The sequence below is a fragment of the Barbatula barbatula genome (assembly GCF_947034865.1).
Source record: "Barbatula barbatula genome assembly, chromosome: 14".
In the NCBI taxonomy this organism is placed as follows: Eukaryota; Metazoa; Chordata; class Actinopteri; order Cypriniformes; family Nemacheilidae; genus Barbatula; species Barbatula barbatula.
Genome location: NC_136777.1, coordinates 13,227,008 through 13,351,000, shown reverse-complemented (window position 1 = coordinate 13,351,000; position 123,993 = coordinate 13,227,008). Strand labels below are relative to the sequence as shown.

Sequence of the window (123,993 nt, the reverse complement as noted above, 5' to 3'; positions counted from 1 at the left end):
CTGTCTCTGGTCCCGCAAATCTAAGTGAAGCATTCTGGGAGAGCTTGGTCGTGTCTCAGGGTGTCCTCAGACAATTGCATTCAAGCAGAAAGCTGGCAATAATATATTATGGGGAGAAAAGGAGATTGGGATGATACGCTTGCTGCTAAAATACGAAAACTGTAGATTTGATACGAGATGGCTGTGATAGTGCGACATGAGTGTTTCCCTCCTCCAGCAAACCATTGAATCTTTGTACTTGTTAAGTGCCTGAGAGGGAGTTAAGCGGCTGGATATTGTGACGTATGGTCTGAATATACAGCCACGTTGAGTATAAGCAGGGTTTTCCTTAAAAATATTTCTAAGGCACTTTGTTACCTTAATTCTCCGATTGGATTTTCATAAATGTGGATGATATCGTTCTGTCATTTCTTTTTCCGGCTGAGGGACATCACGTTCTGTAAGGGGCCGTTCACACGGGGAGGGGTCATGCGTTTAGGAACAAAAAAAATTGAATGCATTGACACATGCACTTGTGCCACAAGCCGCTGAGACAAAGGCATCCATCTAGTGTGCATTTACGTAGAAACACAACTGCGCAAATGGACGCAAGACGATGCCATGTGTGGACAGGCCCTAAAGATACAGTGTTTCGTTGTTTGTCCGTTATGTGTGGAGTCTGTTTACTGTTTGTTGTTGGACGGCAGACCAAGTGCTCAGTCTTTGGGATCTATTTGTACAACCTGTAACCTCTGGCTCACCTCTTGATGCTCTTCGCATCCTCTGCTCTACTACTGACGGCCCTTTCGCATTGTTTCAAACATAGCAAACAATGTTGCTGGTCCTTACCCCTCCTTATAAAAAGCATCATTATTTATTTCCTTGTATTTATTTTTTATTTTGGTTTTTTTTGCTTATCCTTTCATTTGACCTTCATGTTATTCAAAAGGACAGCATTCCTTAATGCTTTGTATTACAGAATGGAGGTAGAGCCAAGAAGGTTTTCTTTAATGTTTACATGAACTTCCGAACAGATTTATGTTTCTTTCCAGCACTTTTGAAGTGGCTGGATGATTAGCAATACTGGTCTGATGTCACCTCTGATGTTTATTTGACACACATGTATTCTCTCTTAAGCTCTATTTGATAGTGCCATTTAGCTCTTATTAGAATTAAGATATTAAATTAAGTTATAGATTTAAATTTGCAAATGATCTTTATATGTCGAGTAGATTTTATCTAGGTGTGTTTTTTTTTTGTTTTGTTTCAACAGAGATGAAAGCTTCAGTATTTTCTTATGAACGAATCGCATTGCATTCCAGGTATTTCTTTCTCAATGCAGTGAGGTCATTTATCCTTCAGCCTTCATCTGCATCCCTCTCTGTTTAACAAACCAATGGAATAGTTGACTAACGGTGTTGTTGTGTTTTGTTTTTCATAATTCTTTTCATATCGCAGTATCTCTGGAACATTCCCTTCTATTTCAGTTGTGCCCCTTACGAGCTGTTAAACCTCTTTACACTCAGTCTGTGCCTGACGGATTTATGCTGTCAATCAATATGTTTTCAATAAACACAACAAAATGAGTCTCCGCTTGTCACGTTTTCCTACAATATTCAACGCTCGCTGCGTTCAGTAATTATTAGGAGTTTTTGATAAGCATATTTCAAATTAAAATGAAATTTTTTTACTGTAAGATAAACGCAGGGAATATACAGTCAGGACAGACTTGTGAGCTGAAGGCTTAAATCATTCTGAAGGTTTTCATATGAATAAACATTATTTTCATTTTATGAACATTGTTTCGCAGTGTGAGTTAATGAGTAAATATAAAACAAGTAAATGTGAGATCAGATGATTTTAGAAATGAGCACTGAGCATAGAAAACAATGTGCCAAGCAACAAGAACAAAACATTGCAACATTACAATTTTAAAGGGATGGGTTACACCCAATTTAGCATTTACACAAGGGACAGTTCACCCAAAAATGAAAATTCATTTATTCACCTTCATCTTATTCGTTTCTTTCTTTCACACAAAGACACAAGATGTTTATAAGAATGTTAGTAACCAAACAAACCAATTGGCACCCATTGACTTCTATTGTGTGTGAACACAACACCACGGAGGCATTTCTCAAAGTATCTTCTTTTGTGTTCCACAGAGAAAGAAAATCATACAGAATTTAAATGAAATGAGACACATTTTTATTTGGGGGTAAACTATACCTTTAATGTATCTACAATACAAGGTACATTTTAACTAGCTTTTATATAATGTGTCATGTTTTCTAAGTGTTTCTTTAGTTTTTCACTAAGAGCTCTTTTGAGCTTTTATAAAAGGTGATATGCTTACATAATGAAATAAATACTAGAGTAATTTACACCATACTTTACATTCCATCTTACATAATGCGTTCGGCATAACATTTTCATGCGGTCCTGCAATGCAATCCTCTCCCAAAACTTTAAACTTCTGAAATAAGAAAAAGTGTCACAAAAAACTACATTGTGGCTGTTTGTTTGCTGGTGTCTTGTCGGCTCTTCAGACTCGTCCTGATCTGAACAAACTCATTCACTCACACTTTATGTGTGTGTGTGTGTGTATGCGTGCGTTTGGACATTACATTGCAGCCGAAGAGGTCCTTTCACCAGTGTGTTTGTAAGAGCCAATTCTAAAATGGTGTGTCTGATTCAGAGCCGTGTTTGCTCATGGGGAGGCTTTGAAAAACTCATTCCTTTGCACCTCTTATTTAATTCTCACTCTCTCTTTGTTGATGTCTGCCATAGGCCTCGATTCTCTCATTTGACTTCCCCCATGACATCTTTTGCTGTCACGGTATTACCAGCTTGTCCCAATGGGCTGAGGTTTATGTGTAATTGCACAATTCATTGGAAAGCAGTCACTTTATATTTGAGTCAGACTCTTCAAAATCAGAAAGTCAGTGGCATGGGTTCAATTGGGAATATTTGTATGTTATGACGCATTTCACACTCAATTTGAAGGCAGCATAATGACTCTTGCTAATGGCAAGTTCAATGAGAACGTCTGTTTATTTACAAACTCGTAATGTTTTGTCATGTAATTGATGCTAGTGATGTTAAAGTCTTTTTGAAGAGTAATAAGAACACAGAAAACTATAAGGCAAAGTTTGAAAAGGCAAAGGAAAATGTGTTTACAGAACAAAATACACTGACAATATTCCTAAAACAAAAAGCCTATGGTGCAAGTGTCACAGGATCAATGTGAGGCTTTTTTGAAGACTACATTCTATTATAAAGATTAAAAAGATGAGATTCGTTGAGCCTGTGTGCGGCCATTTGGAGTGAGAAAGTAATAATCTTATTTATAGCCAAATATGACTAAATTCGTTCATAAATCGTCCTGCTCACAAATGTATGCTAACAAGAGCATCTTCTTTCATAAAAACACATTTTACAATAGCAGAAATTCAACTAAAAAACAATTTAGGTCTCGTGACCTCAAGCACCAATCGTTGGGAACATTGCTAGTGCACAGCGCTACAGATCTCACGTTTTGAATCTCATTGGTTGTCTAGTGACCTCAAGCACCAATCGTTGGGAACATTGCTAGTGCACAGCGCTACAGATCTCACGTTTTGAATCTCATTGGTTGTCTCGTGACCTCAAGCACCAATCGTTGGGAACATTGCTGCTGCACAGCGCTACAGATCTCACGTTTTGAATCTCATTGGTTGTCTCGTGACCTCAAGCACCAATCGTTGGGAACATTGCTAGTGCACAGCGCTACAGATCTCACGTTTTGAATCTCATTGGTTGTCTCGTGACCTCAAGCGCCAATCGTTGGGAACATTGCTGATGCACAGCGCTACAGATCTCACGTTTTGAATCTCATTGGTTGTCTCGTGACCTCAAGCACCAATCGTTGGGAACATTGCTGCTGCACAGCGCTACAGAGCTCACGTTTTGAATCTCATTGTTTGTCTCGTGACCTCAAGCACCAATCGTTGGGAACATTGCTGCTGCACAGCGCTACAGATCTCACGTTTTGAATCTCATTGGTTGTCTCGTGACCTCAAGCACCAATCGTTGGGAACATTGCTAGTGCACAGCGCTACAGATCTCACGTTTTGAATCTCATTGGTTGTCTCGTGACCTCAAGCACCAATCGTTGGGAACATTGCTGCTGCACAGCGCTACAGAGCTCACGTTTTGAATCTCATTGTTTGTCTCGTGACCTCAAGCACCAATCGTTGGGAACATTGCTGCTGCACAGCGCTACAGATCTCACGTTTTGAATCTCATTGGTTGTCTCGTGACCTCAAGCACCAATCGTTGGGAACATTGCTGCTGCACAGCGCTACAGATCTCACGTTTTGAATCTCATTGGTTGTCCCGTGACCTCAAGCACCAATCGTTGGGAACATTGCTGCTTCACAGCGCTACAGATCTCACGTTTTGAATCTCATTGGTTGTCTCGTGACCTCAAGCACCAATCGTTGGGAACATTGCTGCTTCACAGCGCTACAGATCTCACGTTTTGAATCTCATTGGTTGTCTCGTGACCTCAAGCACCAATCGTTGGGAACATTGCTGCTGCACAGCGCTACAGATCTCACGTTTTGAATCTCATTGGTTGTCTCGTGACCTCAAGCACCAATCGTTGGGAACATTGCTGCTGCACAGCGCTACAGATCTCACGTTTTGAATCTCATTGGTTGTCCCGTGACCTCAAGCACCAATCGTTGGGAACATTGCTGCTTCACAGCGCTACAGATCTCACGTTTTGAATCTCATTGGTTGTCTCGTGACCTCAAGCACCAATCGTTGGGAACATTGCTGCTTCACAGCGCTACAGATCTCACGTTTTGAATCTCATTGGTTGTCTCGTGACCTCAAGCACCAATCGTTGGGAACATTGCTGATGCACAGCGCTACAGATCTCACGTTTTGAATCTCATTGGTTGTCTCGTGACCTCAAGCACCAATCGTTGGGAACATTGCTGCTTCACAGCGCTACAGATCTCACGTTTTGAATCTCATTGGTTGTCTCGTGACCTCAAGCACCAATCGTTGGGAACATTGCTGCTGCACTGCTATGTGCAGCCATTTTGAGTGAACGAAAGAAGACAGTCATAGTCACCTTGGATGGCTTGGGAGCGAGTAAAATAAAGGCAATTTCTTTTTCGGGTCACATGTTTTTTTAAAGAAACAACAAATTGAAAAACACTTCAATACACCACATATAGAGAAGCTCTGAAATCACAGTCAAACCTAACTTTCAGATACATTTTTTTAGCATTTTTACTAGTAGGTGCAGGATGTGTAGTTCATTTATGTAAGTGAGAATAGCAAATGTAGTAAACTGTGACAAATTCTAACAAAAAATCCTTATCATACAATTGATCAAACCTGACCATGTTTTGCTTAATTGTTTTTTTCTTTAATTGCCAATGCAACCTCTTTACACCACGGACCGAATAAGTGTTGCTTGGTAAGTGGTTGCCCTAAATGGCTATTATCTATACAGCTGACAGCTAGTCAACCTAATTTGTGAGACAGTCCGACAGAGTTTTTGCAATGTACTGTTGGTGATCTTAACAGTAAGACTGATGCACTTTAGAACAGAAGCCATTTACAAATAGGAGTCTAAAGGTTAATTTACTCTGATCCATAAAAACACCAATAAGCGAACCAAAAAAAATGGCCCGTTTAATTTCATGGGTCAAAGAAATAGAGTAAAATGTTCTTGAAAACAGTAAATGAGAAAAGTGGCCCACACAAGACCACAGGGGAAAATGAACATAAATATGATATGATCCCCCTTTAAAAAAGTTTTCCCCCTCTATTAAGTTTTAAAAATAACAAATGACACTAAAAGCCACAATGTCCCAGTAATTATGACTTGCGAGTTGTGCAGGGATGATTATGGTTCCCCGTATCCAGCGTTGGTCTGTATCCTCAGTCAACACACCGAATATTATTCTGACCAACGAAAGACTCCAAAACGGCTCGCTGTATAAACAGACTTAAACACAGAGAGCGCAGGAAATCTCCTCCTGAATCCACTTGATTTCTGTATACGCGTGTGTGGCTGGACTCATGTCAGGCCAAACCTTTCCATAATGGTCGTGGGTTGACTGTGTGTTTGGCATGAAGCGTGCGCTAATGCACACATGTGCGCGCACTCATCGAGCGACCGAATTTGGGAGGGCCGAGCATAATTAATACCTTCAATGCGGTTACAGAAAAGGCGGAGCCACAGCATTATTTTTTGCTAAATTTAATAAAGTAAAAACATGTCTTATGTTCATGTGTGTCTCTGGCTGGCACTAGACTCTGACCAGACAGGCTGTTTACCGTTAGTCTGTGGAGTTGGATGGCAGTGCAGCGGCATTTTTCAGCCCCTATTAAAAAGCCACTGCAGACACCAGCGCCTATGACGCACGCAGCCAAAGCACAGGAAGGGGGTGAAGAGGCGGACAGAAAAATCCCCAAAAAGCCAGAGGCAGAGTTGAAGGGCCGGGAGATATGTCAAACTTAGCGTCAGCAAAGATCAATGGCTGAACTCCAGTGTGAAGCTGGCCGGGGTGAGGGACTCCCCGCTAAAATAACAGAGCAGTGTGTTTACAGTGGCCCGCCACGAAAAGCTGAACGAGTTTGAATGCCAGCACAGCAGAATGAACTCTGTGTTGAAAAAAATTAAAGATGAGTAAGACACTTATGAAAACTGTTCCACGCACTGTAGGTAGAACTTATTACCTTTTGGTGTGGATGGGAGGTGTGGACGATCTCGCAAACAGACTGAAAATAGATGCATGAAGAAACGAAGCCCTGACTACAGGAAGTTATTTTTATGTCAGATTGATAATGATTATACTTGTTTCTACCCTTTGACTATATGGAGGTTTTGTGGCTGCATTTTTTGGCATCCTGGAATGTCTCATATTCCAGATGTTTCCACAGAAAGATGCATTCTGTGTGAGAGCGTTTGGCTTCGAGCTTTGAAACGCAACACCAAAATGTTTCAGGAAAACAGGCACAATAGACGCTCACTTAAAAGACCTGCTTGAATGCATCTTTTTATGCTTGTCTTCAAAAGAATGTTCTGGCTTAAATACAACTTAAGCTTGAACGCCGGCATCTGCGGCATGCTGCTGATTACACCAGAAAATTACTTTGACTTGTCCTTCAGTTTGCTGCAGGCGTGTACAGTAAAGCATTTGCAGTGAAACTCCAGAAGAAATGGCAATTCAGTATATTGTTAAAGGGACAGTTCACCCAAAAATAACATTTCTGTCATCATTTAGTCAGCTTCAGGTGGTTCCAAATCGATGTTTGTTCTGATGAACGCAGAGAGATAGATATTTGGATGAATTGTAACCGAACAGTTCTTGGCCACCATTGACTAAATACATGTTTTTGTTCTGTTAAATACAAAATAATATATTTTCAAACAGTGAAAAATCACTGCAATTTAAGCTATTCAATTAAAATATGATGTGCTTTAATTAAATACAGCATAGAATTGAACGATTTATATACAAGATTAGTAGTGATCCTATCAATAACCTAATTTTCATTAAAAATGATCTACAGTATATATTACTGTATGATATCTACATGTTTTTCCTTTCTCGCCTACTGTCCTCTCTTGCTCACGACACACTTTGTTTGAAATGTGCTCTGCAAAGTTTAATATTGCAATATTCTTACATTGTGAAAGAACAGAGTAAATTACTTGCTTAAGTGCAAGAGATCACTAATGCAACATTGCAATATCTGTATTTTGGCTTGCACTCATTTGATCCCTTGTTAGATACAAGTACTTTTCCTGATATATCAGACACTTTTTAAAAGTTTTATTAAAGTATTACGTATGAACATTTCGCAAGCGAGTTCATCACTGTAACACAACTAAAAAAGTTCAACACAGACACCGGGTCATTTACTAAGACTGCGAAAAGCCAGTGTGTGTATGTCTGTGTGTAATTGTGTAAGCTTGTGTGTGAGAGCTCTTCTCCCGCAACTGGACCTTGGAATGTTGTCAGAGTAACGTTGCCAAATCAGCGATTAGTGGGGTCTGTGAGAGACAGCCGTGGAGAAGACTGAGCTTCGGGGACAGGTGTTTTCAAACACACACACACACACACTCAAACACACACCGTTGGCTCTTCATCTGTTGCTTATTGTGGGACGGTACGGTTGGCCTTTTGGTGGGTATTCCAGCTATGTGCAGTAGCAAGCCGAGATCACCGTCACACGTTGGTCTAATAACACAGTGGAGCTATTATTTTACCATTATTTTAGTCAGCCTCCACTCATCCTGAACGCTCCGCTCTGACGTGAGCAGCTGACATGTCCACTCGCCCCACCACAGAGAGAAACGATGGGAAAGCCAAAGCAGGGGTGAAATTAAGAGAACTTAAAAAACTTCTTGTCCAGTTTTGTCCATGTGAATTTACTTGAGGCATAAAAAAGAGAAACAAATAAAAGAAATATTGCGAAATATGACTTCCAAAATGGCCTAAAATCGTGTGCCTTTAACCCAGAAACTGTGGGAATATATAATGGAACACATGCATAACTCAAGACGATTGCAGAAGAAGGGGGGGGGAATTTAGACATTTCATCACCGTTTAAAAAAATCACTGCAATATTCTAAACTGACATGAGGCGGTTCTAAGATCTTGCTGCTATGGCGATTGCATTCTTTATTCGGCAGCCAAACTCATGCAAGCGTGAAGGAACGATATATCTGTTTAGATTGCGTCTATCTGATGCGGAATGTGTGCAACAATCTGTCTGTGATCCATTGAACCTCCAGACGAGAGCAAATGATAAACGCTATCACTTCCACAGAGAGGCAGAACTCCTCGTAGAAGTCAGAGATGAAAGACATAATGGGATTTGAAAGACATGAAATCTGCCATTAAGTCTCACTTAATGAGTGTCCATGACTTGTAACGATTAATGGGACGCTGAATGAAATCCCAGTATTTAATAGGTTTAACTATGTTAAATGTAAAATAAAACAGGTAAATAGATACGAAATGTTTCAATTTCCAAAACACTCTTGCAATTTTAATGTACTATATAGCACAAAAAAGATTACAAAACTGTAAAAATATTCCGACACCTGTGACACCAGAAATATTAATATTACTCTTTTCAAAGTTTCTTGTAAGTTTGTATGTCTTTTTCTGTATTTTAAGGGTTTTGAACGTATTTCAAAAATACATGAAAATTCTTTAGAAAATAACAGGTACATTCTGTAAAATTAAAAAGTTTTAACAGTGTAATATTTGAAAACAGAGAAAGATATTTGGAAGAATGCTTGTAACCAAACAGTTCTTGGACCCCATTGACTACCATAGTAGGAAACATATCTTTATACAATTATTTGTATGTGGAACCCAAAAAATATATATATAGGAAAGCAACTTTGACTACCATTGTCATTTTTCTTCTATGGCAGTCAATGGTGACAAATAACTGTTTGGTTACAAGCATTCATCCAAATATATTTTTTGGTGTTCATCAGAACAAAGAAATGTATACAGCTCTGGAACAATTCGAGGATGAGAAAATGATGACAGAATTATTTTGGGTGACCCATAAAAAAACTAAATTAACTTTTGAAGTGTTTCTATCTCTAAACCTGAGCACAGAGTGCTTGCGATGCAAATTCTACAGACTCTATTCCTAAGAAACACACATGCTGAAACAAACCTATAGCTTGAATGCACTGTAAGTCACTTTGGATGAAAGCATCTCCCAAATGCATAAATGCAAATGTAAAGGTGAACTAAAGTTTACCGCACACAAATCCGCTCTTATTCTTCTGTGTAGGAGTGTGTTTGTTTGCACTTAGAGCACAGCGGTAAGTCCTGTTAGAACTGAAATGAAGAAAGCCGGTCTTGCATATGAGATACAGGCACATGCTGTTCAGTTTGGAGGCAAAAGATTTCAATTGGTTTACTCTACAGTTCAGTGGCAGTTCATTAGATAAGAGGAAGGTTCTAGCCTTAGTTCCAGTGACAGGAATGCTGTCTTTCATAGCCGCTCGTAAATGGTGTGTGATTCAAAGGCATCTATGTTGACTTATTTGCTGTGAAATTAGCAGTAATTATCCCGTGCAGAACGCTTCCACATGCTGAACCTGAACTGAAGTCTTGTGTAGGTAAACACTCACAAACAAGCGTGAGTAATGTGAGGCTGGGGAATGATGTTTGTGTGTACAGTAGGTACCAATGGATGAAAGAGAAAACGGTGCACACTCACGGCATATAAAAACTCATGTGTGTGTGTGTGTGAGAGAGAGAGAGAGAGAGAGAGAGAGAGCTTTGCAAAGATGTTAAACTGGATTTCTAGAAAACTAAAGATTTTTTTCATATTTTTCTTCTTGTTTTGTAATAGCAGGCTGTATTCGCTGTATGGAGAAACAACATTTTGAAAGTGTCAAAACAAGTGTCAATGTGCCATGAATTTTCTAGCTATGCATTTATTGAAAATGAGTAAGACGATGCCTCCCCGCATAAATAAACATGTTTGACACTGACAAAATGTCATGGTGAGGAGGGAATTGTGCTATTATTACGTCCACACCAATGGATGAAAACCAGTTTTTTCTGAGCTCGTATTATATTTTAAATGCATAAGCACTTTAGATTTTAATTGTCTTTGTTTGACTGACAATGTTTAATGTTTATTTATCACCTTGGAAAAAAACTAAGCGATCCCAATTATATTTTTTCATATTTTTTTAAAACTTTACAAGTTAATGTTATTGGTGTAAACAGGCCATTAAAATCTCCATTAAAAACTAGAAACACATTTGCTATTCTGTTTGATGCCATGATGTTACAAGAACACCTTTAAAAGTACATTAAATATACAGAAGTCACACAATCCCCTTATTGTTCTCCGAAATCTTATGATTGCGTTCTAAGCACTTCCTGAACCGAGATTAGCCATTTCCTTGCTCATTTCCAGCTTCACGAACAAACAAATGAAAGTTTGTAGACCTGCCCAGCTGGCCAGGCCAGTCCAAATGCATTTGTCCACGCCACATAACACTGATCTGGGTTTATTTTGGAGCCGTTTTCAGTTTATTCATGATTTGTTCTGGATCGCGTTTAGTACACATTGGATCTCGGTGGGGGCGTCCATGAAGGGCTGGGGGTCCCTCACCCCGACAACTGTTGCCGAGGCACTGGAGACCAGAGCAGAGCCCGTCAATAGATTTCATTCAGTCGGCATTTCCTGTAGAACAGAACGAGGGAGGGAAAGAATAGAGGGAAAGAAGAAGAATGAGAGAGAGAGAGAGAGGAAACAGTAAAAGTTTTGCGTTGGCATCTTCTTCCTGTGGTGTCTCTGCCAGCTGTCTTTAAAAATCCACTGCACCACACCATGCGCTGGTCGCTCTCTCGCTTTCTTTCTCCTCTTTCCTCATTTCCCTACTGCCAAGCGAGTCCGACCGTGATCAATCAGCACATCTGGAACACACACATCACCTGCAGACAAAGAAATCTGAAAACCCAACCCATTGTGGGCGCATGTAATTTACACTACTGAGTCTTCCTGTCTGTTTCTGAGGCTCAAGCCAAGTGTCCATACCCGACAGAGGAGACGAGGGCAGGATGCAATGAAAAAGATGCAGGGAACAATCATGTCCTAGAATATAACCGAATTCCTTCTTTCCAAACTATCAGATTAGATCCAAGCAGGTGCATGTGAGCGCGTGCATGTGTCTGGAGCTGCAACGAGGCCAATAGCACACAATGCTGGAAGGAGATGATGTTCTCTGTGCCTTTAAAATCACTTTCTCACTGTTTTAAATACCTTACATGTATCACACACACAGCGAGGCAGTAATACAAAATAGGAAATACGAAAAATGTCGAAAATGTAAAGCAATTTCATGTGGGACTGGTTTGCAACTGTTGCATGGTAAAAATATATTTAGCATAATTGTCTAATACAATATTGTCCAATTAAAAATATAAAACATCCTTGAAATTCATTTAAAAAATAATCCTAATTTAATAAATAAATAAATAAATATAAATATGTATATAAAAAATATATTGTTTGCTAAAGAAATACAAAATGAAAAATATTACACTGAACCATTTTCAGAAAAAATATTAACACATATTATTAGTAATATCATCAACAATATTGTTTCTATTATTATTAATGTCATTATTATTGTTGTTGTTGATATTAACGTTAATATTATTATTATTATTACTATTATTGTTATCATTTATTTTAGAAACTTTAACTTTAGACATAATCAGTAACCTAATAAAAGCAGTTTTATATTACATTTAGCCTTTACAAGAAAACAAGACCAATATCTATGGCTGATATGTATGTTCAGACTTTGTTTTCCTCTAGTAAAGCACAGCCGCTCTGGCTTATTTAAAGCAATGTAACTCATCCGCTACTGCACTGCCTCTGAAATTACTTTTGAATAATTTCAGGCCTGATCTGCGATGGCTGTTAGCTCTCTCCACACTCACTGGAGCTGGTCCACAACCTTCCTGCTAAGCACAGCATGTCTGCGAGACCTCATCCACCCCATCAGGCTCGAAGAACACAAACACATGTGTGGGGTGCACATACATTACACCGCCATACACACACGCGGATGCTAAAATCCTGCTATGAGCATTATCACTAGGTTTGCAGCAGAGAATGCGTCGAGCTACATCAGAGGGATAATAAGGGACAGAGAGACAATGAAAAAAGAGCTGTTGCCAGTTAACCAGACTTGCTTGGCAGGTGCTTTGGATGGATGTTTTTTGGGTCGGAACTGAAAGACAGTTAGCCTTTTAATCTTACTTTTCCAATGACTTGGAATTTTTTTTCTTTTTTTGCATATTGTTAAATTCATAAAAGGACAATTAATGCATATTGGGTTGTACAGTATATAATTAGTTCTTACGCTTTTAACATCTTATAGTTTTTAATGCATCCTGTGTGTACAATACAAAATCCACAACTTTTCATTCTTCCTACAATCAATATCACAAGCATAAAGCTTCTACACGATTGTGTTTTTAAGATAAGTGTAGTCATGCGGTACTTTAGATTGTCAACGTTGCAGCCTACCATTATGAGTCTCAGCGGATGAGACAGGTGAGAGGTGTGTTATTGCATCTGCCCACTCAGCCCATACCATCTTCTGGCCAACAGGCCTCTGGGAATGTCTGCACTAAAAATACAGGGCTAATGGGGGGTGTCATTGCCCTGTGTATAAGACCCTAAAAGATGGATGCTATCATCACTTCAATTAACGGTATGCTGAACGACCTTGGGTAGAATTAACCATCCGAAAGATGTAACATGGCATGATCATTTTGCAACGGCGTAGAATATTTTCAATCGAACCTGAGGAAAACTATGTTAAAAAAACACAAAGGTGGAAAGCGGGCCTGAGGGGAAAGCGTCTGCCGCGGACTCTCCCTTTAATCTCTCTCTCTCACCTTGGGCCTGGTGTGGTGTTTGTGTGTGAGATGGGGTGACGTTATGAGTATTGAACCCTTTTGCGGCTCTTGCCCTAAAACAATAACCTACTCGGAGAGAGAGAGACGGATGTAAGAAGATCAGAAGACGAGAGAGAAATCAAAGAGAATGAGAAGTTTTACAAACACGCGCACATACACAACTGCATAACCCAAACAATGCATTCGTTCACAATCACAATATCGTTCTGAAAGGACCTTTGGTCTGGATGTGTCTCTGGTTTATAAATATCGCGCCCCATGTTTTTGTCTTAAACCCATTTCCTGTAACTGTTACCCACTGTGCTCTGCTCTGGGTTTATGTGAGTGACTGATGTGTTCTGTGGGTCTCTGTGGTGTTGGCCAGCTCACAGATCTTTCTGCAGGGCTCCTCATTAAACCAGCCAGCCCAAAATACTTCTATACATAGCAACACAACTCAAACACTCAAGAGTACTGCTATACAAAACAACACTAGCCAAACACATGATCTCTGTTCCAAAGCTTAGTGAGCGGCGCTCCCGCCTATCTCTCGAAATGATTCCAAATCCCAGAATGCAATGCAAAAAATGTCTATATTCATATTTTACCAAATATTTATGTGTAATATGGATTGTTATGCAGGTTTGTGGAGTATTTTGATGTTCACGTTGCCTTGCATTGGTTTTGTGCCCAAGTCAATTGAGACCATACGAGATTTGGTTACCAGCATTCTTCAAAATATCTTCTTTTGTGTTCTGCTAAAGAAAGAAAGTCATACAGATTTGAAATAAAAACAGGGTGAGAAAATGATGACATCATTTTCATTTTAGGGTGAACTATCCCTTTAAGAGTTTCCATTTTCAAAACAAATTTAGAAGAAAGCTTATAGCGTTCCTGTAGCTCAGTGGTTAATGTGTTAGTTAGCTCTATTTATTGTGACAAAATCGAAACAACCCAGCAGCTAAAATTGTATAAATTGGAATGCAAAGTAAAAACATGATTTCTGATGAGTTATCTGTTTTTGCTAATAAACTCTTGAAGTGATTTATGTTATGAACCAACAAAAAAATGTATATGGAATAAAAAAAACTAGTTACTTTTCTAAAATGCACCGAACCAGACACATAAAATGGAAAGACTTTAATAATACTGTAAATACAGTATTAATTTAAATAAAAAATGGACTAAGTTGAGCTATGAAATAAAATAAAGAAGTTTAGAAGGAAATTTTAGAATATGGTAATATGCCAAAATGTAACAAAAAAACAATACTGCTACCAGAAAAACATCTCATAATACTTATCTGAACACGTAAAGTGAAACACTCAGGACACAGATACAGAAAGAAAAGCATGAAGAAGCTTAAAATAAGACGAGTAAATATGAGGAAATAAAATTTGAGAAAAAAGAGATTTCCCAAAAGAAGGCCATTCATTATGTAACTCAATCTGAGTACATTAAACCTAGAGAGCAGACATTCTGCGGGTCAGTGCGCTTGTGTTCTGTGGACAGCTGTCGCTCAGATCACACCAACTATAACTGCTTAATGGGATGAAACCTTGTTACACAAAGCTGACTTTCTCAAAAAAAAGGCACTAAAATTGAAATATTAACACTGACATGCACACATACAAAATTGAACAAACAGGGAGCCGCGAATGAGGTGTTAAAACTGGTATTTGGGACAGACCAGTCAAAACTGTCCGAAGAAAAATATTTACACTTCCTGTAAGTTTGTCCGGTCTCGGCAGACTCAGACCACCATTACACCTCCACCATTTTCTATTCTTAATGAAAGAAGCATTCACAAAACCTTTCTCAATCCAAACACACAGAGACGTGTTATAAAGTGAGAGGAGAAAAACAGCATTTCCATCACAAGCGTCCAGTGATGAGTTGGGACCATATGACCAAAGCGTCCTCTTATCATATCACTGACACTCTCGTGCCAAAAATTAGACAAGCTTCAGGACAGCTGGATGTGAGGGTTACCGCTGCAAACTCACAGCCATGTATCAGCGCTAGAGTATATGTGGAGCAAATGGAAAGGGCAGATCTGAGACAAGCTGGAACTGTAGATGAAGTTTCGTTTCAGTTTCATATAAGGAATATCGTAGTATGGTAAGAGGTAGGTGGAACTGTAGCATTTCCCATGAGAAAGACAAATAGGATCGAGAGAGAGAATGGATGGAGGTACTCAGCTGTTAGTCTAATGATAAAGCTAATGAGACAGCTGACTGGTATCAGCTGTCATTGTTCTAAATACGCACATACACCAACTTCTTCCCATAACCCATGGATCAACACAGTTCAGTTTGACTGTTGCCACTAATTGCATCTAACAGGGTTGTCGTGTGAGAGGAACGTAGGGCTTGTCGGGATGTTTCGGTGACGGAGTGGAGTGGTATTTCCTGGCAATTTGTCCACAACAATCCCTTCACACACCGGACCACAACACAAAGACATCAATCAGCCCACCCGCACCACACTTCACCCAAACATAGCATGCATAACATGACAAACACGGCATCACCAAAATATCCACTAAAATAAATGTCCATAAGGTGAAATTCCACACATTATTACGTTTTACGGTACTTAGACTTACAGTAGAGCTGTTCGTTTAGCCCTTGATTTTGATTGGTCAACAGCTGTTTTATTGAGGATGAAGCTCAGCAATGGCGGCTGAACCTTAGCAATGTCCACAAAATATTCTGTTGCTGTTCACAGTTGACCAGGGACTATTTTCTCCAGCAGAAAGATGGCTTTTAGTGATTTTGCTTCATGAAAGTTGCATCTAAACATATTTTTGGGTGAATATCTTGAACATTTGTATTTTGGGGTAACGGTTTTGCATTCTTTGGCTGGGAGTTAGCTGGGATACAGCACAGTCTCTAACAAACAATGCTTTTTCAAAGACATTTGAGCAAATGTTGTCCTGAATTGCTTAACAGAAGGTTGCCTGGGCACTTCTATAGACGGTTTTATCGAACGCATGCGCCTGGCCCAAAGTTAACTCCCGGTCTGTGTTTGTCAATCATCTGGCTAGCGGCTGATAACTATTTATATTTCATTTGATTTAAGTTATGTTCATATTTTAGTGTTTTTTAATTGTGATCAATTAACAATTAGTTACATTTTAATGTATATTAATTTGATTAAATAAAAAAAAAGTTTATGGGTCGTGTAAATTTGTTAGACATACTTTTTAACTTGCTAGCTAAAGTCATTAACTTACTTTTTTTGCTTGTTTTCAGAAATAATCTGCACGGACTGTTAAATTTGGCACACAAAAGCGTGCATGTTGTTTATGTCGTTGCTTTAAAACGGACAATGTAAAAAAGTAGGGTTTGTGAATTTCCAGCATGTGTTGTGACAAGAATAACTCATATGCACTCTAAAAAGGCTTTATCTGAGTACATTCATGACTGAGTAAACTGTGAACAACGGTTGGTTTAAGTCAACCAAGAAAATGTCCATGTCTGACCCAAACCTGGATGAAATCAGACTAGGTTCATTTACACCCAACAATTGGGTTGTTTGTCTTTATTTTTGCTATTTTTATTTTGTCATCATTAAGCTTGGCGTCCTATGTGTTGATGTTCAGAGCTCACCATTTCGCTTTATGTGCTTGTTCATTGTTCACTGTTATTGAGCTAGTAGTTAATTTGACATTTACTTAACTTAATTTGACAAAGTATACATTTTAATTCAATATTAAGAAAACCCAATTTCCCAAAACCCATATAATGAAGGATGATTTATTTTGCAGAGAGACGTAAGCCATAATTACACGATATGGGGGGAAATGCCGATGTACCAGCAGGACTCGTGAGCTTATAGGGCCAGAAGTGGACACAGGCGCAGGAATCTTACGAGATGCAGGAAGCAGCCCGCTGACGTCCAAACTCCCCCCGGAGTCTTGGTTATAGATCCTCAACTGCATCTATCCCCCAACACTCCCCTCTCTCTCTATGAAGCTGTCAATCTCTCTAAGATGGTTGAGAGAACCCCCTGCGATAATTCCACATTCACAAAAGCAGCCTGTGGACAATGGGCCTCTTTATACCAGTGTGTGTGTGTGTGTGGGTAGAGTTTATTTAGCCTGCAGTCAAGCGTTTGATGATGGGTCTGGATATATGCGTACAGATCATGAGGAGGGGCATTCTTCACAGCCTAAAAACATAAGCCGAACAATAGAAATCCTGACAAATATGAGTTGGGAAGGGGAAAAGAGGGGCAAGGGCTCCGACACATCCGGACCAAAGTACACAGCACATGGTGACCTATCATTGAAACCTCTGACAGCAGGGACACGCCCCTTCAGGAAGGTGATGGAGACATCGCTAGAGCTGTCACTCTAGTGGCACACACAAAGCGCACATAAACACACGCGGACACATACATAGTGCCAGACCCCCTGTAGCAGACCCTCGTTCGAATGAAGCCAAGTAAAAGAAGCTGTTGGCTTTAATATTCTTTTAACGTCACAATGTATTTTCTGCTTTGGGAAAGCATGCGGCATAGAGGCAGCACTTGTGTTACCGTCCTGCACGTATTGACACCTCAAAAGCTTAATGGCGCAGCTTGAGAGAGGCATTGTGACCGCATTTAAACAAAATTTGGACTCCCTTGCTTTATTTGCAATTCACTTAGCGTGAGGGGGCGCTGCCTACAAATTCATCTTCCCCATCTTCAAACCTAAACTCGATCCATTAGGCTCTGTGCACCTGAATCGAACGCATCTTTATGTAGCACCTCTTTTCAAATAACCGAGTAGCAGGACCGCTCTGAGTAGTTCTCAGAGTATTAATGTGAGCTCAGACTAATGAGAATAAATGGACTTGCGGTCCAGTCTCTGCAGTACTCCAGCACTACCATCTGTCCAAATCAATGGTCGAGTGTGCCAGGACTGTAGTTCACGGCAGTGTTGGCAGCTGTTAAACTGCTCCAGGTACATAAGGACGCTACACTCAGCTCAAGTTTGAAATAACAGCTATTGATTTGTGAGCTCATCTGGCCGGTGATAGACATCTGTACATTTGAGAGTGGGATGGAGAGAGAGAGGTGCTTTGAGACTGATATGTTTAAAGGTCTCCGACTCTGAAGTTTCTTTTACAAAGTCCAAGTCCAAGATCTCTATTGGTAAAAGTTTTCTAGATGTTAGAGATTAGTTTTACCAACCCTTCTGTGGGGGCATAAAATGCATGTTTTATGTTGTATTTGTCGAGATTTGCTAGAAAAAAGGCTACATGTCTTGATCACAAATCTCCAACTTTGACTACATAAATTAGTCGAATCCCATCCTTTAGGCATTGCTCACTCAAAAATGAATGATTTTCATCATTTATTCACCCTCATGTCATTCCAAACCTGTATGACTTTGTTCTACAGAACACAAAAGAAAACTCTCTTGAAGGACATTGGTAACCAAACAAACTTGCCTCCCCTTTCACTAAGACCACGGCGATATTTCAAAATATATTATTTCGAGGTTTACATAAGAAATGAAGTCAGACAGGTTTGGAATGAAATGAGGGTGAATAAATTATGAAAGAATTTTTATTTTAGGGTGAATTATCCCTGTAAGTTTTAGACTCAAGTTTCCATCTCTGTCTTGGGCCACCATGGACTGTGGTAAGCTGCTGTTGACCTTATGTGGAGCCCCTAAGCGGTTATGAAATTGCAGTCAGATCTGAAGCGGTCTTTACACTGCAATGAAAGACACATTTGAAACAGAATACACCATGAAGTGTTTACACAGACATGGCAATGCGACGTAAATGTATTTTCACTGGAATCACAATTGCAGGAAACAACATAACACACGCCTGAACGTTGATTCTCACGGTCCACCAGTAGAAAAAAATTAAGCGGGTTTGCAAACATTTGTAGACTGACAAGTTTATATATACAGCCGTGGGAAAAATTAAAAACATTTATAGGTATGTGTTTAAGAAAATCCTAATTTTTTATTTAATTCTGTAAACTACTAACAATATTTCTCCCAAATTTTAAATAAAAACATTGTTTCTATTAGCATTTATTTGCAGAAAACTGGAGAAACAGATCGAAATAACAAAAAATATGCTCTGTATTTTTCAGACCTCAAATACTGCAAATAGTTTTTTATGTGATAACATGGATGTTTCACTGGACTTGTGTAGAAGATGCTTCCAATAAAATGCAACGATTGCGGAATATGACGACAACAAAACTTACAACATCAGTCACAGAAGACAGAGCAACAGGTTTAAACATGTGTCAATACAAGGAAACGGAGGGATGCCGACAAACACTGTGAGAAACGGGGAGCTGTTGATCAGAAAATGTATTATCGTGGCTTTACATTCATGGCAAACAGGGTCCTGGTTTTCATGAACGTGTGGCTGTGTATGTAGGAGTGGATTGTCAGAGAGTGGTAATGAGTCTCATGGGAATGACCAGCTGTCTTCCAGCCAGGAAATCCACTTTACACCAGTTACTTTCCTCCAACTCCCTCTTTCCTTTTCTCTCTCGCGTTTTAACGTCCCTCTGAGCTGTGCCAATGGTTCAGCCTTCTTATAGAGCAGCTTCCCTAACACCTGCTCAACAGTGCCCTGACACACACACAGGTTAACAACACACACACTCTGAAGTACACACCACGGAACTGGCCCAAACTAGAACAAGCTACGGTGTACAATTGCAACAAATCACTTGACATGATATCCTGTAATCCACTGTAATATCATAGTATTATTTGTCAAACACTACAGTATGAGGTAAAAAGTACATCTGAAACAAAGTAGACACCCAAACAAACAGTCTACCCAACATCCATGTGTGCCTGTTAACTACAAACTTCACCCAAAAAGGAAGATTCAACCAAATCACTGTGGTACCCATACACTTTGGTGTTGTGTCCGTACAATGTATGGGAACTGCGATTGTTTGGTTACCAATAAAATATCTCATTTTGTGTTCTGCAGAAGAAACAAGGTTGTACGGGTTAGAAATGACAAGCATACATGATGACAGAATTTTAATTTTTGGGTGAACTATCCCGTTTAGTTGCACATTAGACAAACAATCACACTGGAAGCAGCAAGGGAAAGAGAGATGGAGAGGATCAATAGAGAATGTGAAGTTGACATCACACCCCATGTGTCATTTTGCAGCTGCCATCTTGGGAGGATCATACTCCACAATTATTAAGTGTTTTGATATGTACCGTTACTTGTTTTGTTTGATATACAGGTTTATATACGAAAGTGAAAGGGATTTTCCTGAATGACTCTGGGTAATAATAGGAATGCACGATATATAATCGGGCTTATCGGTATCGGCTGATAAATTGTCTAGATTATAAAATTTAGGCTGATCAATTATAGCCGATATATCATAAATGATTTCCTCTGGTTAAACTTCTTCAGCTGTTTGCTGCTCACAGTTAAAAAACAGCACCGTACTGTTTTTCTGCCGTGATCGTTCACTTTCTGCTATTAGCAAAACATTGTTGATGTCGGTACAGCATGTAGATACAGACAGTTTTCTGAGTGTAAATTATATTTTCTTTGAATATTGTTTGAATCAGACTGCTGTCTGAATGCTTTCTGTCTTGAGACCTGTTAGACATTTTCTGGGTTGCTCTGTAAAACATCTATAATTTGTTTATTAAAAAATATATATATCCGAAAGGTCTGATGGTTAAAGAATCGTAAACAAGGCTTGGTACATGATTTTAAGGGGAAAGAATGGAACTAATGGTTACCTGTTGTTTTATTGGCCAATACATCGGTTTTCGTCTTCCAATGATGGAAAGTATTGGTTATCGGCCAAAATATATACATATCGGTGCATCCCTTCGTAATAATGCTATTGCAGTTTCTCTCACAGCAAGACCATACCACCATAGTTAATACACCATAAATACTACCATAGTTTATTTCCTACTCAAACAAGAAAAACAAAACACTGCATTGAACTCACTAGCAGCAATCCTCCCAAGATGGCGCAACGTTCAACACGGCATGACGTTTCTTTACATTCTCTATAATTACTATTCCAGCCATTTAGTGATACCAGCCTGCTGTGACGGTACATGCCAAAGAATGAATTATACACAGCTGTCATCAGCTCCTCGTCGGCTCACACATGATCCTGTACGTGTTTGCGCGAGCAGTATGTTTAACCCGTGTGACTTTGCATCACACGCACCTGATAGATTGCATGCGTCAGGCAGATCCTGCTGGGCCCGGTCCCTGGCAAACGCCGCGAACCCCACAAACATTTCACAGTGAGTCAATGATATATATTCTACCATTTCAAAGTCAAGTCAGGGCAAACCTCGAAATATCAAAACCACGTCTTTTTTCCGACGCAGACCATCAGTATTTGTTTTTCTCTGTTCTTCTAAATTCTCCTAACTAACGGAGCTCATCTTTATCGGCCTATAAGAGTTCCTCTGGCTCTTACTGACCACAATGGTTGGCATGGTAACCACGTTTCCCGGTCTCCCTGCCAGTGTTCTGGTGACTGCAGGCGCCATGGCGACGCAGGGTAACTGGGGGGAACGGGGAGTGAAGAGGTGATGTGTTTGTAGAGAGTTTGAGGAACAATATTATTACAGGCAGACTGAGAACTCGTGGAGGGAGAAGAGTTCGCCTGAATGCAGTGTGTGGTTCACCGTGCCATCCAATAATATCTTTACATTTGGAAACCGTTCATCAGTCACACCAAGGATGAGAGATGGAGAGAGTTTGAGAGAAGGAAAGAAGCACGTTTCTTTTAAAACACTGATATCTAGTCTTTCGCTTCACGCTGTTGTTCACCGGAGGAACCGCATCTCGTTTGTTGTATGATAATGAGACTTTCTCCTGTCAAAACCGTTTTCATTGTATCAAATTAAAAGATGAATCAGACATACATATGAAAAACTAAACTGATACGAGGATAAGGGGTGTTTTAAAAGCCCTCTATCGGCAGTACACACAGTCATACACTGCCCCCTAGTGACCCAACACTTGCAGGTTTATGGACCTTCTGTCTTCCTTTAAACCAGTTCATATGCTGTAAAAAAGTTAAGAAGGTACAACCCCATGGTTGGGTCAAAAGGGTACAAACCCAATCACTGGGTTACAAATGAACCTATGCTGGGAAATTGCAACTCATTGTTGGGTAAAATATGGACATTTTCTGGGTTAATTTAACCCTTATGGGCCCAACGACCAGATGAAAATAACAGGTCTTTAAATGGGGTCCTCAAAGTGGTGGTCTGCAATACATACCCAGGGGGCCATATTAGCTATAGCCTAAAATATATAAGTGGGCTGTACATCTTATGATTTTGACAGATCACAACAAACAAATTGTGCCTGAATTGTGAAAGTCGAATCGTCGCATTGGAATTATAAGGTTTTACCTGACATTGTCAAAACTAAGTTATTCACATATTCTTATTCTGTAACAACTTATTGACGTTATTTACGTTTATCCAGACATAATGGTGACTGTCTGCACAGCATCAACATTTCTGAAAAAACGATTGAAATCTGCTATTTTGCTCACAGGCAATCGTTACTGGACACCATATTTGAAGGTCTCTCTCAACAATGTAGTTATGACAAAATATATCACATTGCTGTTGCATTTTGCCAGACGCTCCGTAATGACCAATTGTAGGAAGCAAAAAAACACACAGCTACACTTGTCTGCCCAGCCGAAGGCCGTCTCCCCGACAGCGGTGTGTGCCAAGCGGGGTGGAAGGAAAGAATTGTAGTGTGCTAACTTGACGTCAGCAACATCTTAGTGTCGTAAGCCTAGTGTAAATGTTTGCTTCAGGAGCATTCTCCAACCATTATTCCACCGTCTCCAAACTTCATGCACTTTTTCCCTGTGTTCCAGAAAAGAAAACTTTTTCCCATCTAAACACACTATAAAGACAAAAGAATTTAAAGCAAGTTTATTTGAAGTTTAATTTTATGTCAGACTGATGAAAGAACCTAGCGATGGACACACCCTGTTGGCTTATTTATTGCAAAAAAATCTAATAAAGCAGATTGTCTATGGAAGCATGTACATTTGTCTGGCATGTGCACAATGACATTCAAAATACTAGAACTTGTACCTATATGCCACCCTAAAAACTTTGAACCAATATCTCATCTCTCCCCCATAAAGTACATTCAACAGCCATGCCACAGAAAAGCACTGAAAGTGCAGAAAAGCGAGTGACCCCTGTAGTAAATGGTTCATTATACGTACTTGAAAACCTTATTTGATCATCTGGTTGAAACATTTGAACATGGACAGTTGTCCAGCACCAGTTGCCAAAGAAATTGCCAATTAAAGGGATAGTCCACCCAAATATTCTATCATGATTTACTTGCACAAGTTGTTCCAAATTTGTATACATTTCTTTATACTGATGAACACAAAGATCTTTGATAAAAAGATTTCTGGGGCACCATTGACTACCATTGTTGAACAAAAGATTTTTTTGTTTTGTTGAACATGAAAGACCTTTGGCTGCCATTTTTGACTACCCCAGGAATGTCAGTAGCTCACATTCTTCGAAATATCTTTCTTTGTCTTCAACAGGTTTGGAACAACTTGAGGGTTATTCAATGATGACAGAATTTTTGGTTGGAGTATCCCTTTAAAGCGGCTGTAAACTTTTGTGGCGCCACTCACAGTGTCTTCTGACATCGTAAAATATTTTCAAACCGATTTTCCTTATCCTGCATTGTTCAATCAAAAATGCAGACCTCACCTAACTCTGAATGGCATTATGGGCCGAATCTTATTATCTGAATCTTTTCATTTACAGAGCCTATAGGGTTATGACAGAGACATTATTATTTACAAATAAAACACATACTTGGTTAAATGCGGCAAACACCAAGTGCTGTACAAACATACATTGTAGAAAGGAGCATTAACTTGAGACAGCTTAAGCAACTTCTCCTTGTCTCCTCACATATTTCAAGAGTATAAAAAGAAAGGTAAGAGGAGACAACATAAAACACAACATGAATCATGCACATCACATTTTTTTAGATTGCTCTCAGCAACATAATGGAAATAAAGTGACCTTACTCCAATATATACAGTACATTATACAGTCTTTTAGCGTCAAGCAGCCAAGCAGAAAAGTTGGGTTTAACTTGTAGACACAGAGTGTTGAACTATATAAATCTCTTTTACACAGCTATCAGTCCGCGTGACTTTACCTTTAGAGAAACACGATTTACTGTCACTCTCCCCTCAGTTATTTAGGCCCCTTCAAGTCCGTACAGGTAATTATTGTGGACGGCATCATATCAAGTCATATTTAAGTCTGGGTGTCAAACTGTTTAAGCTTAAGACACTTGTGATGAAATGACTGTTTGGGGAGCTAGGCTGGTATTCGTCTGCTTCCTGGTAAAGTGATTGTTTGTGAGGTTAACCAGTGCTATGTAACTGTCTTGAGTCTTCACATGATCTACTCATGAAAACACACACAAGCTGAACTGCTGAGACCGTAGTGACAGGGAGAATTCAGCATGTGTAGGACTGTAGCGCCCCCTAGTGATATGGCAGAAACATAAACATTAAATGGTCTAAGTAACCTTAACGGGACAGTTCGCCCAAAAATCGCTCTCATCATTTACTCACCCTCGAGTTGATCCAAATCTGTATAAGTTCTTTGTTCTGATGAACACAGAGAAAGATATTTGGAAAATGCTTGTAACCAAACAGTTCTTGGACCCCATTGACTATCATGGTGGGGTAAAGGGGTAAACAATGGTAGTCAAAAATGCTCCTATATTCTTCAAAATGTCTTCTTTTGTGTTCAACAGAACACAAAGTATTACTGTGGTAGTCAATTTGGAACTGTTCATTTAATGACATGTCTACATTATAGTATGAAAGTATGCGATTTTGGATTTAGCCAGTGTTTGGGGGAGAAGAGTAAAGTTTCCGCGGGCAGTCCTAGAAAAACGTAGGTGGGGACTATGTGTAGTGACGTAAATCCGCGGCGGTTCGCGATTCGGACTAGAGACGATTCGGACGAGGGACGACTCGTCTGCGTGATTGAGTCAACTACCTTTTTTCCAAGCCAATAACTGTGTTATTTATTCACCTTCGGATTTAAAACTCAGCGGACTGCTTACATTAACACAAGGCAACGTTACTCACTGCATGAAATGCAATTTAACTGATCTCGTAATATGTCATATTTAAGTGTGCTAAAACAAATAAAACAATTCCCCAATTCCTTAAAAACCTTCTGTAAATACTTGACAAATGAAAGGGAAAAAACCTAACCCTCTCTCTTCTCTCAACGTGTAGTGGTCTAGCTTTTGATGAAACTAGTAACTTGTTATTAGCACTTATTGTATTATTGCGCCTGTATAAAAGGGAAAATCGTCCGACTTTTATTGAAAATAGTATTTTAAAGTTTTTGAATAGTATATTTTCTATAGTTTAGGTCATCGCAGAGGGCCCTGAGGGTTCACTACTGCACAGGAGAATAAAAAAGCAAAAATGAAAAGACAAATGTGAAAGTATATAGTAACTGACGGCCCATGCGCATGGATTTATGACAAAGAAAATGAAAAAGAAACATGATTTGACTTTTCAAAGATCAGCTTGAGTTTATTCACAACTTTGGAAACAACAAAGTTGGTAGCGTATGTAAATGTTTACATAGATTGTATGAACAACAAAATTATATTTGGTGTTGTGTCGCATCACACTGATCTTAATAACGTTTTTACTACATTACTCTGTTGTCAGCCTTTTTAGTCTACAATTAACTAGCGTAACATCGGTAAGCGAATGCAAACTAGATATCCTTGAGATAACTAGATACAGAAAGTCCAGAAGAATACTACAACAGGGGAGTATTAATATCAAGTTTGATCCATTTAGCTCAATTATTTGGCTCAAGCTTTAAATAAGTTAATAAATATTAATTGTCCCGTGTCTCACCGTTTAATTGTGTGGTCTATATCCTTTATGAATTCATCCCAAATATTTTTTTAATCTGCATAACAAAAACACAGTAAGCAAGGTATTTGTATACCTTCCTACAATATTAACACTTCGTCCCATCTACCACTATAAAAATTAAAGTGTGCGTCCTCTCAAAATATGTGCACACGCAGACATACCACCTGAGTCTAGATCAACACTCCAAAATGGGAAAAATAAAGCTTTAAATAATTTATAGTGCAATTACACAATATCATCTCTCTTCAAACGCAAATATATGATATGGAAATACTAATGAGTGAAAATAGTTTTTCGATGGCATTTAGACCCTAAACTTATACACACACAGGCTGCAAGTAAAAGAGCTCCAAGTGAAGGGACGCAATGTAAAATAGGCACCTTGAACCAGACGACAAGATCTGGCATTCTGAGACACAACCCAGAGCTTTGAGGTTAGACATACTGGTCCCTCTGCGTGACATGTTTAGGGTTGAGAGTGATGTATTCACAGCCTGTGTGCCCCGCAAACTACGCTTACGCAGACTCGCGCCAACAAAACAGAGAGCGTGGCGCTGATCAACGCATTCCAGTTAAAGCGCGCTGTCAGCAGGAGCTGTGCGTACGTGTGCGTGAGAACACGATGCCACCACTCGCACTTCTCCATGTAAGGACCGAGTACGTATTCGGGTCATCTACAGAGTAGATACAGATGGGCTTCTTATTATGAGGATGGCTTGAGCTAAGATGATTGAAGTTTTCTGTATCTATTCCAAACACAAACACGTATCCATTTCAGGTACCCAGTCAAGTATTCACAAGCACGCTCCATCTATCACTAACACAAGCCGGATATTACAGAGTCCCGTAGCACAGCAGTTTACTGTTACATGCAAGAAATGATCAATTGTTGAATATTCATAAAGCTTATTATATCTCCATTGAAGTTTTTTTGGGGAAAAGGGATGCTTGGTTTCTAAGGCCACAAAATGTTAAAATGATGATGATGATGATAGCTTTCATCCAGTTCAAAACAGTTCTGCCCTAAATAAAAGCAGAATAAAATAAAAGCTGCGGTGTTGCATACAAGGTGCCGGGCTTATTGGACAAACGTGTATTTACAAAACAAAATTAAAAGCAAACTGCCACAAATAATATTTGGTATTAAAATAAACATACCATGATATCAACATCATCTGGGCAATGTTCGAGAATCTCATAAAAATGCTCCGAGAACTAAAATAGTAGCTGAAGAAACGAAACGAATAGTGGAATGACGATGACGGGTGACCCATTTTAACAAGTTGTCAATTCTTTCTGCTGCCCCATTGCACTGCCAATGTTTTTTCTTTAAATATTCTTGCAAAGTTTCTCTCTAAATTACTTGTAATCTACTCATAAATAAACTTTTCAATTCAGTCATTATAAAACTTATTTGAACAGAGCTAATTTTGGATCTCTCTTAACATTTTACAAGTGTTTTTCTCTCTGATCAAACCAAAGGAAAAACATATCGTATAAAGATTACGACAGCTTAAGTTTCTGTCTCACTCTGAAACACCTTAAACACATTCATGGTCTTCAATAGTTTCAGGGACGTTTCCTGTACAACGTGGGAATCTAGTTTTGGAGTTTAGCTGCCTGCTCTTTTTCCGCCTTCTCCTTGGCTTTCTCCTTCTCCACCAACTTTTCCTCCTTTTGCAGCATCACCATGATCTCTGCTACCTGGTTGGTGGAGATATCGATGTCCTCCTTGTCGATCAGCTCCACCACCTAACACACACACACACACACCAGGTGTCAGTCAAAGATGCTGATTTAAGCACATGACAAGATCAAATGAAGGAAGAACCAAGTTACCTTGATGACATCATCGATGTCTAACTTGCCGTCCTTGTTTTCATCGAGCGCTTCAGCGATGCTCAGCAGCTTGTGTTCTGGAATGTTCTGGATGTGCTTCATGACAGCAATGAGCTCGTTGATGCTCACGAGATTCTCCCTGTGGGACAGATACATGCTGCATTCAGGAAACCATTACTTGATAACACAGAGGGTAAGATGGTGGAGGAGGAGTAGTTAACAGATCAGCCAATCACATGCCGAGACAGTCGTGCAGGGTTCCCAGGAAACACTTTAGTAATTGATAGCACTTTTAAACTCAGTCGCAACAAGCCGGTTATTCTTTAAATTTCTGACTAAAACAAACAAGCTTAAGTTTGCAGTTTCACGAAATGGCTGATTACATTTGCAATGATGTTTATTGAATATACAGCACCAGAAAATCAGAGGACAAGCAGATGTTTGACAGATTAAAATATTAAATTATATCACGTCGGATCGATTTGGCATTTTAGACTAGAACAATCAAAGTGAATGCTGTTTGTGAGACAAAAACAAATGCAAAAGGTCACCCTGGTCCTTACCTTAGCAAGCCACTATGTTTTTCAAAGAACAATCTAAAAAAAAAAAGATTTGTTTTTATTTGACTGGGAACCCTTTTCTTTTGCCGTTTTCACCCTGTGAGGTTCTTCGTCCTTCCCCATTTTACACTGTACAGCACAACAGAATGCCATTTCCCGTCATGCACTGTGGTCTCACACAGACACGCACATGCTCGAATAAACAGCCTCTCCATTCAACCCAATATCCCATGAAACCCATTCAATCGGAGATCTCTTACCCTATTGGTGGTGTGGTTTCGCTGTCCATCTGTCCATCTAGCACCTCCTTGTCCTTCTCTAGCTCGTTCATGATTTTATCAATTCTGCCAATCATGCGGTTGACTCGCTTTGACAGATGTTTGCTTGCTTTAGACTCCTGCACCTCTTCCTCCTGCCCCGTCTTGGACAGCTCTCTCTTTATCTCCTCCAGGTCCTGTGCAGAGGCAAGTGGATCTTAGAATGACCAAAACTAAAGGGGATGCATGTCCTAGTTTTTAATCACGTTTTAATAATTTCTCACGTCCCTGCATAACATGCAGAGATATAGGCAATAATTAAGGCATAGGTTTGTAGATTTCCCCAAAAAGCGGCGTACACACACCTCGCTATACTCCTGCACATCATCCTTGAGGTCCTCCAGTTCCTCCTTCTCCTTGGTGAGGAGTTTCTTCTGCTCCTTCAGCTTGGTGCAGGCATCACTCAGCATGTCAATCTCCTCCTTGGTGATTTCCTCTCCCTAAAGGTCAAACACCAACACATTAAGACATCCAACTGACTGCTAGTAGATATGAACAGACATGCAGAGCAGTGTTGGGGAACCTTTGAAAGCCCTACTTTTTATTCTACATTATTATTTATTTGTGTTTTTAATCTGACACAAAAACAATGAGGATGTTAAAACTATATAAATGTGACCATACAGTGTGTGTTTGCATTAAGTACGCCTATTAACATAAGATTTTTCTACAAACCTGATTTAACATGTGCACACAGACATCTGGGAATCGTTTAACAAATGAGCTGCTAAATCGGTTAGCGGAGCAATTTCATTGAACTGAAGCATCCAAACCAATTCTAAATGAATCACACTTCCTAGTGCCCGAGAGACATTCGACTGGTTTTTGATCGCTCTGTTGTGAAAGCACAAATAATGCAGTGGACATCTTTCATCCTCGCTTCACAACCCACACCAAATACTTCCATCTGAAATGACAAGCTCCATTTAACCGAGCTCTGAAAAACCATATCCCAAACCCCCTCGCTGGGAGGTTTGTACTGCCACGGCAAACAGCAAAAAGGTGCGGCAGGACCACAGACTGGAAAATAACATGAATGCTGTGCTTGCATATTCTTGTACTTGAAAAAAAACTTTCCCTCCTACTTCCATTTCTTCATTTTGAGGTTATTCTAGATATTTTATCAATTGTGTATTTAAAGATGTCCTGAACTGGCCGTTTGTATTATTTTATACTATTGTCTGAGGTGTACTTATGAACACAAGAAGTCATTTAAGGTTACCTTTCCTATATAACATGTCTCTACCTTGTTCTCGTATGAAACCGACTAAATAGCATTATGTTATTTATCTTATTTACATGGCTGCATTTCATTTCTACGTGGCGGCACCTTTACAATTCTCCTCTGCTCTCTGCGTAGAGTTCCGACACGATGTGCGCACACACACACATACACCGGTAAGCACACTTTCACCAGCGGACAGAGAGCGTGTGTGGGAAAATATGTTGCTTTAACCACCTGATAAGCAGATAAAAATAATTACTCCCAGGGTGGTGAAAATGGCAACATTCGCTGACAAAGCAACAGTCAGTTTACCACCGGATGACCACGGATTTACCACCATCTTATCCTTCTTTCCATCCGGAGCGCTAGAAATAATGAGCCATTAAATAAATCGCACTATTTCTGTGGTTTACATTGAGCAGCGTGTCTACATAACTGAGATGTACACATCACGTGCACTCATGGACATTTATGTTGATTATTTTTTTCAGCTATATCTTTTTTTGACTTACGTCAGTTTACTGTTTGCTGTATACTGTAGGTTTGTGACAGATTATAAACCATAACGTCTTATATCTACATATAGCATTTATGATATTAATAGCATGAATAATCAGCATGTTAAGAGCATGTTTTCGTTGGAAAGAATATTTAGAATCAGTTCTTATGGAAAGGCTGTTTGTCATTTGTTAAAATGTATGTCTTGATTCATCACCCCTTTAAGTGAAATCAGTGGCTGTACACATAATGCTTTGACAACAAAAAACTGTATTTTCATGAAACTTAATAACCTGTTCTCTAACATGTTGTAACTTGAATAGTTTATGTTAGTTGCTCCCCAACACTGATGCAGACACATAACGTGTTTGGGATCAAATAAGAGGATAGTACAAATGCTGTCACTCACACACATTATGTTCTTTAAGGTGATAGAAGGGTAAAGAAAAGCAACAAAAACACATTGTAAGGGACATTTGGTAGATCTTAAAACCACACAGAACAACCAACCCAGTGGACTTTCATATGCACTCACACATACTCATAAATGGATAGAGTTGGGGCTGGGTAAAGTAGGGAGATCCAAGCAGAACCACACTACAGTCCTCCGCTCTTTCAAATCACTAAATTCACACTGTATGCGTCATTGTTACACTGAATTATAAAGGGATGTTGAACAATTAATCGCATCCAGAATAAAGGTTGTTTACATAATGCACGTCTGAGTACTGTGCATATTTACTTTGTATTTATAAACACATGCATGTAAAAATCAAGAAATGTTTAAATAATTTAAATTACATTTTTCTTAAATATACACATGTATGCGTTTATAAATACCAAATTATTATGCACAGTACACAGACGCGTATTATGTAAGCACAAACTTTTATTCTGGACAGCCCAATAGTCAATTTTGCTTTTGGTTTGATATTGAAGCGTCTGATAGGTCAGATTGTAGACGGGTCAAAGATGTCAAAAGAAATGTCCAAAGAAAGCATATTAAATGTAAGTAGAATGGTTTAAACTATAATTTTACATTTTCACTCACTGTAACACAATATTTATTTAAAAATTCAAACAACATGCTTATTCTGACTTGTACATATTTAGCTATATAAAAGAATAAGAGCGCGTATACAATTTTATTGTGCTTTAAATGAGTAAATGGCCAAGCCCTCGGATAGTGGCACATTTAAAAAAAAAGTTACAACGGATAAGCATTTGGGGTAAAAGTAATTAGTCTTTTAATAAATCGTAAATGTATTTTTTATGTAAATATACCTAACAAGATGAATTACATTTTAGTGGGCGTATTCTATAAATCCATCTGTTTTTAACAACAACAATTTAAAGCAGTATTACACTTTTTTTATGCTTATACCCTTTTTCGTCTTTGACCCAGACATATTTTGTACGGTAAAGCGAGTAGAAGAGCAGAGGGTGTCAGTGTGATCTCCAGTTGGGGAATCTAACCTGCATCTAACCTCAGCAACACCCGAACGTGATGAGATCTAATTTTTGAGAACGAGATAGACAGCTTAAAAAGTCAATGAAAGAAATGTGGTTAATAGACGGCGCAAGAAGCCCTGCCATTAAAAAAAGAGAAAAGTACTAGTTTGCCTGTTTTGCTCCGTGAATGTGCAAGAGCATTAGTTGCGTTTCTGTTTGCTTGTTTTACCTTAATACCCTCCAGGACCGGTGCGGTATCTCGTAATGTTTCTGTATGGATGGACACATCTACACTTGAGAGAGCATGTTCTGCATCCACCCGTCTGTCTGCATCCAGCACCTCAACCTCCTGAAAGCAAATATGCAATCTTCCATAAACATTCACACACGAGATAAAAAATGGTGAATAAAGTAAAAAGAGATGCTAGTGACCCGTGCGGCCTGTTCCTTTGCTTTCTCGGCAGCGTCGGCAAGCCTCTCCAGCTCCTTCTCTCTGTGCTCCTCACGGATAGCTGCCTCCTCCTGCAGCGTGGCCTCCAGCTTGGTCTTGTTATCCACTTTGGAGAAGTCCAGCTCTGCCACCTTCACCTGTGCTTCTTTAGCCTGTAAAAACACACAACAAAACTTATTACATCCGAGTAACCAGCAGCATTAGCATTGAGACTGATAAGCCAAGTTTACATACAAACAATAAAACTATTTTATTGTAAAAAAAAATACAGTTTTAAACCAAATAACAATAGGGATGAATGATGATAATTTGCGTGTGTATAAAATAAATAAATACATGTTGAAGAAATAATATTTTATTTCAAAAATATTAGGGCTGTCAAATTAATTGTGATTAATCGATTCCAAAATAAATGTTTGTGCCAAACATCTTTATACAAATATATAAATGCACACACATAGATGTATATATAACGAATATTTACATAAAAAGTCAATTATATGATAACACTCCATTCTTAAATATATACATATACGCATGTACATTTATATACGTAATTTGACAGCCCTAATAATATTTAATATAAAAAATGCACACAATCATTGAGACTTTCATTGCAGCTGATGATGCCAAAAATAAAAACTGTTGGGAAGTATATTACAAATATTAGATATGTAGTGAACATAAAAAACTATTGAAACTGTATTATAATTTCCATCATTGAGAATATTCTTCCAAAAACGAACAACTTGTTTCTTGTGAATTTTGTCGTTTCAGGGTTAAAGATAAACACATTTCTGGCATGAGGTCATAATTGTTGGCTTTTACATTGCAAAACAATATCACGGCTGTGGGGATTTTTCTGTACTCCGTATGAGTGAGCTGTACCATGATCTCAGGCAGGTTCTGTAGTGTTGTTTTGAGCTGGTCTGCAGGGGACAGTGTGTCGGGCAGGAACATGGCTCGAGACAGCAGCAGCAGAGATGTTGGGATGTGCTGATTCAGGTGAAGCTCCAGCCACTAGCACCATCAGAGACGTACAATATTATATGAGAAATGTTACCATTATAAACTAAAAAAACGGATGAGCGCCGTGTTGTGTGCGTTACCTGTTTAAGCTGCTCTCTTAGCCTGTCTTCTGTCACACCCAGAGCTCTCATTCCTCTCACGCGACATGCTGCCTGAAGCTCGTTCACATTCAGACTGTCCACTCCCTCCTCAGCAATCAGCTGTCAATCACGCACAATAAACAAATCAATACGGTACATACATACGTAGATATCATTTTTTTCACTCTCATGTTCACAACAAAGTAGCCCAAATGACGATACGCTATATTGTAAGCCTCAAAGCCATATGAAAGGATATGGGTCTTATTAAACAGAACACTGTTTACCTTGTCGTCTGCACGGATGGCACGCAGTTTCATGATGAGCTGGAAACGCAGGAAGTTGTTGGTGCCGATAGACTGAAGCTCCAGCAGTTTGCACAAGGCCACCAGCTGCGGCCGCGTCAGATTATCTAAAGTCAGTTCATCCTCAAAGAGCTTAGAGAAACGTATGATCTGCTCATTACTGGGTCTCTCTCCTGAGTCGCGGATCTACAGGGAAAAGACACACAGGGGATTGAAGGGCGAGAAGTTCCCACTGCATATTCAACATTTAATGTCTCGACAAAACACAAATCATAAACATCGCCACTTGGGGGCAATACAGAGCTGCATTTAAGGTTTTAGTTTGTGTTGAGAGCAAGGCACTACGGAGTCACTCTTGTGAAGAGATCTGAGCGTGTTTTACCTTCTGGAAGAAAGTGGAGAACTCTTCGGTCACATCGCCTTGGGCTGCTTTGTTTCTTAGTGCGATCTCCTCAATCGTGTCCTGCAAGAACTTGGCCATCTCCAGCTTTACTCTCAGCTCCTTCTTCAGACGTTCCTCCTGCAGAACACACAGACGCACGCGCTCATCAGAAATAGATCATGGAGACTCGCGGTTTGTAAAACCAGTGGAACAGAAATACGCTCGTGTTTAAGTTTATGTATTAGAACACTAAGGTGAAAGGTCAGCGTACCTTCTTGGACTGTGTCTCGAAGGTGGACGGCAGCATGTTAGGGAAAAGCTTCAATACAACAGGAAGCAGGAACTCCATAAATGGAACGATGATAAAAACCAGAAAGGGCAGAAGTCGGAAGACATCTGCACACGTCCTCAGGAACTGTGATTGACATGAGAGAAGCGCTGACATCAGACTGATCACATAAATGTAATCATAGATCTACTACCTTGAATGTTTGCTTATAAAGAACACAAAAGAAAACTCATAATATTACAGTATTTGTTGTCTGTAAATAAGTTATTACGGTTACACTTTTTTATTAAGGTACACAAATCCATTCATTATTATCAACTTGCTTATTAACATGCATATTAGTGTGTATAAAGCACATATCAATGCCTTTTTCGACATCCCTTAATCCTACCCAGTATCGACACCTAAAAACGACCTTGTAAGCAGCGAATAGGAGTTTATTGAGGCAACAGTCGTAGTTAATGGTTAGTTAAAAGTGAGAATTGATCCCTATTCAATAGTGCGACTGTTATTACTATTACCGGTAATGAGGATCTAATAAGAATCAAAATGAAGGTTACAATGCAAAAACTCTAACAATAGTAATGTAATATAGTAGTGTAGCACTAAAGCCATCATTGCATGTGCACCTCAAGCAGCGATTTCAGCAATCCCACAATATTTAATCGGCAATGAAACATGTTGAATTCAGTAAAAGAGAGGTAAGATAACAAAGGAGCTTCAGCTTGATGAGGGGGTCCCCGCTCCCCTCATACCACCTGTGTGTCGGTGGCCCCATAGGGAAGAAAGATTTAAGCCGGGCAGCCTTGAAAAGAGCTTTTGTGTTTGGCCCATTGACATGTATATCACCACAGTCAGAGAGAGAGAGTGAGAGAAGTGGAAAATAGCGAGGCCTGCGGTGTGAAATATTCAAGGAAGAGTGAGTGGGACAGCGAAGGCATTCCAAAGGAAGAGGCCAGGAGGACACAGGCAGAGGGGTCGGGAAGGGGGTTGATGGCTGATCAAAAGCTATAGGAACCCACGCTGTGGGGCTGGTTGTGAATAGGCGGGATTAAAGATGAAGCGGGTCAGGAGCAGAATAGCAAGAGTGAGGTGCGACAGATGCTAACTACGGCTGAGGCATTAGCATACCTTCGCAATGCTAATGTTGACAGAGCTCAATGAGAGTTCGAAAATCCCCTGTAAACTCTTGATAGCAACTCATGTTCTGAGTCATTCTTATACTTAGGTCGCTAAATAACTTTAGTGCATGTTCTGTGCTGTGGCATCATATATCCTTCACCGGAGGACATTACAACATCTCTGGAATATTGCTTGGGCTTATAATGATAGATATTCTAGCAACAAAAGAACAGACCTGATAGTTAGAGACAAAGGGAACCGTGACACCAAGTCTGCACAAGTCATTTCTTTTACTATCAAGGGAGGCCTTCAATAATTATAGATTACATGCGTCAAGAGAGTGTCACTTTACAGCACACCACGCAACTGTCTGGGAATTTGAGGCTAGGAAGGTATTAGCACTATGCTAACAGAGGAACATTTAAAAGGTGTGATGGCTGAGCTCTGCTGGGCACTTTTGAACTGTTGTAAACCTGTATTTATAGTAAAAACTGGACAAACATATCGCATATTAATCTTTTTGTGCTGAAATTTAGAAGAACAAAGTCTGAATAAACACCAAGCTAACATGCATTGTAAAGTGTGGTATAATCTAACCTCTTTTTTTTAGCTCTAAAGACAACATATCTCAGTAGGACAACAGTTTACTAGAGTCCGCATGGGCTTTGGACCAACAAATATCAATGCTGTATTGATCATTTATTAATCTTAAAGGAACAACATGACAATTCTGTCTTCATTTACTCACCCTTAAATTGTTCCTACTCTTTAATCAATGTCTTTGTTTTGTCGAACACGAAATAAGATATTTTAAAGAATGTAGGAAAGCAAACAGTTCTGGGGCAAGTTTGACTACCAATGTTATTGTTCCTACTATGGTAGTCAATGTAACTGTTTGGTTACAAGCATTCTTCCAAATAACTTTCTCTGTGTTCATCACAACAAATACATTCATATATATTTGGAAAAACTTGAGGGTCAATACATTTGCATTTAGTCATTTAGCAGACGCTTTTATCCAAAGCGACTTACAAAGAGTTCAGGGAGCACTAAGCGATATGTCATACAGGAGCAATAATACAATAGGTGCTAATACAAAGTTACTAGTTTCAACAAAAGCTAGACCACTACCTGTTGAGAGAAAGAAGTTAAGTAAGGGATTACGCTTTCTTTTTCCCTGTGATGTAATTAAACTAAATACTGTTTAGTGTGTGAAATAGTGGAACTGACATCAACATTCAAAGTCTAAAATTCAAACACTTTATACTGTTTCATATTTTCAAAGTTTTTGTTAAATTTGGCTCATTGAAGTCTCAGGAGTCGCTGAGCTTTCCTGACCTCTTAACATACAGGGTAATCTTGAATCGATTAGACTCGGCACGGCACCAATTTCAACCATCGGGCTAAACAAGTGATCCAGTCGGGCTTTATAGAGATGGGATTAAACTACGGAAGAACGCTAACCTTCCAATCCTCCTTCTATACTTAATAACATTACACTGGGTTAAATCCATGAGCCAAAGACACACAAACAGGCAATTTATAGTCCACCAAGATTAACCCCATGAGAACTCACAGCTCAAAGCAGTTACGCAAATGCTTCCTGTGTGCAGTGCTGTCAATGCACAATTATTTGATTTATATAGCACATAAGCCGTTATGCTGGCTGGCTCAGAAAATATAAAATGGTCCTTTTCACTATTGAATTGTGTAGTGTATGTCTCTCGACTCTGTGAATACCTGTCTCCTCTCACGGCGTGACAGAGCGCTTCCGTTCAGTATCCTCCACATCATCCGCACAGCGATGGTTGTGTCTATCCACAACAGACGGAATCCATGATAGTAGTGCTTCACCTCATCGATCACACGTTGCCCTATACTCCGTCTCACTGGATCTGCATCCACCGTCGGACTGTACACGGGCCCGCCCTCCTCCATCTTTTTATTCCGATCCTTCAGCGAACGTAAAGAACGCTCGACTTTGGAATCGTCATGGACGCGGCCTGTTGTATGCAACCATCGAACAGAGTTGTTTTGTGGCAAAGCTATCGTCCTGTGATGAGTGGAGTGGGTGTGTCCTGGCAGGACATGGTCAGGTACAAGGATGGCACAGTAGAGGCGAGATGACCTTGACAAGCGGAGCTGATTCGTGGAGAAATCGGAGTGCGGGACAGTCCGCACACTGCATCCAAGAACAGCAGGACTGTTGAAAAACACAGGGTTTTTGTAATAAAACTATTCGTTTCACGGGTTCAAAGGTGAGCTGTCGTAGATAGAGTTCAATCTATAGTTTCATTTACCTGTTTGGGGCTAACCGCAGTGCACTGCAGTTAAAGCACGCTCCTTCTGTCAACTTTCCTGCAAGAGAATCCAAGAGGGCAAAATCAGGATAATATAACAACACATTCCAACAAGAGCAAACTTATGAACGTGACAAAAAGTGGCTGCAAAAATCCAGAAGTTTCCAAATGCAACAAACATTACATATTGGCATGGACAACCTTGCACAGGTATGCGATGTTCTAAGCTTGTGCAGTGTGCACTATTGTGTGTATGGGTGTGCACATAACATGATACAGTATAAGATAAGTCATGAATTAGACTGCATGCCAGTACATGAACGCCGGTAAAGGACAGGACAGAGACTTGGATCCATGCCACTCGTGCAAGCTTCACCAGAGAAAACTGGTTATACACCTGAATTGTACTGTAAACAATTGTGTTAATAATCATGTACACTCAAATGCACAATAAAATATGTATTTACAAGGAGCGGGTCGCCACACAGGGCCAGTAATATTGCAATCACATGACCAATCAAATATCACCAGTCTTGTTTATTTCTTGTGACGCATTAGATTATAAAACCTGTGTCCAGTGTGCCTTAATCTGCTTACTAGGGGTCCGATAAGGGACTCTGCCATTTTAAGGGCTCAACCACCAGTGGAATTTAATCCTGAGGACTCACTGCTGTGCACATTGTGTATGTCTTCGTTCATCGGCTCAATAAATGAGAGCCTCATGAACTGAACTCAGATAAGAGTGACCTCCAAATTGAGCAGAACAATGGGTGCCCAGGAATAAACAACCCTATATTAAAACCCTATGTACTGCTTCCAGTTGCACTTGCAGTTAAAGACCGCATTGCATGATTAGTTGAGTTGTTAAAGTCTTTAACTTTTAATGACCTTCACAAGCAAGCTTGACATTCATGGCAGACGTAGACACGCGAGAATGACAGGGCATTTCAGTAACGTCTAACTCATGCTAAAGTTAGATACAGAGGTAAGGGGGTAAAGTCTGAATTTCCCAACACCCGGAACAACTCTACAGTAAATGTATTTCTAACACAGGAGTATCACAGCACTCTTTGGTGGAAAGGTTTGTTTTTAAAGGCTTTGCTTTATGGCTGTAACCCACACTGATGAAAGATGGTCTGTTCCTCATACCAAGATTTTGCAACAGCAACAAGCAATGGTACTGTTACGTCATTTTTGTGCAAAGCAATTAATTTACATTGTGTGACAAAAGTAATAAGTGTTTGGAATTAAATCCCTTTTCTTTTTTTTTAAAGACTATTACTTAAAAGGAAAACCGAAAGTGTGGAACACAATGAGCAAGAAACAAAGCCATTTCCTCATCAACTTTATGCAACGTGAGGCCCATATTATACAATAATCATCATTTATTCTTTGACTAAACAACAAAAGCATGTTGTTGGGGATATATTATAAAAAGCTATATAATTGGGCCTCCATACTAGAGTGTCTTTAAAATCTTTACCCAGGTTGAGCCTAATCTCTGTCCCACACCGTCTGTTAGACCCTTGAGACCCTTGGCCCATTATCCAAATCCTCCTTGGGACAATGGTCATATTAAAGGATAAATGCTTTCTGACAGTCTTTCTATCTAAATATAGCTGTATTGACCACACCCTGAGGTCAGATGCTGACATAAGGATTGGGATCTCTATCCTCTTGTAAATCTCTGTGTATTTGCATGAAGACAACAGACTTCTTTTGAAATAATCTAACTTCCTTTAAGGGTGGAGTAAAAAGTATAGAGGATACCAGTAACACAACGTGGTCATAAATCTGCCTTTCTGTTTTTGGTTGTTATGGAAACTACACAAGTACAGCAGACTGTAAGGTGTGTCCGAAAGTGATATTGAGAAAGAGGGCAGGGCAAGGACGTGCTTTGCCCGGGTATAGGGCTTTACACATGATTAGCTGATGCAATAAAACGAAGATATTTGAAGGTGAAGACTTGAATGAATGTTGAAGTACTTTTACAATATTACAGTATTGTGAGACACAATAGCAAGACACACAGATGCAAGTTAAAATTTTATATATACACATATTCAAGGGACAGCCATACAGCTTTATGACGAAGTTCAGATGCAAGTTAAAATATGATACATTATGTATATGTATATACATATATATACACACACAAGTACTCAACAGGTGCCATTTGTCTATAAGAAACAACACAGTCACACAAATGTTTCTCTCACATGATTGTAGCCTGTGCCAGCTGGTACAGAACATCACAGACTGTGCTGGCACATTTAACCAGATTGGCAGAAGCCCCGTAGGGTGACCCTGATAAGAATCACTTCTGACAAGACAAAAAGTAAGCGAAGAGAGTTTTTCTGGGTTTTACATTTTTGTTCGCATTTTTTTCCAACAATGCATATCCAGATTGGACCTGTAATTTATAGGCTGTCATGCAGAGATGTGGTTAATCATTTCCCAGAGTGCACAGCTGTGGCTCAGAGTCAGAAGGTCCACACTGAGGTTTCTCAGGAAGCACTTCACATATATTTTGAAATCAGTAACACATTGTGGCAATGCTGTGGTTAGGAAAGTAAGTAAAAGGCATTTAAACATGAACTCCCTCCCGGCTGAAAACCACTTGATACGGTAGCACCATTGCAGGGATATAACTGCGTATTAAATTAATTGTCTATTTTCCATCATTTATACAGAATGAAGTACCGTCCTCACACAGCCATTTAGCATTCCTCACTCTCAAAACATCAGGTTATTTTATTTGGAGCGGGGGGACGGGTTATAGGTTAGAATAGATCAACCCCATAAAGTTACAACCTAAAAAATAACCAATAACTGGGTTTGCCCCTATTTGTTCCAAATTCAACCCAAGCTGGGTTATTTTCAACCCAGTGTGTTTTAGTGTGTTGCAAAGAAGGCCTCAAACTTTCATTCGAACTTTCAAAACAAGTCCACGTTTTATTATGGGGAGAAATGTACATTTGTGGGCCCCGAAGACTTGCAAATAAACCCAACTCAGTTCGACCATCATTCATTTCTTAAATACATTTAATTATCCGTTATTACTCTGTATTATAGCATTATTACATATGCCTGATAAATGAATAACAGTAAAAGCATGATGTGAAATTTAGTATGCACGGTGCAGCCTTGAGGATGAAGTATGCACTACGGTAAAAAAAAAGTAAATTAAAATAACATTTCATGTTGGCGCTCAGATCAGCCAACAAAGTCAAGCAACGAGTCATTTTATCAGTGTGCGTGCGTCCTGTCGTATGAAAGGTCGAAATGAAGAAGCAATCGCTGCAGTTTGCGACAGGCGGTGAGACAGCTTGTCCTCAGATGACCTCAATGAGCTCCATCATTCATAAGCTTGCGCTAGATATGTGCGGCGCCCCACAACAACGACATACATAGGCCATAAACAAAATGACTAACGACTCACATCACGCGTTGATATGAAGTTAGAATCGACGCTGTCTGTCTTATTAAGATCACAATTGTTCAGTTACGATCTGACATCCTTAAAAATAAAGCCCTTCTTTAAAAGTGTGGAAACGTCTCGTGTGCCGATGGTAACAATGACCAGACACGCCAGCGGCGAACAACAGTTAACGTCGTCACAGCACTTCATGTTTCTGGAAATGACTTACAGTAACAGAGCATCACACAAAACACGCGTGACGGGAACATCTCCATTATGTGTGACCGCACACCTGATCTATAGCGTTACCCGTGAATCACAGCGTGCGAAAACGTTGATTGTTTGATCGCGAGACAGTTAGCATGTCAGCTAATCACTTAAGCCTTTATTTTAAATAATTACGCTACCGTCTAGGTTCGCGACCAAAATGGCTCGGCCGTGGAGTTACTCATTTATCCAAACACACGGGAGATCACGGAAAGTGGAATAATACAGTCAAAAGGCCTTGCTGCGTTTTCTCACGTGAAGGAAACAGAATTCGCCGGTAACGGTAGCCGCATATTTGACAGCTCGTGTTGTCCTTTCGAAAATAACAAATAGAAGCACGAAGCAGGAACAAGCCACATATACGTTTATATTCTGTCATGATAAATATAAATAACGAGTCGTTACCTTTTCTGAATTCGTTCTTTAATGACCTAGATGTTTTCAACAACGGTGTCCGAGACCTGGTGAGGAAAATCGATGCCATTCTGTTCCCGTCTAACGTTAATGTAGGGTTTATAATGAGAATACGGTGACGGTTTAATGTGAACTATCCACAGAAGTCATAGTCCTGAGCGTTTGGCTTATGTCCTTGCAACCTCCTCGATGTTTCCAGCGATGAGTTTGCAAGTGCTCGGCATTCGCTTCCGACTTCCTGTGGGTTTAGGTCGGACAGCAGGGGGCGCCATTGCTGCGTATGAAGCCGTTCGTGGCGTGGGTCTGAGCGAGAGGGTAAAAATGACGAAGGGCTGTCCCTTTGCGAGCGGGAATCACCATCAATGATCACTAAGAAATCGAATATGCCCCGAAAAGCAAACAAGAAACGAGCCCAGGCGATATCATTTTATATCGCTTTATTAGTAATATTGTGTATTAGGTATGTGAATTTGTACGTTTCTAAATACTCGTAGAGAAATGCAAAAATAACCATAAGCTGCTTTTTAGCATTCATCTCGGTTTGTGAGCACTGGCGCGCTTATTTCTGGGTTGCCAGACACTCTAAAGTTGAATCCCGACCGTGCGAGCAAATCTCTTTAACCAGAGAACAATACACCTATTTCCACAGACCTCTTGTAACAACCTCATAATGACGTCACAGCTAAACATTCGAGCGAAAGATAATGTGAATGTTTAAAATTCCACGACGATGCAAAGACGGGGTTTTCCGCGTGCAACTGGCAACCAGACATCGAATTCCCGCCCTCATCATCTGACGTCACATGGTGAGAAACTGAGAATAGCCCTCTCCGCTCGGTTCCTCGAGCGGTGATCTGCCTCGCTTTGCCATTTTCGATAGAAAAACAAAAACAGATGATCTCAGAACCCAACGCGTTTAGCTTGAATCACGACACCGCGATGAAGTTCGGAGTACGCCGGGGAAACGCGTGACGATGTTCGGCGGAAAGACATCCGCGAAGAGAGCGATATTTGAAAAGGCCGGTTGAATTGTGCGTCGAGTGTCAGCCAATCGGATGTGAGTATTTTTGGCGCTGATTGGGATGAGAGAGAGTTTCCCGCAAGCCTCTCAAGACTGCTCGGGAGTAATGGAGATGCTGCAAACAGGTTTAGTTTCGCACAGAATAAATCATGGCGCACCATAATTAAGGAGGGTTGTAGTCTCAATTTGCGGCGGGGTGGAATATAACAGGTTTTCTCTCATGGATAAAGGAGTCGTTTTATTGTCACAGGCTGGTCCAGCTGTACCTCACTAGCTAACCGGCTAAGCTTTACATTTGTGGGGTTTGTCAGCCACGTAAAGCAAATTATTTCAGTGAATTACTACAAGTGTGGTCCGCAGCTAGTGTGTATCCCAACCCCTCACACAAATTCCGAAGTTAACGTTAGACGTTAAATAGTATAGAAATGCGAAGGTCAGCATAAGTATTTTGTTAGTTATTTGGTGAACCATCTGTCTGCTAGCACTTTATTAGCCCTCACTGTACTTTTATGAGATGTGGCCCTACCCTAGTCGGCTTGGTGAACTTTTGCTCTCGCGTATATATGTATTTACTTAGTCCCATTTGACCTCTGGGGTATTTAACATTTTTAACCGAGAACATATAGGTTGGCGTGTAACGTTCCGTTTTTCATTGAGCTGTAGGAATGGCTAAGCGAGTCCATCACTGGAAGCTGCCTCATCCATAATCTCCCTTCACTCGTGTTAACGAGGCATCCCGACTGCTCGTTTTGAATGACAATAGCGCGATGACCGGTTCTTGTTTAGGACGGCGCGTTCATTTGCATCCGAGCAGTCCTTCGTCTCCGAAGCGCTTTAGTTGAGTTTAATGTTGTAATTCGGATGTTGGTAACGTTAGGGGTTCATCTTCTGCCACGGTAGCTCGATAAACGGTACGTGAAATGTTTGTTTGATTTCGAGATGTCGTTCGTTTTGCTCGGAGCACCGCAGTTCCTGTGATGTTGTATTTCGGGATGATTTTGAAGATGTTGGCGTCGGGCCCATCGTTTCATTGATTTGAATGAAAGCGGCTGGCCACCCACTCGCTCCCGCGGTGGCCATTTTAACGCGCGACCAAACCAATACGCGTAAAGTTCTCCAACTATGTTTTCTGCTCAACTGACGGAATGATTGAAGTTTAGTAACATTGTATCATCAAGCACATGGATGAAGACTTTGTAGTGCGTGTCAAACGAGCATTATTCGCCACAGGTGCAGTGGTCGATGTGACCACATTAATAATATCGAGACACTTTTACCATATTCGTTATCATACCGTATAACATGTGCATGGATGGTGGTTGGTTTATGCATTCTTTATTGTAATCGTTTGATAGGTTTTTCTATAATACTGGCTTGTATTTAAAATTGTAAGTTCTTCGGTTTTGTAGAAACATGCCAGGCTTACTAACTTGCAGTGATGAAAAAATACTTTACTCACCCTCTTGCCATTTCAACCTGTATGAGTATTTTCCTTTCACGGAACACAAAAGGAGATATTTTGTAGAATGTTGTTAACCGGCCCCCATTGAATTGCATTGGTTTTGTGTCCATACAATAGAAGTGAATGGGGGGCCGGTGCTGCTTACCAGCTTTCTTCAAAAAGTCTTCGTTTGTGTTCCGCGGAGGAAAGTCAGTCATAAAGGTTTGAAATGACAAGAGGGTGGGTTACAGAATTGTCATTTTTGGGTAAACTGCCATTTTAAGGAATGTTTCTAATGTAGAAATCTCTTTGTCCCTGGTTAGTAATGACAGACAATAAGGGGAGATCACTGCCTGCAATGCCCGAGCCAAGGAGTCCGACCACTATGAAGCAGCCCTCTGAATTACCCGGCGGATGCAAGGGACGGGGTGACGGCAGCGCTGACCCCACCATGCTTATGGATAAAGCTGCCACCCAGCTGGCAGCTACACCTCAAGAAAGTGTTCTACAGATGATCGGCACTCACAATCACGCTCATAATCACACCCACGAGCGACTGAAGGACTTGACTTCTCGCTTGTTAAATGGCGATCAGGACAAAATCCCCAAACTTTGTGCCGCCACGGCTCCACAGCCCCTACTGAAGGGGGTGGACCCTGTGCCGCAGCACGCCAGCCCTCCGAGGAAGTCCAGTGACTCTCCTGAACTCACTTTTAAAATTACTAAATGCGTTGTAAAATCGAGCTGTTATGAAGAAGGTTTTGCAGGGGAGTTGACGGAGGACACGGATGCACCCCTGAGAATATCAGATGATGTTCTGGTCTCTCCAACGGCCACGATCGATCGGAGAAAGAAGAAGAGGGGGATTGTGAGGAAGAGAACCCCACCAAATCGGAGGCGTCCCATTTTGGCCTCTACTTTGAGCTCAGATACATCTCCTCTACTGCACAGCACCCCAAAGTCACATGATCTCATCGGCGAACCATGTGTTCGTCCAACTGAGTCTACTGAACTGGGGGACTGTGAGATACCTGCTACTGTAACTCCCACCCCTGTCCAGGTATCATTCAAAAATGAACATTTCCTAATCATTTACTCACCCTCATGTCATTCAAAATGACGTTGCCTTTCATTGCATGGACATAAAACCCACAAGACATTTCTCAAAATATTATACACTTTACTAACAGATTATTTTTTTTCTGTCATTCAGCAGTTGGTGAGGGAGTGCGAGCTGAGTAATGTTGCACAGGTTGTGGATGATGTGAATATGAAGGAGACCGACGCACAGCCCCATGTGCAGTACTCTGTGGGAGACATTATCTGGACCAAGGTGTCTGGATACCCATGGTGGCCATGCATGATCACTACAGACCCAGAGTTTGATGTGCACTTTAGGTCGAAAGGTAAGTTCTGGATCTTTTTGAAAACCCTTATCTCAATGCACTTTTCACATTCCCAACCAAAAGCGATTTACGGGTTTGTATAGGAGTGCCAATAGTTGTAAAGCAAGAAAAGAGTCTTTACCATCTCAAACCCAGCACTTTAACAGGGTTGATATGGATAGGGAGAACACAGTGAAACCTGTGAACATTATATTTGCACAAGCGTGACCCTGGGATGACAAAAACAGAGAGTAGGACTTCACAAGTTTAAATTTGATGATTTTGTTTTGTTGCAGTTCCTAGCCGCACAGGATTGTTGTATCATGTGCAGTACTTTGGAAATGCCCCAGAGAGAGGATACGTCTTTGAGAAGAGCATAGTCACCTTCTCAGGAAAAGACCAGTATCTCTCACTTGGCCGTGGAAACAAACCACAGAGTGAAACTGGTGGAAATAAGGTAAGTTAATATTATGGGATTTAAAGTTATAGTTCACCAAAAAATGCCCTTGGTGGCTGTGACTTTGGGGTGAGTAAATGATGACAGAATTGTTATTTTGGGGTAAATTATCACTTTAAAACAGTTTCACCATATGCATTTATTATGAGCCTCACAGCTGGTCGATTCTCTCTTCAGCGCCCAATTCCTCGTAAGATCCAGGAGCATTGGGAGACAGGCATTTCCCAGGCGACAGAAGCATTGGGTCTGCATATAGAGGAGCGACTGGCCAAATTCAGTTTTGTGTATGAAGAGGGCAAAGCTCAGTTTAACCCGCACATGCTACAGGAGCTTCAAGCACAACCAAATCAGGGACCAAAGCAGGACCAGAACGAGTCTCAGGAGCTTGTCAGCCTCACTCCCCCAGACTCCACCCAGTCCAGTCCCAGCTCCACAAAACCTACCACCGACCCCCTCTGCCCTCCCACAGACAGCAGCACTTCAGCAGGTAAAACCGCCCTGCCCAAAAAAGCACCTAAAACCTCAGTAAAACGGGATCGTGGCAAACCGCGCACCACATCGGTGTGGATAAAGACAGCACCTGCTTCTGAGAAAGACATCTCTATCACTAAGTCTACTGTTCAGGTAACCATTATTGTGTAAGATAACCATCATTTTATCAGGTTATGAGGGTTGAGAGATGTTTCATGTTGATTTGTGTCATAGGATCCCTGCACTGCACCAGAGACACTTGAACCCCAGAAGAAAAGAACGACGAAGGCTTGCAAACAGACGTCCCGGAAAAATGTGTGTTTTTGTCATGGTTGTATATGATTATTTCTGTTTCTGCGGTAGTTTGTAATAGTTCCTAATTTGATCTTATTTCGTCTTTTAATGTTGTCTGTGTGAAGGAAAAACTCTGTATTGACTTGGACCTTCAGTCACAAGCTCGTCAGAGAAAACCAAGACTGCTTAAGCAAAAGTTTCCAGCAGCACCAAACTCTGTGAAGAAGAGGAAGGTCAAAGCAGGTGTCAGTATCTCTGACACTTTAAACACACAGTCTGGTACTCCTGTGCTTTCAGGTGAGTCCTAGGAAAGGTTAGGGGGTTTGTTCAGATCCCCTGGTTAGTTTTCTTTAGTAACTTTATTGGTATTAAAAATTTGTGTAGCTTATATAAGTAACTGCATCTGTGGATTGTTTTCTATATTTGACCTTCACTTAATAACCACATGCAATTACTAAAGTATTAAGCTTTTAATGTCTTTTTTCATTTGTTTGTGCTTTTTATAATAGCAGATTTGAAGTTATCAGCACTAAGCCCAAAACTCTTGAAGGATAAAGACGATATGGCTTCTAAAGGTGTGTGGGTGGTTTCTTTATTAGTCTTCAGTTAATGGCAGGAAAATGCAAAGCATACATTGTAAAGGTATTAAATGAGTGTGCGTTTTGGGCCGCTTACAGGAAATAAGAATGCCTCTAAACGTTTAAGAGAGTCCAAGGAGGATGTTGCACCCCAGCCCAGAAAGAAAAGCAAGCTTGAAAACGAACCGAAAAAATCGAGAGGCCAAAAGGTACAAAATGAGAGCAGATGATTTAAAAAAAAAAGTAAAGTTTGATTTGGTGTTAAATGCTTTTTGTTTTTATCTCTTGTCAGAATATACAATCAGATAAGGCAGCTGTCACTACACCGAGGATGAGGAAACAGAAATCTGATGATCAAAGGAAACGGTCTAAAAAAGCCCCAAGTAAATCTACAACAAAAACAATCCCTTGAACACCTCTGTTTTTTTGGGGGCCTTGCTTTTCCATTTTATCTCTTAAATTGGATTTTTGAATGTGTTTCTCAGGGGAGGAATCTCCTGTCAAGGTCAAACGCGTCAGGAAGCGGAAACAGGAGTCAGGCAAGCAATCACTTCCTGTCTCGTCCAAAAAGCACCGCCCATCATCTCCTGAGTCAGAGGTGGGTACCACAGGGGTGCTTCTCAATTCCTATTTGTGCATCCTTGTTTCCTTTTACTCGCTTCCTTTCCTCGTCTAAGCCCCGCCCCTTCAGGATGCGAGGGAAGGAAGCAAGGAAAAGACGGAGGAATTAAAAGAAGTGAAATGGCGTATCCTTGGTCTCTTTAGCGTCACTTCAAAGCGTCGACAATTAATGATGACTGTACATATTGCACCTTGTAGAAAAAACGAAGTTAAATACTTAAGGCAGATTTCCTAATCCCCACTACAATAAAAGAAGTTAAAACATGCTTAAAAGTGGTCGGATAATAAGTTCATTATTATAAGTTAATATACATAAATATTAACTTTACTGTCTGAAATAGGTCTACATTTAATAATATAATGCTTATCACATTTATGAGTGTTTAAATATGATCTAAAGATATGACGGTGTGCATGGGGGAAGAATTTATACGTGCATCAGGCTTAGTTGATAAAACACTTCCTCAATGGAAAGGGTTCCTTATCCTTGCTCATGACATCTCAGAAAGCCTCCTCGATCCTCGCCTCCTCCCGGTGCAATTAGAAAACTGTGATGTCCATAAAGACGGCTGAGCTTGAGCGAGGAGGAATATTGAGAAGCACTGTCGGATTCTGGATTGCCTGGATTCTCTACTAATGTTTTTTTTAGTTTGTAACCGCATGTAACTGTGACAGTATATTACGTCACCATTAAATGCACAAAAAAAATGGTATAACATAACACATAAAGAGACCATAGAGACGCAATGACGGTACAAAGAATTAGTTTTATGAAATTTAAGATTTTGACATAAACAGAGCATGGTGAGAAAATGAAAAAACCTAACTACACATGTCTGAAAAGAAAGAAAAAACTTGCCTACCTCCCGTCCAAAACAAAAGACAAGCTTGTTGTGAGTCTTCCGGTTCCTCTAGCTGCTACGCTAAACTACCGGTAAGATAAACAACATGAAAACCCATCACCAAAATCCCACCAGCTCTCAACATAACTCCTAAACTAGAATAAAAATCAGCGGGACGCAGCACGGCCTCTAGGGGAAACAAGATGAACAGCAGCCACATAACCGCAACAAAACACTGCATAGCATAACAAAGTAAATATTTATTAATCACAAATTCTTGTAATTTGAATGTGTTTTAGGGTTCAGTGTGTGAGCACAGACCCGAATCGCCCAGTGACAGCATAGATGAATCACATACCTCAAAAAAGACAGAGCGCACACCCGGAGCCAAGAAAGAGAGCGTATGCCTGGTGAGTATCCTCTATCAGTTAAGTTTGTTGCCTGCTCCATGATCTGTACATGTGTCTGATGTGTTTGTGTGCACAGTCATGTGAGCAGACAGGTGAGGATCTGGTGACGTGTGAGGGACAGTGCTGCGGCTCATATCACCTGGAATGTATCGGACTGGACAGATCGGCAGGAAAGGTGCTCTGCAACACTTGTACCTCAGGTAAGATGCATTCACAGTTAATGTTGATCTCTTTAGTGTGAGCTGTGGGAACTTCATCTCTCTCTCTTCTCAGGTGCACACGCGTGTTTCACCTGTAAGAAGTCTGAAGGAGAAGTGCGGCGCTGTTGTGTGCTTCACTGCGGCCGGTTCTATCACGAGGCCTGTGTGCGGTTGAGCGATCTAACTGTCTTTGAGAACCGAGGCTTTCGCTGCCCCTTGCACACGTGCCTCAGCTGCCGCGGATCTGCAAGAGCCACTAAAGGTAATGTATTTCAGCAAGTCATTCATTTCAAACCGCTCTTTGACTTTGCTATGATTCATTTAAAACTGGCAATAAAATGAAGTATGCTTGTTTTGTTACATGCATTTTTAAAATGTGTTTGTTTTTGCACCATCCTGAGTGTGCAAAATAGTCAAGGCATAAAACAAAGCAGTTTTTCAATCGTCACCTTGCAGGTAAGATGATGCGTTGTTTGCGCTGTCCCGTGGCCTATCATGCGGGAGATCTGTGCATTGCCGCAGGTAGTGAGATGCTATCCTCTACTGCCATTGTGTGCACAAACCACTTCAGGGCTAAGAAGGGCTACAGTCACCACTCCCATGTCAACGTCAGCTGGTGCTTCATCTGCTCTAAAGGTACCACTTGTACTCCAAGCATGATGTCAAAAGCTTCGAGTACTTTTTTCTAGTAAAAACATGCATATGTTTGTGGTTTCAAGGTGGCAGACTGCTGTGCTGCGAGTCTTGTCCGGCTGCATTTCACCCTGACTGTCTGAACATTGCAATGCCTGACGGCAGCTGGTTTTGTAACGACTGTCGCTTAGGAAAGAAACCCAAGTACAGAGACATCATCTGGGTCAAACTGGGGAACTACAGGTCAGATTCAAACATGAAGTCTCTAAGTAAACCTTTATAGATTGTGGTAACATTGGTGAGAGATATTCTCACCATATTCTTCAAAATGTGTTGTATCATGAAGTCACTGTCCCACACAGATGTTTGATGTCATTTTTTGTTTCTAGATGGTGGCCCGCAGAGATCCGTCACCCCAAGAACATCCCCACAAACATCCAGCACCTGCGGCATGAGATCGGGGAGTTCCCTGTGTTTTTCTTTGGCTCCAAAGACTTCTTCTGGACACATCAGGGAAGAGTGTTCCCTTACATGGAGGGAGACCGAGGAAGCAAGTATCAGCAAAACGGCATCGGCAAGGTTTTTAAAAATGGTAAAGAAAACAAATGCTGTACTCATTTTGTCTCGCTCCTTTGCATCAGCTCATTCAGTTGTCATTAAATGCTTCCTCTGCGTTCATCCGTCCAGCCCTGTTGGAGGCTGAAACTCGTTTTAACAATCTCAAGATGGAGCGAGAGGCCAAAGAAGCCCAAGAGAACAACAAGAAACCTCCTCCGTTTAAATACATCAAGGTACCTTGATTGTGAACATTACTGTTAAGAGTGTGCATATTATATTAACCTCACTGACCAAGCTGGGCGATTTCAGGTTAACAAGCCCTGCGGGCGAGTGCAGGTCTACACTGCAGACATCTCCGAGATCCCCAAGTGTAACTGTAAGCCATCGGACGAGCGACCCTGCAGCTTCGAATCAGAGTGTCTGAACCGCATGCTGCTGTACGAGTGCCATCCTCAGGTGTGTCCTGCTGGCGAACGCTGCCAGAATCAGGACTTCACCAAACGCCTCTACCCCGAAACCAAGATCATCCGCACCGCGGGCAAAGGCTGGGGCCTGCTGTCTATGCGAGACATTAAGAAAGTCAGTAATAATGGAGACTTACGTAATTGATGGTTACTGTTTGTGCCCCAATAAGCTGATTGGTTGATTTGTGTCCACAGGGCGAATTTGTGAATGAATATGTGGGTGAACTCATTGATGAAGAGGAGTGCAGAGCCAGAATCAAATACGCTCAGGAGAATGACATCACACACTTTTATATGCTCACGATTGACAAGGTAAATAAAGCCGAGGTGTGATTTAAACATGCAGCACGCACTCCTCCTGTACCGGGTTCATCCACACGTGTTTGAATCCCTGCAGCTGAGCCAGACAAACAGTGTTGTATTAGGAGTGCCACTTGATAGCACATAACACTAAAGGTCACAGTGCTACAGATGCTCTTATAGAGAGCACTGACAGATTGTGAAACTTCTGCCTTGAGTACAAACGTGTGTGTGTGTGTGTGTGTGTAGGATCGGATAATAGATGCAGGTCCCAAAGGGAACTACTCTCGTTTCATGAACCACAGCTGTCAGCCCAACTGTGACACTCAGAAATGGACTGTTAATGGAGACACACGTGTGGGCCTGTTCGCTGTGTGTGACATCCCTGCTGGTGAGCTTGAATGCTTTTAATTTAATTCTAAACAAACCAATTAATCTTTTAAATGTATATTTAGAAACGCAATTTGTTTATTTTAGTGTGTTAGTTAATTTGTGTGTTGTTTTCAGGAACTGAACTCACTTTTAATTATAATTTGGACTGTTTGGGGAACGAAAAAACCGTGTGCCGCTGTGGAGCACCCAACTGTAGTGGTTTCCTGGGTGACAGACCCAAGGTGAGCTAATGTCATTTATTAAGGGGTTGAGCCATATAGGGTTACCATTCTATCAGTCTATTAAGATTTTCTGTCTGATTGTTCACCATCTGTGCTGAGTTTTGTAACTTCTTAATTTATACCCTGTATTTCACTTTGTTGCTCATGTTTATGTTCAACTTTAAACTAAGTCATCGAATCAAAACATTTTCTCTGAATGCTCATTCATATTTGCATATTCTGGCATGCAGTGGCGGTTCTAGACAAAATTTACTAGGGGGGCCAAGGAGGGGCCAGTGTTTAACCAGAGGGGCACATTAAAAAAATTGCAACAAATGATATTTAAAGATTACAAACTTTATTTTACTTTACAATCATATAAACATTTATTTTGTACAGTAGTGCAAGAGTGAGTGCAGGTGCAAAAGAGGTAGGGCCATAAAAAATAAAAAAATGCATTTAGGGTACAACAATGTGCCATTTCCTATTGTGGACAGTTGAGTCCACACTTAACTTGGCATAACAATGCTGGATTATACCAGTTTGGCCTGAAGCTCCGTTTTCTGTCCCCCATCAAAGTGGTTGGGAATATATTCAAGATGGCAGGGCAAGACTGGTACATCATTCTTGGACTTGCTGATATCTGTAGAAAGATGTACAGTAAACACACATTTAATGACTTATGCGTGTATATCGACATGTATTTCAATTTATAAGCCAAGTTTTTACTTAAAAAAATAAACATTAGAGTCATATTGTCACAAAAAGGAATTTACAGCAGAAAGCACCATTTTAAGGACACACAGTAGGCCAACAAGGAAATTATCATTGCACTGTTTTGCAAATACTAAAGACCTTCTTCATCACAAACCTGATGGTGCAGTACTTGATCCACGTGGATCCATTTTCTGTCCCTCTGACTGTTCCCCCCTCTGTCCCTGTATATTTTCTTCCTCCTCACCCTCTTCTTCATGCTCATCACCCTCTGGAATTTCCCTCTCTGTGTCAGAGCCCTTACTTTAATCACATGCTCTCTCTCCAACCTGCATTGACTCATCTGGCTCTCCCTCTTCCTGCCCCTTAACACCTTGATTTGTTTCTCTCACTTTTTTGTTTATTCGGGCAAAAAAGGATGCTATGTCCCTTCCTCGTTTCATGATAACTATAAGAAAAATAACTTAGGGGCATGCATTACATTTCTTTGCCTATTATGGGAACATGTGTGCAATATATGTACACAATAAAGGATACAACTTTGTAAATATAACATGTAATGCTATTTTTGTCTTCATTTATAAATATTGTATATGTATTAGCCATTCATGGTCAATGCATATATTGCAGTATATTGAAAAATATAAGCACTAGTTTGCCATATATGGAAATGCATTATGTAATATATCGCATTACATTTTGAAGTATATTCCCATATATTTTTGTTCCGTAAGGGCATTGTGTAGACCTAGTAGCAAGGATACTGACATTTAGATATTCGCTTCTGCTTCAATAAGTTTGCTTAGAGTTTCTAAACATATCGAAACCAGACATTTACAAACTTTATTTTATTATCAATGTAAGGAACAAAAGTAACATGGTTATGTGCAAGAACAACAAGTCACTTATGAGATCAAATCATTTCTTCTTACCTGCTTTGACTCTTGCACCAGGAGAAATTGTAGCTCCGCTCTCCAAGAGTAGTTGCTGAGCCGAGCAGCACCGCAGGCGGCTACAGTGTTTGGGCGCGCCGCTTTAATTTACCCGTGTAGAACGTTGAGTCGTATTCATTCCGCTTTTGGCGCTCGCATGTAAAATCATAATTAATTGATACTTATTTTTTGGTCAGCATGGGGGTGGCCAGGGACATTTCTACAGAGGCACGGGCCTCCCTAGGCCTCCGTGTAGAACCGCCACTGCTGGCATGGGAACTTTTCTCATATTCATTAGAGGCGGAAAAGTATTTTTTCTTTCAAAATTTTCATAGTATAATAGTATGTTTTGTTAAACGCAAAATAACATATTTTGAAGAATTTAGGACAGCAAGCAGTTCTGGGCACCTTTGCCTTATCGTAGTCAATGATGTCCCAGAAATGTAATTTGCTAACATTGTTCTGCTGAACACATAGATACTTTGAAAAAAGATATGAATACAGGTTTGGAACAACTTTTAATTAGTTATTATCATTTCGGGATGGAGTATCCCTTTTTGACAAACCATATTCTGTATTCGGTGTCGTGAAATTCTTTGGCGAGCAAGGCAATATGGACATATTTTCACAATGCTGTTTGCAGTTATATTTTATGCAATTCTTGTACTGTTTTGGTGTCTTGGATCCCTGTGCTGAAATTGTGTCGGCAGAAAACACATTATTACAGTGCATGTTGGAAAAATAACTAAAGCGTTCTTTTTACTCCTCAACTTCAGAATGGCCATACTTCTGAGCCCAAAGCCAAGCATCAGAAGAAGAAGCCCAAAAGGAAGAGGGCCCGGAATGAAGGCAAGAAGTCAGAGGATGAGTGTTTCCGATGTGGTGATGGAGGAGAGCTGGTTCTGTGTGATAAAAAGGGCTGCACCAAAGCCTATCACCTTTCCTGTCTTGACCGCACCAAGAGACCATTTGGTAAGACATTTTGTTGTCGCTCTCTCAAATTTGCAAACAAGGTGCACATAGAAATAAAAATAGATGTTTTGACTGGCAAAGTTACACATCTATCCGTATATATCAAATAAAAAGAAATGATGTGTTTGTATGTAATTTGAAAATCCTGTTGTCTCGCAGGCCGTTGGGACTGCCCTTGGCACCACTGTGACGTCTGCGGAAAGAACTCTGATGCTTTCTGCCAGCTGTGCCCCAACTCCTTTTGCAAGGCTCACCAGGAGGGGGCGCTGCGAACACACCCGCTCATAGGCCAGCTTTGCTGCCAGGAACATGAAGACTCTGATAGCCGGCCCCAGGCAGAGAGCCCTACTGAGAACATCTCTGAACTGACCTCATCCACCAAACCCAAGTACAGACGCAGAGCAGAGCCCAAAACAACCGGCAGAGCAGAATCTAAAACCGGCAAACCTGCTCCTAAAAAGAGAGGTCGCAAAAAGGCCACAGATGTGTAGTGGGACGTAGAACTATTGAACCTGTCTTTCCTCCCACTAACTCCACCCCTTTCCCTCAGCAACACCACAAATGAATCAGTGATATAGATGTCACCGTGACTCTTCCCTGGTCAGACACGTACAGTGCTTTCAGTTTGGGAGTTCCTCAGAGCCACCCAATCGGGTTCTTCTCTCCCTGTGTTTCACTCTGTGTATGAGACCCAAGTGGGTGCACGTGCATGGCACGCAGAGCCGACAGCTGGAACACCTGGAATCAACAGCATTACAGAAGCCAAACTTCAAACCTTTTACACCTTTTGAATCTTGGCATAGATGTTTGTGTATTTTTTAAACCGTAGATATGTATATGGAAATGTATATGAAAGACCAAAATTATAATAATACTGGATTTGTTGTTAGTAACAGGTGCCAGGAGTTGCTTTTTTTTTGTTTGTTTTATTTTGTTTTAACAAGTGGTATCTTTAATAAGACACTATGAGTAGGCCTTGAATTACATTTTTATAGTCTGTTAACTATAGAGCAGCACATTTTTGTTTTAGCTCAGTTCATTTTTGTAGCTCATTTTTTTTGTTTCCATAACCAGAATTAGAATTGTTAAATGAGTCTGTGAAATCTACCTATTCAGAGTTTTAAGAGGAAATCATGACAGGTCTTCTTGTGATACTTGCAAGAAATAAAGCATTTTGAAGCATGTCTTTTGTGTCCTTTTTGGAGTTCAGATGCTAAAAATGCAATGGCATTTAAGTGAAACTTGTTACATTAAATTACACCTAATGCTTGGCTTTTTGAGCAAGAAGTGTTATTTCGAAACCCTGAATGAGACGAGTTTATACAACAGGGTTAAAGTGTAAATGATCCATCCAGTGTCGCTTAACATTTCATTTACATTTAGCAGCGGCCTTTTATCTGAAGTGTCTCTCGCATTGTACTCTACATTTGATTCCCCTGGGATCCAACCCATGACCTTGCCGTTACCAGTGCCACGCTATAGGAAAGCTTTTCAGTTTCTCTTATTTCCACATTATTGTAAAATCTATTTGCGTATTGTATGAGCTAATGGATCATTTTTAAGCACGCCGTGCCCGCCACAGTGGTTGTGTTTGGAATATTAATATGGCTATTTCATTCTGTTAGTGACATCCAGTTATCATCTCTGAAACCAATTTGATTTTCAGTTTTGTGTAAAAATCTTTTGCAAGCTGAATTTAATGGTTGATCACAAAATATTAGGACACATCAATCCATGCTGCATGTGCTATACTAAACATAATCTGTGTTATGCACTAGTACGTAAAATTGGCACACATATCAAATGCTTTGTGTTCAAACAGTCTAGTTCTGCAGTGTGTATACTATGAACGGTACAGTTTGCCTATTATTTAATACGAAGTAGTTCAATTTGTCAGAGATGATTTCGTTTTCAATAACACTACAAAAGCTAAGAGAGTTTACATTGATTATATTCTGCATTGTGTACAAAAAGCAGTGACTGTAAATCAAGTTGATCATCCTGATTCCTGATCATATATTCTTTTCATCTAAGCCAAGATTTGTCAGTTACACTTTAAAATAATGTTGCATTCGATAACATGCACTAACAATACAGCCACGTCAAATATGGTTTGCCAGCATTTTAGTTTGTTAGTTCGTTGTCCATTAAACATGATTATTTGAACATGTTCATTTTAAAAATGTATCAGTAAATGCTGAAATTAACATGAATTTGGATGAAGCAATACTAAGAAAGAATCGTGCATTGTTAGTGAATGATGGCTAATACATTACAATAAGGTTGTATATGTTAACATTATTTAAAGTGTTAGCAATTCATATTTGAAACACACGAGGAATAAACATGGTTAGGAGTAAAAGTTCAAAGTCAGCTGCAATCATTTATTTTAGTAGTAATGATTTTATTCCGTTAAGAAATCAGCACATTAAACATATTTACCTCTGTATACAATGCTCTATTGTATATACAGCGAAAAAAGAACACTATCACCACAGGCCTAACATGGGCAACAGCTTACGCGTTTAAGATATTTACACATATTTTGTCTATTTAAGTTAAAGAGTCTTGCTGTATAGGCTAGTTCACATTACACTGCACAATCCGGGGTTGTGATTTCATCCACAGGTATAGATTATATGTGCCATACCATTTGAATCAACTCCCAAAATGTGTTCAGAAAATTTGGTCACTCTCAAAGAAAAAGATTAAGGAAATGTACACTTCTAGTTAACTTTACAACGTCCAACACTTGACCTCCAGAGGAGCGGTTGGTTACTTGTATCGTTTGCTCTTAAAATGTTAAATAAAACTAAAACTATGTAAAAACTCTGATTGGCAACATTCAGCAGTAATTCACCTCAGGAAAAACAACACAGGGTGCTTTGATACTCGCTCCTTTAAATCCTGTAAACTGATGCCAAGAGCAAAACCTGCATACTGTAGCTTAAGATCACTGGTATCATGTAAGTGTAAGTGCATTTAATGTGTTAAAAAGCCCCAAAACGGCACTCAGCAGCAATCATTCAACCCTGTCGTGAATTCAAAACACTCCCAATAAAACATTTTCAGTCAATTCAAGACCTATGGCCATATGAGCAAACAATGTTCACACAGTATAGCAGTGACTGTGACGTGTGTGTTTGTTGTACAGTAGTTGCAATAAATCCAGTGCTTTTGACAGGGTATAAAAAAGAAATTCACAAAGATGGCTCCAGAAAGCGGAAATGTGTTAATACACGAAGTGCGAGTTAATGCTCGTCTTTGTCTCTTTGACCTCTCTTCTCTTTCTCGTCCTGCAACGCTGTGCCAAGTTTCTTAATAAGAACGGACAGAACTTTATCCAGAGGGTCCATCACTCCTCTTTGCAGCCACTTGGGAATGGTGGTCCTGGCGTGATGAAATCCCAGTTTTTGCAGGATATAGTCCACTCCTACTGGATCAATCTTACGGCCTGTCCATGAGATCAGCCTGAAACGGTTCAAAGAGTTCACGATTCATCAATTCCTTATTAGTATTATCGCATTATAGATACAGTTGAGCATCTGCACATTTGTGATTTGTCAGGTTTGGTTGATTTGAGTATTACCGTAGTGTGGGCTCAAGATGCCATGTGTTACACAGAAACTCTCTCCAGTCCACTGTGGTGTAGTTTATACACTCTTCCTTCTCTTTCTTCTCTGTTGAGGTCTCGTCCTGCTGTGCTGTCGGGCTCTTCTGACCGGGTCGAGATGCAAAGAGGCGTGGGGCAAACAGAGCTGTAACAGGAGAACATGAGCATTCATAACACATCTCAAGTGAGAAACAATAGTCAGCAGCAAATAGAGCGAGATTAGATTTTGTCGGTCAGGATTTGATTAGATTTTCAATGTGAAGCTTTGAATTTACACATATGGCAGAGGCATGATGGAAATAGACATATAAGTGCATTCAAGGTGGACTTATGATATATAAGCTCTGGTGTTATTGTGTAAAATTATTATTCATCTAATCTTTGGTACATCAGCCAAAAACAAAATTGTATTACAGTGCATTACTCTAAATAGAAAACTTCATTAGATATAGAAATTCCTCATTTGAATTTTTTTCGGCAGCTAGACCGTCCAAATGTTCATTTAATCATCATTTCTAGATGTATGGTTGTCATTCCAGTCCAGCGTATGTGGAATTTCAACAAATTCAAACCTCAGGAGTGCAAAGTCATCCAATAGAAATGTGAAAGACTGACAGCAAGAAAAGACCCATGAAAACTGTGATACAAATCAAGATTATCATTTCGATAACTTATCAATTTCGATCTTTTCTTAAATACATGTAGAAATATTCAGTTATATTACTTAAAAGTGAATCTGAACTCGTTTTCTTTGCAGTATTTGAGGTCTTAAACAATACAGAGTTATTTTGACCTGTTTCTCCAGTTTTCATTTTCTGCAAATAAATGCAAATAGAAACAATATTTTTATTTGACATTTGGAAGAAATATTGTTAGTAGTTTACAGAATGAAACAAAAATGATCATTTTACCTAAACACATAAACACATATAAATAGAGTATTTCAAAGTTATTTACAATTTTTCTGAATTGACTCTTAATTTTCTGTATATTATCGAATAATATTTATTTATTCAATTAAATCATTTATTTATTCTACGTACGATGTATTTTATAATTTTTCATTGTTTCTCCGACTATAATAATAATAATTCATTACATTTATATAGCGCTTTTTCTAGTCACTCAAATCGCTTTACATTGAAGGGGGGAATCTCCTCAACCACCACCAATGTGCAGCATCCGCCTGGATGATGCGACGGCAGCCATATTGCGCCAGAACGGCCACCACACACCAGCTTATTGGTGGAGAGGAGACAGAGTTATGGAGGCAATTGGTAAATATGGAGATGATTAGGAGTCCATGATGTATATAGGCGAATGGGCGAATTTGGGATTTGTAATGACCACAGAGAGTTTAACATCTTATACCAAGATCTTAAACATCTTTTACTATACTGGGGCATTAGGACCCACACAGACCCCGGGGTGAGCACCCCCTGCCGGTCTCACTAACACCTCTTCCAGCAGCAACCTGGTTTTTCCAGCAGGTCTCCCATCCAGGTACAGACCAGGCTCAGCCCTGCTTAGGTCCAGTGGGCAACCGGGTTTTATTCTAGTTTATTCTATGTGTTTGATGATCCTCGAGGAACATTTATGAAGAACCTCATTTTATATTGTCAGTGCTAATGCTCTCACCTGTCTCTTTTTCTTTCAGGTATGCGGACACCAGGTCATGCAGAAACATGATGAGCTCTGCATCCATGGTAACACAGATGTGATCAGTGAACTCGGTCACCACGCTGCACTCCACTTTGGGTTTACTGCTGGCATCTACAACACACCTCACAGTCAACACTCAATACACATTAAACAGATGTGTTTATCCTAAGCTACTTAGCACAGCAAACCCACTGTTATCATGTGATTTGATTCATTAGCATAGAGAGATTTGTCTCATCATTTAATGTACCACAAATGTGAAATGAAAAAGAATCATACCGCCGAGAGAAGGTTCCTCTGGATCCTGTACATGGATGGATTTGAACTGGAGTTGCATTTTGGGAAGGGCAAAGATGGTCTCTGTTTCGTGGTTGTAGCTGGAGGAGCCTCTGAAGCCACTCAGAAGACTGGAGCTCTTTGCGGCCGCTCCGCTTTCTGAATTATTCCCATCCACGTTCCGTAGCAGGTTCAGCTCTGGTACAAGTAAAAACATCAAATGAATAGACAATGAACAGTGATCATAAACAGAACAACCCTTCAGAAAACAAATGTAGTATTTTCTTTGGTGCCTAGTGATGCACACCTTCGGTTCGCATGGCAGTGACGTAGTTGAACCATTCTTTGACTGTGGCCACCCCGTGCGGTGGGTTTTCGTGTCGCCGGCGGGTCACCTTAGTGATGGTCGCCATGGGACTCTCCAGAGCACCGCAAGGCTTTGTTACCATGGTGTTATGACCCAAGTGAAAGTCGAGGGTCTGAACAATGTACGTCGAGTCATCACTTGAATCTACACAAACGAAACCTGTTAGTCATCATCTGTGATTTATAATCAGCTTGATTTCATAGTGCTACTCATATCAAAGATGCGTACCGTCCTCCCAGATCTTCTGTGCCTCAGTCCAGAAGGCGATGTTGGGCTCTTCGAGGTGGAACAGCACCCAGGATTTGGAGCGGAAGTTAGGGCCATGGAAACAAGCCAGCGTCATGTGGTTGCCATGGAGACTCATGGACCCGCCCAGCTGCACACCATCCTCCGGGAGAGGCATCTGGAAGAGGGAGATGTGACATCCGGCCACCATCTTCAAGACATTGGGCCAATGCCTGTGATGGGCTGCATCCATATCTGCGAGCAAAAGAACGCATGCTTGTATTTTCAATATAATAACTTCTCTTTACACATGTGATGAAAATGATTGTGATGCAAGTAAAATAAAATACACAAACACAAGCACACTAACAAAGTTCAGCTCCTTTGTCTGTGTTGATGACGGGGGTTTTGGGAGGCACGTAGGGGACCGGACCCCAGGTGGACAGAGCCCGCTTGCTGGTGTCAAACTGCTGCGTGAAGAACTCCTGCAGCTTCATGCCGATCTTTATCAGATCAGGAGTGGTGGATCGGGAGATGATCACCTGGAATATGTCCCACTGCAGGTCTCCGTGCACAAAGATCTCACTGGAGGACACACATCAGACGATCACTTTTACGTTGACGTTAGTCTTGCTAGGTCTTTCAGCTCCTCTTACCTTTTCTCAGATAGATTGGCCTCAGTGGTGCAGAGGGTCACCTTCCACTCATCTTGAAGCTGGAGGTCAGCATTACTAAAGATGCCCATCAATATGCTGGAGCCCATATAGTCCAGCCGAGCCTCTGTGGAGCCCATGGTGATCTGGATCTTGTGGCTGGGCTGTTGATTTGGATGCTCTGAAATATGGGCTAGAAGAACCATCCGGTATTAGACATCGAGGAGAAAGTCTAATTTACTGAAGTACGAATTGAAACATGGAGACTTTAAATGAATTGTGTACTTACAGACCATCTCCAGAGTGTTGACATCGATGTTGCCACCCACCACACCTCCTTTGGAATCCAGTTTGGATCGACCGAGTCCAATAGACATGCTGATCTCCCGATCTCTGTTACTGCCAACGGACAGACGGCCCTGACTCTTCAATCCACTTGTTGTCCACCTGTTTGCAAACACACATCAAACAGAGAGATATTTTACAGCTAAACCATTCATCTGTTTAGATAAAGTTGTGTGGTGGTAGAGTACGCACGTATTGTTGCCCATCACGTTGCTCATGTTCATCTGGACATTAAGCTGTTTAAGGTTGATGGCAAAAACAACCAGCGTCTCCCACGGCGAGCCCAGCTGTGCTGCTGCTTTTCCATTCCGGAATGATGGGGTCGAGGTCTTGATCACCGAATCTGTCAAGATATATATTGTTATGCATGTCATATATTATAAGGCACATTTAAGACATTAAGGGCGATAAAATGATGAATCGCATCCAGAATGAAAGTTTGTTTACATAATGTACTTTGAATATTACATTTGTATTTATATACACATACATGTATACATATTTAGGAAATACTAAAATATATTTATATACATTTACCAGTCATTTAAATGACCTATAATCTTTTATGAATGTGATATTTTTCTTACATGCATGCATGTATGTTCAAATTAAAATGTATAGTACATGCGTTATGTAAACTCAAACATTTATTCTGGATGCGATTAATCGCCATTAATCGTTTGACAGCCCTATATAGAATTATGGTGATTGTTTTATATGACATGACATCTGTTTAATTCTATTGGTTGAGCTGGTAACATGTGACCTGTGTCAACTTCTATACATAGATATTTTCTTTATTTTGTGCTTTTATGACTCTCACAGGATTCCCTTTTCTTAATTCCTATCGTAAATAAAGAATGGAGCCTCTTTTAAACAGATTTTTTTTTATCCTGTACTCATTTGTTTTTTATCACCTCTCAAATATGGACAGGTTTCTTCAAAAATATCACATTTTAAGCTGAGAAAACTGAGATCAGATTCAGAACGATGATACAAACATACGCAGTGTGCACTGCATTAAGAGCCATTTGTGCTCTACTGTTTTTATGATGCGTAACAGCACCAACTACTGCATAACAGTCATTTCAGTTTGATTTATAAAAATAATTAAATTTTGCAATACTATCATATCGTGAACGCACTATTGTGTATTGAATCATGAAAAGAGCAAATCATTGCAGCCCTTTAATAAACCCATAATTCCAAGCAGTTAGCCCTGAAGATGCAGTGTTACTCCTATGAGACAAAATCGACTCGTTCATAATGACCCTCGACAACACAAAATGTGTAAATACATCAGCATGTGTGGTTCAGCGTGCCCACCTCTACGCGGCGCTGAGGAGTCTGACACGCTGCGGGAACGTCCTGTGGCTGGAGATTTCAGGTGGGCGTGACTTGTTGTGGCATCACTGAAGACTGAGGAGGAGGGGTGTTGAGTGGTCTGACCGTCCCATGTTCTCCAGTACGCTTTACGGCTCGACTCAGGAGAAAGGTGCTGGGCAATGCTCTCCACAGAGTCTGGTGTGGCAGGACCTGATGCTACACACATTCACAGCAGTTATCATCAATAAGGTTTCCAGCATTCAAATGCAGAAGAGCTGCATAACATTAAGAGTGGAGGTGTAACCTGGTAGGTTAATGGTCTGGTCTCCTAGAAACAATCTCCTGGCGATGCTCCGGCGGTACCAAGCTCGTGGGAAGGCAAGAATCTCACTGAGACGTCTCATGTCGTACTTAAAGGATGCGGAACCGATATCACACACAGCTAGGATTACAAAGCCACACGTGTATATAAATACATTTAAACGTGACATATTTATTGAACAAATTAAAATGGAAATTCTGATGCGTTTAGATTAACAGGAATTCACCTGAGATATTGATAAGAGTTGTGTCCATCTTCCCACCCTTACCGGCAAGTAAGGTATCAATAAATGCTGGACATCCTGCCCGTCTCATTCTGGACAGACTGACCTTCACAAACTCTAAGTTAATGGAGAGAGAGTCTTTCCTGCCTGTGACTGAGGAGGCCTCGTCCTCAACCGATCCTAAAAACAGCCAATGACATGCTTGTCTTATAATGCTCATCCATATCAACAACTGTACAGTGATACACACTAAACGAAACAAAGCAGCAAAGATCATTTATTAAAAATTAAATGATTGTAAAATTGATCTCAATGTGGATTCAGCATTAAAGGTCCAATGTATGAAACACTCGTTGCTGAAGCAGATATCGTATTTACGAAATGCGCTCTGTAGAGCAGTTTGTCCGTTTAGGGCTACTGTAGAAACAACATGGCGAATGACATAGAAGAGGACCCGTGGTGTATGTAGATAGAAACATAACGCTTCATTATGCAAGGTCTTTATACATCTCTGAAGACATAGTAATGTAAATTACATTGCATCCTCCTAAAAATGACACGCTGGACCTTTAAATAAATAAAGAGAGAATATTTGTGAGTAACGTCTCTGTGTGAAGCTCTTACCTAGTGGTCCTGGTCCAGGTGGAAGACCAGTGACTGCAGATTTTTGTTTGCCAGCTCCGTACGGGTGGAACACATAAAGAGAGAAATCTGACATACAGGCAGTGAAACTCAGACCCGATGAGTTAGTGGGCGGGCCTGTTAGATCTGATTGGCTGCTGTGGTGTCGACTCCGCCCTAGGGGACTGCCTAAACCTGTGGGTGGGCCTGAGGGGTGAAAGTTACCATTGAAATTAGCATTAAACATGCAATTTCTAATTATAGATCTTAAAGTCTCTACATATCACAAAAAATCTACGAACATCATAAATCAAAGCAATGTTTTGTCCATTTACTTCACTAAAAATTCAAGTTAAATGAAATAAAATGATATAGGACACACAAACCTTTGCTTCCAGGCACTCTGTTGGCATTGTGTACTGATGGAGGTGTAGAGGAGGGTGTGTGCTGGCCGTCAGCCGGATGGGTGGAGCTAGTGGGCTCAAGCTCACCCCTATTGGATGAGAAGACCAGGTCTAGAGAGGGAAGTTTCAGCATGCACTCGACTCGAGACATAGGCAGACAGCTGAATCGAATCTGCGATGGCTGTAAACAAACAAACAGAATGAAATGAACCAGAGCACGAGCTTTGGAAAGAGCACAAGCGTACTGAAATGTTGTTCATATCTCACATACCTGCACCCTGACATATACCACCACGTCTACAGGGAAAGAGGAGTATGGAGATGTAGCAGAGGACACAAGAGACACCTGAGACTCCTCGAGAGGTTCCACGGAATCAAAGTGACCTACATCCTCCTCAGGAACATTCAGAGCTACACACACACACACACACACACACAAAGTATTACATCTGTTGTCATTTATATCATTGTGAGGGATCCGTTAGGGCACACTCACCTGTGTAGTTTCTGTCCACCGGCGTGATGGGAATGGTTTCGAGGGCTTTCTCCAGGAAGTCCAGCAGACATGGACTGATGACCATTTCCTCTGGTAGTGTTTGCAGGGCTACCCACGCATACAGCTTAGCCGTCTTCACACCTACACCTGCCTTCCCCTTAGCTGCTCACAGAAAATAAAAACACACAACAGCATGAATGTAGGAACCACAGGCCTAAACTGAGTTTTCATGCACTAAAAGCAAGGAGATTCAAACAGCTCAAATGGCACCTAATGCAGCGCCAGCATGCATGCATGTAATACGCGTGACACAAAACAGAACAGCTCAAGATATTTCAAAGCAAACAGGCATAAAACAGCAAATCATAGCAACAGCGGAGTAACATTAAAGGACTTTTTTCCAGTTTTTACTATTATGCATACTGGGTGTCAATCTACAGTTTAAATATAGAAAAGACAAAGTTTTGTTTATAAAATATTGCAAACAATTAATATTGATAGTTAAAGCGGCTCACGGCAAGCAACTTCAAGTAAGCTGAGAAAAAAGATCCACTGGGAAACAGAGTATGTGAGCTCTATTGAGTGGAAATTGAGCAGCAATCTCAAGGTAAGGAATGTCTATTTATTTAGTCGAAAAATGTGTTTCATTTAAAAAATATGTCTGATAATACGCATTTAAGGGATAGTTCACCCCACAATAAAAAAATCTCTGATCATTTATTCACTTTCATGTCATTCAAAACCTGTATAGGACACTTTCTTTTCACAAAAGAAGATTTTGAGAAATGTCTCCGTGGTTTTGGGTCAATACAATGGAAGTCAATTGACCACAATGGAAATAAGTTGTTCACAGTGTGATGCTGATGTATTGCTACTTTATGACAAATAAAATCAAGGGGGACCAATGTTGTTTTGTAGCCAACGCTCTTCAAAATATATATAAGAAAGAAAGTCATACGGGTTTGGATGACACGACTGTGAATAAATTATCAAGTAATTTTCCTTTTTGGATGACCTATCCCTTCGAATTCCACAAAGCAATTCCTTTAGGCAAAAAATCACTCTCAATTTGCCCTAGCAAGTAGTGTTTTTGTGTTGGAAAAATTACGATTTTTGCCTTTGATCCTTCACCTCAAACATCACAATACAACTCCATTTTTCATTTAAACCGTTCTTAACCGTTCTGGTCATGTAATGTTTGCTGCTTGGTTTAATTTATTAGTTCAGGTACCCGTCATGCATTTAATTTATCAATTCTGTGTAGTGCAACTAATTTCCGCCCTCTCACGGTGGGTTGTGGGTAATATCCGGCGTTTAGCACGCATTGATAGAACGGGTAGTGTGCAAACTCGGACGCTGGGTTAGTGGCAAGGAGTGGCAGACGGATATCCTGGAGTGGAGTCGGAATGGATTGATTGCGAGTGGGAGCCGGGCTGTTGCTCGACACACATACTCTGTTGAGAAACAGTGGGAAAGATCCTGGGGAAACTGTAAGCGCTGCTCAGTGACCACTGAGCTAATCATGTAGTACACTGAGCGGAAAAGGGATTGCCATGCTCCAGTGAAAGAGAGCATGCAGGAAGCCAGCAGCGGTGGAAGACACATGAAGAGATTGTGTACCTGAGGGGAGAGGAGGGGGAGGAGGGGGGAGGAGTGGGTTAGTCTTGCCAGGGCCTGTGGCTGGAGGTGCTGGTGCATCACTCATACCATACAGCTTGGATTCTTTCGACAGGGTTCTGGGAAGTGAGGAGCCGCGGGACGCGTTGGGAGAGTCTGTTTTCAGCATCTTAGAGTTGTAGTGAAGCTGTAAACAGAGAGATGGAGAAAAACATCAGGGCCTCTGTTTACAAAAGATCTTAAGGCTACAAGTACCTCCTAACTTGCCGATTTAGGAGAAACTCTTAAAAATAATGGGCGTCTCCGTCCTAATTTTAAGACTCCTAAATTGGAATTTTAGAAAGATGTCACGACAATGAGCTTAACCATGAAGACTACGTGCTTACTGTTTATGAGACATTGTAATGCTTACAATTAGCTGAACATATGCTCCTTTTTTTTAATGTTTCAATAATCATGTTTACTGTGTTGTCATGTGTTTATTGTGTTTTAATGTATTTGGTAGCTGTATTTGTTATTGTCAACACAAATAAAAAACAAACTGTTTGATTGGAGTGCGCAATAAAAACATGAATTTTGAAAATACAAAATGTAGTTATCGTTTTTTGCGATGAACTCTTTGCTTATTTAATTTGTAACTCACAAATATATTTACTGTAAAACTGTATAATTTATCATCTTAATTTGAAAACGGCGACACATTTTATTTGAAAATATTTAATTTGAATATGAGAATTTGAAGTTCTTAATTTACGCATGTCAGCATGATACCTCATTCTATAATATTCCTATGAATAAATGATCGACAGAGACCCATCCCCTATCAGCCAATCACTGTGGTCATAGACGGTAAGCTTGCTGACATCATCCATAGTATGACATCACCATCATCTTAAGATATATTTCTGTTCCTTAGTAAGTTGCTCAAGGGTATTGTGAATAGGTTTTAAGAGGAAACTCTCAGCTAAAAACCTCTTAGTGGTAAGATACTATGTTTTGTTAATACAGGCCCAGGTCTTCATGATTGTAGCTTGCTAATTTGTTAGTGATCACACACTTATTCTTGCCTGCCAAACATTTGACCGTATTTGTGTTTTTAACCCCATTATTTCAGACCTTAACATCCACTCCAGGAATGTAAAAGACAGTGGTCTCGATGTCACAGGTTTTGCTCTGCAGCGATGTGGGAAATCTCTTTGCATTCAGCAAATGAGAGCTGGAGGCAAAACCTGGCTGCAGCTTCCGTTTCTTAGGAGGAGAGTCCTGGTCCAGACTCCTGGAGCTCCGTTCACAACTCCTACACAACATCGAGACAGAATATACAAACTTTATGCATATAGGAACACTTCACATGCCCGGTCAACACTTCCAAACAAATCCAAGTCAAAAAAGTATTTTTGAAAGGACCAGGAATGCGTTTTAAGTAAATTAGTTCAATTCTGACTTTCGATGAAACACAAAACAGATGCGAGCTGCCAAACGGCTTTACCTCCTCAACGCAAGATCTTCATGTTCAGTCGGCTGGGTGCTTGGGTGAAGCACACACTTGCCACTGTCGATCTCAACACGGACGTCTAACTCAAAGTCAATGTTACGTTCAGTGGGCGGAGCTAATCCTCCACGCAGAGGGGACGTAGCCGGCCAACGCTCACTGAATAACGCGCTCAAACCGGTTGCTTTCCTTTGAGAGCCCCTGAGAAACACATAAACATACAAATGTTCGGTTCAGGGAACATTTGCAATATTTTTTATTGAATACACAGCATGTATGCATGTTGAACGCACCCTGGTCTGCGGAAGTAGCTTTGCGGTCTTTCTCTGTCAAACTCATCGTCTTTATCCGAATCTTCTGAGGATGTTGAGGAAAGGTCGTCGCGGCGATTGTCGTCAGGCTGGAAGGGAACGGTTGGTGAGAAGACAGCGGGTGTGCCAGGAGCACTGAACACTGAGCATGATGGGTAATGGGCAGGATCATCGGTGGTGACAGACAACAGGTCCATCTCTGTCTCCTCCGGGAACTTCAACAACCAGCGAGAGCCAACAATCAGAACATCTGTCTCTGCTTCTATCCATCTATTCATCCATTCATCTCTCCTAACATATTCACTTCTATAAGTGAACTATAACTATATACTGTAGGTGAATTTCACAACATGTACAAGTTATATGTATAGCTTTAAAGTGACAGTTCACCAAAATATACAAATTATGTCATCATTTATTCACCCTTGAGTTGTTATAATCTTTTTAAATGAATTTGTTCAGATGAATACAGAGAAATATCTTTGGAAGAATGTCAGTAACCAAACAGTTCTTGGCTACCATAGAAAGAAAAATGACAAAGGATGTCAAAAGTGCCTTAGAAGTTGACAAAGAAATGCTTCCAACTCAACGGTGACCAAAAACTTGGTCACAAGCATTCGTCCAAATATCTTTCCTATACAATGAAACGTATACAGGTTTGGAACAACTCGAGGGTAAATGATGACAGAATTTTCATTTGTGGGTGAACTGTCCCTATAAGACAATGTTAAAGTCTACTTCAAAGACCATAAAGATTATCTTTAGCACCGTGATATTTTTTGATATATAACATGACAGGTTTTGTGAGATTCACCAATATCCTGCTATTCATAGGATCAAAGGGCACTAACTACTCTTCTGGGTCAATTCTAAGGGTTTGGGTTAGTCCTTTAAAATAGTCTTGCAAATACATATGCAAAAAGGTCTTGACTTGACGATAGCTTGAACTTAACTGTCATTCACAAATCAAAAGTCCCTTCATCCATCTGTCTGTCATATACATTATCTCCTCAACTGCGCTTCTTATTAAATAAAGTTTAAACGGAAAACTCAGTTCAAGGCCAAATCTTTTAGTTAAAATTAATCTAATCATGTCTGTAAGTATAACTCTGTCTTTCTGTTTATGTACACAAAACCTCCACTGAAACTGACTACCAGTTAAAACTGTATCTGTTGGCTGAAGCCTATATAACAAAGTTAGCACTCTGAGGAAAGTTCATTCCTTTTCCCAATAGATGAGTCCCACTAAGACCCAGAGGAGGAGAGAGGGATGAGAAATGAAAAGATGGACAGATGACAACATCGTGAAACAGCAGCAGGGCATTGGATGAAGATCAAGATCCATCCATACAGCTCAAAGAAGCAAGAACTGTTCGGTCAGACCATCAGCAGCTTCAGCATATGGAGGGCCTCATTCATGAAACATATGCTAGTAAATTCAGAGTAGTTTGCTCGTAAAACAGAACTTCACGATAACTTTCCTCCGGATTCACAAATACTTCGTAAACGTCAGATTTGATAGTGAAAACGACCAGAGATTGTTTTGGAGGCACCGCGCTTTATTCCGGAGATGCGTTGGTTGCTGTGATTTAGTTAGCCTATATCCATAACAGTTATCCTACTTGTTACTAGTGTCTAATTTTGAAGAATATTACTTTATATGACAATGCTGTAACCAATTATAATAACTTCTCCATTGTCGTGTATGATGGTTGGTCAAAGTAGTGTTTTTCCCCCCTCTTCTCCTTTGTGATTGGACCGCTGTGTAAAAAAGGACTGTTCTGCGTTTTACCTAACGTAATAAGTAAAAAAAGATAAAAAGACAGGACAAAAGAACTGGTATCCTAAAGAACTATGTATCCTAATGATGTGTCATCAGTTTGTTTAATAGATTATAGAACGATACGTGTGGTTTTACACACTATTAACACGTGGGTGTGGAGCAGGTGAACATTTCTTTTCTACAAACTTATGAACATTTTCATGAATCCCAAAATGTATGTTACAATGACTTTATGAACGATTTATACACAACAAAATTCTGCTCGTGTTTCATGAATGAGACCCTTGGTGTGTGTGAGTATTAGTGTGTACGCGAGAGAGAGAGAGAGAGAGAGAGAGAGAGAGAAAGAGAGAGACCTCATTCCACCTTCAGAGATGTTGCGCCTTGATTCAGTTTGGGAAAAGAGCCAAAGTGAAGGTTTAAGAGGTTGTCAATCATAAGAGTTGACCTGTGATTTTTGATTGGGTTTTAAAAAGGTAGATTCAGTCTTGAGATGTTCATGCACAGATGAGTAATACAGGAGACTCATAGACGATTCAGAGATTTGGATCAGATCGGTTTTCTCCGGTACCTTAAATACAGAGTCAGCTGGACTTGAGTTTGGGGTGTCCAGAGCCACACTACCCGTCTTAAACACAAACAAACCCATCCAAAAATAAAACTGATATTCAGCACATAAACGTGTTTTCTGTACAGTGTGCTCTTTGAATAGGTGAAGCAGTCGAAGCACAAAGTGTGTATGTGTGTGTGTGTGTGTATGTGTGTGGAGTAACCTTAACCTTATTCATTTCATTCAACAAAAATGGAAAATGGCAATAACAATGATGAATACGGCAATGAACGAATGAACAAATGCACACAGTTAAGCACACTACCGTGTCGATGTTGAAGGTGACCCGTGGTGCTGGAGATGCTACATCTACTTTGATGTCTGGCAGGTCATCCCTGTAGATTCAATGAGTCAATGAATTAACTAAGGATGCTAATGTGTGCGTGAGTAATTGTGTGTCTGTGTGTGTACCTGGGTCTGTCGGTTCTCTTCATTGCTGGTCTGCCTGTTGTTGAGATGCTTTTAGACCTGCTGTTACTGTAGCTGGGCTTATACCCTAAACCCCACTTATCCTTGAGCGACGCCGCCTGAAATAAAACGTGCACTAACATTTTTTAGCATTATACCGTTGCAATGCCTTTTGAATGTACAACATTTATAAGCTGTAATTAGGCTGTAATAAAGCAGAATTACAGCTGCCTCACCCGCATGCTCGAGCGGCGTAGTTTTTTGCGCACGTCCCTTCGGATATCATTGACGGCAACAGATTCCAACTGCTGATAACGCTGGATTTCCTGGTTTATAGTGCCTTCACTTGCTCCCAGTTTCCTTAAAGTTTCCCAAAATAAGAATTTTAAGGATGTTCTTCATGTAGATAACAATTAAGGATCTCAATAATGTTTGAAAGTTTGTGCTTACTTGAGATCATCGATGACTTTTGCCTGCTCATTGAGCTCTCTTATGTCCACCAGACGCTTGGAAAATGTCCGTCCACGAGCGTCGATTATCTGGTTGCTCATGACTGCCTGTCTGCGCAGATCCACAGACTCCTGTATGGAGGAGATTACTGTTAAAACTGAGTGTCTAAAACATAAGGGTTGGGCGGTATGACCAGAATCTTACCATGGTTTGAATATCAACCATGGTAATAATACACATCACAATGTAGTTGTGTAGATATCAAATTGTTGCTGGAAATTCCGCTTGTGATGCCACAATATAACAAAACGGTCATATCGCCCAACACATGCTTTAGAGGCTTTTCCTAAATCACACAGACTGTAAAACACAGTCCAAAAGAATCATTCCAAAACATCAGACAAACAAAAATCACAACACCACCCAACAAACTTCAGCCAATCCATGAGAAATGCTAAATTTGACAATGGGAAACAAGATGATTTGGTCGCTCATTTCTCATGGACAGGAATCAGACAGGACTAACAAGCAGCAAGAAATTTCAGAATCCAGACTCCCTCTACGAATTTCATTTGCTCAAAACCAAGGCAGAGTTGTTGGCACAATTCAACTAGGGTTTAGGAGATTTAACTGATCTAAAAAGCAACTTCCACCCTCAGAGTATTAAAAACAGAGAGAGAGAATGAGAGAGAGAAAATGTAAGCAAACCAAGCAAACTGGAGCTGTAAAGTACATACACAGCCCCAGGAGAAGGGCCTGGGATGTCTAGTTCGTTCTGCATTGGCAGTGGATGACAGGCGAACACTTCTCGACTTTAGCCGAGTGATTGTGGATGATGGAGAAATACTACGACACTCAGAGGGTGAGGGGGGCTGGGGGCTGGGGCTAAAGCCCAGAATGCTTTTCATCAGCCGCTTCCTGAACGACAGTCTGGGACTGAGTTCACCTTCAGCACACTGTAAACATGGGCCGGTTGAAAATAAACAGATGCACGCCACTTCATAAACATTTAGCACATAGTACACATACAAAAAAGAAACTTCACTTTTCCTGTTTAAGACTCACATGAATCATCAAATTAACGTTAAAGCAAACAGAACCATATAACAGCTCTACAAATTAAGCAAATAAATATCAAACGAAAAAAACATAAGCTCTGACCATGTGAATGGGGGGAGACATGCCGTCACTCTCATCCTCGTCCGATAGGTCAGCATTGTTGACAGAGTTATGGTCTGTGACGTCATCAGTGTCCTCCTCACCCGTCAGAGAAGTGAGCGTGTTACCCAAAGCATTCAGACGCTTGCCGATGTTGGGGTCCATGTGCACATCAATACCACACATCTTCCACAGAACGTTCAGGGTCCATGTCCCCGCGCTACTGCTATCTGAAGTACAAAAACATTTGAGATAAAATGTTACTTTAAAGCATGGATCAACCCCCTTTAATAACTATTGATGATTTTTGGAGTGTGTTATGCCATCTTGTGAAAATAAAGCATCTATAATCTAAAACAAAATGTAATAAATCTCCAACAGATTCAAGTGTTCATCATAAATTCCACAAAAATGCCACATTTTATTCAATGGACGTAAAAGGGATGAACACAACGTTTTGCTTTGCTTTTGGTTATTTAAAACACAGACACGCCAACCTGCTGAGGCCTGGCCTGTTGTTCTAGAGCAAACTTCATAAGTCCCATCAGGCACAACACCTAAAAAGAAAACATCAAACCACATTTGAGCTTTTTCAATCATTATTAGTTTTAATGGGCCAACAAAAGACATGAATGAAGGTTACTCACAGGCATTCATGACCAGTTCGCCTCTGATCTCTGGTTTCCAGTCATCCCAAGTTGTCTCAAAGCCTTCAGCAAATCGAATGCAGAAGTTCTTAAAGTGGCCTTTGCTAACCAAAGACTCAGAGGAGCAGGCTGTTATCAGTGTGCTCTCAATGGTCAGCACCAGTGCCGAACCAGTGTCCAAATCTATACTGTGATTGGCCTAAATATACAGCAAAAAGAGGAAGAAAGCAATTAACATCAATCATTCCTACCATTAAGAGTATTGAGAAGTAAGTGGTGTGTTCCCGTGAGCACATATCACCGGTGTGGGGTTGGTTATTGGCAGACAGATGCCCAGGTCATTAACAGTGAGCTGGAGAAAGAGAGTACTGAAGGCCTGGGCGCTGGACTGCTGTATGGCTGGAAGTTTATCCACCACCTCTTTGGTGGCCATATGAATGTCTGAGTTCAGAGCCAAGCGTTGTTCCTTCCAGTTATCATAGGCAGCCTTATAATTCAACCAGAACAGAACAGCTACAACACACAAATACACAATTACAAACCTAGCAACAACAAACAATAGCCAAAAACTCACAACCCGTGGACTGACCTCGGTCAAAAGCCACTGGCTGGGCAAAAACGATTGGACGGTTGAGAGTAATCAGGACCGCCTCTTTTTCAGTGCAGCCACTGATCTCTTCCTGTAGAGCGTTACGCAAGCCGATTCGAGTGCGGAAGTACGCCACCTGGTGGAAATCTGACCCGGCCTCCTCATACACCTGCAAGAGACAACAACGAGTAGGTGGTACCATGCCGATTGAAGTCAATCTGTTTTGCTGACTTGTGCACCAGTACGTACCTGATGTTTGACGATTTGGCCCAAAGCAAGATTGAGATCCACCTGACACTTGCCAAACAGCTTCAAGTAATTACTTCCTGAGGGTGTGGTCTTACATTGAACCCGATTGGACAGTTCGAGCTCAATACAACCAGTCTCAAAGCGCACCGCCCTCATGGAGGGTGTGGTAGCTGTCATTTGAATCCCCTGCGATACAGAAAATAGTTTCACAACAAAGTCCTTACGTTCACGTTATAGAAAAAAAACACAATTTAGGACGTGCATACCTTAAATGTCAGGTTAATAGAATACAGGAGAATTTTAGGTTTGTCTCCATCTGTTGACACATCGTGTTCGTTCCACAGAGGGATCGGCTGTTCAACTCCTACAGAAACACACAAATTTGTCTGTTTGAAAACTAGGATGATGATTGAATTGGAAAAACAGAGACGAAGTGTGTCAGAAAAATAGATGAAGAGGATGTAAGAGGAAATGAAAGAATCTTTAAAACAATAAAATATGTTTTTGTTAAGCTCTGCTCTTTTGATCTTGCTCTTCTTAGTCATAGTGACGTACTGATGAGAAGGTGGAATAAACACTATACCTGTGTCGTAGCATTTCATTTAGACAGAAGATGAAAAACGATCTTAAAGGGACAGTTCTCCCCAAAATAAAGACTCTGTCATCATATACTCACCCTAGAGTTTCAAACCAAACAGTTCTTGGCCACCATAGGCTACCACAGTAGGATAAATGACACCGGAGGTCAAAAGATCAAAGAAATGTATAAAGCAATTTTTCCTACTACGGAAGTTAAGGGTAGTCAAGAACTCTTTGGTTACAATCATTCTGTCAAATATCTTTACTGTGTTCATCTGAACAAAGACATTTATGCAGATTTGTAACAACTCGAGGGTGAGAAAATGAAGACAGAATTTGTATTTTTGGGTGAACGGTTTCTTTAAGAAACTCAATTTGAAAAATTGAAAAAAGTAAAACATATATACTAATGAATAAAAAAATATACTTTGTAGTAAATAAATAGCTTTAAAAATGTTCACTATGACATCTTTAAAATGCACGCTACATTTTCTTTCCGTCCAGATTTGGACTGTTTTCTGTGACATCATACCTGACACTTTTTGGATGACCTCATTGACCTCCTTCATGAAGACCTTCTGCAGGAAGACCAGGTGATTGAGCAAATCTGTGGTCAAGTTGTGTTCGAAAGAGCCAATCTATAAATCCAAAGTAAAAAAATCCAATAAGCTCGCTACAACCAAATCTATGCACAAGCGATGCCGCAAGCTTCGTATTTGATGGACAAAAAAACCCCAGCATTTATAATTTAACAGTAAAAGGTCATGCCTCGGCTACACATCGCAGGTAGTTTCCCTGCAGGTAGCTGTTGTATCCAGGAGCCCAGGCTGTGTCGCTGTGGCCCTCGTGCTCCTGTATGATGTATTGTCCTGACATCGTGACGGGAGGCAGCGTCAGGCTGGCTGTGGGGGGCATGGCTGACACATCCACGGGAGAAACTTTCGACTGGAAACAGAGCTTATGATTGGGCAGCTCAAAAGTGAAACGTGTTTGAGCACCTGTGACGGAGACACAACATTAACCAATTAAAGTTATGAAGTCCAGCTGGTTGTTTTATTCTCCCTATCCAGTATGAGGGAATTATGGGTACCTGTCATGCCATGACTCTTCATTCGGCCCATCTTGTATTCAGCTTTAAGAGAGGGCAACAGAGCTGCACCAATAGTGATTCCATCCAGCATAGCGCTGAACTTCAACACGATTGGTTTCTTTTCCAGTCCTTCAGGGAGCTGAGGAAACTCATTGGCCTCCACCGGAGTTTGATTGACGCTCACTTCTGGGGGCTGAGGCGTGGGCGTGTCTACTCGGTTGGGAGGCGGGCTGATATAAAAGATCGCTAATTAATATCACTGCAAAAATGTATAAGAACTTGAGAAGAGAAAGTGTCTCACATGTTGGACGGCTGCCGAATAAGGTCTGATATTTGTTTTGAGAGCTGGTGCGAGCTTCGGACCATCATGCTGTGCAGGGTTGCAGGGTGTTGTGGGATGTTGATGAAGATGGCGCCAACTTTAAATACAGCAGCGTTGTTGGTCTTCAGCCCACGCTGAGCGCTATATAAAGCCTGGGACTTCGCAATGTTACACTTCACCACCGTCCTAGTAAACAAACACAAACAAACACTCAGGCAAAGCCTACGATAATGTTTGTGAATGAAAAGTGATTCTGTTGAAGTGGCTGAAAGCATGGCTGAAAAGAAAGCTGTCAGGATGTGGGAACAGCAAACACAGATCTAGATGGATTATTAGAAGAGAAAGGCAAGAAATAGTCTGAGCCTCACTTGGCACGTCCAGTCCAAATGTTTACTGTCAGTTTAGGGGGATATATGCATTAAAGTGGTCAAGAAACTCCAAATATTTCTGAAAAACCACTGAATGACACAGGTGTCAGGGTACAGTATTTTCCCAAAATAGCCTCCATTATTTATATGCTGCCCATTGACAAAGTATTAAGAAAGTTAACATGACTGTAGAAAGAGCTGTCAAAAAGTTTTTGGAGAATTAAATGTCAAATTTGGTTGAAGTAATGTTATTTTATCATTCAATGTTACCAATATTTACGTACAAATTCCAACAACATGCTTATTCTGACTTGTACATATTGAAATATATATATAAGAATAAGAGCGAGAATTCAATTTTATTGTGCTGTAAATGAGTAAAAAAGTATTATTGACAAATGTGAAAATTGAATTGAAAATTGAAAAAATATAACCAATCAGCATTTGGGGTGTAAGTAATATGCCTGACAAGATTGTTACACTGAATTAGATTTTAGTGGGCAGTTTCTGTAAATCAGGGAAAATTTAGAAAAACAAAAATGTAATTAAACAGAAACCTTTTTCTATTTTGTATTAAACAACAATAATTTAAAGCAGCATTACACTTGTTGTTTTTATGCTTTAACCCTTTTTCGTCTTTGACTAAAATGTATTTGTGGATGAGATTAATCGTGATTAATTTGACAGCACTAAAAAGAGCATCACATCATGAGTATGTAATGCTTGTAGACGATACCTGAAGATGACTAAAAAAGTGCCTTGATGCAACAGAAGGTCCAAAAAAGTTCAAATAGTGATTGAAGGAACATGAGAGGTACTGTGTTATACGGATATTATGAGATGTTTTGAATGGTTATGGAGGACAAAACAGGGTTACTAAGGAAAATCGGACATACAGGAACTCCTGCTTGGTTGTGCTGGTAGGTGAGGTTGGAAAATCCTCAAGTCTGCCGACAGATAAGGCAGAAAAAAGACGACAGAAAGAAAAAGAGAGGGAGAAAAAGGAAGGTAATTTCGGATTTCATAACATGTTATACGTTTGTAGAAATACTGTCTACAATGTACATTGAAGAAAGTAATTGTTGATTAAAACCAAATAGAGGGCAAGACAACGGTGTTGCATAATTGAACCAGCTCTAAAATTAACAAAAAAAGCATGAGCGAGTTTGTTGATATGCATTCTGGGAACACTAATAAACTACAGATACATGCAACAAAGCCTTACTCAAAGTAACAGAGACAACACAAATTTGCTGCCTACTGCTAGGAACGGTCTTTCCATCAAGGATGCTTCAAAGACCCCTAAAATGCTGTCTGGATCAGGGGTTTTCAAACTGGGGTCCCCAGAAAATTGATAAGGAAAAAAAGATAAGGAAAAAAGTTTAAGTTCATTTCTGTTGATCTTTTTTTGCTACATGCATAGTGTATATTTGTATCCGTCTATTGAGTTCTGACTATAATTTCTTTTCCACACTCAAAGTGAAAGCTGCTAAAGCACAAATACAATAATACAAAATTATTATTATTAAATGTTTCCTTATAAAAGTATATAGATGGTTAAGTTTTTTTTAGAAAAGGGTCTCTCACAATAGGTTCATCTTATTTGGGGGTCCTTGGCATCATAAAGTTTGAAAACCCCTGGTTTAGATAGACAGCTCAGAAGGACTTCAAACACAGCTAGAGTCTTAACATTACAGGAGATACTGACTGTATGTCTGGTGTGACTCCTTCCAGAAGCACAATGTTCACACAGCCGATGTGGGCAGAGGCGCACGTCTCCGTCATCTTCTGATGGAGTATATCTGCAGGAAAACATGGTCAACATGGTTTCTGTCAGCCTGCAGGATGTTTGAAGTATGTAAACGCTGACTGAATTACCTTTCATTTTCTCTTTTAGAGTAAAACTGCCATGTATTTTCTTAAGCTCCGCCTCCATGGTCAGTCCTCCAATGTCGGCTTCCAAGTGCGTGCGGTTGACCATGCCGACACCGAACACGATCAGCGTGACGTGCTGCGGCTCAGCGCTTACCAAGCTCCGCCTACGGCCCAGACGACTGGATGGCGTCTCACCTTCAGATTCAAACACCAATCGACATGGAGGATCTGCAGGGCTCCTCCCACCTTCTTCACAGCCAAAATTAAAACACAGAATCATAATAATGCACAAACACTCAAAAAACAATGAAAACAACCCTAGAGGTCCAACCTGAGAGTGCATTTTCCTGATTCTTTTCCAGGATGCCTGTGGGATCCGATATGAGCGAGTAGAAATTCAACAGCTTGTACATATTCTGCCAGCACTCAGCCGACGGCTCGCTCTGTTCCGACACCGTGATGGAGTCTGAGTCGTCCATCTGAATGGTCATGTGATCCGCCACGTCCCGTGAACCTTTGCGTGACACTTTCGACGTCCTCCGCTCCGACCGTCCCAGCGTGCCCCGCCCACGAGGTTCTCGATTCCTGGTCAGCGTGTCGAGCCCTGGGCCCACCCCAGTCCGCTTGCTCTTCTGGGTACCAAACCGAGAGGCTCCGTTCAAACTCCCACGAGAGCTGCGGCTGAAATCGGACGAACGGAATTCGTGGTATGGCCTCGCCTTGGTGGGCGTGGGGGATGAGGAGCCGGCCGTGTAGCGGTTGAGTTTGATGTCGGTCTGTGTGGCTTTGATGTCATCGATCATGGTGCTAAATTGATGGATGAGGCGGACCAGGGCCATATCCACGTGTTGACGGATGGCCTGACAGGCGAGGGTGAAATGGCAGTGAACGCTGGCCTGAGGTCGACGGCTCAGCTCGTGGAAAGACAGCGCGCTGGCGGAGGGAGGGCTGGACATGCACTTTTCCAGGATGACGGCATTCAGGCTGAACGTCTCGATCATCAATGCGGGTTTGAAATCGAGCGGGGGGAGATTCAATATGCTTTGCCTGAAACACACATATTGGCCTAGATGAAGTGAGAACTGTTTTGTGAACTTGTGAGGTTATAAAAGGTTAAGGTTAGCTTTACCTGAGCTTGTTCTTTCTCTCTTTGCTGGTGTCAGAGTCGACGATGTCGGCTCTCAAACACTCAAGAGTGCCGCTGAAAGACAGATGCTCTCCAAAATACATCTTATAACTGAGAGGAGGGGCATCCTGGGGCTGAATACCGATGTAACTCAAAAGCGGCTTAAACACCACCTATATAGTCAAACCCACGACACAAACAGTGCAGACATACCAGAGGGGTTGAATACATGTGCTTACTTGCAAAACAAAATGTAAGAGTGACTGTGTGTTTATGTATTGATGATGCGTGTACCTGCGCATCGGCCAGCTGTACGGCTGCAGGGCAGAGGTTCATCTCATCCGGCTCAAGCAGGTCATCCTGGCTTGTGCTGTGCTGCGAGTGTGTGTGTTGAGACTGCGTGTCCAGCGTGTTTTGATCACTCGAAAGTACAGTGTTAAAATCGGATGCTGAAGGAATTGTGGGAAGCACTCCTGCGAGAATGAAGAGATAAACAAACACATCATCTATAAGGCTCATTAAAGAACCAGTTCACCCAAAAACAGCAATGCAGTCATCCTTTATTCATCCAAAATCAAAACCTGTTTATGACTATTTCTTCTATAAACACAAAAGAAGATATTTTGAGAAATGCCTTTGAGGTTTTGTGTCCATACAATGTGTTTGTTAATCAACATTGACCCCCATTGATGACCACTCACCTCCAGTCTGCAGGCTATTGTGTTGGGAGCGATTGAGGGGAGAGTCTTGAACGTTGTTGCCTGTGCGGTTGCCGACAGCGTTGGACATCCAGTTGTAGAAGCTCACTGAAAAGGGCTCAGGGATTAAAGGTTGGTCCGTCAGCATATCTGTACCAAGACTGTTTCCTGCATACAAGACAAAGTTTTGATTTGTGACGCTGAAATAGCGGGTGAGATTTGGCATCATTCTTTCGTGTCTCGTGTCTCGGCACTACACAGCGTTTAGGGCAGAGAAACAATAATACAAAATGAGAAAATATTAAGTTAAAGAATAGACTTAATCATTCCTTAAAATACATCTCGGTCACCAGCATCAGTAAAAATGCAATTATCTTCACATTTTCGCCCGACTTATATGAAATTGTGAAAAGCAATAAACTCAGCCAGTCGTGTACCTGTGCGTGTGAGGGAGATGCTCTTCGCTGCCGTTTGTTCGCTCACTCTATGTGGCGTGGCGTCTAGCAAATTGTGTAGACTGTGGATGCTCCCTGTTAAGTAGCTAAGCAACGATTCCTTGCGAGGACTGTGATTGGACTGCAGCCCTGTCCGGCAGACGTGTGCGGGCGAATCGGCTGCTGTATCTCCACTTGTGTAGCTCAGAGATTGGTAAGGATGGGAACCCTAAAAAACGTGAAGATTAACTAGCATTAGGAATTGAGAAATAGCTCCATCGTTTCTTGAAAATACTGAAACCAAATGATCTTCATTAACCAGCACGTTGCACAAACCTTAATCCGAAGAGCCGACTCGTTGTGTGTGTGCGATTTAGACAGTTTTCTCATGATCTCAACACCAGTCACAGGAGCAGAGTTTCCTGTAGGAGCGGGACGGCTTGATACTCCTTCTAACAGCATGGTGTGTTCACTTACTGTACCTAAAAATCACACAAAACAGGTTTCACCTCAGAATCTGGTGTGTGTTCAGTAAACTATTAAAATGTGAATGATAATTACCTGCATCAAATTCAAACTCTGCTCCATCAGCGCTGGTGTCGCTCTGCAGGGCAGTGCAACAGTCGGGCTCCTGTGTCGGCTCGGGCTCAATGGGCTCTGGCTCTTTGGGCTTAGGAAGCTGATTGGGTCGGGGCAGACCGACCGCCTTAAATCCCTGAGTGACCACGATGAATTTCATCCACTGACGAGCAAGTGCCACCAAACCTTTTCTCAGGGTCACCAGAGCAGGAAGTCCATCATTCTAGCGATATAAAGTAAAATGTATAAACATTAGCATAAGATTACAGAGCGTTAGCAATTAAACACTGTGTTAATTGCGACCCTGAAACACACATGAATGCTCTTTCAGTTCCTTTAGATAAATGAATACAGTCTTACCATGGTGGCCTCTTCGATGACGCTATAATCGGCCTGCTGCAGATAGCGGTGCAGAATATTACACAGCAGGCAGGACGGGTTCTCGTGAAGATATCTGGCTCGCTTTGTAACACGGTTGTACTTGCTTCGAAACGGAATATGAATACTCTTTTTCTGTTGGATTAAAATACATATACACACATTGAATCCACAACACTGCTGAAAGACCAGGTCAACTGATAATGTGATACATGTGAAAGTGTCTGACCTCCAGGGCCTCGGTCATTATGCAGCCCATGACAGCGCACACACGCAGCGTGGACTCCATGTCTAGTTTCTCCAGGGAGGATTTCAGCTGGTCAATGGGTACCAGCCATGCACCAATGGCCGGGGTGGCAGTGCTCAAGAGATTCAGCTGCCTGGAGACACAGTCAACATGTATGGATGGATTATAATATATTGGAACTAATAATATCTACTTATCATATTATATTGATACATATGATACGTTTTTTATTATTTTGCAGAGTACTTCTGATTTTGTGAATATACAGTATGTGTGTACCTAGACATAGCCGGAGCGTGTGAGCGAATGTTGGTTGGGGCAGCAAAACTGAACCAGATTTCCTTTATAGTCAGTTTCATACTGCTGGAGTCAGGAGGCGGAGGCAACAGAGGCAGGTCCTTTTTGAGGTCATCAGACTCCACCCCCTCATCCTGCACATAAATCCGTGAATAAAAACAATATCAGGAAAAATAAGGTCAAAATCTGAATGGAAACTTGAAATAAAAACTGCCATATAAATTTTAAAAAGCTATCAGAACCTGTTCATCAGAGTCAGAGTGGTTGGGTTCAGAGGCGGGGCTTTGGGCATCATTGGGCAGATTGTCATCAGAGACGTCGGTGCTGTAGCCACTTCCTGTCTGAGAACCACTAGAACCATTCGATTTAGAGACTCCATCCTTAACGCCGCTGTCAACCCCACCCATCACCCCAAACGTACTGTAAAGCACTGCCCCTGACTGCCGCCCACCTGTGAATGAGAGAGAGACATGCATTCGTCTAAAAACATGTTCAATGCTATCTAAAATAAAACAGGATCTATGTATATTGTAAGGCTGTACCTTTGACAGTGAGGTTCTCAATCCCACATTCAAACATAATCCATCCCCATTTCTCAACATTGGCCAAAGAGCGAGAGAGGTCAGGGGTGTGTTCTGGCATATGCTCGGTGGAGATGGAAGGCTCGGTTTCGTCCACCAAAACAAAGTCATCAGTTTCCTCTAAACTGAAGAGAACTTTGGACTTTTGGAATGGAATGGCAGTGATGGCACAAGCTCCAAGATCTGAAACAATAAGATATGAAACATATGACACTATACAGTTTAGACACTATAAAACATGCTTATCTTTATTAAATAACAACATTGTAACCTTTTTTCATTATGCCAGTCTAAATGTACCTGAAAAGTCCAGGCCGCGTAGTTGACTGTGAATGCGGTGAATGTTGAGTCTGGCTGCAATCTCTTTGCCTTTCTCAATGCCAGCATTAGAACGGAGAGAACCACTGGACTGGGGAGCCATTTTAGAGGCAGATGAGAACTTCTCCATCATAACAGAGGGTTTCTCTGTGTCCTCCACTATACCCCTAAAATCACACAATAATATAGTCAGTACTGTACAAACTATGAATCCTTCAATTACACAATCACAACAATGTTTATATCATAGTAGGAATTCCCAACATATTGACAAATATATCAGTATCTAGGCTTTTAAATGAGGTATTATTGTCCTGCTGCTGGCCAAAATTGCTGTATGGTTGCATTCCCATCAAAGAGAGAAGAGTTTGGAGAGAAGTGTGAATTACCTATTCATGCGCAGCTGAGTTGCAATCCGGTCAAAGCAAAAGGCCACGAGAGAGACATGTGTGACACTCTTATTTGAGGGGGTACCTTCTTCCACTGATGCTTGAAGCACACACAGATTCACCTACAAACACACACAAACACAAATTCATACAGATTAATTTACAAACACACACACAGATTCATTTCAAAATACACACAAATTTACCTAGAAACAAATACAGATTCACCTAGAAACACACACAGATTGACCTAGAAACACACACAGATTCACATAGAAACACATACAGATTGACCTAGAAACACACACAGATTCACATAGAAACACACAAAGATTCACATAGAAACACATACAGATTGACCTAGAAACACACACAGATTCACCTACAAACACACACAAACACAAATTCATACAGATTAATTTACAAACACACACACAGATTCATTTCAAAATACACACAAATTTACCTAGAAACAAATACAGATTCACCTAGAAACACACACAGATTGACCTAGAAACACACACAGATTCACATAGAAACACATACAGATTGACCTAGAAACACACACAGATTCACCTACAAACACACACAAACACAAATTCATACAGATTAATTTACAAACACACACACGGATTCATTTCAAAATACACACAAATTTACCTAGAAACAAATACAGATTCACCTAGAAACACACACAGATTGACCTAGAAACACACACAGATTCACATAGAAACACACACAGATTGACCTAGAAACACACACAGATTCACATAGAAACACACAAAGATTCACCTAGAAACAAACACACAGACTCACACAGACACACACACAATTCCCCTACAAACACACACAGATTGACACACAGATTGACCTAGAAACACACACAGATTCACATGGAAACACACAAAGATTCACATAGAAACACACAAAGATTCACCTACAAAACACACAGATTGACCTAGAAACACACACAGATTCACACAAACACACACACAATTCCCCTACAAACACACACAGATTGACACACAGATTGACCTAGAAACACACACAGATTCACATGGAAACACACAAAGATTCACATAGAAACACACAAAGATTCACCTACAAACACACACAGATTGACCTAGAAACACACACAGATTCACATAGAAACACACAACGATTCACCTAGAAACAAACACACAGATTCACACAAACACACACACAATTCCCCTACAAACACACACAGATTGACCTAGAAACACACACAGATTCACATAGAAACACACACAGATTCACCTAGAAACAAACACACAGATTCACACAAACACACACACACAATTCCCCTACAAACACACACAGATTGACCTAGAAACACACACAGATTCACATAGAAACACACAACGATTCACATAGAAACAAACACACAGATTCACACAGACACACACACACAATTCCCCTACAAACACACACAGATTGACCTAGAAACACACACAGATTCACCTAGAAACAAACACACAGATTCACACAGACACACACACACACACACACAATTCCCCTACAAACACACACAGATTGACCTAGAAACACACACAGATTCACATAGAAACACACAACGATTCACCTAGAAACAAACACACAGATTCACACAAACACACACACAATTCCCCTACAAACACACACAGATTGACCTAGAAACACACACAGATTCACATGGAAACACACAAAGATTCACATAGAAACACACAAAGATTCACCTAGAAACACACAAAGATTCACCTAGAAACAAACACACAGATTCACACAGACACACACACAATTCCCCTACAAACACACACAGATTGACCTAGAAACACACACAGATTCAAATAGAAACACACAACGATTCACATAGAAACAAACACACAGATTCACACAAACACACACACAATTCCCCTACAAACACACACAGATTGACCTAGAAACAAACACAGATTCACATAGAAACACAAAACGATTCACCTAGAAACAAACACACAGATTCACACAAACACACACACAATTCCCCTACAAACACACACAGATTCACATAGAAACACACAACGATTCACATAGAAACAAACACACAGATTCACACAAACACACACACAATTCCCCTACAAACACACACAGATTGACCTAGAAACAAACACAGATTCACATAGAAACACAAAACGATTCACCTAGAAACAAACACACAGATTCACACAAACACACACACAATTCCCCTACAAACACACACAGATTGACCTAGAAACACACACAGATTCACATAGAAACACACAACGATTCACATAGAAACAAACACACAGATTCACACAAACACACACACAATTCCCCTACAAACACACACAGATTGACCTAGAAACAAACACAGATTCACATAGAAACACACAACGATTCACCTAGAAACAAACACACAGATTCACACAAACACACACACAATTCCCCTAAAAAACACACACAGATTGACCTAGAAACACACACAGATTCACATAGAAACACACAACGATTCACCTAGAAACAAACACACAGATTCACAGAGATTCACTCGAAGGCACACACACAATTCACCTAGAAACACACACAGATTAATCTAGAAACACACACAGATTGAAGTAGAAACATACACACAGATTCACAGGGATTCACTCAGGCACACACACAATTCACATAGAAACACACACAGATTCACCTAGAAACACACACACAGATTGATCTAGAAACACACACACAGATTGATATAGCAACATACACACAGATTGACCTAGAAACATACACACAGATTCACAGAGATTCACTCAGGCACACACACAATTCACATAGAAACACACACGGATTGATCTAGAAACACACACACAGATTGATCTAGAAACACACACAGATTGACCTAGAAACATACACACAGATTGACCTAGAAACATACACACAGATTCACAGAGATTCACTCAGGCACACAGACAATTCACCTAGAGACACACACGGATTGATCTAGAAACACACACGGATTGATCTAGAAACACACACAGATTGATCTAGAAACAGATTGAACTAGAAACGCACACAGATTGATCTAGAAACACACACAGATTCACCTAGAAACATACACACAGATTCACCTAGAAACATACACACAGATTCACCTAGAAACATACACACAGATTCACCTAGAAACACACACAGATTCACATAGAAACACACAACGATTCACCTAGAAACAAACACACAGATTCACACAAACACACACACAATTCCCCTACAAACACACACAGATTGACCTAGAAACACACACAGATTCACATGGAAACACACAAAGATTCACATAGAAACAAACAAAGATTCACCTAGAAACACACAAAGATTCACCTAGAAACAAACACACAGATACACACAGACACACACACAATTCCCCTACAAACACACACAGATTGACCTAGAAACACACACAGATTCAAATAGAAACACACAACGATTCACATAGAAACAAACACACAGATTCACACAAACACACACACAATTCCCCTACAAACACACACAGATTGACCTAGAAACACACACAGATTCACATAGAAACACACACAGATTCACCTAGAAACAAACACACAGATTCACACAAACACACACACAATTCCCCTACAAACACACACAGATTCACATAGAAACACACACAGATTCAAATAGAAACACACAACGATTCACCTAGAAACAAACACACAGATTCACACAAACACACACACACACACAATTCCCCTACAAACACACACAGATTGACCTAGAAACACACACAGATTCACATAGAAACACACAACGATTCACCTAGAAACAAACACACAGATTCACACAAACACACACACAATTCCCCTACAAACACACACAGATTGACCTAGAAACACACACAGATTCACATGGAAACACACAAAGATTCACATAGAAACAAACAAAGATTCACCTAGAAACACACAAAGATTCACATAGAAACAAACACACAGATTCACACAAACACACACACAATTCTTCTACAAACACACACAGATTGACCTAGAAACAAACACAGATTCACATAGAAACACAAAACGATTCACCTAGAAACAAACACACAGATTCACACAAACACACACACAATTCCCCTACAAACACACACAGATTCACATAGAAACACACAACGATTCACATGGAAACACACAAAGATTCACATAGAAACACACAAAGATTCCCCTACAAACACACACAGATTGACCTAGAAACAAACACAGATTCACATAGAAACACAAAACGATTCACCTAGAAACAAACACACAGATTCACACAAACACACACACAATTCCCCTACAAACACACACAGATTGACCTAGAAACACACACAGATTCACATAGAAACACACAACGATTCACATAGAAACAAACACACAGATTCACACAAACACAAACACAATTCCCCTACAAACACACACAGATTGACCTAGAAACAAACACAGATTCACATAGAAACACACAACGATTCACCTAGAAACAAACACACAGATTCACACAAACACACACACAATTCCCCTAAAAAACACACACAGATTGACCTAGAAACACACACAGATTCACATAGAAACACACACAGATTCACCTAGAAACAAACACACAGATTCACAGAGATTCACTCACAGGCACACACACAATTCACCTAGAAACACACAGATTAATCTAGAAACACACACAGATTGAAGTAGAAACATACACACAGATTCACAGGGATTCACTCAGGCACACACACAATTCACATAGAAACACACACAGATTCACCTAGAAACACACACACAGATTGATCTAGAAACACACACACAGATTGATATAGAAACACACACACAGATTGACCTAGAAACATACACACAGATTCACAGAGATTCACTCAGGCACACACACAATTCACCTAGAAACACACACGGATTGATCTAGAAACACACACACAGATTGACCTAAAAACATACACACAGATTGACCTAGAAACATACACACAGATTCACAGAGATTCACTCAGGCACACAGACAATTCACCTAGAGACACACACGGATTGATCTAGAAACACACACGGATTGATCTAGAAACACACACAGATTGATCTAGAAACAGATTGATCTAGAAACACACACAGATTCACCTAGAAACATACACACAGATTCACCTAGAAACATACACACAGATTCACCTAGAAACATACACACAGATTCACCTAGAAACATACACACAGATTCACCTAGAAACACACACAGATTCACCTAAAAACACACACAGATTGATCTAGAAACAAACACAGATTCACCTAGAAACATACACACAGATTCACCTAGAAACACACAGATTCACCTAGAAACAAACACAGATTCACCTAGAAACACACACAGATTGATCTAGAAACAAACACAGATTCACCCAGAAACACACAAACAGATTCACCAACAAACACACATAAACACAGAGATTCAGCTGCAAAAACACAAACAGATTCACCTACAAACACATACAATTCACCCAAAAATGCACTCGCAGATTCATACAAATTCTCCTACAAACACGCACACAGATTAATTTACAAACACACAGTTACATATGAACAGATTGTTTTTTTTGCCGGAGCACACAAATCATTTTCAATCACACACACACAACCAAACAGACAGAAGTACCTTCGGGATGGTGACATTAGCCTGCAAACCCTTTATCTTCACGTTGTCAGGTTTGACTGACAGGTCAGTTTGTCCATGGCCCAGTGAGCCGGGGGTGGTGCCTTCCGTCTTGGATATTTTGTGCTCTGATTTTGCTGCACTCTGTTGAACACAACATTCATCACAATCACGTGAATGTTTTAACGCCCCGTCATGTCTAGTCCTCCTGTTATTGATCACTTACAGGCTCAGACACAGTAGATTTGCTGATCTGATACACTTCATTCAGCACTTTCCCATGCAGGTCGTCCAGGATTGATGCTGGGTGGCGAATACTGGCAAAATGAACCATGGACTCTATGTACCTGGAGCAGACAACAAATGTGCATGTCACACTGCCATTCATTAATGTGTGTGGTGAGAGAGATGTGATGTTGGCACGCCAACAGACTGCCTACAGTAGCCAAGCTACAATACTACTGACCTGTCTAAAGCTTCAGCTACTAAAGGAGTCAGGACCACATCGACTGCCCCTTTGAATTCTACGATGGCTGTGGTTCTCGTCTGGGCAAGAGGCTGATCGACAGTCCAGTCTTCCATCACGGTGTCTTCATCCGTGTTTTCCATTGCACGCTTGTCCAGGGGTGTGTAAGGTGTGCTGCAAATACACCCAGCATATGCGTATAATGTAAATCCTGCATGATGTAGAAACAACCACTTTGTTCTGAAGTGTGATACCTTTTTATATCTCCCACGAGCTGTACTCCTCTGTCCAGTAGAGAGCTGGCAGACAAACCCGCCTTCACCATCTGTAAAAAAGCAGAAATGCCTTTCAAACTATCAAGCTTTTTACTCAGTACTGATACATGTGTTTATATGTAATATAACCTAACCTTAAAAGAAGGGACGGACAACTGGTCAAACGTGACAGAGCTTTCCTCACTCGTGGGTGTGTCAAGGTCAAGTGGACGATGCAATGATGACTTAGACGTTCGCTTATTGGTTGGCTGCTTAACACCCCAGTTCGACACGTGATAATGTGCGAGGTAATTTTGGTAACAAGCCATTAAATGTGGCTGTGTTGTCAGGATTCCAGGCTCCACCTTCTCGGTTTCAATTGAACCCTCCTCCTCTAATCCGAGCGCTGACACAAATGAGGCTTGGGAGGTGTGGCTAGGCATTTGAAGTGGGCGGGTCTCAGCTATTGATAGCGGTCCCTCCACGCTATGGTATATAGAAGTCCGGCTACGTTCCGTGTGGGGTTGACACTGTTGTCTCCGCCTGCGTTTCCTCCCTGGATAAGTACCTGGCCCTTCATCGCTGCTGATTGGTTCAAATTCTTCATTGGCGCTAAAGTAAGCTTCACTGTCGGCTACGGACATGGAGGAATCAACTGAACGATACTGATGGAACGTGCTAGAGTCAGCTGACGGAGTGAAGGGGAAAGATCCGTAGCTTCTTCTCTGCCTGGGCGAGTCCAGAACGTTTTCATCGCTGCGGGAAACATCGCTACTAAACTGCACACCAGCAGGAGGCGCTGCTTTCTCTATGAAGACGGCAGCCGATAGGCTCTTGGTGCTGCCGAGGCGAGCCGATTGGATGGAGGCCTTGCGTTTGAGAGGAGAACGGAGCGGAGAGCGTAGAGGTAGACCATCAGGGATAGCACCATCTGTGGTTACATTTACTAATCTGTAAAAATAGGACAAAAGTAATAAAGTAAACTTGTTTACACTTATGCAAATATTATTTTCACACAAGAATCTTGAATTTCATTTTATAATAATAAGATTTATTAGAGATAAAAATATTTAATATTTTTACTAATACATGTTATTTTTATATCATATTATTTAACCAAATTTACTTTGTAAAATACTTAATATTCAAGATAAAACAATTGCGACTCACTCTGGAGAAGGGAAGGGAGACTCGCGCTCTCCAGCCAATAGAGGCAGGGCAGCGCTGGAGGACGAGTTTTCCTCTGATGAGGAGGCGGAGCTATGAGACCGCTGCGGTACGTGCAGACTGAGGAGCTGGCCACGTTTCTCCATGTCCAGCACTGGAGCAGGAGAACATGTGTCTTTCCGAATACCGACACCCTTACCTGCATGTGAACCAATTAGCATTCAATTAGCAATCACATACATTTATACAGCAACCAATCAGCATAAACATTGCACACCGTACCACTCAACACTCAAAGTAAATACCGTCAGAGATTTTAGGAGTTTCCTTGGTGACAATCCATTCTCCTGGATGCAATAATGACTGGCCATAGGACATGTCACTCTCAGCGCTAATGCCGGAAAAGGCGGAGCTTGATGAGGGTGTGATTTCCTCCAGGCGGAAGAAGTCCAGACCCCCAACTGTGCCACCGAAAAAGCGACAACCACCAAGACACCCACAACGGTTACGGCTTCTCTTGTATTTCTCCTCTGGCCAAAGGAACCAAAGCCTAACAGACACCAACATGAACACTTATTAATATACTCTTGACATTTGCTAATGCGTAACCTGCATAATAGTCAAAACTCTTAAATGAAACAAATACACAAACCTCTTAGTTTTCATGTCATGAAGCTCCAGGAATTGCCTCTGGACCTCATATTTGGCTGGATGGTCAGCAGCCAATGCGACATCAGCAGTGATGAGGTTGAAGGTCACAGAACCGGCTTCCAGCCAATGAGAGCGCCGAAGGAGGGGAGGAGGTAGGCCTAGCCTACCTAAATCCTGTTGCTCAATGAACTGAGCGATCACAACATCCTGCAGAACGGCACTGATACCTTCACCGACCGCAGCTGTGTGCAGGTTACACGTGGCCAACCGCAATGCTCCAGTCTGATAAACACATTTAAACTCCATTATTGCTGTTTACTTAAAGGAAAAGTTCACCCAAAAGTTTTTATTCTGTCATCATTTACTCATCCTCTTGTCGTTTAAAACCTTTACATGAATTTTCTTGTGAGAAACAGAAAGAAGATATTTTGAGAAATGTCTACACACAAGTCAAAGGGGTCCGATGTTGTTTGGTTAGCAACATCCTTCAAAATATCTTCTTTTGTGTTCCACAGAAGACACTAAGCTAAACAGGTTTGAAATGACATGAGGGTATGAAGAGAGAATTATAATTTTTGGGTGAACTATCACTTTAAGCATCATCAATTAGTCAGACAAAGTCTAAACAAATCTGGCTACTGTTACCAACCTTAATGTTGGCAGCACATCCATGTTCAACGATGAAAACCTGGGCTCCATCCACCGTCAATCGGGTCATGGTGTATTTTAGATCCTCTGACGTCCGACAGGGTCCAGGCAGGCCCGCAAACTACACACACACACACAATCAGTTGTTGGTGCCACAAAACATTTTCTCTGGGCTGACACTAACAGACACAGGCATTTCTGTTCTACCTTGGCATCGCAGATTCTGCGATCAACTCCGTGCTGGCAGGTGACAGTAGGTTTTGGCTGTTCTAGCTGGAAATCTCGCGACAGCACATGGAAAACAAAGCTCTCGCCCCATTCCAGAAGGCAGGCACACTACAACACAAATAGTACCAGTTTTATGAAACACGTTGATGGAGTATTTTAGTTCTTTCTCTTACACATTGGTGATGTCATACGTATGTTTTGTAAAGTCCGGATAAATCGGTCACCTGTGGCACAGTAACTCTTCCCGTAAGAGCTCCAGCCTGGACATCAATGAGCCAAGCATATTCAAGCGTGTCACTGCCCGCAGGTAGACCCTCTGACGAGAACATGGCGTGGGCTCTCATCTGCAACCCCGAGAGGCTCAGATGCCCGTCTCGCAACACAGCGTCGACCGCAGGCCGCTACACATGCGAACGAGAATAGATTACATACCACACTAAACTCCATCACCTACAACACAAATGAGGTTACTTCCTCCCACCTGATAGTTGTCGCTGACAAACACATGCAGTGGCGAGAGAACGAGCTGTAACATGGTCTCTTTATAGCCTTTTTTCATCTCAAAACACAGACTCTCCAGGAAGCCGGTGGGACCCTCCGGGCCATCATTACTGCAGTGCTGTTGACACCACAAACATGTGAGATTTCAACTAGATTTGAGCTTTCTGGAGGAAACATCAGAACTCACAAGGAGCAAATAATGTTAAAGGTGCATCAAAGTTCATTTTTAGGCTGTGGTTCTGGGTAAATTGAATCAGTGGTTTTGTTGTCGTAAAGGGACTCAACACGATAAATCAAAGTGCTGTCAGTGTACTGTAGAAGGGGCTAGAAATGGTCAACTGTACGCGAGAAAGTGTCAGTATACAAATACAAAACAATTCAAATACAAACGCAAGAAGGTAAAAGGTTATCTGAATTGTGGTACTGACCGTAGGAAGTCGCCCGTGAACCTTGTGCAAGTTGATGAGTACAGTGATTTCCCAAGGGCGTAGGGAGAGAGGGTGCGGTGTGTCTTTACGGTCCTTAACTTCTAAGCCCACCCCGGTCCAGCCAGGCGATGAGGAACAGGAGCTCAGCACAGGGCTGGACAGCGACTCCTCAAAGTCTGAGTACATGTCATCCTCCCCAAAATAATTTTCCTGTACAGATATGCACCCCAACGGTTGTTTTTAAAAACACCAAACCGCCCAGAAACCTTCTGACATCATTTTTTATATTAAATTATTATAATGATGTGTGATCAGTGAGCTTTCCACAAAACAAAAGTTGGCTATTCAAATAAAAAGATCAAATGTAATGCTAAATGTGGTAATGCATAGTTTAACGACCAACTATTATTTTAATATGCAGGAAAGCTATAATGAAAATAAAATACGAATGAACAAATACAAAGTGTGTATGTTTACCTTGATGGACATCAACGATCTTAGCAGAGGACCATAGAGTGTGATGTGAGAGTCTGGGCTCAGCTCCATCTCCACATGTAATCGGTCTGGGGGCAGCAGGCTGGGGTCAGAGGAAACTCTAGGAGGAGGAGGTGGAGGAAGAGGTGTAGGCGGAACAAGTTCTGGAAGTCGCAGTGCTGATAACATGGATTCCTCGATTTCTGACACTGTGGAGACATTGAGCAACAAACATGAAGGAATGAACAATGAAAGGAATGATTTTGCTTACAATTTAGCATTACGACCGTAACACAAACAGGCCGGGTCTAGCAAATTAAAATGTGCCTATATCTAGACAAAATGCTACATTTCTTTCAATGCACAACATATTGACATGAACAAACTTAAAAATGCTGTTAAACTATATTGTTAGTTCAAGTTACACCCACCCACCCACCACGTAGAATTGGCTAAAACCTCAGAGTCCATTCGCTTTAATGGACCCTTGAAATGAGATGCGCAAGAAAGTAGTTCTACCATCAACAGCATTCCAAAGACGATAATGTGACAAACATCGAAATAAAACATTTGAATAATGTCCTGTGGTGTGGTAACCGTGGTATAAGCGGAATAATTAACTACGCTTCGCGACGAGGCCGCGTATGACAGTATGTCAACATTTTTGTTACATTTTACCTGCATGTCTGTTCGTATATAAGAATTGTATTCTTTTTCATTTATTGGCATATTATTTACACACTTACATGACTGTTTCAGCTGCTGGTCAGATTTCTGAGGGTAGATGGGATGCCAGGTGTAGTCTATAATCAACATGAAGTTTGGCACGCTCCAGCAGTCCACCCAGCCAGCCCTACAAACAAACACATGTTACTCCAAAGTGTGAGAAAGCCGAAGAGGGAGAGACATAAGGAAAGTATGCTCCCTCACTCAGAGTGAGTCATGTTCCTCCAGCGAGGTTTGCTGTTTTTGGAAGGAGCTCCTTGTGCTTCTGGTGGTACGTTGCCGTCTGGTGGGCTCTTGCTGTGCTGGTAATATTTCGCGAGGGTGAGCAGCGGGTACCGGCTGGGGTGACAGTCGGGTAGACACAAGCGCATGTCTGTGTCTTCAGCCTGGATGAGAGATCAGTTGAGTAGACCCGATGACACATTTTCTTGACACAAACTCATCCAATTTCATCCAAAAATGTTAATTCTTAGGTATGAGTAAGTAATGATTGCTAAAGAAAGCGCCATAAAAATGTCAAATCTAAATTGATAAACAAACCAAAATACATTTTTAGTCTATACAGCACTGATGCCATGCAGGTTTGGGACAACAGGAAGGCGAGAAAATGAAGGCAGAATTTTCATTTTTGAGAGAACTGCACCTTGAATGCCTTGTCACACACATTATTCCGCACAACAGACAAGTGTGTGTAAATATTTGGAGGTGCACACTCACTTTAAGACAGAATCGTGTGTTGCAGGTGGTCGGGACAAAATCGTGAAATGGCAAAGTGAAGTCAATATTCAGCGTTTCCCCACAGGCAGCAAGATAAACTACAGACAAAACGTATAAAAATCATCCATTTCTCTCAACTCTGCATTGGTTTTTATTCATTCTGAAAGTCTCTCCTACCATTCTCCTGCTGTTTGGTGGAACAGTCGATCCAGTTGTGCTGATTGCCAGCCCAGATCATCTCAAACTGGTGAAAGAGGATCTTAAACTTCCATGAATACGGAACGAATGAGTAGATGTCTGGTTCACTATCACTCGCCCAGTCCTGGATTAGATCTACAGATCAGATTGATATGAGGTCAGCTGGTGGACAGGCATCAGCAGATGGTGAATTACAGGTGAGAGAGAGAGATGTTACCTGTGAAGAAGTTCTTCTGTGCATAGATGAAGTGATACGTGGCTTTGTACACCTCGATTTCACACTGCCAGGACTGGGGCATGTTCCAGACACGCGGATAACTCGCGATTACATGGAACTGAATGGGTGATAGACAGACACACAGAAAAATCAGTCATGAGAGAGTACAAGTAACCGGCTGTTTATTTTTTGAAGTGTTTATTTTGGTGATAAATCAAGGAGGCAGCCCGAACTGTTTCGTGCTTGGGTTTGCTAACATGTCTTTAGATGGTGGGATTTGAAAGAGAAAGAAAAAACGGTGTAGTCTAATTCAGTGACGGAGGAAGCTGGGAAAAAATGAGAGTAAGATGCAGCAGTCATTTGAAATATTACGAGTAATTACTAATTACGTTCAGTATGTATGGCTTGCATCATTTGTTATAAGCGCAGCTTCACAGCTCTTTGTTGACTGTTAGACTGTCAGCACAATAAAGCCCTCTAAAGATGTTATGAATTATAAAAAAAGTGCTGCGTGGGTGATTTTCAGTAAAGTGGAAAAGCATCTTGTACTGTACAATGCAATATTTGCGAGATTAAAAAGATTACGTCTGCAAATTCATATCTTGTAATAAATTTAAAGATCTCCACAATACATTTCAAGAGAATTACTGTCAGACTTCAAATCTCCCGATGCAAGCAAGGTTGTTTTATCCATAATCTGTTTCTTTTGTGACTATGATTTTTTGTGCAAAAAAGCTTTAGTTATGTAGCATATTTATAGGTCTGTTACTTTTTTTGGCATATATAAACATGACCTCATCAGGGTCTGGTAAACATGGGCGCAGGCCTTTCTCAAACGTGACCTGTGAAACTTTCTCTAGGATACTCCCTCTGCTCTCAGTTTATGGGCGATTTTCACAAAATCAATGTCAAACATGCCAAAATTCCTTTTAATTCATTAAAAACAAGGTGTGACATGTTAAAAAGCATTCATTCGAAAGCTTTTACAGAATTTCACACATTTTTGAAAAAAATATATATTCTAAAAAATTCTCATTACCGTAACCATTTAAAACTGTCAATCCCATATCACTCCCATAGCAATCCCAAGGCGAATACGTGATGCCCAAGCTAAATTTGTATTAATCACACACAATAAGACATCAATGAAGTACATTTTAAAAGATCATTTTTACATGTAAAATTAATGTGGAAAACTACATGTAGCGGGATAATGAGAATGAAAAAAGTTGTGTACACCGGTTAGCTTTTAACTAGAAAAATATGAAGTTATCCGTTAACCTGGTACCCATTGGATAGGTACTGATAGGTGTGCTTCTTCACATAAAATCTAACTTTTATTTAAATATATTTTTTGTGTGTAAACATTCATTTAAAAATGTTACTGAGGGTGAGAATATCAGTCATGGACACCATTTCTTTCCATTATTCCTTTTTTTTTTATATAAGATGCAATTATTTTGTTATATTTTTAAATAGTAGAACATCCAATTGTTTTTCACGATATTATAATTTTAAATGACAACATATACCTGTAATGCACGAATCAGGATGTGTTAAGGTAATGAGAATTTCAGCAGAAAAACCAAGAAAATACATAAATAATCAATGTTAAAATGATGCTTTGTGCAAGGTAGAGAAAACAATTATGTTCATTATTGTTTTTTTCTGTTAGCAATTTCTTTAAATAACAATCTTTACAGTCATGATGTTTCAGTGATTTCATGAGAATGACCCGCAAATAAGATGATCTACCTTAAAAAAAAATCCTTTTGTGATGATTCTGTTCCTTAAACCCGCATGAACTAAAAATCATGAGCTTCACTTACAGCCAGCATCTCTGCCTCCAGAAGTGTCCTGTACTGCATACTGCTGGTCGTGTCCACATGTAATAACTGACCTTTAACTGTAGGAGAATATCCTGCGAGGAAAACAGCGACATGACACAAAGAACATCAATTGCCGATTTAAGAATAGATATATGATAATATAACAAGCGGTACTGAGTAGTTCGTTTCTTCAGATCACAGTAGTAAGTTTAGTAATGATCTACCTTTGCTCAAAAGCAGCAGTATAATACTACTCAAAAACCTTACATTGTATTTACAGCTTTACAGTGAAAAAAGCCAAGACAATAAACTCTCTCTCTATCAGGTAACAGCGGGAGTGTGGTTCATTTCAGGGAATCAGCTGCATTTTGCTAGCACGATTTTATTACTCGCTTCTACTGCAGCTGAACTACTTTGTAATATAACAAGCTACAAGTAATAACTAAAGGTAAAAGCATCTAGCATTCTCTAGTACAATTCTGCCATTAGAAAGTTATGTTCTGTTACCATTTTCACCAACTGTCATGGGTATGTTGACCTCCAGGTAAGAACCTGCTCCTACATTCACATGGACTGCATTTGTCTCCTGTGAACAATAATGGACTACGGGTTAACAACTTAAAAAAAGGTTTAAAAGATGACTGTTTGTAAACCAAACTCATAACAAGCATTTGTAAACAGTAAATGGCAACTGCACAGGAGTGTGCTGGTCAATAGACGTGTACAAGTATAAATACCCTATTCTTGGTGAATAGCAGGTCTATGGTAGCATCAGCTATTATGTTCATACGCAGCTCAAAGGCAAGGATCTGTCGTGGTTTGCCTGGTGTGGGAACGTCGCTCACTTTCATTGGCTGATAGTCTGCAGGTAGAAAAAACTTCCATAGGCTGTCTCTGCAGGGGCGAAGCCAAAATTACAAAATGAGAAAGGAATGCAAAAAAACAACACACGCAACTACATGAATGTGAGTGAGAAAGAGTACCTCTGTCTGTCAGCCCACGGACCGTAGTTAAAATCTGTTCCCTTGCCACACACAATGTCCAAACCCCAGCAGGGAGGCAGGTCCTGAAGCTTGGTGTCTTCAGAACAGGCCTCTGTCTCTCCATTCTCAAGCTCCTCTGGGACTAAACCTGTAAGAAAGTTCGAGTAAACTTTAACAAAGTATTAAAACAATTGTTAATTGAATTCGAAAGAAATATCGGCCTAATATTATTTGAAAACTGTTTATGTGAATAACAACGTGTCTAGACCGGACACGACACATGGCTTGTTGAGTCACGCCGCATCCAGTGTGGTCAAAAATGGTCATTATAATGTATTTTAAGCGTTCTAATTTCTTTTGACGCATCACGCCCCGTCCGGTGTAACAACAACTCATAATTATCAAGACAAATATTTAGAAATACATAAAAAATCTACACTGTACATTGTGGCTGTAGTGCTTGCGTGACAAACAGTTAACAAGTCACAGACAGGGGATTGAAGCACATTAGTTTAAAAACATCCTGTTTGAGATATGACCATGTTTAATTTATGTCACAGACGACAAAAGTCAACCAATGTTGACCTTAACTAATTTTACTCTTAAAAAAATCGACCACAGCTTTAATTAAACTATTAGAAACTCCTGAGGGAATTCATGGCGAATAAGCCTTCTAGGTTGGCGTACAAACTGATGACTAAACATATAATATAATATATGTATCTAACATGGTTTTCACATTTGATAACATTGACAGATCGGCGAAGGCTCAGATTACCTGGTTGATCCTGGTAGTAGTAAATATCCACATCATTTGACTGCATGACCACAAAGCCCTCCCCCATGAGCCTGGGAGGCCTGGAGACAGAAAATCCATCTTTAAACAACTGCTACATCACTCTCAGCCGATTATTAGCAATTGAGCAGTTCACAATCAAGACTAATCCTCTAACACACAGATTCATTACACCAATTAAGATAAAGCCACGCTTACTTTCAGCTGAACTATAAATTACAAAGAATGGAACATATCCAATCCATACAGAAAGAGATAAATGCTGCAATGTTCAGGTCGTTATGTTAATATTATTTTGAATTCAATTACACAATACAGTCCATGTAATTGTTAAGTAACTATTACAAATGGACTCTAAAGCGATATAAATAAGCCTTTAATTAACAGAATATTAATAACCTTTCATAATTATATTTAAGAACTCACATGAGCGTAAAACTAAGTAATTGGCTCAAGAAGCAGTAAAATACTAAGGACAGGATGTACAAACATTGCGTACACACAAAATGGGCATTAAAATGTGCGTATGCAAATTAAAAACTTCATTTTATAGACGATTTCGAAAGCAACAACAAAAACAAACGTTACTGTGCATACACGCTTTAGTGGCCCAAACTTAAAGCCACAATATGTAAATTTGGACCGCTAGATGGTGCACTTTCGAAACAACAACAAGAGGCCGAAGCTAAATGACGTCATGTAGGACAGTGGAATTATGGGACATGTCGTTTTCACCATTCAGAGGCGTAGGGAGATCGGCCATCATGTTTACGGACGAGGAAATGAATGATTTTAATTTGATGTCATCGTAATGAATTAGCTTGCAAGAAACGTGGAATGTAATGCTACGTTTGCACCGCGAATGATATCTGACTTTGTCAATTGATTTGGTAACGTAATGCTACACAGTTTTACGTATTTAAAACAGTCATACAGTCATCGTTTAAAAACTAAACTACGCTTTTTGGGTTTTCCTTTACTTGTCAATGAGTAATTGTGAACCATAACAAGAGAACAACAGATACTGCGTCCCAGATGCTGTATATCCACTTCCGCATTTGCGTGTTGCCGTAGTTTCTCCGACCGGAAACTGAGGGTAGTGCAGAGCAGCGGATATTAAGTCACTGATATGCAACAAATACAAGGGACGAGACATTATTTTAACTAGGAATTTTTCTGGATTTACAAAATTTTGGGGAACATTTGCGATAACTTACGCACACAACTGCATAAAATATATCAAACTGTGCAAATGATTTTTTTTATATTTCATAGCAACATTATTCCAAATTGCCGCTTTAACTTCTGGTACACATCCGCAAAGAATCTATATGAATATAATATATATGATAACATGCAAAAGAAACAAGTACATTACATTAGCTAGCAAGTGAAAAGTATGCCTAGCCTGTATTATTTCGGTATACCAGTAGAAGAAACGTTAATCGGCTGAACTTAAATTTACACCACCCATTCAACAAATTGTTTAATTAATACAATTATTCTACAATTAAATTCAACAAATTGTTTATTTAACACAATTATTATACAGTACATTTAATAAAAAGTTATATACATTTACATCAAATGAATATAATTATAAATTAAGGTTTTAGGTTTAGTTCCCTGTTTTTAAAAATGATAATTGCCATTTCTGATAGTAAACACTAGTATCATCTTTTTTACTCAAAGAATCCTTGAGGTGAAATATTTACTTACCCATTTGCTATTTATAACGTCATTGCATTTTCTGTATTTTTTTTATCCTGTCATGAGCACCTGCCGTATACAATTATCACTTTTACACCACACCCTCTCTATTTATATTCGGTGTCATTTCCACTGAACCTGTATCTGGCCATCTATGCCTTATTCCACCTGCATCATATGCTTATATATAAACAAAACATCGCACTCCCAGTTAAATGCTGACTGTATTTAAATGATTTTGAAGCCGTACAGAACACAATCAAGTTTAAGATTATTAGCCTTACTCATCATTCTGAAGGCCCAGGTACCGAGGGCTTGGTACCAACATGACACGGACGTTCTCCAGAGAGCCCTTCACGATGTGCATGAATTGATCCAGGTGGCTGCTCGGTGGTTTGGTGGCATACGTCAGGAAGGCATCATCAAAATTCATGCAAAGGGTCTGAGGAAGATGGTGATTACCAAACGCTACACGACCCTGAAGGCAAGGACAGAAAAGAGACTAAATCAAGTGGCTTCACTTCAATCATATGTAATGTTTATAGACAGATGGTGGGAGTGAATTTGAATGGGCTTTGAATGATTTGTGTTTTGTCTTGAGAGAGGAAACGGTTGAATGAGGTACTCACTGCGCTGATGTTGACTTTGATGACAGGGATGAGAGACCTCCATGACGATGATGCATCCTGAGTTTCGGCTTTGATGTGAACACTTAAAAATATAAAAACATCCCGTTTTATTGGAAGAGGATATGATGCACTGCTGCTTGAGTTCATTGTATGGAAGCAATAACAAGCACAATTTTTTCTAAACATTTATTCAAATAATCAATAAATGATGAATCGGCCATCACAAACAACACCCCGGAGCCCAAACTGTTCAACAACTTAAAAGCTATAAATCTAAATTGAGGATCATGATTGAAGATGGTAAAAAACAAATACATTTTCACTGCAATATAAATGAATCCTCCCTTGATATATTACAGCTAGGGTAGGCAATGCTTTACACAAATATTTTGTCACCACATCCTGCTAGCAATCGATAACTTCTCTATATGTTCAACTCATAATAACAACAACTCTACTACCACTACAAGCAAGTCCCAGGACCATAAAATGTTCATCCAATCGTTGTATTCGGTCCGAATGCAATGACAGGATCTCCAACCAGCCTGTCAACTTTGTATTTGCATATTGTGCTTTGCACTGTAATGTCTCACTTGTGAATAAGGAGGCGTCGCTATGAAGAGAGCTCTGAATGGAAGGCAGGATCTTTTCCCCTTTTATGCTTTTGAAGCCAGCTTTGCTATAACTAGCATATGACTAAGCTTTCCTGTAGCTCAGTGGTTAGAGCATGCAACGCTAAGGTCATGGGTTTGATAACAGGGATTGCACTTGCAGTACTTAGAAACAAATGAATATATATAATGCAATTCACTTTCAGCGTCTGCCAAACGCATTCATGTTAATAAAACTTCCTACCCTTGCTTAAACAGTAAAACTGCTAAATTGTTTACCAAATATCAACCCAAACCCATCAGCCATTGCTCCAAAACACTTATAGTACAACCTCCAAACTCTTTCCATTGGCTTGAATAATGTTGCTGTGTTGGGCTGCTCAGGATGCTAATCAAATTTTTTTACTATCAGTACCACAGACGCTTTACACATTTTAGGAGAATTACCCTACAAGCTTGAATAACAGATATCACCTTTAATCTTATTAAGCATGATCTTCCATTAGTGCGGTGTTGTACGATTACCTCTCCATGGTTGTATCTCTTTGCTCTCGACCTTTCTCCTCATCACGGTGGGGTGGGACAAGGGTGGGCTCCAGGCCAAATATTTCCTGGAGCCGGGTGTACAAGTCCGTGCGATTATAAACATGGAACTCAAAGCCGTTAACAGTCACATAGAGTCGCGTCTCGGCCTTCGGGTCTGCGATCACAGTAACAACAGAGAATATAAAATCACTACAACCTCATTCTCCATCCCATAAATCAGTATAAAGGTATAAATGAATCAGATAACAAAGTGTTTTTTATTGTATGGTTGAAGTAACGATAAAAACACAAAAAGGCTCCCTGAACAAATCAAACTACGATTTGTTGTGTTGTCTACTGACCATGTAGTTTCTGCTTAGGGTTATACATCTTCCACCATCGAAATATGAGCAAACCGTCTTGAATTCTGGAAGCAAATATTTACAGTACAGTTACGGAAAGATGTATGACATACACAAAGAGAAAAAGGCACGCAGGAAACAATTCCATGGGTAGGTTTGAAGTCTAATACACCTTACCTGATAGACATGTCTTCATTAATGAAATAGACATCTCTGAACATGACCTTGCCAGAGAGAACGGAGAATGAAAATGAACCTGCCAACGAAAAAACACAGTCGTCATTGAAAACTGACGATTTTCAATGACGCTGAACAAACAACTAAAGACAGGGCACAGAAGCTAGCAGTGATGTAAACCATTACCAATGTGAATGTATCCATTCTTATAGAGTCTGTTAATGATGACGGTGAGAATGAGTCCGATATTGCGGGAATTGTAGTATGTCAAGTATATGATCCATCCGCAGGACATGATAGTGGCTGTGGAAAACAGAAAGCCACACACATAGCGATGCTTAAATCATAGTCAACAATAACTGAGGATAATTCACTTCAAGCCGAATAACACATCTAAATAAGTCACTGCATAATAATGTGCTGAAATCTATTGATATTAATTTAGACATTATTATTTTGTAACAAATGATACTTTTGCATGTGGAAGAAAAAAAAGAATTTGAATAACAGCAAAAAATCATCTGATTTTGTTGCAAGCCTTCAATACAAATATAAAAAATGAATAGAGAACAATTAAAGTGATTTATTTACACATTTGATATCTGTGAATCACTTCCATGTATTACAGTGGAGGGGAAATGAAGCAGCCACACAGCATGGCATAAATAGAAATGGGGCATCTGTCATCAGAATGCATTATGCAACTTCTTGAGTAAACAGCTTTGTAGATTGTTATGTGCGAAGTTTTAGTCTCAACATGTCAAGAAGCGTTGCTCAGGGCAAGACCGAAAAAAACTATTGATGACTCTCATCAACCGTCTACTTACCCACGAGAAGCCACACAAAGTTGGAGTTGCGTTTGGTGAGGTATTCATCTAAATCATCAAAGCTGGGGAAACTGTTGTTGGCTTTGCTATCCATGGTTACACCCCACTGCAGAGGAATACAATAGAAATCACCGTATTTAGCCCATAATGTATATTAGAGAACAATAGCAAAAACACAAGCCAAAATGATTGATGTTTTGTTTATCCCCATGAAGTCACCTCATTTACTAAATTGATAAAAATATTAGTAGTTAACTCTAACAGGTCTGTAATCTTTGAGCAGTCATGCAAGTTTATTTGAGCGCTTTTACTGCGGTGACAGCACTAGAAATAATATAGAGCAGAAACTTGTGCTCTGACATCACTGCGCTGTCATGCTCACGGCACACCTGAGTTTGACCAAGGTCACGTCCCCATCCTGACCCGCCCACCTCACACACTGTCTCTATCAAATCTATATTTCACAAATCGTATGTGAATTTAGCTCTTCATGCACTGTGAGAGAAAACCGTATTATTGATATAAATTGTGACCGTTCCGCAATCAAATTCATATGAAAAAACGAAATGAAAGATTAGACCGAGCCAACACAGTAGTGTTATTAACTGAAAATATTATTCATATTAATGATTCATTACAAATACCAGAAGACATGTAGTGATGGTGACCTGATAGGGTTCAAATCATGTCATAGTCCACCTTATATCTTCCATTGTTTATTTACCCAGATGACTTTATATTTTAGTACCACAGGTAATAATATCTAATAAAAACTAAAATCAAACAAAGAAAGTAAAAAGCCCAAAACTTAGAAAATGGCTATTGGTGCATTTTTTGTGAACATTTAACTAGAGCTGCAACTAACGATTATTTTAATAATCGATTAATCTGTCGATTATTTGTTCGATTAATCGATGAATCGGATACAAATTTTTAAAAGCATTCATTTTCAACCCTTTATTGAAAAATAGAACTGACATTGCAAAACATATTTCAAAAGCTTTATTATTACTTATTATATTATTATTACAGCTGGCTGTGGTTTACATGATGCATTTCCCATCAAGAAGCCTCTCGTGGTTTGCTGTTTTTTTCTGGAATTTTTTCGGGTCTCTCTGATGGTCTTTCCTCTATCTCCGCTCTGCTTTTTTTATTTATTTTTCCTCCGCTATGCTGCGCGGCGCGATCAACTTTTTTTAGTCCTGTGACACACTAGATGCGTGGCGTGAGCGTCTCAGAAGCCTGGCGTGACCGTTTTTAAATCGGCTCCCATGTTAACAGGTTAGAGCTTGCACACTGCCTGCGTGAGACGAGCCGCACGGAAAACGCGTGCATGCTAGGAATTGAATCGACGCCTATTTTTCACGAGACACGCAAGCGTGTTGGAAGCGTTTCCAGGCAAAATAGAATAGGAAAAGATGTTTATATGTAATTTTGTACACGAATACATATTAATGAATGCCATTTTGATGTTTGAAAGCTAATCATCATTTATTTGAACGTATTTTCAAATTGAATTTCATTAAACCAACATCTACACGTTACGGGGTTTACATGTCCACTGTAGAAAACATCAGGACTTAAATCATGTTTATAATGCATTTTTGGAGAAACAACAAGTGAATATTGAAATAAATTATACATTAATATTCCTATTAAGTATGAGATATTATTACTAAAATGTTGCAAATGAATACTCCAATTAACTACTTTTTTCCATAAAATCTTCCTCCAAGAAAATGCTTAGGCTATATCCAATGAAAAGATACATTGCATTGAATGGGAATATTAATTTATGTCCATCTTAAACACATATTGCATAAAGTAAACTCGTGCATCAATTGATTACGTTACAACTTTAATAACATATCTGAGAATCATCTTAATACGAATTGTGGTTCGTATTAAACCCCAAAATGTATTGGTGACTGAATTATTTTTGTTTTTTATGCTCTTAACAATGTGATTAAAAATGGAAAAAAAATATGACACACTACAATAACAACGTAGTCTAGTGTGTCATCTGAGTGACGGTCCAACATCAGGTAATAAAGCTACAAAACATTTGGAAATGTTATTTAAATAAACAGACAGACTACTTACTCATTTTTCGGATTTTGTAAGGTGTAGGTTATGTGAAAAAAGTTTAAACATGTCGTGAATACGAGACCCTTGTCTGTCGGCGGCCTCCCTCTATGTCACCTAGCAGCAGCAGCGCGCCAGCGCCGCGTCAGGCACGGTGCTGGTGTGCAAAGATACAGAAAACACGACGCAGCCGCCACAGAGCTGACACGCAACAGAAACGCCACGCTCACGCCACTCAAACATGTGGCGCACGTTATAGTCGCGCGATACAACGAATCGATAATGAAATTCGTTGCCAACATTTTTAATAATCGATTTTTATCGATTTTATCGATTCGTTGTTGCAGCCCTACATTTAACATCAGCTTTATGGTTTCTTATAAGTATGTTTTTAATCTCCTTTCATACACAGCCGCCGAAACATTTAGGAGACCATTCCAAATGAGATGTATTGAGGCAGTGTCTGTTGAATTTCCACGAAATCAAACCTCAGGAATGATGATATAAAGTCATCCAACAGCATTTTGAAAGACTGACAGCACGACAAGACACATGAAAACTGATAAAAATTCAGGTTGTCACATAAAAAAAGATTTTTGAACTTTTTCTAAATACAAATAATAATGATGTAATATTGCTTAAAGGTGAATATGAACTTGTTTTCTTTGCAGTATTTGAGCCCTAGAAAAATACAGAGCATCTTTTCTGTTATTTTGACCGGTTTCCACAGTAACATTTTCGGCAAATAAATGCAAATAGAAATAATATTTTATTTGAAATTTGGGAGAAATATTGTTAGTAGTTCACAAAATGAAGCAAAAATTTTAATTTTACCTAAAAACATACCCATAAATAGTACAAACGAAAGTAAGAAAAAGAGTTTTGAAATGATCTCTTAATTTTTTCTGCGGCTGTATTTCCTTCCACATCTGTTTTGCATTTGTGGCGAAGAGAGTTCAAAATGTGCTTAGTTTTAACTTTTGAGTAACAGTGTTTTGCTGTTAGTAGTACAAGCCAGAATGAAGTGTCTGCATATTTTTTTTCAATATACTGTATCTTTATTAACAAGAACGTCTTAAATATTACAATTTATAACACAGTTCGTTGGAATGCTTGATTCTGATTGGCCAGTCGAGACATTTGCAGGTTTGTTATTGATAACGACCTCTAAAAACTAATTACACATGGTAACCCGAATGCAGCAAAGTGTTTTTTGCTAATTAAATATAAATATGTCTTTTAATAACATATATGACATTATATTAATTTTACAAATGATTAAACCAATTTGCTTGTTTGTGACATTTGAACGTAGCATCTTACCTAAAAACCGATAGTTAACGGCTCATCCTCGCGGAAGTTCTGCATTCGTCGGGGATTATTTATGCGATAACAACTGGCCTGTACATTATCCCTGACATAACATGCTTTTGTTAGTTCCTCGGCAACATCCAACAGTTTTCTATTACGACAGTGTTACAGGCTTACGGATGGTTTCTCGTACAGGACTGGATTAAAGTAAATGTTAGAACTATCTGAACAGAAAACATCTTGCACGAACACATCCCAAAATTAAGTGTTATTGTTTTGTCTCAAAATGCACACAAGTAATGTTTATATACCACTTAAATGTCTTATTTTAACCAAAGACCAGTCTGGCTTACTGGCTTCTAGCCAATAGCTAGCTACTATGGGTTTATGACGCTGTTGGATTCTAGTATAACAAGTTTGTCCAGAAGAATATCTTTGTCACATACAAAGATACATTCAGACAGAACAATGCGAGTAATAATGAGGTCAAACCATCTCGCTATATAGGCCCCTTTTTTGTTAGTAAAGATTGCGACACGTTTTTGTGGGACGAGCTTAGGCGGAAACAGAAAGATTCCCCTGCCTGCTTAAGTAACGCTTGCGAGGATGTTTTGATAGCTTGTTTTTATCACAATGACTGAAGAAAATATGATTTAATTTGAATGTGTACTGTCAATAACTGCATTGGACTGTTACTGTTGTTGAAAATGTGAACTTTAACGGAAAGAACCAGATTGGGCGACCTGTATACACTCCCTCAATAGATGGACGAACTGTCAGGATTTCCTTCCGTACCAGTTAAGTGGTATGACATCCATACATGCCAGATTAAGTAACCAAGCGTGTATAGTAAAGAGAAACTAAGAATGTATACACATCTTGTATGTACTCACACTTGACACATAACTACTCTATGCTTTCTCTCCTCAATTCTATGAATGCACTTATGAAAACTGTAGAACAGCAACGGCACACAGTTTCCTTTATGTTTGGTCTCCGGTCGTTGGCTAACTGATAAAAAGTAATCTTATATATGCGCAGATACATGAAAATAACTTGTTCCCTAGTTGTTGTGATTAAGTGGGTGAACACGATACATTTTTAGACACACACCCAAACCATAATCCATACCAACAAAGACAGGAGTTTATTTCACTAAGTGATATAAAGTGTACGTTGAAAAAGCCAGCCTCTTTAGGATCATTTAGACTGTACCTCTCGTTTTATTGTGTTTAACTACAGCTGTCGTCTGTGTTTTTGTTTGGCAATGGCAGCAGGAATGTGTTAAAATATCAAATTTGAAGACTGTACTCTATCGATCGTGGCACTGAGCAACACAACAAGATGACATTTTAAACATGGAGCCGAATCTGTGCTTGTTTGTTTTGGCCGCCTCCAGTTTTCCCTTTGTTTGCCTCCAGCTAACGGCGTGACGTCATAGTGACGTCGGCCCTAAAGGGGTCTATAGAGAATAACACAGAGATCATGTAGCATACGTGTAATTCTGTGATGAAGAGCACAGTTAAAGCATCACAGGGTGGTTTGCTAAAAACCAATATGTGACCGTTCATCAAGCTGAGAGACGAATCTTTTATTTCAGTCTACGCATGAGAGCAATCATGTTGAATAAGTGTCGCAGATGACTAGAACCCCTAGAATCTTGTGAAGACTTGCAGTGTGTATAAATCCTCAAGACGGCTACTTCCCTCTGCTTACAGAGCCTGGCATACCAAAATAACGCCACACTTCAAAGACTTACGCGAGCAAAACTAGATATTTTTATGTTTAGAGTGCCATATGTATTAAACTCCGTCATATCAACAGATGTAGACATTTGTGCCCACCAAGGTTCAAACTTATATTATACATTACTAAAATACTAAATAGTATAAATTTAGTTATAACCACATGCAAAACAATCCATCCTTCACGTTTTGCATAGTGTTGCGCATGCTTGTCAGGTGCCTGATACAGCTAGACGAACAGAAACATTCCTCGGATCAGGTGTGGCGTGTTCAAAGACGTTACAAGAACAGGGCTTTGCGAAAAGTGTTGCAATAGGACATTTGCTTAATGAGAAAATCAAGTGTAACTTTGCCACCCTATATTTATTTACACAAAAGGTCCAAGGTATCATATGCCGTTCCGAGGCCTGCAGTTTAACATAATTGGCAGGATATTAACTATTAATGTGTCAGCCGAAATGAAACTGAAACAGAGATGTCATCACCTCTGAACCAGTTCAACATCAGCTGAGAGGAGCTCGGTATCCGCCAGTAACATCACACAGACGCGTCTACGAACCTGACAGATGCTCGACCAAAACAACACGTGTCAGGATCGGCTTGAGCTTTAATAACAACCGATGCGAGAAGTGCAACATTGGAAACGACACCTGTTTTGTCCCATGAACTGAAACAAAGAGGAGAGCCATGTGTGGGACGCTTTGTTTCTGCGTGACTGACAACCGAGCCATTGTGCCAAACTGTTCATAATAAAGAATAATTTTACATTAATGAAACTCGATGTGTAGTTTGCCCAGATTAACGCAACATGCAAGGCAGTAGCATTTACAAAGCACAATGCTAACCCTTCTGGCACCTTTAGAAAAGCCTTTGCACATCAGCGAGACAGCACAGATATCTGAACATGTTCTTTGGTCCGTTGTCTTGTTTTAACGTAAAGAAATAGATGGTTGTAAACATGACAGCGGCGCTTGGGCTCAGCAGGTGATCCGGACTATAGGAGTGAGTGGAGGCAGATATCGCTCAATCTCTGCTGTATTGTAGGCCGCGGTTAGTGCCGACACGATTTGAATAGAGACGCGCAGTTTACTCACCTCGCCTTGTTACATTTCACGTCGCCATGATCCTTGGAGCTGTTCTCTTGTACTCCTTTCAGGAGACAGCACCCATTTCTCAATCTAACGATTTCTTTTCCGGAGTATGTACACGGACAGCGCTTGCGCTTCCTGTTTTGGCGTCATGTGTCAGGTTTGACCAATCACAGATATGTTTCGGAGAGCACAGCCAGTCAGAGAGCGAGATGATAAACCTTGTCGTGATCGACACGGAATGTGGCCAATAAAAAATGCGCGTCAAAAAGCGCTTTAAATACCTATTTTTTTAGAATTTAAATAAATTCGTTTTTTTATATAATAAAATTTTATACATTTTTAAAGATATTAGTTAAGAATTGTCCGGCACTAAAATTAGAGTATAATAAGATTAGCTTAAATATTTACACTATGCACACATTTTATTTACAAAACCAGATTTTTCAAAATTCCAGTAGGACAGTAAGTGAAAGAGACAGAAAGAAAATGTTAAGCATTAAAGGGATACAGTTCACCCAAAAATGAAAAGTATGTCATCGTTTACTCACTCTCAAGTTGTTCCAAACTTGTAAATTCACAACACAACGTAACGTAACATAACAACATAAAATGTATTACTTAATTTGATGAATGTGTCCGAACACAGACTTAATCAGACAGCAGCTAACTCTGATTTTAACAGGCGCTCAAAGTCGAACAGACAGCGGCACTAAGCTCAAAGCGCAGCTGAGCCCAGGACTCTGATAGTGGTTGACTACATAATCAGAAACATTAGTAGCAGGGATACAACTACGTGCTGCCTTCCATAAGCAACAACTTCTGATGTAAACAGGGAACTTCAGAACATTCTGATGAAACATAAGACTGCAAATCGACTCATCATTCATGTGGGGAAAAATGATATTCATACAGAACAGTCAGAACTTCTTAAGAAGGATTTCAATGAACTCTTTGAAACACTAAAAAGACTGAATGTTCAAACATTCATCAGTGGACTAATCCCAGCAAGAGGAACAAACAGGTTTTCACGTTTGCTTGGGCTTAATACATGGCTGCAAAAAAACCTGCAATATAAAAGGAGTGAACTTCATTGACAACTTCAATATTTTCTGGAGTCAGAGGCAACTGTTTCAACAAAATGGCCACCAGCCAAACAAACTGGGTTCAAGAGTGCTTAAGGACAATATCTTCTTCTCCCTCAGTCGTCCTTCTGCCAATCCACTCAACCGGAATGGCAAACACACACACACGAACACAGTGTGAATGACCACATGTCTTCACCTCAGCACCTGGTTGGACATGCGGCTGACACGTCACACAATGATAACACCACTCAGTTCATGGACACCATCTCAGCTGAGCCCTGCCCACCGAGCTCAACACAGACAGACTGTGACATATTAGAACTGCTCCAAGATTCAGCACCCAAGGAGGACTTCCTGGAAAACAGCCAGGGAAACCAGGACAGCGTATTACAGCCTCTGATAACACCAGAGATACAGCCCCTCTCACCAGACACGTTATCTCTCTCCCCAGCATCTCCACTTCTGTGCTTCTCAGAGAAAATGGAAAAACTGGTGTATGCTGGAACCAAACTTGCTGGAAGCCCCCAAATATCGACCAAAAAACGACAAGCCCCACGGCCACCAAAGCCTGCAGGCCCAGCTCGCCTTCGCCCTCCTCCTGTGAGAGCTCTTCGGCCTCTACCACAACGCAAGGGCCCACACCCTCCTCCATCTCCTCGAGATCAACCAAAAACAACTAATACCAGCTCTAAGTGATATGTGTCGGGTCCCCGCTATGATAACAGTAACTTTATCAAATGTTTACAGAACAAGCGGGAATCCGGTGTGCCTGTATCTTTTTCTATTGCTGTGCTATCACACGACAGAAAGTCTAAGGCCTTCAATAGTCGTAGATCAAACCAGACTAATCTGGTGCCCATTGCACGTCAAACCAAGATTGCTATGGGGGCAAAAAGCAAGACTGTTAAGTTAGCACTTTTAAACATCTGCTCACTTAAAAACAAATCACTTCTAGTCAACGATTAATAACCACATACAACCTGGATTTTATGTTTCTAAATGAAACCTGGCTAGAAGACAGCTGCAGTGCAACAGTCCTCAATGAAGCATCCCCTCCTAACTTTACTTTTATGAGTGTCTGCACATCAGTAAGGAGAGGTGGGGGAGTAGCTGCTCTTTTTAAAGATGTCTATCAATGTAAGCAAATATCATTTGGAAATTACACGTCTTTTGAATATCTGGGTATTGTGTTAAAAGGTGCTCCTCGCATTTTACTAATCACTATTTACAGGCCTCCAAAATACTCTTCATCCTTTGCTGAGGACTTTACAGAACTGTTATCAACAATTTCCTCAGAGTTTGACTGTTTCTCTTTTGCCGGAGATTTTAACATTCACATAGATAATGCAGAAAACAATATGGCAAAAGAAATCAAAACTGTTTTAAAAACATTTGACCTGACTCAGCATGTACATGGACCCACACACAATCGTGGACACACTCTAGATTTACTTATCAGTAAGGGTCTAAACATTCCATCTATTGTTATTAAGGATGTAGCACTATCTGATCATTTCTGTATTTTCTTTGATATATTGATCTCCCCTGCCATTGAAGTTAGATCTGTGTCTGTCAAGAAGAGATGCTTAAATGAGAACACCAGTGTACTATTTATGAAGGCCATATCTTTAACACCAAGCATATCTGCTGACTCTGTTGATGCTCTCCTTGATTCCTTTAACTCGAAGGTTAAAAGTGTAATTGATGATATTGCCCCTGTGAAAGTCAGGAAGAGTGGTAGTCAAAAAGCACCTTGGAGAAACTCAACAGCGGTGCAAAATATGAAAAGACAATGCAGAAAAGCAGAGCGCTTGTGGCAGAAGACAAAACTTGTAGTCCATTATAGCATCTACAAAGACACCATCCATGCTTTCAATATGGAACTAGGCAAAGCTAGGCAGACTTTCTTATCAAATATTATAAACAGCAACTTAAACAACACCCGGACTCTTTTCGCTACTGTAGACAGACTGACAAACCCCCCAAGCCAGATTCCCAGTGAAATGCTCTCAGACAGTAAGTGCAGTGAGTTTGCTTCTTTCTTCTCTGATAAAATCAATAATATTAGAAAGGTGATCAGCACATCCTTAAGTAGCGCTGGGGTCAGGCAGATCACACCACAACCTGAGAAAGTAGTTACAATGTCTGATTTTAAAGAAATTGATGGCAAAAATTTGGAAGAAACCGTTCAACACCTTAAAACATCAACCTGCGCCCTTGACGCACTTCCCACATCTTTTTTCAAAAGTGTGTTAAACTGTTTAGAAGCAGATCTCCTAGATGTGGTAAATGCCTCACTTCTCTCTGGAAGTTTCCCAAACTCCCTGAAAACTGCTGTGGTCAAACCCCTCCTGAAAAAGAGCAATCTGGATAAGACCATATTAAACAACTATAGACCGATCTCAAATCTTCCCTTCATAGGTAAGATCATTGAAAAAGTTGTCTTCAACCAGCTGAACAAATTCTTAAGCTCAAACGGTTACTTTGACAATTTTCAATCTGGGTTCCGCCCACATCACAGCACAGAGACAGCGCTCATTAAGAAAGTAAACAACATTCGCTTAAGTACTGATTCAGGCAAATTATCTGTGCTGGTCCTACTCGACCTCAGTACTGCATTTGACACGGTCGATCACAACATACTTATAGACAGGCTGGAAAACTGGGTGGGGCTTTCTGGGATAGTCCTAAAACGGTTCATGTCATACCTAGAAGCAAGAGGTTATTAGGTGAGTATAGGTGACCATAAGTCTGAGTGGACATCCATGACATGCGGAGTCCCCCAAGGCTCAATTCTTGCGCCTCTCCTATTCAACCTGTACATGCTCCCAATGAGCCAAATAATGAGAAATAACCAAATTGCTTACCACAGCTATGCAGACGACACACAGATATACTTAGCCCTATCGCCTAACGATTACAGCCCCATTGACTCCCTGCTCAAATGCATTGATGAAATAAATAGTTGGATGTGCCAAAACTTTCTTCAGTTAAACAAAGGCAAAACTGAAGTCATTGCGTTTGGAAAGAAAGATGAACTTGTACCTTTGCTTTGAAGGACAAACAACAAAAAATCAAGTCAGGAATCTCGGTGTGTCTCTAGAGTCAGACCTTAGCTTCAGTAGTCATGTCAAAGCAATAACTAAATCAGCATACTATCATCTGAAAAATATTGCAAGAATTAGATGCTTTGTTTCCAGTCAAGACTTAGAGAAACTAGTGCATGCTTTCATCACCAGCAGGGTGGATTATTGTAATGGACTCCTTACTGGCCTCCCCAAAAAGACCATAAGACAGATGCAGCTCATACAGAACGCTGCGGCAAGGATTCTGAGCAGAACCAGAAAATATGATCATATCACACCAGTCCTCAGGTCTTTACACTGGCTACCAGTTACATATAGGATAGATTTTAAAGTTTTATTACTGGTATATAAATCGTTCAATGGCCTAGGACCTCAATACATTGCAGATATGCTCATTGAATACAGACCCAAAAGAACACACATGTCATTAGGATAGCATCAGCTAGAAATACCAAGGGTTCTCTCCAAGCAAGGAGAGTCTGCATTTAGCTATTATGCCAGCAGCAGCTGGAACCAGCTTCCAGAAGAGATCAGATGTGCTCCCACAGTAGCCACATTCAAATCCAGACTCAAAACACATCTGTTTAACTTTAGTTACTTTGTATAAGCACCTATTGTACTATTGCTCTTTGTACGCTTATTGCTCCCTGAACTCTATGTAAGTCGCTTTGGATAAAAGCGTCTGCTAAATGATTAAATGTAAAATGTAAATGTAAGTCTGAAATCCAGTTAGAATTTTTTCAATTTCAATTCATGCCTCAGTGTGTTGAGAAAGCCATTTCTGCACCATCATAAGGGGCCATTCATATGTTGTCTGTGTTAAATTTAACACAGAAGAGGAATAACAAGCTTATAAATTTTAAGTAACAATAAAAATGAAATAAAAATGTCTTGAGGCCTCTTCCTGTTATTTGCTGACTTCCTGGCACATTGTACCCGAGAGATTTATCCTAATTTGAATACACGAGTCCGATTTTTACTATTCCCACATTCCCGCCAGCATGTCCCAAGCCAGATGCTCAAGTAAAATGCAAATAATTAAATGTTAAGTTTAGTCTTCAGTTTAGAGCAGAGGTCTTCAACAAAGAGGTACCTGGAAGGGGGGGTGTAAAATTATTGTACTCTGTACTTTATTTATGATTATTTTAATGGGGTTTGCAATGTAAGCATAATAACAAGGTACAGTAAATAAATTGACAAGAGACACATATTATTATTATTATTATTATAGGCCAGACTCTTTTTATACTATATGTAACAGAGGGTTCCTGCTCCATCTCTCTACCTAGTTTTAAAGATAAGGCAAAAAGTTTCCCAAACACAAATAAGACTTCAAGGCAATCACACGTTTTAGAAGGCAGGAGAAAATTATTACAGAGTAAGGTTACTGTTATGGTATTTCAATTTGAACAAGAGTTCATATATAGGAAGAACCAACTAACAATGATCTAAAAAATACTATTGTTTTCTTGCAATGTTACACATCACACAATACATTCACATCTATTTGTGTAATACATAAAAAGCCATTCACTGCAAACCAATCATGTGTCTGAATGGAAACAGCTCATCTGGAGCTAAAAATCTCATAAGCCTCCACAGTGTTCTTAAAGCTTTTGTACACAAATAAGAATTTGCCAGCCTCACTAAGCAGATTATCATTAATTCACAGCAAAACTGTTCCAATTAAAATTTCAGCAGCAGGTGTTGTAACAAAGCACTACAGCACGTATAGAGGAACTTTCAAGAACACTGTGCACACAAAGCTCATACAAATATGCTCAAAATAAACAGAGAGTCCTGCCGAGAGACCTAATCACATTAACTATAGGCATCCTGGCAGCATTCAGAGGTCAGAAGCTCATGATGAGGTCACGTTCTTGCACACTGGTCAGGAAAGACTTCCCAAAAACAAAGGAGTGAAGACCTCCCCGCAGCTTCTCCGCCATTGCCATGATGATGTTTAAGTCCCCCTCCACGGTTAAGTCCAAATCAGTTTTCAGATTGCGTAGAGATCTGAACGTTTTTTTCCCCTTCTGCCTATAATCAATAAATAACACCGTGATAAGCACATCTGACATAATGATACTATAAAAGCACAAATCTTTGAAGTGAAAACAATCTTTGTCGTAAAATTGACTTAAGAGGACCATCATTTCAAATAGCTGCTGTGGCCAAGTAAATTCTAAATGTTAAAAGAGCAAAGTAAATGTTTGTAAAAATCTGTTTAAAAAAACAAAACAGAGTAGCAAGTTCTTTCAGAATTTTTGCAAATTAACTCTTCATCTACTTTGCATGTTTGTGGACTGTACTGTATGTAAAGTGCATGGGTGTGTGTATCCTAAATATATCTCTGGTGGAAGATAACAAGCTCAAAATTGCTGCACATACGTCTCATCCTCAATATATCTGAGCAGTGTCAGGGCCTTCCTGTGTAGCAAAAGAAGGAAGTGGGACAAGTACACACTCCGCAGAGACAGACCGGGTTTTAACAGGAACACCTAGGCAACGACACACACACACACATACGTTATCAAGGCCATAGCAGGGAATGCTGGTATAAAGCTCCCAAGTATTCCAGGGAATTTTTAAAGAGAGTAGTGCAGACTCACCTCATCTATGAATGACTTCACGAGAGTATCTCTGTGCATTACGTCCTGAAATATATTCCTTAGAAAAGCAAGAGACATGCAATTAATACATTCAGATGGTTAAAAATCATCTCACAGCTTAAGAGACATTCAAAAAATCTAAATGAAGTTGACTATTTGACATATAAAGGTGACTAATGTATGTTGTTTTTGTACATGTACAACGCCAGTTGAGTCAGTGATACAGTGATCAGGTTAAATGAAATGTGAAACATCTCTGTCCCACCTCTCACAACTTTGTGAACTTTTAATGGAAAAATTCTCAGCCGAACTGTCATTGACATTCTTTGAAAACAAATCAATGATGCAGCACTTTGTTGGCCACAGCAGTGAACCATGACATTAGCAGAGAGTGGAGAGTTTTTACAATTTCAAGGCCAAACATCAACACACACAGAACATATCAAAGCAAATGTTAGGATTCAAAGGACTAAGATCAAAAGACTTTACTGTTTTCCCTACCTTTTATTGATTCATATCACTCTCTGGAACACTTGATTTTGATTGGCCAATCGACATCATTCTAGAGCCCAACTAGTTTATATAATGATCACTATGGCAACTGGAATCCCACATACTGCAGATGTGCGAGTTTTATGTCTCGAATATTAATCTATAATCTCTTTTTTATTACATAATACAATTATTTCATGTTTATGCTTATATTTTACGGAAGAAAAAAGCTACTCGAGGCTGTGAAATATAGTCATTTTAGTGTTTTGATGCAGTACACTTGTGTCCCCCAACGCCAGCAAAATGATTATTATTACACCACGTTATGACTTTAATAAAAACCTTCTGAATTTATGAGACCCTTTGGTTTTTGCGTCCAAGTTTATTTTACCTAATGACCGACTAACTTTTCATTATGTTTGAAAAAATATGATGTCTTGGGACAAAATACCACAAGAATTTTCTATCCTGCCAGTAATAACAGAGACAATCATGAGCTTCATCTAAAGATAGGATTAAGAGTTCAAAGGTCATACAGGTCTGGGGTGAAGGAGTCCTGGGAGTTGATGAGGTTGTCTGGACTGATGTCATCCTCGCTGGCGGCCCTCCAGAGTGCACTGAGCTCCGAGCGCATGTAGCGTCGCTGATTGTACATGTGCTCGTGGCAGGGGGGCATCTGCTTCACCGTGTTAATGTCCACATCGATGTGGGTGGTGGGGTAGGGGGAATAGAGCACCTGCCGGTATGGCAACACAAAACTCCCTGTGGAGTCCTGGGAAGAGAAAACAGAGACTTTTTTTATTTCTAATGCGTAGGACGAAAGAAGAAATATCAAAATGTCAAGTGGCACATGACTGGCCAAGCAAATCGTATATACTAGAGGGAAAACACAGAAATCTCTATATAATACCCGATTTGTCAACATCAAAGATGCTGAAAGCAACGTTTTATAAGATGAAAGCTTATTAAATAGATGAATTGTGCACATATTTACATTTTCAGTGCCTCAGCTGTGTTGTGTGTGACAGAGCTTGTAGTCAACTAATGTGAAGCTAATGACTCGTCCTTTGGGACTGTGAAAATTAATGACAGCTGTGTAAAAACTAAAGCAGGTGTATTCACTTATGGTTATCCACTAGTACCTTGTTCAGGTCACATAATGTGCGAGATGCCATAACAATAACAGGTGCATTCGAAAAAAACACAAAACTACTGTTCAGCAAAGTAAACCACCTGCAGCCATATTTGCCCCAAAAAACCTTAATGATTATAAGCCATAAGGAATCACAAAATAAAGTGCAAATGAAAAGTAGTTATGCGTGTCCCACAGAGGGATGCTGGAGATACCTTGAGGAGACCCTGCACAAAAAGGCCAGTGTTGTATTTAAACAAGCCGTCCGGGTGACACAGTCGAGAACACTTTCTCTCCGCAGGGGTGAGGAACAAACACAGCGTGAGCACAATCTAGCAAAGGAAATAACGAAATTGAAAGCACACTAAGGCTTAGGTGTGAATGTCAGCCTTGTGAATGCAGTAATGTTTACCTTATTGACTTTCTCAGGATTGCTGCCAACCACCATGGAACAGCCGCAGGTCTGAAGATGAGAGCTGATAGCCCTAAAGACAGAGAGCTATCACAACCTGTCTGGATAACTTAACACCAAACAATATAATAGATTGATGGCATGAAGATAATTCAGATCATTGGCTATTTAAACACATGCCATATGTCTCACTTGTGCAAAAAGTCTTCGTGACAGCTGTCCCCGATATCATCATCATTGAGCACAGTGTCCTTTATCTGTAATGAGGAAAACTATGTTTTTATGTGGGTAAGTGAGAAAGAGAGACACTAGTCTTTTAAAACGGTCAAAAAAGAGCAAATCCAACTGTTACAGGAAAGAAACAACTATCCAGAATAACACCGTTAGAAATGAAACACTATTTATCAGTCTTTTGTTTATCTCATGTATATTTGATCTTCATTTTTAGCCACTGTTTTTCATTGTTGTGTTATTTCCATGTGGGTGCACAACCACACCAATAAATAACTTTGAAATTGAATCTATGGTACAGTTACTGTGCACGTTATGACATGTACAGTTGTCACACTTCTGGAGGAGCATCAGATTGGGTTTGAGTCTGGCTCTTTCTCTCACCAATAATCTCCTAAACTGTGAATTAAACATGGCCATAAACCCCCAAAACACATAAACACCTACATCCACCTCCTCGGGTACACTGTGTTTCTTCATGGAGGTGAGAAGCTCCATTATGGGAACGATCTCAGATGACAACACAGAGATGATGTTGTAACCCTACGAGAAAAACAAAACGCAAGAAGGCATTACAAAGTGAACGGAAAACTGTTAGATACCAAGTAAAAGACACCCAACCGAACAGGCAGGACCTTTTGCATGCAGATGCGTCCCTTGCGGATGATGTGTTTGAGTCTTTCCACACACACACTGTGAAGAGGCAGATAGAAGCTTAGCTCTGACTGCGGTAAAATGATTGACAGAGCACAAGTGTTCTTTTCCCCTTTAAGTTCTCCATCGAAGATGAGCGATATGATGATGACTCCCTTTTCTGCCAGAACGAAAAACTTCACGTCCACCGCACCGCTCTCAGCGCTCCGCAGAATCTCCCCATTGAGAGTGTGATTGGCTAAAAACGTGACCTCTCCGTCACAAAGCAGCGACAATCCCTGACCTCTCGGGGCCCAGATGTGCCGTACGCGGGGTCCCAGGATGTTGTCCCAGTAGGCGAAGGTGGCGGCCAGCACGGGACACCAATCATCGACCAGCACCTCAGTCTTGGCCACAGCGGGAGATTGCGGAGGACAGGCTGCAGACATTGTGCCCACACACACCTGTACTGTCACAACACTGTCAGTCTCTCGGGATCTCAGAGGTATGAGGCAGATTGCGACATCCTCTGCTGTTGCGCCACACGCGCGTGCAATCCACTTAAGAAGAAAACAATAGAGGAACAGAAAGGAGAAGAGGAGACATGTAACGTTAAGCCAGTCCACAAACATGGATTAGAACTGCTTTGATTTGTTTAATCGGGTTATTATTTGTTTTCTTTAGTATTTTAATTGAAATTATTTAAATTAAAGGGCTATCGTACAGTGAAGCTGCCTCTTAAAATGCTTAAACCACGGTAGAAAAAAAATGATGTAATTGTACCGAGGCCATCGTAAATTTGTGGCTGCTTTGGTTTTGCTACGAATTAAATTACGGTTATTACGGTTAAACCGTGGTTTTATTCGATTATAAAACACACCGCGCTAATGCCAGTCATTATACACCGTCTTCTTCCACTAACACATTTGTCTTAAAGACGCAAAAGGCGTGTTGTCATTGCCAGCATGAGGCATATTAAGATTATTACCTGTTTTAGGTCAAAACAACAAGGCGCAGCGTCGACTCTGGAGCCTTTTCCTGTTCCTCTTCTCCGCTGTCATTACAGGGACGCGCAAAAGCGCGCTGCTGGCGCTCGCGTCTAAACAGCGCCCTCTAGCGGAGGACAGACTGAGAGGAAATTCAATCACCGTTTTGTTAAACTATCACTTTTTGGGGTGAATTCTAGTAAGAAAATGTGCGGTGCCGTCGACTCCATGGTAGATATCAAAGCCGCGGGCCTCTGAAGCGAAACGTCTCGTCGGTCTGTCCGCGCCGTGCTGCGTTAAAGGGACAGTCCACCTAATAATGAAAATCCTCGTCGTTTAATCACCCTCCCAAGTTTCAAACCTGAATACATTTGTTCTGATGAACACCTAGAAATATATTCCTGGGACATCGCTGACTACCATAGCAGGAAAAAACATTGTATCCTTGGTTCCGTTCAACTCAAAATGAGATATTTGGAAGAATTTAAGTCAGCAGACGATCTAGGGCACCTTTGACTAGCATTAAATTTGTCCTACTATGGTAGTCAGTGATGGCAAAGATAAACCGAAGACAGTTTGTTTCCCATCTTACACTAGAATTGAGTGGAATTATGGCTTTATTTTAGTGGAATTATGGCTTTATTCCCAAATGTACCATGAACGCCTTGTCAGCTATAAACTTTAGATCATTCTGAATGACACACAATCCTTCTGCCTCTTTGTATGTAAGACACATCATCCAGCCTTACTGAACTGGTTCATTGATCGCAATTTTGTGGCTAAATACACCTCTTGACCCAAGCCACCTCAAACCACAGTTGACGGCCGATATATATCGTGCACTCGCTATTCCATTACAATGCCACAAACCTTGTTGACTTATTGTGATGGCGAGAAAGAGACAGGGAGAGCAAAAGAGGCAGAGAAAGGCATTTCAAGTTGTCATGGCAACAATAGTGTGAAGCAGCGTTAGCGACAATTTTAGGCGGCGCCTAGCAACCGTATCCTTCCGTGCAAAGGCCAGGTTACAAGGCAGCGCAGGAAAGAAATCACTTGTGTGAGGGCTGTTGCCTCCTGCCTCACTATACAGAAAGCTGAGAAATACAGATTATTTGCTGTTCAGGACAGACAAGCGTGTAGGTTATTACCATTGCGGCTGGATGGGGCTGTATAAACGCCTCTATTCATAACCCTCACTGATTAGACATTGCTGTGCTCATTACGTCTGCATGAGTGATTTTCCTCCACCCTGTCTCTCATCCCATAATCCCATGGTGTGGAAGAGAGGAGATGCACGTCCGCACCCCCAGCCAAGCGCAGAAGAAGGGTAATGGGTTATTTTACCTAAATAATTGTCCTTCTAATGCCACGGGTCGGAGGAGGTTATCAATCCAACGTGAGCATGCCCAAACTAAATCGAGCTTTTCTTCACTGCCAAAAAGTGAGTCTGGGACGTCGGAACGGAAGGACAAACCTGGCAAAAGCGCCACAGAGATGTTCCTCAGGGGATGGTTGCTTTGTGCGGTGGTGTAACTGAAGCCGCCGAAGACATAAGAGAAGCTCAAAGATTTATGACCGGTGTTCAGCTGGAGACACGTTGTTCAGCTCATCAAAGCGTTTTTGTTTTTTCTTGTGCTTATTTGTCAGGCAGATAGGCATCGCTGACAGGGCTCTGTCTGAAGATTCCCTGCCTTCTGCTCAGCTTCATTCAGAGTTTAAGGATGGGGGGAAGTGAAGCACACCTGGCTAATCAATAGCCGACATTCATTTTCCAGTAACATTAATTCACAGGGTAAAGACTTTAAAGTGTTTCGAATGAAACGTTCTCCTCAGAGTCTGAAATATGAGGTCTCTGTAGAAATATTGATTACTTGTCATTTAGCAGATGCCTTTTATCTGAC

At 40.4% G+C, this 123,993-nt stretch overlaps 4 protein-coding genes across 15 annotated transcripts; 1 reads left to right on the top strand and 3 right to left on the bottom strand.

Annotated features, from left to right (window-relative positions):
- Positions 1-26,053: 26,053 nt before the first annotated feature.
- Positions 26,054-42,628, bottom strand: letm1 (leucine zipper-EF-hand containing transmembrane protein 1). 2 transcript variants are annotated; one of them, XM_079473375.1, is made up of 15 exons: positions 42,378-42,628; positions 38,285-38,342; positions 37,725-38,187; positions 34,845-34,988; positions 34,574-34,711; positions 34,174-34,377; positions 33,887-34,006; positions 33,666-33,797; positions 32,759-32,929; positions 32,556-32,675; positions 29,457-29,591; positions 29,095-29,288; positions 28,838-28,870; positions 28,275-28,413; positions 26,055-28,187 (listed from the first exon to the last, which is right to left on the bottom strand). In XM_079473375.1, exons 1-15 carry the CDS (start codon positions 42,454-42,456, stop codon positions 28,035-28,037), a joined length of 2,283 nt encoding a protein of 760 aa, XP_079329501.1. In that variant the 5' UTR covers positions 42,457-42,628; the 3' UTR covers positions 26,055-28,034. The 2 variants fall into 2 exon arrangements, with proteins under 2 accessions (XP_079329502.1, XP_079329501.1); XM_079473376.1 differs by lacking the exon at positions 28,838-28,870 and having other exon boundaries at positions 26,054-28,187.
- Positions 42,629-42,697: 69 nt separating this feature from the next.
- Positions 42,698-56,456, top strand: nsd2 (nuclear receptor binding SET domain protein 2). Of its 7 annotated transcripts, none has more exons than XM_079472255.1 (24): positions 42,698-42,846; positions 45,172-45,908; positions 46,062-46,254; positions 46,530-46,690; positions 46,868-47,314; positions 47,396-47,476; positions 47,581-47,752; positions 47,965-48,030; positions 48,133-48,242; positions 48,326-48,416; positions 48,519-48,631; positions 49,796-49,906; positions 49,983-50,106; positions 50,180-50,368; positions 50,563-50,742; positions 50,826-50,982; positions 51,129-51,331; positions 51,427-51,530; positions 51,607-51,876; positions 51,957-52,073; positions 52,311-52,452; positions 52,569-52,675; positions 55,077-55,272; positions 55,432-56,456. In XM_079472255.1, the coding sequence occupies exons 2-24, from the start codon at positions 45,174-45,176 to the stop codon at positions 55,761-55,763; spliced, it is 4,401 nt and encodes a 1,466-aa protein (XP_079328381.1). In that variant the 5' UTR covers positions 42,698-42,846; positions 45,172-45,173; the 3' UTR covers positions 55,764-56,456. The 7 variants fall into 7 exon arrangements, with proteins under 7 accessions (XP_079328381.1, XP_079328378.1, XP_079328384.1 ...); XM_079472252.1 differs by having other exon boundaries at positions 42,731-43,192; XM_079472258.1 differs by lacking the exon at positions 42,698-42,846 and adding an exon at positions 43,190-43,443 and having other exon boundaries at positions 47,968-48,030.
- Positions 56,457-57,655: 1,199 nt separating this feature from the next.
- kiaa1109 (KIAA1109) lies at positions 57,656-111,553 on the bottom strand. Of its 5 annotated transcripts, none has more exons than XM_079472429.1 (86): positions 111,427-111,553; positions 105,192-105,297; positions 104,551-104,667; positions 104,365-104,443; positions 104,188-104,252; positions 103,826-104,000; positions 102,690-102,771; positions 102,345-102,538; positions 100,333-100,412; positions 99,555-99,702; positions 99,309-99,465; positions 99,079-99,157; positions 98,572-98,663; positions 96,743-96,860; positions 96,505-96,660; positions 96,328-96,425; positions 95,815-95,996; positions 95,631-95,737; positions 94,888-95,093; positions 94,411-94,620; positions 93,963-94,100; positions 93,706-93,882; positions 93,461-93,589; positions 93,255-93,374; positions 92,607-92,887; positions 92,260-92,504; positions 91,958-92,153; positions 90,943-91,738; positions 90,788-90,858; positions 90,534-90,707; positions 90,294-90,414; positions 90,071-90,211; positions 84,401-84,522; positions 83,994-84,178; positions 83,655-83,876; positions 83,355-83,563; positions 83,095-83,246; positions 82,798-82,948; positions 82,551-82,703; positions 82,173-82,413; positions 81,948-82,093; positions 81,615-81,840; positions 81,181-81,345; positions 80,774-80,952; positions 80,483-80,652; positions 79,685-80,400; positions 79,357-79,602; positions 79,187-79,280; positions 77,090-77,296; positions 76,789-77,018; positions 76,467-76,696; positions 76,231-76,336; positions 75,386-75,483; positions 75,120-75,305; positions 74,871-75,039; positions 74,583-74,794; positions 74,282-74,480; positions 74,132-74,191; positions 73,638-73,864; positions 73,214-73,432; positions 72,477-72,607; positions 72,263-72,386; positions 72,030-72,145; positions 71,884-71,953; positions 71,580-71,636; positions 69,208-69,440; positions 68,912-69,115; positions 68,539-68,719; positions 67,426-67,609; positions 65,806-65,967; positions 65,581-65,720; positions 65,292-65,490; positions 64,909-65,112; positions 64,288-64,464; positions 64,044-64,181; positions 63,740-63,955; positions 62,606-62,756; positions 62,358-62,515; positions 62,072-62,261; positions 61,786-62,000; positions 61,419-61,670; positions 61,131-61,334; positions 60,827-61,021; positions 60,524-60,658; positions 58,862-59,030; positions 57,656-58,743 (listed from the first exon to the last, which is right to left on the bottom strand). In XM_079472429.1, the coding sequence occupies exons 2-86, from the start codon at positions 105,283-105,285 to the stop codon at positions 58,524-58,526; spliced, it is 14,973 nt and encodes a 4,990-aa protein (XP_079328555.1). In that variant the 5' UTR covers positions 105,286-105,297; positions 111,427-111,553; the 3' UTR covers positions 57,656-58,523. The 5 variants fall into 5 exon arrangements, with proteins under 5 accessions (XP_079328555.1, XP_079328559.1, XP_079328556.1 ...); XM_079472433.1 differs by having other exon boundaries at positions 67,513-67,609; XM_079472430.1 differs by having other exon boundaries at positions 79,357-79,599.
- Positions 111,554-116,647: 5,094 nt separating this feature from the next.
- On the bottom strand, positions 116,648-122,396 carry c9orf72 (C9orf72-SMCR8 complex subunit). The gene is made up of 10 exons (XM_079472352.1): positions 122,095-122,396; positions 121,109-121,666; positions 120,921-121,016; positions 120,435-120,499; positions 120,243-120,315; positions 120,046-120,162; positions 119,235-119,470; positions 118,207-118,264; positions 117,986-118,095; positions 116,648-117,634 (listed from the first exon to the last, which is right to left on the bottom strand). Exons 2-10 carry the CDS (start codon positions 121,553-121,555, stop codon positions 117,448-117,450), a joined length of 1,389 nt encoding a protein of 462 aa, XP_079328478.1. The 5' UTR covers positions 121,556-121,666; positions 122,095-122,396; the 3' UTR covers positions 116,648-117,447.
- Positions 122,397-123,993: the final 1,597 nt, after the last annotated feature.

What these genes read in the sequence shown, in the direction of transcription:
- c9orf72 (XM_079472352.1), bottom strand. Translation starts at nt 121,555, where the DNA reads ATGTCTGCAGCCTGTCCTCCGCAATCTCCCGCTGTGGCCAAGACTGAG. An exon ending in ATCCTGAGAAAGTCAATAAG is followed by an intron (nt 120,163 to 120,242) that starts GTAAACATTACT and finishes TTCCTTTGCTAG; the next exon opens with ATTGTGCTCACGCTGTGTTT. An exon ending in TTGTGCAGGGTCTCCTCAAG is followed by an intron (nt 119,471 to 120,045) that starts GTATCTCCAGCA and finishes TTCTCTTCCCAG; the next exon opens with GACTCCACAGGGAGTTTTGT.
- nsd2 (XM_079472252.1), top strand. Translation starts at nt 43,117, where the DNA reads ATGCAAAGACGGGGTTTTCCGCGTGCAACTGGCAACCAGACATCGAAT. An exon ending in TCACTAAGTCTACTGTTCAG is followed by an intron (nt 47,315 to 47,395) that starts GTAACCATTATT and finishes TTTGTGTCATAG; the next exon opens with GATCCCTGCACTGCACCAGA. An exon ending in ATCTGCAAGAGCCACTAAAG is followed by an intron (nt 50,369 to 50,562) that starts GTAATGTATTTC and finishes GTCACCTTGCAG; the next exon opens with GTAAGATGATGCGTTGTTTG.
- letm1 (XM_079473375.1), bottom strand. Translation starts at nt 42,456, where the DNA reads ATGGCATCGATTTTCCTCACCAGGTCTCGGACACCGTTGTTGAAAACA. An exon ending in CTGCGGTTAGCCCCAAACAG is followed by an intron (nt 38,188 to 38,284) that starts GTAAATGAAACT and finishes GTTTTTCAACAG; the next exon opens with TCCTGCTGTTCTTGGATGCA. An exon ending in TCTCCACTTTCTTCCAGAAG is followed by an intron (nt 34,378 to 34,573) that starts GTAAAACACGCT and finishes TTTTCCCTGTAG; the next exon opens with ATCCGCGACTCAGGAGAGAG.
- kiaa1109 (XM_079472429.1), bottom strand. Translation starts at nt 105,285, where the DNA reads ATGGATAGCAAAGCCAACAACAGTTTCCCCAGCTTTGATGATTTAGAT. An exon ending in CTACTACCAGGATCAACCAG is followed by an intron (nt 99,703 to 100,332) that starts GTAATCTGAGCC and finishes ACTTTCTTACAG; the next exon opens with GTTTAGTCCCAGAGGAGCTT. An exon ending in ACCTGCGATGTGTAGCCGAG is followed by an intron (nt 76,337 to 76,466) that starts GCATGACCTTTT and finishes TTGGATTTATAG; the next exon opens with ATTGGCTCTTTCGAACACAA.